Here is a 144,179-nt window from a genome sequence, read left to right on the forward strand (position 1 = left end):
AGTAATGATGGCCACTCGTTTTTCTTTACTAAGCTGCTTTTTTCTTGCCATAATACAAATTCTAACAGTCTATTCAGTAGGACTATCAGCTGTGCATCCACCAGACTTCTGCACAACACAACTGATGGTCCCAACCCCATTTATAAGGCAAGAAATCCCACTTATTAAACCTGACAGGGCACACCTGTGAAGTGAAAACCATTTCCGGTGACTACCTCTTGAATCTCATCAAGAGAATGCCATGCCAAAAGTGTGCAAAGCAGTCATCAAAGCAAAAGGTGGCTACTTTGAAGAACCTAGAATATAAGACATATTTTCAATTGTTTCACACTTTTTTGTTATGTATATAATTCCACATGTATTAATTCATAGTTTTGATGCCTTCAGTGTGAATGTACAATTTTCATAGTCAAGAAAATACAGAAAAATCTTTAAATGAGAAGGTGTGTCCAAACTTTTGGTCTGTACTGTATATATATATATATATATATATATATATATATATATATATATATATGAGATACGATACTTGGAAAGAGGCGAAACAATGGAAGACTTTATCATGAATATTGTATACCTATTAGTAATATACATTTATTGGACAAGATCTGTTTGGAAACAATTGCCAAAACTACCAAGGAAGAAAACCCGAACAAAAAAGATCAATATACGCAAAGTAATAGAATTAAAAAACCTTTAATGAATCAATAGATGAGGGTCAGTGGGTGGCACTGAAGAGACAGGTGCTCACACATTATAAATATACAGCAATTAAAAAAGTATGAAACGGTACAATTCTCGTGGACATGAAATGCATAATAGTGAGAGATCAACACTTATACCATATGGCTATATGGAACATATGTACAGTGCTGGCCAAAAGTATTGGCACCCCTGCAATTCTGTCAGATAATACTCAGTTTCTTCCTGAAAATGATTGCAATCACAAATTCTTTGGTCTTATTATCTTCATTTAATTTGCTTGCAAGGAAAAAACACAAAAGAGAATGAAGCAAAAATCAAATCATTGATCATTTCACACAAAACTCCAAAAAAGGGCTGGACAAAAGTATGGGCACCCTCAGCCTAATACTTGGTTGCACAACCTTTAGCAAAAATTACTGCGAACAACCGCTTCCGGTAACCATCAATGAGTTTCTTACAATGCTCTGCTGGAATTGTAGACCATTCTTCTTTGGCAAACTGCTCCAGGTCCCTGATATTTGAAGGGTGCCTTCTCCAAACTGCCATTTTGAGATCTATCCACAGGTGTTCTATGGGATTCAGGTCTGGACTCATTGCTGGCCACCTTAGAAGTCTCCAGTGCTTTCTCGCAAACAATTTTATAGTGCTTTTGGAAGTGTGTTTTGGGTCAGTGTCCTGCTGGAAGACCCATGACCTCTGAGGGAGATGCAGCTTTCTCACACTGGGCCCTACATTATGCTGCTAAATTTGTTGGTAGTCTTCAGGCTTCATAATGTCATGCACACGGTCAATCAGTCCAGTGCCAGAGGCAGCAAAGCAACCCGAAAACATCAGGGAACCTCCGCCAGGTTTGACTGTAGGGACCGTGTTCTTTTCTTTGAATGCCTCTTTTTTTTCCTGTACACTCTATGTTGATGCTTTTTCCCAAAAAGCTCTACTTTTGTCTCATCTGATCAGAGAACATTCTTCCAAAACGTTTTAGGCTTTCTCAGGTAAGTTTTGGCAAACTCCAGCCTGGCTTTTTTATGTCTCGGGGTAAGAAGTGGGGTCTTCCTGGGTATCCTACCATACAGTCCCTTTTCATTCAGACTCCGACGGATAGTACGGGTTGACACTGTTGTACCCTCGGACTGCAGGGCAGCTTGAACTTGTTTGAATGTTAGTTGAGGTTCTTTATCCACCATCCGCACAATCTTGCGTTGAAATCTCTCGTCAATTTTTCTTTTCCGTCCACATCTAGGGAGGTTAGCCACAGTGACATGGGCTTTAACCCCTTTGCAACCCATGCCGTATTAGTAAGCATGAGTTGCAATCCCCCCGTTCAGTGAGGGCTGCAGCGCTGAGCCCTCACTGAACCGAGCACATGTCAGCTGATTCTTACAGCTGACATGTGCCCGCAACAGCCGCGGGTGGAATCGCGATCCACCCGCGGCTGTTAACATGTTAAATACTGCTGTCAATCTCCGACAGCGGCATTTAACGCGCGCTTCCTGGAAGCGTGTCCTGAGCCCCGCCCATCGGCGACCCCCGTCACGTGATCGCGGGTCGCCGATGGGCGGGCATGACAACCCAGGGTCTGCAGCAGACGCCTGTGGTTGTCATGATCTGGTCGCTATGAGCGCCACCTAGTGGTCGGCGCTCATAGCACAGGACCATTTCTGCTGCATGCAGGGGATCTGCTCGTCCCCTGTATGTATCAGAGCCTATCAGACAACTGCTGCTTCTAGTCTCCTATGGAGACTATTGAAGCATGCAGTAAGTGAAAAAAAAGTTTTGAAAAATCTAAAAAAAATTAAAAAAATATAAAAGTTTAAATCACCCCCCTTTCGCCCCATTCAAAATAAAAAATATATATATATAAAAAAAAAACCTACATAGAAATATTTGGTATTGCCGCGTTCAGAATTGCCCGATCTATCAATATAAAAAAAGAATTAATCCGATCGGTAAACGGCGTAACGAGAAAAAAATTCTAAACGCCAGAATTACGTTTTTTGGTCGCCGCAAAATTGCAATAAAATTCAATAACGGGCGATCAAAACATTGCATCTACCCCAAAATGTTATCAATAAAAACATCAGCCCGGCGCGCAAAAAATAAGCCCTCACCCAGCCCCAGATCACGAAAAATGGAGACGCTACAGGTCTCGGAAAATGGCGATATTTATTTATTTTTTTTTATACCAAATTTTGGAATTTTTTTTTCACCACTTAAATATAAAAGAACCTATACATGTTTGGTGTCTATGAACTCGTAATGACCTGGAGAATAAAAATGGCAGGTCAGTTTTAGCATTCAGTGAACGTGGTTAAAAAAATAAATAAAAAACATCTGTGGTATTGCACTTTTTTTGCAATTTTACCGCACTTGGAATTTTTTTCCCGTTTTCCCGTACATGATATGGTAAAACTAGTAATGGCGTTGAAAAGTACAACTTGTCCCGCAAAAAATAAGCCCTCACATGGCCATATTGACCAAAAATAAAAATGCTATGGCTCTGGGAACAAGGGGAGCAAAAAACGAAAAAGCAAAAATGGAAAAAGCTCCGGTCCTTAAGAGGTTAAACTTCTTGATGACACTGTGCACGGAAGACACAGGAACATTCAGGTCTTTGGAGATGGACTTGTAGCCTTGAGATTGCTCATGCTTCCTCACAATTTGGTTTCTGAAGTCCTCAGACAGTTCTTTGGTCTTCTTTCTTTTCTCCATGCTCAATGTGGTACACACAAGGACACAGGACAGAGGTTGAGTCAACTTTAATCCATGTTAACTGGCTGCAAGTGTAATTTAGTTATTGCCAACACCTGTTAGGTGCCACAGGTAAGTTACAGGTGCTGTTAATTACACGAATTAGAGAAGCATCACATGATTTTTCAAAGGGTGCCAATACTTTTGTCCACCCCCTTTCTTAGGTTTGGTGTGGAATTATATCCAATTTGGCTTTAGGACAATTCTTTTTGTGTTTTTTTTCATTGAAGACAAATTAAATGAAGAGAATAATACCAAAGAATTTGTGATTGCAATCATTTTCAGGAAGAAACTGAGTATTATCTGACAGAATTGCAGAGAATGCCAAGACTGCCCTTTTCCTGCAGAATCCTCTTGAATTGATCAAATTGTATGACGGACCATAGTTTCTGTTCTTCTGTTTCTTTGCTTATATTAATAGAGGATTCTGTTATATATCTTTATAGTTTCCATCAACTGAAATGTAACCACATTAAAGGGTTTGTCCAGGGTTTGGAAAAAATGGCTGCTTTCTTTCAGAAACATGGTTTTGTCTGGTATTTTAATTCGTCCCTTTTTGAAGTGAATGGAACTGAGCTGTAATACCACACACAACCCACGTTCATGGGTGATGGCCTGACTGAAAGACAGCAGCACTGCTTTTCTAATCCTGGACAGTCCCTCTAAATGTCTGCCACACCTGATTAGGGGCAAGCTATTGTATTGTATTCCTTAATCTTTAAACACATTTAATGAAAAAAAAAAGTGTGAAAGTAGCCTCATCTTTAGATGACTTTTATGGGATATAAATGTGTATGTCACTTTGAATTATTGGGCTGAGTGAGTAAGGAAGAAATAACGGACAGATGGAAGGCAGCATGATGTAAGGATCAGACTACGCTGGGTTTGTTTGTAGTCTGTTACCATGGAGACAGATAGTTCTGCATAATAGGGGACGAGACAAAACTATAGGATAGTTGTAACTAACAATATTTTCAATGATTCTTTACTTTAGTAATTCATTGTAGAATAATAATGGTTTGCTAACCCACGATCCAGAGCATATGAAACATTTAATACATGGTATAGCATTAGACTGGTTCACAGGTCATTCAAGGAATGTGCATACATTGATCAAACAAAGCTTCAGGTTTTTGTTATTCCAAGGGACACATCCTTTCATGTACGTGCATAGCCAGAACCGTCAACTTTAACCCTCCCCACTCTGTCTGATAGGTCTCTGCCTATGGTCAAACATGTGAGCGACCTGTCAGTCAACTGGAGGGAGCAGAGAGAAGTCACCTGGGGGCCGCATCAAACTAGTCTGGACTCTCTAGTTCCCGGCCAGCTTTTCAAACTATGTCTTTTCTGAAACAGCACGGCTATGGGTAATACTCAATCTAACCTTGTTACTATCATTGCAGGATGAAGAGGATTCCTTTGTGATGAAAGCCATCATCCATGCCATAAACGATGACAATGTTCCAGGTTTACAGCATCTTGGTTCTTTGGCAAACTATGATTTAAACCAGCCAAACAAGGTACTGTGTTCACCTTTAGTGATGAACGAGCGTGCTCGTTTAACCGAGCATGCTTGGGTGTTATCTGAGTATCTTCGGTGTGCTCGTATATTATGTTCGAGTTCCTGCTTTTGCATGATTTACGGCTGTTAGACAGCCTCACCACATGCAGGGATTGCCTGTTTGTTAGGGAATCCTCACGTGTGTTGAGGCTGGCTTACAGCTGTAAATCATGCAGACGCAGGGATTTGAATATAATACACGAGCACGCCGAAGATACTGGGTAAGCACCCGAGCATGCTCGGTTAAAGGGTTAAACGAGCATGCTCGCCCATCACTATTCACCTCCCATAGATTACTATAATGCCCAAATAATGTAAATGTAATGCTAAACCGCTTCAAAGCAATCAATAGGAAAAGGGCTGCCACCTATATTGCCGCGTACTTATTATTTAACAAAACATAGCTACTTTTTACCAGTTTTTGATAGGAACTTCAATTGCAGTATTGTTTGGGCTCGTTTTACATCACATTTTAGTATCTTTTGAAAGCTACACATTTTATATTTTAAACAAAGAAACTGATCAAACCTATGTTTTTTTATATTACAAATGGATATGCAAAGTACATCTCAAAAATGTGCTGTGAAGCAGGCCTTCATAATGCTGAGGCAGTTTTCAGAAAATAGCAGGATTTTGCAATAGTCAAATGCAACACTTTATTTCTTTTTGTGACCATTCTGCATCCCTATGTTTCAGCATGGTACCCCTCCACTATTAATAGCCGCTGGCTGTGGAAACATTCAGATGCTGGAATTGCTAATTAAGCGTGGAGCACATGTTGATGTGCAGGATAAGGTCTGTGTGTTTTAATTTTCTTATTTATTACACATATTATATATGTATTTTTAGCAGATCTGAAAGGTATATGTAGATTCCTGCATCACTAAAGCTAGTGCTTATGTTAATGTTTTCTAATTCATTTACGCTGGATCCAATGCACTTTACTGGGCCTCCCGGCATGGCCATGTAGAGACATTAAAATTCCTTCATCAGAACAAATGTCCACTGGATATTAAGGATAAGGTGAGGTTTTTGCTTAAAATTGTACAACAGATTTCCAAATCTGCAGCTGCCCATACTGTTGTGGAATTGTCACATATTACCCCAGCGGATTCTTTCCTTTGCACAGGTGAAATCTGTTGCAAACCCACATGCAGGGCCGGCTCCAGGTTTTTCTGGACCCCGGGCGAAAGAGTCTCAGTGGGCCCCTTTAATACATACCACGATTCATGATGCACAGATACCGCAGAGAAATATATATATATATAGTACAATGCAAAGATTTCACTTCTTACATTACATGAGTGATATCTATTGTTAATTCCACAATAGCTCAGAAACCGGCGAATCGCTCCACACAGAATACTGGCCCCCATATAAGGCCCCATACGGAATACTGGCCCCCATATAAGACCCCATACGGAATACTGGCCCCCATATAAGGCCCCATACGGAATACTGGTCCCCATATAAGGCTCCATACGGAATACTGGCCCCCATATAAGGCTCCAGACGGAATTCTGGCCCCCATATAAGGCTCCATACAGGATACTGGTCCCCTTATAAAGCTCCATACAGGATACTGGCCCCCATATAACGCTCCATACAGGATACTGGTCCCTTTATAAAGCTCCATACAGGATACTGGCCCCCATATAACGCTCCTTACAGGATACTGGTCCCCTTATAACGCTCCATACAGGATACTGGCCCCCATATAATGCTGCATGCAGGCTGTTACCCCCCACATAATGCCCCATACAGGCTGTCCCCCCCCCTTATAATGCTTCATGCTGGCTGTTCCCCCCACATAATGCACTATGCAGGCTGTCTCCCCCCTTATAATGCCCCGTGCAGGCTGTTCCCCCCTTTATAATGCCCCATGCAGGCTGTCACCCCCTCTCTCTATAATGCCCCATGCAGGATGTCACCCCCTCTCTCTATAATGCCCCATGCAGGATGTCACCCCCCCCCATATTATACCCCATGCCTCCATACATTAAAAAAAAAAAATCAAATACTCACCTCCCTCCTCCTCACCTGCTGCAGCTGCTCGGGTCCAGACTCCAGCGCTGTCGGCGTCTTCCCGCTCTGCGCTGCCTGTGACGGCTCAGGGGAGCGCGCGGTGGAAAGACGTCACCGCGCCCTCTGACCTGAGACGTCACAGGGAGCGCAGAGTAGGAAGACAGCGGATCTGCGGAGGCACGGGGAGAGGTAAGTATCCGGCTGCCGGGGCCCTGAGCAAGCGCGAGAGAAGGGCGGGCGCTGACACCGCTCTCCTCCGCACATAGCCCGGCGGGGTGCGCGACCGCCAGTGGGCCCCTCTGCCTGCTCAGGGCCCCGGCACTTGCCCGGGTGCGCCGGGTGCTGACGCCGGCCCTACCCACATGCACCATCTCAACTATCTTATTTGTTTACACAGAGGTTAAAATCTTATGGGTAAAATTGCAAAGAACTTCTAAAATCATATTTGTAATTAACTTGTTCTTAAAACTCCTCTCTGTGCTCAAGATTGAAGCAATTTTTAATGTTATTGTTAATGGCTCATTGGCTTGGTTGGCCAGTCTGAACATGCTCTTTCCAATAAGCACTGCTCTAAAGCACTGCTGCATCGCTGAAATGCATTAACTCCTGATCCCGGCCAGCATCAGTGCAACTGTGCTCCGTCAGTGCTGCAGAGGTAACATTGCCTCATATAGCAGAATGGCAGGTACAAACCTTCAAGCAGGAAGCTAGGAGGCTGGAGAGTGGAGCGCTCCTGTCAGAGATCATGGGAATAACCCTTTAAGAAAAATATCTACCAGTGTAAGCATTTACTTTGTGTGTATTAATGCAGAATGAGTTGTATAGGTCAGTCTATGTTTACTTATATAAAGCGCTATTGCCATATTAATAGATATATTGTCTGATAGTAATTGTAAAAAGAAGTATGAACACTTTTGTTTACAGCTTGTTGCCTAGGAGACCGACCACTGTTGCAGTTTAGTTTGTAAACACTGTGCTGAAGCAGGTCAGGATTAGGAGGTAACTGCAGGGATTCTGACCAGTTTTAAAACATTGCTTATAAGCTCAGAAGAAAAAGAGCTTGTAAGCACTGTGCATGTTCTACTGTCCTGCACCAGGGGTTGGTCTCCAAAGTAGTGAGCTGTAAACCAAAGAAAACTGTTACTATCTCAAGAATGACTGAAAATTGTAATAAGTTGTAAATGGCAAAATTGCTTGTATTTAAAAGTACTATCCGACAATACCCATTTATGAAAATGGGAATAACACTTTAGCCATTTCTTATTGACCGATTAAATCCTATGTTTGGAAATGATTGAAGGTCCTACCAAATATTTATTGTGCGTGTTAGTGTTAAAAAGCACTACCTTTTCTTCTTCTACATAGTTTACATGATATAAAAGGTGCCTCATAAGTGGCTATTACAGTAGCTTGAATGGATCGTTGGTCTCGGCAGTCCTACACTGCACCTGCATCCTTTCTTCCCCACCTCCACTTATTTAGACTTTTTGTCTCCTTATAAGTCAGGAGACACAGCCCTTCATGTGGCAGCTCGATATGGACATGTAGAAGTTATACAGTACCTGTGCATCATTGGATCAAATCCAGATATTCAGGATAAGGTAAATATGTCTAGAAGGCATCTAAGATGCATTCATTTATTCCACTGATCCCACTGCTCTGCTACAATGATCAGCTCATTGACTATGCCTACTAGTAAGACAGGTCTGGCATTTTATATTTCGACAACTTTTTTTCTGAAGACTTGTACCCAATAGATCAATAGGTAGGATAGGTCTACTGAACAAACCAATAAAATGATTGAGACCTCCCAACTCCCACCAACTGTTAATGGCGTGAGAAAGAAGGATCGAGCATGTTAAATTTCAACATTGAATCTAAGTCATAGCCAGAAGGGACTTTCATGTGTTTGGAGAGATAGCTGTGGGCCGAACAAGTGTTATTATTAAATGTTTATAGCCATGTCAAAATGTCCCTGTTCTTTGTGAATCATTTTTGGCTTTATGTTTTTTTTTGTGGTTCCTGCAACTCGCAAATCCAGAAATATAGCTCCGTCTTCCTTTTTGGAGAGTTGGTAAATCTAGTTTTAATGGTTATGGTGACATGTCCCCCAAGAATAATGCCCATGGTGAAGAGCTGAGGACCATGTCCCTTTGGCTAACAAGTCTAGATTTACATACGAGGAAAAAGGGGCCATATCTCAGGGGATGAGATGTCCAGGAACAACAAAAAAGCCAGATTCAAGGGAACAGCAGCATTAAAACCAGGTGTAAGATATTTTTTAAAAGTTCTTTTATATAAAAGAGAATCTGGTTGGATCCTATACTAGGGATCATCCTGTATCTGCTGCTGTGTCAGCTCCATTTTGTGTCTATTCAACAGAGATATTCTCACCTAGAAGCAGTGTCTTTAGAGAAGAATTTCTTTGTAAATACGACATCTGAGAGAACATGCCACAAAAATTATGGAATCTAATGGAAGAACACCTCTGTATGCCTTCTTATTAAATTAAAGGCGTAACAGAGGTACAATTAGGGACTATACACCCCAACTCGGAGGTTGTACATCGCTTTAGTAGACCACAAGGCTGGAGCAATGTAATAGAAGTTTTTTCTTTTGCCTTGCTTTCTAGCTAATAAATCATGACCATATAATATAAAGGGGGTCCTGAAGAGTGCTGGTACTGATATTTATGTGCCTGGAACAACAGCAATAGTGTACCACGTTAGTATACATCCTGCCAGAAGAAGAGTTAATGTTAATGTATGTGAGCAATTTTCCTCCCACACCTCCTTGCCTTTTTACAGCGAAGCTGTCACTGATTATTTAATTTAATGTCTACAAGATCAAATTGCCCCTTGGATGTTGGGAAGAGAATATGCGCTTTCCGGATCAGAGATGTGTGTTGCAAGAGATATCACTTGTCAATTTCTGCTTAAATCCGGGCCCTAGAACACTTTGAGTGGGAGACGCAGGCCATTTCCACCACAAATTGCTCCACACAAAGAGACGCTATGAATCAAGCTTGATGCTATTATATGCTGCTGAAAGAAGCACGGGAGATCTTTTTACAAAACATTTTCCACGCAAATGTCTTAGCCTCCTCGCAGTGCTTTAAACAATCCAGTTGTGTCATAGAGAGCTTTTATGTAAGGAACATAATGTGCGGCACGATTTCTGGAGTAATTGTGTAACGGCGTGTATAATGTGTGCCTACATATAGCAGCAGCTCCTTTTTTTTGCCACGTGAATACCTATACACCTATACAGCCACCACACTGCTGTCAGGTGGTAAAACAGCGCCGGGAGTTATGGGATTCAATAACTAATATCACTTCTTTTCCGTGGTGTGCCACTTGCAGGAAGAAGAGACCGCTCTGCATTGTGCTGCCTGGCATGGTTACTACCCTGTGGCTAGAGCCCTGTGCCAGGCCGGCTGCAGTGTTAACATTCGCAACCGGGAAGGAGAAACTCCCCTCCTGACAGCCTCGGCAAGAGGATACCATGATATTGTGGATTGCTTGACTGAACATGGAGCTGACCTTGATGCAACAGACAAGGTGAATGGTTCCCGTTGTCACAAATTACACCGAGGCTCAAGGGCCATTTATGTCTGTGAAATCCATCTCCGATGCCTAATCGACACTAGAAACCTGCAATTCCTCATAATTAAGTCCTGGTAGTAAAATATCGAAATATACAAGCGAACACTCGGTGCTTTGCCCGCAGTTTATACCTATTCAGTACAGTGCAGAGTATGCTTTCATATTATGCCACTGGGCGAATAATTAGGTACAATTACAATCTTTTCAGAACTCTGTAGGATTTCATACAAAATGGGAATACAGGCTCTGATTTATGTTTTTAACCTTCTAAACCCCAAGTTCACAACATAAGGGCTTGTGCAGATGACTGTATTAAATGTCTGTATGCAAGATGGGTAGCACAAGGACCAATGCAGGTCAATAGGGTAGGACACGTGAATTGTTTTACACATGGACCAGTGGTCTGCGTGTAAAAATTGCAGCATGCACTACCATAATCTGTAGATCAGACTCACCCATTATAAGGCAATGAGTGTGCAAAACACTGCGCATATACCAGTTACCATTTATAAGCCATGTGTTTTTTCACGGACCTGTTACAATTATTAAGATAGGAAATTGTATTTCCCCTTAATTATTAAATTATGCCTGTAAAAACTGTGTGCCATACAGATGTATAAAATGGACATATAGATAGGCACACAAATGTAAAAATGGTACAGAATGGAAACACTGATGGCACATGGATGTAAAAAATGGTACATAATGGACACATAGCACATGGATGTAAATATGGTGCAGAATAGATATATAGATGGCACATGGATTTAAAAATGGTACAGAATGGACATATAGATGGCACATGGATTTAAAAATGGTGCAGAATGGACATATAGATGGCACATGGATGTAAATATGGTACAGAATGGACATATACAGTGGTGGCCAAAAGTATTGGCACTCCTGCAATTCTGTCAGATAATACTCAGTTTCTTCCTGAAAATGATTGCAATCACAAATTCTTTGGTCTTATTATCTTCATTTAATTTGCTTGCAAGGAAAAAACACAAAAGAGAATGAAGCAAAAATCAAATCATTGATCATTTCACACAAAACTCCAAAAATGGGCCAGACAAAAGTATGGGCACCCTCAGCCTAATACTTGGTTGCACAACCTTTAGCCAAAATAACTGCGAACAACCGCTTCCGGTAACCATGAATGAGTTTCTTACAATGCTCTGCTGGAATTGTAGACCATTCTTCTTTGGCAAACTGCTCCAGGTCCCTGATATTTGAAGGGTGCCTTCTCCAAACTGCCATTTTGAGATCTCTCCACAGGTGTTCTATGGGATTCAGGTCTGGACTCATTGCTGGCCACCTTAGAAGTCTCCAGTGCTTTCTCTCAAACCATTTTATAGTGCTTTTGGAAGTGTGTTTTGGGTCATTGTCCTGCTGGAAGACCCATGATCTCTGAGGGAGACCCAGCTTTCTCACACTGGGCCCTACATTATGCTGCAAAATTTGTTGGTAGTCTTGAGACTTTATAATGCCATGCACACGGTCAAGCAGTCCAGTGCCAGAGGCAGCAAATCAACCCCAAAACATCAGGGAACCTCCGCCATGTTTGACTGTATGGACCGTGTTCTTTTCTTTGAATGCCTCTTTTTTTTTTTCCTGTACACTCTATGTTGATGCTTTTCCCCAAAAAGCTCTACTTTTGTCTCATCTGACCAGAGAACATTCTTCCCAAACGTTTTAGGCTTTCTCAGGTAAGTTTTGGCAAACTCCAGCCTGGCTTTTTTATGTCTCGGGGTAAGAAGTGGGGTCTTCCTGGGTATCCTACCATACAGTCCCTTTTCATTGAGACGCCGACGGATAGTACGGGTTGACCCTGTTGTACCCTGGGACTGCAGGGCAGCTTGAACGTGTTTGGATGTTAGTCGAGGTTCTTTATCCACCATCCGCACAATTTTGCGTTGAAATCTCTCATCAATTTTTCTTTTCCGTCCACATCTAGGGAGGTTAGCCACAGTGCCATGGGCTTTAAACTTCTTGATGACACTGCGCACGGAAGACACAGGAACATTCAGGTCTTTGGAGATGGACTTGTAGCCTTAAGATTGCTCATGCTTCCTTACAATTTGGTTTCTCAAGTCCTCAGACAGTTCTTTGGTCTTCTTTCTTTTCTCAATGCTCAATGTGGTACACACAAGGACACAGGACAGAGGTTGAGTCAACTTTAATCCATGTTAACTGGCTGCAAGTGTGATTTAGTTATTGCCAACACCTCTTAGGTGCCACAGGTAAGTTACAGGTGCTGTTAATTACACGAATTAGAGAAGCATCACATGATTTTTCAAACCGTGCCAATACTTTTGTCCACCCCCTTTTTTAGGTTTGGTGTGGAATTATATCCAATTTGGCTTTAGTACAATTCTTTTTGTGTTTTTTCCTTACAAGCAAATTAAATGAAGATAATAAGACCAAAGAATTTGTGATTGCAATCATTTTCAGGAAGAAACTGAGAATTATCTGACAGAATTGCAGGGGTGCCAATACTTTTGGCCACCACTGTTAATGGTACATGGATTTAAAAATGGTACAGAATGGACATATAGATGGGACATGGATGTAAATATGGTACAGAATGGACATATAGATGGCACATGGATGTAAATGTGGTACAGAATGGACATCTAGATGGCACATGGATGTAAATGTGGTACAGAATGGACGTATAGATGGTACATGGATGTAAATATGGTACAGAATGGACATATAGATGGTACATGGATTTAAAAATGGTACAGAATGGACATATAGATGATACATGGATGTAAATGTGGTACAGAATGGACATATAGATAGTACATGGATGTAATTATGGCACAGAATGGACATATAGATGGTACATGGATTTAAAAATGGTACAGAATGGACATATAGATGGTACATGGATGTAAATATGGTACAGAATAGACATATAGATGGTACATGGATGTAAATATGGTACAGAATGGACATATACTGTAGATGGTACATGGATGTGAATGTGGTAAAAAATGGACGCCTAGATGGTACATGGATGTAAATATGGTACAGAATGGACATATAGATAGTACATGGATTTAAAAATGGTACAGAATGGACATATAGATGGCACATGTATGTAAATGTAGTACAGAATGGACATATAGATGGCACATGGATGTAAATGTGGTACAGAATGGACATATAGATGGCACATGGATGTAAATGTGGTACAGAATGGACATATAGATGGTACATGGATGTAAATATGATACAGAATGGACATATACTGTAGATGGTACATGGATGTGAATGTGGTAAAGAATGGACATATAGATGGTACATGGATGTAAATATGGTACAGAACGGACTTATAGATGGTACATGGATGTAAATGTGGTACAGAATGGACATATAGATGGTACATGGATGTAAATGTGGTACAGAATGGACATATAGATGGTACATGGATGTAAATATGGTACAGAATGGACATATAGATGGAACATGGATGTAAATGTGGTACAGAATGGACATATAGATGGTAGGTTGATGTAAATGTGGTACAGAATGGACATATAGATGGTACATGGATGTAAATGTGGCACAGAATGGACATATAGATGGCACATGGATGTAAATGTGGTACAGAATGGACATATAGATGGCACATGGATGTAAATGTGGTACAGAATGGACATATAGATGGTAAATGGATGTAAATGTGGTACAGAATGGACATATAGATGGCACATGGATGTAAATGTGGTACAAAATGGACATATAGATGGTATATGGATGTAAATGTGGTACAGAATGGACATATAGATGGCACATGGATGTCAATGTGGTACAGAATGGACGTATAGATGGCACATGGATGTAAATGTGGTACAGAATGGACATATAGATGGCACATGGATGTAAATGTGGTACAGAATGGACATATAGATGGCACATGGATGTAAATATAGTCCAGAATTGACATATAGATGGTACATGGATGTAAGTGTGGTACAGAATGGACATATAGATGGTACATGGATGTAAATGTGGTACAGAATGGACATATAGATGGCACATGGATGTAAATGTGGTACAGAATGGATATATAGATGGTACATGGATGTAAATGTGGTACAGAATGGACATACAGATGGCACATGGATGTAAATGTGGTACAGAATGAACATACAGATGGTACATGGATGTAAATGTGGTACAGAATGGACATCTAGATAGCACATGGATGTAAATGTGGTACAGAATGGACATATAGATGGCACATGGATTTAAAAATGGTACAGAATGGACATATAGATGGTACATGGATGTAAATATGGTACAGAATGGACATATAGATGGTACATGGATGTGAATGTGGTAAAGAACGGACATATACTGTACATGGGACATGGATGTAAATGTGGTACAGAATGGACATACAGATGGTACATGGATGTAAATATGGTACAGAATGGACATATAGATGGTACATGGATGTAAATGTGGTACAGAATGGACATATAGATGGCACATGGATGTAAATGTGGTACAGAATGGCCATATAGATGGCACATGGATGTAAATGTGGTACAGAATGGACATATAGATGGCACATGGATGTAAATGTGGTACAGAATGGACATACAGATGGCACATGGATGTAAATGTGGTACAGAATGAACATATAGATGGTACATGGATGTAAATGTGGTACAGAATGGACATCTAGCTAGCACATGGATGTAAATGTGGTACAGAATGGACATATAGATGGCACATGGATTTAAAAATGGTACAGAATGGACATATAGATGGTACATGGATGTAAATATGGTACAGAATGGACATATAGATGGTACATGGATGTGAATGTGGTAAAGAACGGACATATACTGTACATGGGACATGGATGTAAATGTGGTACAGAATGGACATACAGATGGTACATGGATGTAAATATGGTACAGAATGGACATATAGATGGTACATGGATGTAAATGTGGTACAGAATGGACATATAGATGGCACATGGATGTAAATGTGGTACAGAATGGCCATATAGATGGCACATGGATGTAAATGTGGTACAGAATGGACATATAGATGGCACATGGATGTAAATGTGGTACAGAATGGACATATAGATGGCACATGGATGTAAATGTGGTACAGAATGGACATATAGATCGTACATGGATGTAAATGTGGTACAGAATGGACATTTAGATGGCACATGGATGTCAATGTGGTACAGAATGGACATATAGATGGCACATGGATGTAAATGTGGTACAGAATGGACATATAGATGGCACATGGATGTAAATGTGGTACAGAATGGACATATAGATGGCACATGGATGTAAATGTGGTACAGAATGGACATATAGATGGCACATGGATGTAAATGTGGTACAGAATGGACATATAGATCGTACATGGATGTAAATGTGGTACAGAATGGACATTTAGATGTCACATGGATGTCAATATGGTACAGAATGGACATATAGATGGCACATGGATGTCAATGTGGTACAGAATGGACATATAGATGGTACATGGATGTAAGTGTGGTACAGAATGGACATATAGATGGTACATGGATGCAAATATGGTACAGAATGGACATATAGATGGCACATGGATGTAAATGTGGTACAGAATGGACATATAGATGGTACATGGATGTAAATATGGTACAGAATGGACATATACATGGTACATGGATGTGAATGTGGTACAGAATGGACATATAGATGGTACATGGATGTAAATGTGGTACAGAATGGACATATAGATGGTACATGGATGTAAATGTGGTACAGAATGGACAAATAGATGGTACATGGATGTAAATATGGTACAGAATGGACATATAGATGGCACATGGATGTAAATGTGGTACAGAATGGACATATAGATGGTACATGGATGTAAATGTGGTACAGAATGGACATATAGATGGTACATGGATGTGAATGTGGTACAGAATGGACATATAGATGGTACATGGATGTAAATATGGTACAGAATGGACATATAGATGGTACATGGATGTAAATATGGTACAGAATGGACATATAGATGGCACATGGATGTAAATGTGGTACAGAATGGACATATAGATGGTACATGGATGTAAATATGGTACAGAATGGACATATAGATGGTACATGGATGTAAATGTGGTACAGAATGGACATATAGATGGTACATGGATGTAAATATGGTACAGAATGGACATATAGATGGCACATGGATGTAAATGTGGTACAGAATGGACATATAGATGGTACATGGATGTAAATATGGTACAGAATGGACATATAGATGGTACATGGATGTAAATGTGGTACAGAATGGACATATAGATGGCACATGGATGTAAATATGGTACAGAATGGACATATAGATGGTACATGGATGTGAATGTGGTACAGAATGGACATATAGATGGTACATGGATGTAAACGTGGTACAGAATGGACATATAGATGGTACATGGATGTAAATGTGGTACAGAATGGACATATAGATGGTACATGGATGTAAATGTGGTAAAGAATGGACATATAGATTGTACATGGATGTAAATATGGTACAGAATGGACATATAGATGGTACATGGATGTAAATGTGGTACAGAATGGACATACAGATGGTACATGGATGTAAATGTGGTACAGAATGGACATATAGATGGCACATGGATGTAAATGTGGTACTGAATGGACATATAGATGGCACATGGATGTAAATGTGGTACAGAATGGACATATAGATGGCACATGGATGTAAATATGGTACAGAATGGACATATAGATGGTACATTGATCTAAATGTGGTACAGAATGGACATATAGATGGTACATGGATGTGAATGTGGTACAGAATGGACATTTAGATGTCACATGGATGTCAATGTGGTACAGAATGGACATATAGATGGCACATGGATGTAAATGTGGTACAGAATGGACATATAGATGGCACATGGATGTAAATATGGTACAGAATGGACATATAGATGGTACATTGATCTAAATGTGGTACAGAATGGACATATAGATGGTACATGGATGTGAATGTGGTACAGAATGGACATTTAGATGTCACATGGATGTCAATGTGGTACAGAATGGACATATAGATGGCACATGGATGTAAATGTGGTACAGAATGGACATATAGATGGCACATGGATGTAAATTTGGTACAGAATGGACATATAGATGGCACATGGATGTAAATGTGGTACAGAATGGACATATAGATGGCACATGGATGTAAATGTGGTACAGAATGGACATATAGATCGTACATGGATGTAAATGTGGTACAGAATGGACATTTAGATGTCACATGAATGTCAATATGGTACAGAATGGACATATAGATGGCACATGGATGTCAATGTGGTACAGAATGGACATATAGATGGTACATGGATGTAAGTGTGGTACAGAATGGACATATAGATGGTACATGAATGCAAATATGGTACAGAATGGACATATAGATGGCACATGGATGTAAATATGGTACAAAATGGACATATAGATGGTACATGGATGTAAATATGGTACAGAATGGACATATACATGGTACATGGATGTGAATGTGGTACAGAATGGACATATAGATGGTTCATTGATGTGAATGTGGTACAGAATGGACATATAGATGGTACATGGATGTGAATATTGTACAGAATGGACATATAGATGGTACCTGGATGTAAATATGGTACAGAATGGACATATAGATGGTACATGGATGTAAATATGGTACAGAATGGACATATAGATGGCACATGGATGTAAATGTGGTACAGAATGGACATATAGATGGTACATGGATGTAAATGTGGTACAGAATGGACATATAGATGGTACATGGATGTGAATATGGTACAGAATGGACATATAGATGGTACATGGATGTAAATATGGTACAGAATGGACATATAGATGGTACATGGATGTAAATATGGTACAGAATGGACATATATATGGCACATGGATGTAAATATGGTACAGAATGGACATATAGATGGTACATGGATGTGAATGTGGTACAGAATGGACATATAGATGGTACATGGATGTAAACATGGTACAGAATGGACATATAGATGGCACATGGATGTAAATATGGTACAGAATGGACATATAGATGGTACATGGATGTAAATGTGGTACAGAATGGACATATAGATGGCACATGGATGTAAATGTGGTACAGAATGGACATATAGATGGTACATGGATGTAAATGTGGTACAGAATGGACATATAGATGGTACATGGATGTAAATATGGTACAGAATGGACATATAGATGGTACATTGATGTAAATGTGGTACAGAATGGACATAGAGATGGTACATGGATGTAAATATGGTACAGAATGGACATATAGATGGCACATGGATGTAAATGTGGTACAGAATGGACATATAGATGGTACATGGATGTAAATATGGTACAGAATGGACATATAGATGGTACATGGATGTAAATGTGGTACAGAATGGACATATAGATGGCACATGGATGTAAATATGGTACAGAATGGACATATAGATGGTACATGGATGTGAATGTGGTACAGAATGGACATATAGATGGTACATGGATGTAAACGTGGTACAGAATGGACATATAGATGGTACATGGATGTAAATGTGGTACAGAATGGACATATAGATGGTACATGGATGTAAATGTGGTACAGAATGGACATATAGATTGTACATGGATGTAAATATGGTACAGAATGGACATATAGATGGTACATGGATGTAAATGTGGTACAGAATGGACATATAGATGGTACATGGATGTAAATGTGGTACAGAATGGACATATAGATGGCACATGGATGTAAATGTGGTACTGAATGGACATATAAATGGCACATGGATGTAAATGTGGTACAGAATGGACATATAGATGGCACATGGATGTAAATATGGTACAGAATGGACATATAGATGGTACATTGATCTAAATGTGGTACAGAATGGACATATAGATGGTACATGGATGTGAATGTGGTACAGAATGGACATTTAGATGTCACATGGATGTCAATGTGGTACAGAATGGACATATAGATGGCACATGGATGTAAATGTGGTACAGAATGGACATATAGATGGCACATGGATGTAAATATGGTACAGAATGGACATATAGATGGTACATTGATCTAAATGTGGTACAGAATGGACATATAGATGGTACATGGATGTGAATGTGGTACAGAATGGACATTTAGATGTCACATGGATGTCAATGTGGTACAGAATGGACATATAGATGGCACATGGATGTAAATGTGGTACAGAATGGACATATAGATGGCACATGGATGTAAATTTGGTACAGAATGGACATATAGATGGCACATGGATGTAAATGTGGTACAGAATGGACATATAGATGGCACATGGATGTAAATGTGGTACAGAATGGACATATAGATCGTACATGGATGTAAATGTGGTACAGAATGGACATTTAGATGTCACATGAATGTCAATATGGTACAGAATGGACATATAGATGGCACATGGATGTCAATGTGGTACAGAATGGACATATAGATGGTACATGGATGTAAGTGTGGTACAGAATGGACATATAGATGGTACATGAATGCAAATATGGTACAGAATGGACATATAGATGGCACATGGATGTAAATGTGGTACAAAATGGACATATAGATGGTATATGGATGTAAATATGGTACAGAATGGACATATACATGGTACATGGATGTGAATGTGGTACAGAATGGACATATAGATGGTTCATTGATGTGAATGTGGTACAGAATGGACATATAGATGGTACATGGATGTGAATATTGTACAGAATGGACATATAGATGGTACCTGGATGTAAATATGGTACAGAATGGACATATAGATGGTACATGGATGTAAATATGGTACAGAATGGACATATAGATGGCACATGGATGTAAATGTGGTACAGAATGGACATATAGATGGTACATGGATGTAAATGTGGTACAGAATGGACATATAGATGGTACATGGATGTGAATATGGTACAGAATGGACATATAGATGGTACATGGATGTAAATATGGTACAGAATGGACATATAGATGGTACATGGATGTAAATATGGTACAGAATGGACATATATATGGCACATGGATGTAAATATGGTACAGAATGGACATATAGATGGTACATGGATGTGAATGTGGTACAGAATGGACATATAGATGGTACATGGATGTAAACATGGTACAGAATGGACATATAGATGGCACATGGATGTAAATATGGTACAGAATGGACATATAGATGGTACATGGATGTAAATGTGGTACAGAATGGACATATAGATGGCACATGGATGTAAATGTGGTACAGAATGGACATATAGATGGTACATGGATGTAAATGTGGTACAGAATGGACATATAGATGGTACATGGATGTAAATATGGTACAGAATGGACATATAGATGGTACATTGATGTAAATGTGGTACAGAATGGACATATAGATGGTACATGGATGTAAATATGGTACAGAATGGACATATAGATGGCACATGGATGTAAATGTGGTACAAAATGGACATATAGATGGTATATGGATGTAAATATGGTACAGAATGGACATATACATGGTACATGGATGTGAATGTGGTACAGAATGGACATATAGATGGTTCATTGATGTGAATGTGGTACAGAATGGACATATAGATGGTACATGGATGTGAATATTGTACAGAATGGACATATAGATGGTACCTGGATGTAAATATGGTACAGAATGGACATATAGATGGTACATGGATGTAAATATGGTACAGAATGGACATATAGATGGCACATGGATGTAAATGTGGTACAGAATGGACATATAGATGGTACATGGATGTAAATGTGGTACAGAATGGACATATAGATGGTACATGGATGTGAATATGGTACAGAATGGACATATAGATGGTACATGGATGTAAATATGGTACAGAATGGACATATAGATGGTACATGGATGTAAATATGGTACAGAATGGACATATATATGGCACATGGATGTAAATATGGTACAGAATGGACATATAGATGGTACATGGATGTGAATGTGGTACAGAATGGACATATAGATGGTACATGGATGTAAACATGGTACAGAATGGACATATAGATGGCACATGGATGTAAATATGGTACAGAATGGACATATAGATGGTACATGGATGTAAATGTGGTACAGAATGGACATATAGATGGCACATGGATGTAAATGTGGTACAGAATGGACATATAGATGGTACATGGATGTAAATGTGGTACAGAATGGACATATAGATGGTACATGGATGTAAATATGGTACAGAATGGACATATAGATGGTACATTGATGTAAATGTGGTACAGAATGGACATATAGATGGTACATGGATGTAAATATGGTACAGAATGGACATATAGATGGCACATGGATGTAAATGTGGTACAGAATGGACATATAGATGGTACATGGATGTAAATATGGTACAGAATGGACATATAGATGGTACATGGATGTAAATGTGGTACAGAATGGACATATAGATGGCACATGGATGTAAATATGGTACAGAATGGACATATAGATGGTACATGGATGTGAATGTGGTACAGAATGGACATATAGATGGTACATGGATGTAAACGTGGTACAGAATGGACATATAGATGGTACATGGATGTAAATGTGGTACAGAATGGACATATAGATGGTACATGGATGTAAATGTGGTACAGAATGGACATATAGATTGTACATGGATGTAAATATGGTACAGAATGGACATATAGATGGTACATGGATGTAAATGTGGTACAGAATGGACATATAGATGGTACATGGATGTAAATGTGGTACAGAATGGACATATAGATGGCACATGGATGTAAATGTGGTACTGAATGGACATATAGATGGTACATGGATGTAAATGTGGTACAGAATGGACATATAGATGGCACATGGATGTAAATGTGGTACAGAATGGACATATAGATGGTACATGGATGTAAATGTGGTACAGAATGGACATATAGATGGTACATGGATGTAAATATGGTACAGAATGGACATATAGATGGTACATTGATGTAAATGTGGTACAGAATGGACATAGAGATGGTACATGGATGTAAATATGGTACAGAATGGACATATAGATGGCACATGGATGTAAATGTGGTACAGAATGGACATATAGATGGTACATGGATGTAAATATGGTACAGAATGGACATATAGATGGTACATGGATGTAAATGTGGTACAGAATGGACATATAGATGGCACATGGATGTAAATATGGTACAGAATGGACATATAGATGGTACATGGATGTGAATGTGGTACAGAATGGACATATAGATGGTACATGGATGTAAACGTGGTACAGAATGGACACATAGATGGTACATGGATGTAAATGTGGTACAGAATGGACATATAGATGGTACATGGATGTAAATGTGGTACAGAATGGACATATAGATGGCACATGGATGTAAATGTGGTACTGAATGGACATATAAATGGCACATGGATGTAAATGTGGTACAGAATGGACATATAGATGGCACATGGATGTAAATATGGTACAGAATGGACATATAGATGGTACATTGATCTAAATGTGGTACAGAATGGACATATAGATGGTACATGGATGTGAATGTGGTACAGAATGGACATTTAGATGTCACATGGATGTCAATGTGGTACAGAATGGACATATAGATGGCACATGGATGTAAATGTGGTACAGAATGGACATATAGATGGCACATGGATGTAAATATGGTACAGAATGGACATATAGATGGTACATTGATCTAAATGTGGTACAGAATGGACATATAGATGGTACATGGATGTGAATGTGGTACAGAATGGACATTTAGATGTCACATGGATGTCAATGTGGTACAGAATGGACATATAGATGGCACATGGATGTAAATGTGGTACAGAATGGACATATAGATGGCACATGGATGTAAATTTGGTACAGAATGGACATATAGATGGCACATGGATGTAAATGTGGTACAGAATGGACATATAGATGGCACATGGATGTAAATGTGGTACAGAATGGACATATAGATCGTACATGGATGTAAATGTGGTACAGAATGGACATTTAGATGTCACATGAATGTCAATATGGTACAGAATGGACATATAGATGGCACATGGATGTCAATGTGGTACAGAATGGACATATAGATGGTACATGGATGTAAGTGTGGTACAGAATGGACATATAGATGGTACATGAATGCAAATATGGTACGGAATGGACATATAGATGGCACATGGATGTAAATGTGGTACAAAATGGACATATAGATGGTACATGGATGTAAATATGGTACAGAATGGACATATACATGGTACATGGATGTGAATGTGGTACAGAATGGACATATAGATGGTTCATTGATGTGAATGTGGTACAGAATGGACATATAGATGGTACATGGATGTGAATATTGTACAGCATGGACATATAGATGGTACCTGGATGTAAATATGGTACAGAATGGACATATAGATGGTACATGGATGTAAATATGGTACAGAATGGACATATAGATGGCACATGGATGTAAATGTGGTACAGAATGGACATATAGATGGTACATGGATGTAAATGTGGTACAGAATGGACATATAGATGGTACATGGATGTGAATATGGTACAGAATGGACATATAGATGGCACATGGATGTAAATATGGTACAGAATGGACATATAGATGGTACATGGATGTGAATGTGGTACAGAATGGACATATAGATGGTACATGGATGTAAACGTGGTACAGAATGGACATATAGATGGTACATGGATGTAAATGTGGTACAGAATGGACATATAGATGGTACATGGATGTAAATGTGGTACAGAATGGACATATAGATTGTACATGGATGTAAATATGGTACAGAATGGACATATAGATGGTACATGGATGTAAATGTGGTACAGAATGGACATATAGATGGTACATGGATGTAAATGTGGTACAGAATGGACATATAGATGGCACATGGATGTAAATGTGGTACTGAATGGACATATAAATGGCACATGGATGTAAATGTGGTACAGAATGGACATATAGATGGCACATGGATGTAAATATGGTACAGAATGGACATATAGATGGTACATTGATCTAAATGTGGTACAGAATGGACATATAGATGGTACATGGATGTGAATGTGGTACAGAATGGACATTTAGATGTCACATGGATGTCAATGTGGTACAGAATGGACATATAGATGGCACATGGATGTAAATGTGGTACAGAATGGACATATAGATGGCACATGGATGTAAATATGGTACAGAATGGACATATAGATGGTACATTGATCTAAATGTGGTACAGAATGGACATATAGATGGTACATGGATGTGAATGTGGTACAGAATGGACATTTAGATGTCACATGGATGTCAATGTGGTACAGAATGGACATATAGATGGCACATGGATGTAAATGTGGTACAGAATGGACATATAGATGGCACATGGATGTAAATTTGGTACAGAATGGACATATAGATGGCACATGGATGTAAATGTGGTACAGAATGGACATATAGATGGCACATGGATGTAAATGTGGTACAGAATGGACATATAGATCGTACATGGATGTAAATGTGGTACAGAATGGACATTTAGATGTCACATGAATGTCAATATGGTACAGAATGGACATATAGATGGCACATGGATGTCAATGTGGTACAGAATGGACATATAGATGGTACATGGATGTAAGTGTGGTACAGAATGGACATATAGATGGTACATGAATGCAAATATGGTACAGAATGGACATATAGATGGCACATGGATGTAAATGTGGTACAAAATGGACATATAGATGGTACATGGATGTAAATATGGTACAGAATGGACATATACATGGTACATGGATGTGAATGTGGTACAGAATGGACATATAGATGGTTCATTGATGTGAATGTGGTACAGAATGGACATATAGATGGTACATGGATGTGAATATTGTACAGCATGGACATATAGATGGTACCTGGATGTAAATATGGTACAGAATGGACATATAGATGGTACATGGATGTAAATATGGTACAGAATGGACATATAGATGGCACATGGATGTAAATGTGGTACAGAATGGACATATAGATGGTACATGGATGTAAATGTGGTACAGAATGGACATATAGATGGTACATGGATGTGAATATGGTACAGAATGGACATATAGATGGTACATGGATGTAAATATGGTACAGAATGGACATATAGATGGTACATGGATGTAAATATGGTACAGAATGGACATATATATGGCACATGGATGTAAATATGGTACAGAATGGACATATAGATGGTACATGGATGTGAATGTGGTACAGAATGGACATATAGATGGTACATGGATGTAAACATGGTACAGAATGGACATATAGATGGCACATGGATGTAAATATGGTACAGAATGGACATATAGATGGTACATGGATGTAAATGTGGTACAGAATGGACATATAGATGGCACATGGATGTAAATGTGGTACAGAATGGACATATAGATGGTACATGGATGTAAATGTGGTACAGAATGGACATATAGATGGTACATGGATGTAAATATGGTACAGAATGGACATATAGATGGTACATTGATGTAAATGTGGTACAGAATGGACATATAGATGGTACATGGATGTAAATATGGTACAGAATGGACATATAGATGGCACATGGATGTAAATGTGGTACAGAATGGACATATAGATGGTACATGGATGTAAATATGGTACAGAATGGACATATAGATGGTACATGGATGTAAATGTGGTACAGAATGGACATATAGATGAACATGGATGTAAATATGGTACAGAATGGACATATAGATGGTACATGGATGTGAATGTGGTACAGAATGGACATATAGATGGTACATGGATGTAAACGTGGTACAGAATGGACATATAGATGGTACATGGATGTAAATGTGGTACAGAATGGACATATAGATGGTACATGGATGTAAATGTGGTACAGAATGGACATATAGATTGTACATGGATTTAAATATGGTACAGAATGGACATATAGATGGTACATGGATGTAAATGTGGTACAGAATGGACATATAGATGGTACATGGATGTAAATGTGGTACAGAATGGACATATAGATGGCACATGGATGTAAATGTGGTACTGAATGGACATATAGATGGCACATGGATGTAAATGTGGTACAGAATGGACATATAGATGGCACATGGATGTAAATATGGTACAGAATGGACATATAGATGGTACATTGATCTAAATGTGGTACAGAATGGACATATAGATGGTACATGGATGTGAATGTGGTACAGAATGGACATTTAGATGTCACATGGATGTCAATGTGGTACAGAATGGACATATAGATGGCACATGGATGTAAATGTGGTACAGAATGGACATATAGATGGCACATGGATGTAAATATGGTACAGAATGGACATATAGATGGTACATTGATCTAAATGTGGTACAGAATGGACATATAGATGGTACATGGATGTGAATGTGGTACAGAATGGACATTTAGATGTCACATGGATGTCAATGTGGTACAGAATGGACATATAGATGGCACATGGATGTAAATGCGGTACAGAATGGACATATAGATGGCACATGGATGTAAATATGGTACAGAATGGACATATAGATGGTACATTGATCTAAATGTGGTACAGAATGGACATATAGATGGTACATGGATGTGAATGTGGTACAGAATGGACATTTAGATGTCATTTGGATGTTAATGTGGTACAGAATGGACATATAGATGGCACATGGATGTAAATGTGGTACAGAATGGACATATAGATGGCACATGGATGTAAATGTGGTACAGAATGGACATATAGATGGCACATGGATGTAAATGTGGTACAGAATGGACATATAGATCGTACATGGATGTAAATGTGGTACAGAATGGACATTTAGATGTCACATGGATGTCAATATGGTACAGAATGGACATATAGATGGCACATGGATGTCAATGTGGTACAGAATGGACATATAGATGGTACATGGATGTAAGTGTGGTACAGAATGGACATATAGATGGTACATGAATGCAAATATGGTACAGAATGGACATATAGATGGCACATGGATGTACATGTGGTACAAAATGGACATATAGATGGTACATGGATGTAAATATGGTACAGAATGGACATATACATGGTACATGGATGTGAATGTGGTACAGAATGGACATATAGATGGTTCATTGATGTGAATGTGGTACAGAATGGACATATAGATGGTACATGGATGTGAATATTGTACAGAATGGACATATAGATGGTACATGGATGTAAATATGGTACAGAATGGACATATAGATGGTACATGGATGTAAATATGGTACAGAATGGACATATAGATGGCACATGGATGTAAATGTGGTACAGAATGGACATATAGATGGTACATGGATGTAAATGTGGTACAGAATGGACATATAGATGGTACATGGATGTGAATATGGTACAGAATGGACATATAGATGGTACATGGATGTAAATATGGTACAGAATGGACATATAGATGGTACATGGATGTAAATATGGTACAGAATGGACATATATATGGCACATGGATGTAAATATGGTACAGAATGGACATATAGATGGTACATGGATGTGAATGTGGTACAGAATGGACATATAGATGGTACATGGATGTAAACATGGTACAGAATGGACATATAGATGGCACATGGATGTAAATATGGTACCGAATGGACATATAGATGGTACATGGATGTAAATATGGTACAGAATGGACATATAGATGGTAGATGGATGTAAATATGGTACAGAATGGACATATAGATGGCACATGGATGTAAATGTGGTACAGAATGGACATATAGATGGTACATGGATGTAAATGTGGTACAGAATGGACATATAGATGGTACATGGATGTGAATATGGTACAGAATGGACATATAGATGGTACATGGATGTAAATATGGTACAGAATGGACATATAGATGGTACATGGATGTAAATATGGTACAGAATGGACATATGTATGGCACATGGATGTAAATATGGTACAGAATGGACATATAGATGGTACATGGATGTGAATGTGGTACAGAATGGACATATAGATGGTACATGGATGTAAACATGGTACAGAATGGACATATAGATGGCACATAGATGTAAATATGGTACAGAATGGACATATAGATGGTACATGGATGTAAATGTGGTACAGAATGGACATATAGATGGCACATGGATGTAAATGTGGTACAGAATGGACATATAGATGGTTCATGGATGTAAATGTGGTACAGAATGGACATATAGATGGTACATGGATGTAAATGTGGTACAGAATGGAAATATAGATTGTACATGGATGTAAATATGGTACAGAATGGACATATAGATGGTACATGGATGTAAATGTGGTACAGAATGGACATATAGATGGCACATGGATGTAAATGTGGTACAGAATGGACATATAGATGGTACATGGATGTAAATGTGGTACTGAATGGACATATAGATGGTACATGGATGTAAATGTGGTACTGAATGGACATATAGATGGTACATGGATGTAAATGTGGTACTGAATGGACATATAGATGGTACATGGATGTAAATGTGGTACAGAATGGACATATAGATGGTACATGGATGTAAATGTGGTACTGAATGGACATATAGATGGTACATGGATGTAAATGTGGTACTGAATGGACATATAGATGGTACATGGATGTAAATATGGTACAGAATGGATATATAGATGGCACATGGATGTAAATATGGTACAGAATGGAAATATAGATTGTACATGGATGTAAATATGGTACAGAATGGACATATAGATGGCACATGGATGTAAATGTGGTACTGAATGGACATATAGATGGCACATGGATGTAAATGTGGTACTGAATGGACATATAGATGGTACATGGATGTAAATATGGTACTGAATGGACATATAGATGGTACATGGATGTAAATGTGGTACAGAATGGACATATAGATGGCACATGGATGTAAATATGGTACAGAATGGACATATAGATGGTACATGGATCTAAATGTGGTACAGAATGGACATATAGATGGTACATGGATGTGAATGTGGTACAGAATGGACATATAGATGGCACATGGATGTAGATGTGGTACAGAATGGACATATAGATGGTATATGGATGTAAATGTGGTACAGAATGGACATATAGATGGCACATGGATGTAAATGTGGTACAGAATGGACATATAGATGGCACATGGATGTAAATGTGGTACAGAATGGATATATAGATTGCACATGGATGTAAATATGGTACAGAATGGACATATAGATGGTACATGGATCTAAATGTGATACAGAATGGACATATAGATGGTACATGGATGTGAATGTGGTACAGAATGGACATATAGATGGCACATGGATGTAAATGTGGTACAGAATGGACATATAGATGGTACATGGATGTAAATGTGGTACAGAATGGACATATAGATGGTACATGGATGTAAATAGGCAATAGGGAGATGAAAAATTCACATCTGGAACATGGTACATATGCAAAAACTTAATTTTTTTTTTTTATGAAAACTGCTGGGCCATAAATGTATTGATGGGTTTTTTTTATTGCATTTTAGCAGTGATTGATAATTGGATGATATGCAGATGATGTCCATGTATCTCCTCTGCTGGACGTACGAGACCGATATTATCAAAGCACTTGACCATTGGGAGTGGGGGAGAAGTCTAACAAATTTCCAGTACTATTTAAAGAGGATAAGATTGATTGCAAAAAATTATTGCTGTTATATAGAAGTAGTAATTGCAGAGACTCTTGAAAAATCACTGGATAAATGAGATGCTCATAACAGCTAGAATGGCAAAACATGTGCCAAGCGTCTCCTGCCTGAGCAGTATCCGCAGTGACACAGCCAGGTTATGATGAAAGCTTTGCATTAGATCTGCAGCCATGCTGTCATTTCTTCTACATTCCTGCACTGTGTGTCATGTGTTATCGGTCTCATGATAGGTACTTACTAGTGTTGAGCCACCCCCGTAGTGTTCGAGTTCGGTTCGGTTCGTCGAACACCCGTGTGTTCGTCGAACTGTTCGTCGAACACCTTCGAACACCGTTAAAACCAATGGCAGGCAAACAAAAACACATAGAAACACATAGAAAACACCTTCAAAGGTGTCCAAAAGCTGACAAACTGCTCAGAAGACATAACTATCACATGGAAAAGTGACAAGTACATATAGTCATGCGAAAATAAAAGAGGTGGAGGAGTAAAAGGAGGGGGAGACACAGATATAGGCATGTCATGCCCTTCTAAAATCCAAAAAGTGAGAAGCCGACACGGCCAGTCCGCTCCTGCCCGTGCCACCTCCGTGTCGCCGGGTTTGTGCCAGAGCCGCGGTGAACCCTGACGGCCAGCCCCCCTCTCCCAATACTGGTGCCTGTCCGCTGGTGGGTCGAGCGAGCCCCCCTGTGGTGGAGGCAGCTCTAAGCTTTTTAATTTAAATTGTCTCTGTAATTTGAATGAATACACTTTAAATCCATTTACAAGGATCTATTGGAGGGCAAGTCTCATGCCAGCAGCCGCGGTAATTCCAGCTCCAGTAGCGTCCACTAAAGCTGCTGCAGTTAAAAAGCTTTTATAAGTATCGAGCTCGGCTGTCCACCGCAAGGCATCCTACTGCCAGTCCCAGCCCCTATGCCTTGGGGTGCCTCCTGATGCTCTTCACTAAGTATCCCATGGTCCCGAAGCATTTCCTTTGAAAAAATTAAGTGTCTAAACTACAGGTGGTGCAGCTTGCTTAACAGCCGGGATAATCCGCTCACTAGCAGACACTGCTACTAGGCACAAAGTATTTCCTGGGCTAGATGCAGTTAAAAATTTGTAATTAGATACTCTCGTTGGATGCTGAGAAAGCATTCCATAGAGTCTCCTGGCACGCCATATATGATTCTCTTAAAAAGCTTGGGGTAGGGGTCTAGGGGACCCTTTTATAGCCAAAATCACGGCCCTGTATCGCAATACGTCACCTAGGCTGAAGATAAATGGAACTGTAGCACCCTGAGGGCTCGGTTGCTACAGACGTATTGCACCTCACCCAGAGGTGTGATATCTCACTCTCAGGTAAGGATGGAGTGTGGATCAGGACCCGACACCTGCATGCATTACACCACATTGCCGTGGGGCAGGGCGACCAATATGCCCCTGAGATGGGCACGACAGTCCCTGTCCCTGGCTGGAGTGGGGGGAGGGAACACTGAGGAAGGGGAACCCTGTAGTGCAGGAGCAGGGAGGAAGCAGTTCCTGGGTGCATTGAGAAGGGAGTATAAAAGGTGGGCACCATCTTAGTTCAGTGCAGAGAAGTCTGAGCAGAAGTGGCAGGGAGCAGGGGCTCTGCATGAGCTCTGCTCCGGAGGCGGGCCTAGTAACAGAGGCCCAGGCCTGGAAGAGGGAGAAGGAAGGAAGAGGAGCGGAGAAGGCTCCAGGAACGAGGAATGAAGGGATCCCAGGGGTGCGGACGGGCGAGTCGCCACCGCACGCCCGAATCCACCTGCGTGGAGGGGTCAGGCCAAAGGGGGAGACCGGTCCCCGAACTAGTGGAGGCAGGAAACGACCCTCAGCTAGAAACCGGAGGCTCTGACATTTTATGTGGCGCAGCCCCTCGCTACACCCGCTAGGAAGGCACCACATAGGGTCAGGGAAACTGGCGCCAAGTTTACCAAGAGGAGGCCCGAGGCAGCTGGACAGAAGTGTTGGTAAGAAAGGCCAGACAAAGGACACACAAAGGGGGTCCTGTGAAGTGCTCCAAAGTTATCTGGGAGTTGTCTGAGCCCCTCACCTGGTGAGCACAGTACGACGTGGGCAGCCGTTACCTGCAGACGTGGTCTGGATAATAAGAACTGTGAGTAAAGGCCCTGAACTGCATCACTGACTCCGTGTCGTTACTGCTGCTGCCCTGCACCATCACCCCCATCCTCCGCATACACTGCCCTGAGGCTATACTCCTCCCGTGGGGAGTTATGCTACGCTCTGCTGCACCCACAACACCAGCCTCAGTGGTGTGCCCTGTAGCGGCGGTTCACTCTGACCGCAATCCACGGGTGGCGTAGTCGGACATTTAATCATGAAAACCACATAAATAGTTCCGCCACTGGTTTGACCGCCCTGAGCCACGGAACTGGGTCGCCGCCACGAAGACTACAACCACCAGCATCCACCAAAAAGGGTCCGGCTCCGGGTGTCCCAAGGCCCAGGGGGTGCGTCAGAACATTTTCATCACCTTTCACAATCACCAATGGGACAAGGCAGTGATGTCCTCTGTCCCCTCTCTTATACATCCTAGTGACGGAGCACCTGCTCTCATCAATTCGCCATAACCCCAATATTAGGTGGATTGAGGTGGGAGGCACCGAGTACAAGTGCTCTCTATTTGCTGATGATGTCCTAGTATATATCACTCAATCACATATATCCATCCATGCTGTTATGGCTGAAATAGATCACTTTGTTACATGGTAAAATTTTAAAATCAATGCAGCGAAGTCTGAGGCCCTCGATGTCTCCCTCCCCAAATCCATATAGGATTCCATCCAGTCCAACTTTCCCTTTGCCTGGCCCTCACAGGGTATCAAATACTTAGGAATTCCTATTCATAGAGACCTCTCCCATCTATGTTATCTTAATTTTGGGCCCTTTATTGAACAACTCCATACAGACCACGGTTGGCAAGTTAGAACTGTAAGATTCACTACGTGAACCACTGGTGTTTTGTGGAAAAGCACATGTACACTGCGTTCCAAATTATTATACAAAAAGTGTTTAGGAGTGATAAGGGAAGAATTTGTTTGTTTGTCAGTTAAACTCATTGATGGTGATGTGTGTCAGGGCTCTTTATATCACTGTAAGCAATTGCAGACACCTGTGCTAATTAGTTTGGCAGGTGTGTCCAATGAAAGCCAAGACTACTTAAGAAGGCTCTCTCACATTATTAAGCAGCCTATATTTTCTGCCAAAATGGGAAAGAAAAAGGATGTGTCGGCTGCTGAGAAGCAACAAATTGTGGAGTGTTTAGGTCAAGGCATGACTACAATCAACATTGTGCGATGATCAGGATGAAGTGTCTTGGCAATCAAGAAGTATGTAGCTGATTCACAGTACACACGTGTGCGTGCTGATAAGGGCAAATTGAGGACTCTTTCCTACAGGCAATTACGTCAGGTTGAAAGAGCAGCGGCAAAAAAGCCTTGTCATAGCAGCAGACAAGTTTTTGAAGCTGCTTGTGCCTCTAACGTCCCCCGAACAACAAGATGCAGGGTCCTTCAGAGGTTTGCAGCTGTGCATGCGCCATCCTGTCGACCTCCTCTATCCACTTCACACAAGCAGAAACGGCTCCAGTGGGCCAAACATTACATGAAGACTGATTTCAAAACTGTTTTGTTCACGGATGAGTGCCGTGCAGCGCTCGATGGTCCAGATGGATGGAGTGGAGGATGGCTGGTTGATGGACACCCCACGCAAACACGGCTACAGCGCCAACAAGGAGGAGGTGGAGTAATGTTTTGGGCTGGAATCATGGGGAGAGAGATTGTCGGCCCCTTTAGGATCCCTGAAGGCGCTAAAGATGAACTCCATAATGTATGTGGATTTTCTCAAACAGCACTTCCTGCCATGGTTCAAGAAGAAGAACCGTGTATTTGACAGCAAGATCATTTTTCTGCATGATAATGCACCATCTCATGCTGCACATAAAACATCTGCATCTCTGGCTGATATGGGCATAAAAGGGGACAAACTTATGGTGTGACCCCCATGCTCCCCTGACCTCTACCCCATTCAGAACCTTTGGAGCATCATTAAAAGGAGTGTCTATGATGGCGGGAGGCAGTTCACATCTAAGCAACAGCTCTGGGAGGGTATTCTGTCCTCATGCAAAACAATTGAAGCAGAAACCATCCAAAACCTGACAAATTCAATGGACGAGAGAGTTCAGAAGCTCCTTTCGAACAAGGGGTCCTATGTGCAAATGTAACATCACCTAGAATAAAGTTTTGAGTTGAAAACTGTTTGATTTCAGTTTCTAACAACCTGCTAATGCTTATAATTTCAAAAATGACCATTTTTTTGGTCTTTATTAAAATGAAAAGGTTGATCGAAAAGTTTGGGGGATCTAAGAGTGTGGCAACCAAGTAGTCATGATTACTTCGAATTCTGACAATATGAGGGTCATGCTGCAGGTAGTGCAGCAAGAAGGCACTTATGTGCCTTGCGCATCTCGGAGCCCCAAAATTATTTTCCGGGCTAGATGCAGCTAAAAATTATTTTTAATTTTAAATCTGGTGAAGCTTTAGTATAGATGGCCTAATAGGATCAGTGCTGCACACTGCTACAAAGCCCAAATTATTTTCCAGTCAAGATACAGATAAACATGATTAGTAATTTGAAAGCTTAAAACGGTTGGTAGGGTGATTTTAACCAATCATCAAGCTTTTACTCTCCCCAGGATGACACAGGGGTAGAAAAGTCGTTTCGGATCCATGATTTGTTCATCTTTATGAACGTGAGTCTGTCTACATTATCAGTGGAGAGCCGCGTGCGCTTATCTGTCAGCACACCACCAGCAGCGCTGAACACACGTTCAGACAGAACGCTGGCTGCGGGGCATGACAAGATCTCCAAGGCGTAAGTGGCTAGCTCCGGCCATTTATCCAGATTGGAAGCCCAAAAAGAGCAAGGGTCCAGTGACACAGTCGTGGCTTCAATGTTTACTTGGAGATACTCCTGTACCATCGTCTCTAGGCGTTGACTATGTGTCAGACTTCTTGTCTCCTGTGGCCTTGCAAAGGATGGGCTAAAAAAGTGGTGAAATGATTCCGCAAAATTGATGTTACCAGCAGATACTGTGGTTCTGTTACGGTTTGAGTGCTGAACACTTGACGGTCCCACGGTTGGCAAGTTGGAACTGTGAGATTCACTACGTGCACCACTGGTATTTTGTGGAAAAGCACATGTAAGATTCTGCAACAGTCTCTGCTGATACTCCTGCATGCGTGCATCCCTTTCTATGGCAGGAATAATTTCTGCAAATTTACTTTTGTACCGGGGATCTAACAGTGTGGCAACCCAGTAGTCAGGATTATTTCTAATTCTCACAATTCGAGGGTCATGTTGCAGGTAGTGCAGCAAGAAGGCACTCATGTGTGTTGCGCATCCAGGAGCACCAAGTCCCTGTTGTGTTGGTGGCGAGGTAACAATCATGCTTCCTTCCTCTGTCCTCTCCCCCCAACCTCGCACAACAGAAATGTGATCAAGGTCTCCCTCATCTGATGAGTCTTCCATCAGTTCGTCCTCCACTTCTTCCTGGGCTCCTGCACCTTCCTCACTAGTTTGGCTGCTACCATGCGCCCTGGTAAAACCATCTCCCCCACCCTCACATGCCTCCCGCCTTGGTGCTGCCGACCGTCTGGACCTTGCAGATGTTAGCCCTTCCACATACAACTCCTCCTCCTCTACTTCCTCCACCTCCTCTTGTGCCACCACCTGACTCCGAATTCTGTTTAACATGTGCTCCAGCATGTAAATCACCGGAATAGTCATGCTGATAATGGCATCGTCAGCACTAAACATCTTCGTCACCATTTCAAAACTGTGCAGAAGGGTGCATAGGTCCCTGATCTGAGACCACTCCTCCAGCGTGATTTGCCTCACCTCTGAATCTCGTTGGCCCAGGCTATACGTCAGAACGTATTGCACCAGGGCTTGTCGGTGCTGCCACAGTCGCTGCAACATGTGCAGAGTTGAATTCCACCGGGTAGGCACATCGCAATTTAGCCGGTGAAGTGGCAGGCCCAACGGCTTCTGTAGAGATGTAAGTCGCTGAGCTGCGGGATGCGAACGGCGGAAGTGAGCACACAGCGACCGTGCCCTCTGCAGAAGGCCATCTAGTCTGGGATAGTGGGCTAAAAATTGCTGGACAACCAGGTTCAACACGTGAGCCATACAAGGCACGTGTGTGACATTGCCCCGGCGAAGGGCCGCACCCAGGTTTGCAGCATTGTCGCACACGGCCTTCCCTGGTTTCAGGTCCAGTGGAGACAACCATTCATGAAATTGGTTCTCCAGAGCTGACCACAACTCCTCAGCTGTGTGACTCACATTTCCCAGACATTTCAATGTAAAAACCGCCTGATGACGTTGAGCCCTACTGCCAGCATAGTAAGGAGGTGTGCAGGATCCCTTCTGCGCAGTTAGAAAGCTTGTGGCATGACCAGACAGGCTTTGGGTGCAGGTGGAAGACCGAGAGGAGGTTGAGGAGGCAGAACCAGTGGAGGAACTTTGACATAAAGAGGATTGACGCACAACTCGTGGGGACGGCAAGACTTGGACAGCAGCCCCTTGTCCTGCTGTCACCATAGTTACCCAGTGCCCAGTCAGCGACATGTAACGCCCCTGTCCATGCCTACTCGTCCAAGTGTCTGTGGTGAAATGCACCCTGTCACACACAGAGTTTCTCAAAGAAGCGGTGATGTTGTGTGCGACATGCTGGTGGAGCGCAGGCACACCTTTCTTTGAGAAGTAGTGCCGACTGGGCATCTGGTACTGGGGCACTGCGACGGACATAAGGTCTCGAAAATCCTCTGTGTCCACCAGGCGGAAAGGCAGCATTTCTGTAGCCAAGAGCTTGCAGATGGTGAAATTCAACCTCTTAGCTTTCTCATGGCTAGGAGGAAATGGTCTTTTACTTGTCCACATCTGAGGGACCGAGGGCTGGCTATTGTGCTTAGACGGGGTTGATAAGGGTGTCCCCGGCAAACTGCCGGTCTGTGAGGAAGATGCAGGCGGACATGTTAGGTTGCCTTGATCCAAAGGTGGTGCTATCGATGTCGGACAGCGCTCAAGACCAGCTGGTGTTACCACCTCCAAAGAAAATGATGACCTGCCAATCACGCTGGCTGTTGCGGGTAAAGAGGTGGCAGGTCTGCGCCCCAAAACAGGTGTGACTGCTGTCCCCCCAGTCACAGAGGATGAAGAGGCCGCGGATGCACAAGATATGGCAGACGGTGGTTGGCCCGGCCGGCTAGACCGCATTGTAGCACACTGAGCTTCCCACTGCAACTTATGCTTCATGTCCATGTGCCGGTTCATGCATGAAGTACTCAAACTATGTATTTTTTGGCCTCTACTTAGCTTTTGCTGACAAATGTTACAGATAACACGAGTTGGGTCATCTTTATCGATCTGAAAAAATGCCCAGGCTATGCAAGGCTTAGCACCCATGCGACCTGAAGAGCCACCACGACTTGTGGTGAGAGGCAGAGTTGTGTTTGAGGATGCAGTTGTTGACGTGCTTCCAGTACTACGTCTCTGTCCAGGAAGGCGCAACCTGACCTCGTCGTCACTAGCATCTTCCTCCACCTCCTCTGCTGACCTCATCTCTTGGCTGACTGTGGGTTGACAGTAAGTGGGATCTCCGACCTCATCATCATCACCCTGTGCGTTATCACACCCGTCGTCCTCAGAGCCAACCTGTTCCTGCCCTGACAAAAAACTAAAGTTATCGCTCCAATCAGGTATTTGAGTCTTATCATCGTCTTCCTCATTCTCTCCACCAACAGGAGTTACAGTTTGGGAATGAGGGTCTACATTATGGTCAGAACCTTCTGCGTCTGGTCCTGGATCTGACTCATAAAGATTCTGGGCATCAGTGCAGATCATTTCCTCGTCTGGATTCACAGAAGCGCTGGAGTCGACCTCTGATTCCCAGGCTATAGTATGAGTAAACAGCTCTGCAGACTCAACCATCTGTTCTACCTCATACTCAGACGGGCAGCTGGAGATTTGGGAGCTGTGAGGAAGCAAGTGCGATTTGGGTGACACCTTTGAGGACTGGAGTATTTGTGATGTTGAAGTTGATGTGGAGGAGAGCCCACTTAAAGGAGCACTTGATATCCGTTGAAGCACCTGCTGTTTTTGTGCCTCATCTGGAATTTGTAGCGATTGGCGTGGCCGTAAGAAAGGGATCTTATCACATTGTCCGCTAAAAGAAGTAGACATTTTAGTTTGGCTGGAAGATGGTCTTTCTTCTGCAGATGTTACTGTTGCTTTAACACCTACCCCACGGACACAACCTTTTTTCCCCTTCCCAACACGCCTATTCCCCTTTCCACCAGCAGCAGGCCTTTTTCCACTCATTTTGGTGGTTAACTAATTCACAACTCTGGAGTTGTTTGCACAAAAAAACAATGGATGGTAACCGAGCAGAGCTGAGTGGCCAAACTGTGGTATTAGGCCAAAACTATTGGCTGGGTTAGATGCAGAAAAAAATTATTTTGAATTTGCAACCTGATGGAGGTCAGTATAGATGGACTAATACAAATAGTCCCACACACTGCTAGAAGCCCAAATATTTTTTCAGAGCTAGATGCAGAAAAAAATTATTTTTAATTTGCAACCTGATGGAGGTCAGTATAGATGGACTAATAGACCAAGTCCCACACACTGCTAGAAGCCCAAATATTTTTTCAGAGCTAGATGCAGAAAAAAATTATTTTTAATTTGCAACCTGATGGAGGTCAGTATAGATGGACTAATAGACCAAGTCCCACACACCGCTAGAAGCCCAAATATTTTTTCAGAGCTAGATGCAGAAAAAAATTATTTTTAATTTGCAACCTGATGGAGGTCAGTATAGATGGACTAATAGACCAAGTCCCACACACTGCTAGAAGCCCAAATATTTTTTCAGAGCTAGATGCAGAAAAAAATTATTTTTAATTTGCAACCTGATGGAGGTCAGTATAGATGGACTAATAGACCAAGTCCCACACACCGCTAGAAGCCCAAATATTTTTTCAGAGCTAGATGCAGAAAAAAATTATTTTTAATTTGCAACCTGATGGAGGTCAGTATAGATGGACTAATAGACCAAGTCCCACACACTGCTAGAAGCCCAAATATTTTTTCAGAGCTAGATGCAGAAAAAAATTATTTTTAATTTGCAACCTGATGGAGGTCAGTATAGATGGACTAATAGACCAAGTCCCACACACTGCTAGAAGCCCAAATATTTTTTCAGAGCTAGATGCAGAAAAAAATTATTTTTAATTTGCAACTTGATGGAGGTCAGTATAGATGGACTAATAGACCAAGTCCCACACACCGCTAGAAGCCCAAATATTTTTTCAGAGCTAGATGCAGAAAAAAATTATTTTTAATTTGCAACCTGATGGAGGTCAGTATAGATGGACTAATAGACCAAGTCCCACACACTGCTAGAAGCCCAAATATTTTTTCAGAGCTAGATGCAGAAAAAAATTATTTTTAATTTGCAACCTGATGGAGGTCAGTATAGATGGACTAATAGACCAAGTCCCACACACCGCTAGAAGCCCAACTATTTTTTCAGAGCTAGATGCAGAAAAAAATTATATTCAATTTGCAACCTGCTGGAGGTCAGTATAGAAGGACTAATAGAACAAGTCCCACACACTGCTAGAAGCCCAAATATTTTTTCAGAGCTAAATGAAGAAAAAAATTATTTTTAATTTGCAACCTGATGGAGGTCAGTATAGATGGACTAATAGACCAAGTCCCACACACTGCTAGAAGCCCAAATATTTTTTCAGAGCTAGATGCAGAAAAAAATTATTTTTAATTTGCAACCTGATGGAGGTCAGTATAGATGGACTAATAGACCAAGTCCCACACACTGCTAGAAGCCCAAATATTTTTTCAGAGCTAGATGCAGAAAAAAATTATTTTTAATTTGCAACCTGATGGAGGTCAGTATAGATGGACTAATAGACCAAGTCCCACACACTGCTAGAAGCCCAAATATTTTTTCAGAGCTAGATGCAGAAAAAAATTATTTTTAATTTGCAACCTGATGGAGGTCAGTATAGATGGACTAATAGACCAAGTCCCACACACCGCTAGAAGCCCAAATATTTTTTCAGAGCTAGATGCAGAAAAAAATTATTTTTAATTTGCAACCTGATGGAGGTCAGTATAGATGGACTAATAGACCAAGTCCCACACACTGCTAGAAGCCCAAATATTTTTTCAGAGCTAGATGCAGAAAAAAATTATTTTTAAATTGCAACCTGATGGAGGTCAGTATAGATGGACTAATAGACCAAGTCCCACACACCGCTAGAAGCCCAACTATTTTTTCAGAGCTAGATGCAGAAAAAAATTATATTCAATTTGCAACCTGCTGGAGGTCAGTATAGAAGGACTAATAGAACAAGTCCCACACACTGCTAGAAGCCCAAATATTTTTTCAGAGCTAAATGAAAAAAAAAATTATTTTTAATTTGCAACCTGATGGAGGTCAGTATAGATGGACTAATAGACCAAGTCCCACACACTGCTAGAAGCCCAAATATTTTTTCAGAGCTAGATGCAGAAAAAAATTATTTTTAATTTGCAACCTGATGGAGGTCAGTATAGATGGACTAATAGACCAAGTCCCACACACTGCTAGAAGCCCAAATATTTTTTCAGAGCTAGATGCAGAAAAAAATTATTTTTAATTTGCAACCTGATGGAGGTCAGTATAGATGGACTAATAGACCAAGTCCCACACACTGCTAGAAGCCCAAATATTTTTTCAGAGCTAGATGCAGAAAAAAATTATTTTTAATTTGCAACCTGATGGAGGTCAGTATAGATGGACTAATAGACCAAGTCCCACACACCGCTAGATGCCCAACTATTTTTTCAGAGCTAGATGCAGAAAAAAATTATATTCAATTTGCAACCTGCTGGAGGTCAGTATAGAAGGACTAATAGAACAAGTCCCACACACTGCTAGAAGCCCAAATATTTTTTCAGAGCTAAATGAAGAAAAAAATTATTTTTAATTTGCAACCTGATGGAGGTCAGTATAGATGGACTAATAGACCAAGTCCCACACACTGCTAGAAGCCCAAATATTTTTTCAGAGCTAGATGCAGAAAAAAATTATATTCAGTTTGCAACCTGATGGAGGTCAGTATAGATGGACTAATAGAATGATGCTATGCCCAAAAGATTTTACTTCAGTAGGTGCAGTAAAAAAATTGGTATTCTATACACAGGTGTTATATCTTGCAACACAGATAGGCTACTCCACTGACTAACACACTCTGCAATAGGCCAAAAAGGATTAGCTTTGCTAGATTCAGCCAAATGCTGTGAAAAAAACTTGCACAGCACTGGCACAGACCTGCCTGGCAAAAACTGATAGGAACTCATGTAACCTAGTCCTGAAAAGGACTCCAATTACAATTAGTCTTTACTCCCACAACCTATCTATTTAAGAGCACAGACCTCCCTGATAAAAGTCGTAGGAAATGCTGTAACCTAGTCCTTAAAAGGACTGCAATCACAACTATTCCCTACTCCCAAGCTATCTGTATATTTGTGCGAAAATTGGCTTGAAATTAACAAGGTATAGCGCACACAGCAACAGCGGTGCCGTCTAACACGCAGCTGCAGCAGTGAGAAAATGGTGGCGACGGGGAAAATGGCTTGGTCTTATAGGGCAAGGACATGTGACATACACTGCCAATGACACATGCCCTTGCTTGTGTGAAAAAAAGCACTTCGCTCCGTGTGTGCGCTGCTGATAGGCTGACAGATTGCACCTCCCCACTGCAAATGCGGGAAAGAGAAAAAAAAATGGAGATCTTCATTGTTCCTGCAGAGATCCATCCCCTGCCCCTCCCCCCACCCCGCTGTACACTCAAACTGCGTATTAACATTAATTTTCATCATTACTGAGAAAAAATCCAGTTATGATTTTGGTGCACGAACAGTTATCGAACATAACCTCGAACAGCCGAATTTTTCTCAAATTGTTCGTGTTCGCCGAACGGCTCGAACACCGCCCAAAACAGCTCGAATTTGAGATTGGCGAACAGTTCGAGTAGAACAACGCTCATCTCTAGTACTTACACCGTGCTTGCTTTGTCATTTCGATGAATCACAAGTGACCTCTTCGTAGGCTTTTAACTACTTGTTTGTTTACATTTAAGTTCTATGAGATTAGAAAAACAGAGCTGCTTTCAGCCAGAAACAGTGCCACTCTCGACCTTGGGCCATGTTTGGTATTGCAGAGTGGCCCCATTCTAGTAAGTCGTATTGGACTGCAATACCAGACACATCCCACAGACAGTTGTGTTGCTGTTAAGCGGCCATGTTCTTCTTTAAAGGTTTCGACTTGCCTCCTTTCTTCCAGAGCACAGTCCTCCCCAGCCTCCTGCTCACCAGGGGAATAATGCGCTTCTGAAGATTGACAGATTGGCCAGCAGCATGGCTGTGCCGCTGGTGCAAACTATGTATACATACATACATATTATGTTCTAACTGCATTCTGAGGCTGACCAATGTTTCTGTCCCCCTCTTTCAGGATGGCCACATAGCTTTGCACCTTGCAGTAAGAAGATGTCAGATGGAAGTAGTGAAAACCTTGATCCTTCAGGGGTGCTATGTAGACTTCCAGGATCGTCATGGTAACACGCCGTTGCATGTCGCCTGCAAAAATGGCAATATTCCTATTGTAATGGCACTGTGTGAAGCTAACTGTAATTTGGATATTACTAACAAGGTGAGCTGAACCACCACTGACTTTAGTGTTCTATCTAATGTACGTCAACAGCAGTATCACGTATGTGCTCAAATAAAATATGACTACTGTCTACAAGGCCTTTGTTCTTCACTTGTGCTCTTAGTTAACTTAACACTAGGCCATTATTGGGGGTCCTGGAATCTGCAGAAGGCCCCTTCACTGCAGTGCCTGACAGCGACATCCATGTGTGTGGTTGTGTCTGGTATTGCAGCCTCGTGTTCATTTGAATATGCAGAACTGTAGTGCCAGATGGAGGGATGGGCATATAATGTAGTGAAGGGGGCACTAGTGTAAAATCCCAGAGAACCTCTTTTACTTGTTGTATTAGAAGTTATGGCCCTGATTCACTAAACAATTTTCTCCAGCGTAATAGTGTAAAACAATATGAAATGCTGCAAAATGTAGTAATTCCACATGTGTTAATTCATAGTTTTGATGCCTTCAGTGTGAATGTACAATTTTCATAGTCATGAAAATACAGAAAAATCTTTAAATGAGAAGGTGTGTCCAAACTTTTGGTCTGTACTGTATATATATATATATATATATATATATATATATATATAAAAATTCTTTCCAAAGCTATCTGTACTTCCTCGTGGGTGAGGTTGAAATGAATAAGTTATTATTATTTACCCCTACTCATTCATCCATCTGTGAATTGAAAGTATGTGAGATAAAATCCAAAGAACTTGAGGCTTCTGGGTTTTATTGGCTGTGTGCGATGGTATATAATAATGGAAATCATTATGTTGTGTCTTTACTTTCTCACAGTATGGCTGTACCCCACTGCACCTTGCAGCAAACAATGGCATTCTTGAAGTGGTTCAATATCTCTGCCTTTCTGATGCCAATGTGGAGCCACTGACTATGGTAAGTGAATAGATTTGTTTCTAATCCGTGAAAACAAACAGTAATAAGATCAACTAAAGCTACATTGGTTATTGTAGGGACAGGATCACTAAAACCTCGAAAAACAATATTCATCATAGCAATGTAAAAGATGGATATGGAAATTGGATTCATTTTTGTTTTTCTCCTTTTGAAGCACCATATCAGATTAAAAAAAATTAAAAAAGTGGCTGGCTTTTTTCAGAAACTGTGCTCCAATGTTTAGGCACACAGGGGTTTTCCAAACGCAACATGGTGTCCGCTAACAATTTGAACCGATTTTCCATTCAATTTGTTAGCGGACACCATGTCGTGTTTGGAGAGCCCCTGCGTGCCTAAACATTGGAGCTCCCCCACAAGTGACCCCATTTTGGAAACTAGACCCCCCAAGTCACCTATCTAGATGCATAGTGAGCACTTGGAACCCTCAGGTGCTCCACAAATTAATCCGTAAAAATAAAGTGTTTTTTTTTCCACTTTTTCATTTCTACGAATCAATTTGCGAAGCATCTGGGGGTTCCAAGTGCTCACTATGCATCTAGACAGGTGCCTTGGGGGGTCTAGTTTCCAAAATGGGGTCACTTGTGGGGGAGCTCCAATGTTTAGGCACACAGGGGCTCTCCAAACGCGACATGGTGTCCGCTAACAAATTGGAACCATGTTGCGTTTGGAGAGCCCCTGTGTGCCTAAACATTGGACCTCCCACACAAGTGACCCCATTTTGGAAACTAGACCCCCCCAAGGCACCTATCTTGATGCATAGTGAGCACTTGGAACCCCCCAGGTGCTTCACAAATTGATTCGTAAAAATGAAAAAGTGGAAAAAAAACCCACTTTTTTATTTTTACGGATTAATTTGTGAAGCACCTGGGGGTTCCAAGTGCTCACTATGCATCTAGATAGGTCCCTTGGGGGTCTAGTTTCCAAAATGGGGTCACTTGTGGGGGAGCTCCAATGTTTAGGCACACAGGGGCTCTCCAAACGCGACATGGTTCCAATTTGAACCCCCAAGTGTTTTGCAAAGGTTTATGACGTAGAGCCGTGAAAAAAAAAATCTTTTTTCTTTCACAAAAGCGCTCTTTTAGCTGCAATATTTTTATTTTCACGAGGGTACTAGGAGAAACTGGACCCCAAAAGTTGTTGTGCAATTTCTCCTGAGTACGCTGATACCCAATGTGTTGGAGAAAACTACTGTTTGGGCGCATATCAGGGCTCGTAAGGGAAGGAGTGACGCTTTGGAATGCAGACTTTGATGGAATGGTCTGCGGGCGTCATGTCACGTTCTCAGAGTCCCTGATGTGCCTAAACAGTGGAAATGCCGAACAAGTGCCCCCTTTTTGGAACGGATACCTGATTTGTCAATTTTATAATGTAGTGTTATACGCCAGTTGTGTAGGACAACCTGACAAACACTACACAACTGAAGTATGACAACCTGACGAACACTACGTCAGCTGTGTAGTGTTCGTCAGGTTGTCATACGTCAGAAAATAATTCAGTAGTCCATGGAAGTATGGTATCTTTTGAAGCAGTCTTTCATGCTGAGGCCAGGTTTGTCGGGGCAGGTGTCACATTGGTAAATGGTGTCCTTGCGTATTCCCCTTCGGTAACACACTCGGCACTTCTTTTGTGACTTACCTTTTTTTCCGCTGTGAGGGATCTGCCCCGGGAAATGCTGGCCCAGTACAATTCGAGGTCCTTCAGTTCCAGAAGTAGTGGGGCCCGCTCCGCCACCACTGCCAAATATTAGGGGCTTGATAACTGTCTCCAGAAAGTGAAGATACGACACAGAAGTCTGGCCTGCACATTTTGACAGAAGGAAAGCGTTGTGCATTGCCATCTGAACAATGTGCATGGCCAGCTTCTTATACCATACCTTGGCCTTTCTCAAAGCACTGTAAGGCTGGAGGACTTGATCGGAGAGATCAACTACCCCCATGTACTTTTTGTACCCCACTACACAGTCTGGTTTGGCGACCTGTGTAGTGGAACCTCTTACAGTGCTGAGGGTGCTGCCATCACCATGTATGGTGGTCAAGAGAAGGACATCCCTCTTGTCCTTGTACTTGACCACCAACAGGTGGTCGCTACATTGGGCTCTGCTCTCACCCCTTCTGAGCAGCTGCCAAATTAGCGTCTTTGGGAGGCCTTTCTGATTTTTGCAGACAGTACCGCAAGCTGCGGTATGTCGCGCAGAGAGGGACTTGAAGAGCAGGATACTTGTATAAAAGTTATCCATGTACAGGTGATAACCTTTATCCAGCAGTGGGTGCACCAAGTCCCACACAATTTTCCCACTCACTCCCAGAACAGGGGGGCATTCACGGGGAGTTCATTCCGGGAGTCCTTCCCTTCATAAACTCTAAAATTGTGAGTGTACCCTGAGGTACTCTCACAAATTTGATACAGCTTGATCCCGTACCTGGACCTTTTACTGGGCAGGTACTGCCGGAATCCAAGCCGCCCCTTAAAAGAAATTTAGGACTCATCCACGCAGATGTCCATTTGGGGCAAGTACACTTCACCAAACTTGTTGTTGAAGTGCTCGATGACCGGCCGAACTTTGAAAAGACGATCAAAGTTCGGGTCATCGCGTGCTGGACACCTTGCCTTATCTTGGTAATGCAAGAACTTGTGGATGGCCTCAAAACATGTCCGGGTCATGACCATTCGGAACACTGGAGTGCTATACAAAACATCAACACTCCACTATTGCCGAACCTCTGTTTTTTTCAGGATCCCCATATGAAGGACCAGGCCCCAAAACTTCATCATTTCTTCTCCGTCTACAGGAGACCAGTTAGAAAATGATGAAGAGGGGTTTTGTTCCAAAAATTGATGAGCATACAAATTAGTTTGGCCCACCATGAGGTTTATAAAATCCTCAGAGAAAAAGACTTTGAAAAAGTCTATTTCTGTGAGGCCAGTGGTGTCAAACTTGATTCCTGATTCTGCCACGAAATCAGGAATCAGTGGCTCAAAATTTTCAGGGGGGCAAGGTCCATACGGGATCAGTAGAGGGGGGCGCTGGAACATCTTCTCTCCTGTGACGACTGTGGGGCGGTCCAGCAGCACCTGAGGAGGAAGAGGAGGACGATGAGGCGTCGGAAAAGTAAAGAAATGTGGGATCCTCGCCCTCGCTGTCAGTGTCAGTGTCGGAGGCAACAATAGCGTATGCCTCCTCCGCTGAATAGCGAGTTTGGGATGAGCCGGACATTTTTTTTTCTCGTGTATGTGGTGCGTGTGTGTCAGTACTTTATTTAGAGTGTGTGTGTCAGTGTGCTTGATGTGAACTTTTTTTTTCTGAAAAAAAAAGAGAAAAAAAGGAACTACCGTAGGTGGTGCAAACAGCGAGTGCGGATCGGTGAACTATGTCACCAATCAACTCTCGGCAGCTGCTGGGTGTGTGCGCGGATGTGGTGCAAAGGTGGGGGGGAGAATTGACAGGGACAAGAAAAAGTCCTGAAAAGCAGCGAGCACGGACGTTGATCAGTGACGTAGACACTGCTCAGCGCTCAGCCACTGCAAGACGCACGAAAAAAAAAAAAAACTGAGGGGGGAGGAGAATTTGGGGGTAAAAGGAGGGGGGAGAGGAGGAGGGGGGAAAGGGGTGGATGAGGAGAGAACAGAGATGGACTTACCAAAGTCTTCTCTGTTCTTCTTTCAGCAGCAGAAGGGAAGGAAGGGAGACACAGATTCTCTACTTCGTGGGTAGGCGGAGCCCCATAGGATAGTCACCTCAGATTGGAAAAAGACGACCGGCCCCTCCAGTATATAGGCTCCTCCTACTCCCATGTTCATCAGTCTTTTTATCTGAGGTCTCAGAGGATAGTCGCTGCTTCGGCAGCTCCTCAGAAGAGTTGTTATTTTATATCCAGCGAGTCCTGGACCCCCCGTGGTCTAGAGGTCTCTGGGGGTCTCGGCGCTGCTGAGACCCCTGACCCTCCCCTGGCAGCTCTGTGTACCCCTTGAGGAGGTTCCCACTTATGCCTGCCGGCCCCGGGGGATACAGGGCGCTCCCTGGCGGAGGCGTACACCACACATCTGAGAGGGTCCCTGCGTGCTCCGCCATAGGGGGAAGCAAAGGGCCATGGCGCCACACATCCCTGAGGATCCCTGTGGCGTTCAGCCGGGTAAGTGCTCTTTGGTCTAAAGAGTATCTTTGACGGCTACGGCAAGTGTACTGCCTGTGTGTTTCTTGTCTATTTCAGACGCTGCCTTGACTGGGGAGCAGAGACGGAGGCCAGTAATTTTTATTTTTATTTTTTATTTGCGCATGCTTTTTAGTTTTTGCTTCCTGCCTTCATTGAGGCAGGAAGCTCCCTGTATTGGCACGCGTTTTCTTGCTTTTATTGACTTGCTTCCTGCCTTCATAGAGGTAGGAAGTTTTCTGCCCTCATTTTTGTTGTTTGAATAAGGCGGGGGGGCGTGGCCTAGCAGGGGCGTGGCTTAGCGTCTCCTGGCTTCCTGCCGTCATTACTTAGGCAGGAAGCGCTTGGTTGAGCATGCGCTGGCGGTCCCTGCTTCTCCCTCCGGCGTCCAGCGGCGCTTCCTGCTCTCTGCTCCCCGTCCGTCCACACACTTAGGAGGAGCGGTCGCCGCAGTACCGGTGAGTCCCCTCTGTCTCTGGCAGGGGTTCTTTGTCAGTGCTGTCTCTCCAGGCTACCTATTAGGAGTCCTCAGGAGCACTGCCGCTTTCTCTCCTAAAGCTATTTACTTCACTGACCTTTTAGGCTGTGTAGTATTATAGTTGCTGTGATGTTAACCCCTTCTGAAAAAGTGGAACTTTAGGGGAAACACATGGTGTTTAAGGGAGTTTCCCCCTATTGATTTTTTGCTTGGCATTTCTGGGGTAGCTCTTTTCTAAGGGTGAGCTTTAACCCTTCAGAGCCTGTCGCATATATAAAAAAAAAAAAAAAAAAGTGAGTTTTGAAAACAGGCTGTGCAGCTTTCACACTTTTTTTGCCATCCTTGTTGTACATCCTGGCATCTGGTGTGGGTGGCATGTCGGATCAGGGGCCTGGGAGTGCGGATCGGTCTCCTGATCCGTTTCAGGTTCAGTCGCACGCCTCTGATACACTCAGGCCTTCTACTACAGCAAGTTCAACGCTCAGTGATGTTAAGGTGGAGGCGCTCACTCGCTCCATTGATTGTCTCTGTAGTCTCCTGGGACAGTGGGTGTCAGCTAGATCACACCCAATGCCATGAGGTAAAAAGCGCCGCAAGACTATGGTGGTGTTGTCTCCCTCGCAGAGCGCATCAGGGGCTTCGGATTCACCAACAGATTCGGTTGATGAAATTTCTGAGTCCGAAGAGGAGGATCAACAGGATCGCTCTGTTTCTCTTTCTGGTCGCGTAGATGGGCTTATTAAGGACATGCGGGAAGTATTAGAGCTGTCTGAAGAGCCGACAAGACCGTCTAGGTCGGGCCGTCTATATCAGAAGACGCGCCGTGTTCGTTCTACATTACCTGCGCATGAGGAACTTAACGAAGTGGTGGAGAAGGAGCGTCAGTGTCCGGATAAACGCTTCCGAGGAACGCGTTTTTTTGATGCCCTATATCCCTGTGCCAAGGAGATGGTTACTAATTGGGTTCCCTCTCCTGAGGTGGATATATCTCTGTCTCAGCTGACCAAGTCTTCCCTGCTTCCTGTTAAAGGGAGAGCCAATCTTCAGGATCCTTTGGACAGAAGATCGGAGTCAGCGGCGAAATCCATCTATGAAGCCGCGGGTCATGGTTTCCGAGCGGCCTTGGGGGCCATGTGGGCCGGTGAGGCTTCTCTGCGGTGGTTGGATCAGCTGCGTGCGGCATGGCAGGATGGGACTTCGCGTTCAGAAGTGGATAAGCTTTTTCAGCGAATGGAAGAAGCTATGTGTTATGGCAGAGATGCAGTACTGGACACTGCTTCAATTCTGTCCAGGGCTCAGGCTTCGGCAGTCACGATTAGAAGAGCTCTGTGGCTTAAACAGTGGACCGGGGATGCAGTATCCAAACAGGGATTGCTTAGTCTGGCATATAAGGGCGGTCAGCTCTTTGGTTCAGATCTTTCGGAACTAATTGCCAAAGCTAAAGCTAAGGATGTTACTCTGCCTGGGAAAAAGGCAGTGGCATGCACAGCCAGCAGGACAGGGCCCGGCAGAGGTCTTTGGTCCTTTCGGGCCAGGGGACGATTCAGTCAGCCTTCTTGGAGATTGGGTCGTCCATCATCCTCCGGCAGATCCGCCCAGAAATCTTGTACTCCTTGGAAGCAACGGTCCTGTCAGGACAGACGGGAGGTTGATAAAAAGTCCGCTAAGGCTGACTGACGCCAGGGATCCCCCCGAGGGCTCTCGGGTGGGAGGTCGTCTGCTACAATTTGGTTCGATCTGGGCATCCCACATAGCAGACGCCTGGGTGACACGGGTTATGTCGGCAGGCTATTACATAGAGTTTCATTCGCTGCCTCCAGACAGGTTTCGTCTGACGGGCATTCCGTCCGTGCCAAGACTGGCTGCCGCACTGTTTCAGGAGGTCGACTCTCTCCTACAGCAGGGTGTGGTGGTTCAGGTTCCTCCGGAAGACCAGGGAAAGGGTTTTTATTCCAACCTTTTTGTGATCCCCAAAAAGGAGGACAAGTTTCGTCCGGTGCTGGATCTCAGGGATTTGAATATTTACGTCCGGACACGGAAGTTCCGCATGGAGTCTCTCCGATCGGTGATAGCGACCCTGTCGCAGTACAATTTCTTGGTGTCCATAGACATCCGCGACGCCTATTTGCATATCCCTATCGGCAGGGCTCACCAGCGTTTCTTGCGTTTCGCTATAGGTCAAACCCATTACCAGTTTGTGGCCCTGCCTTTCGGGTTGGCCTCAGCTCCCAGGGTTTTTACAAAAATTCTGGCTCCTCTCATGGCGCTTCTTCGAAGACAGGGGGTTACGATCCTCCCCTACCTGGACGACCTGTTCATAGTGTCACCCACAGCGGAGGAGGCAATAGCGGCTCGCGATCTCTCCCTTCAGTACCTGATGGACTTCGGGTGGCTGATCAATTGGAAGAAATCGTCATTGGAGCCAGCACAGTCCATTCTTTTCCTGGGGTTGCAGTTCGATACTGTTCGGGCAGTTGTGTCCCTGCCTCCTGTCAAACAGATGAACCTTCGTCTTCTGGTCCAGGCTATGAGGTCGGCGCTGTCAATGTCCCTTCGGGAATGCATGCGCCTTCTGGGTCAAATGGTGGCAACTATGGAAGCAGTACCATTTGCACAATTTCATTCCCGGGATCTCCAGAGCCTTATTCTGACCCATTGGGATCGATCGCTAACTTCTCTGGATCGCTCGTTCATTATCTCCCGCAGGGTGCGAGAATCTCTTGGATGGTGGTTACGTCCGGAGACTATCCGTGGGGAAATCCTTCCTTCCTCCGAGATGGTCGGTGGTGACAACCGATGCCAGCCGGACAGGCTGGGGAGGAGTTTGGAACAACCTCTGGATTCAGGGAGTCTGGTCGCCAAAGGAGTCGTCTCTCCCGATCAACATTTTGGAGTTGAGAGCAATATTTCTCTGCCTCCAACATTGGGCGGTCTTATTGAGCGGTCTACCGGTCCGGATCCAGTCAGACAACGCTACGGCTGTCGCGTACATCAACCACCAAGGCGGGACGAGGAGTTCCAGTCTCATGTCGGAGGCCTCTCGGATCCTGGTCTGGGCCAAGTCCAAAGTTCCAGCAATCTCTGCAATTCACATTCCAGGGGTGTTGAATATCTCGGCGGACTTCCTCAGTCGCGAGCAAGTGGACCCTGGGGAATGGAGTCTCCATCCAGCAGTGTTTTTTCTGCTGTGTTCCCGTTGGGTCAGGTGGACTTGATGGCATCCAGGCTGAACTCCAGGGTTCCGACGTTCATGTCCAGGTACAGGGACCCGGAGGCGGTGGCGGTGGATGCTCTAGTGGCCCCGTGGGGTCAGTTCAAGCTGATCTATGCGTTTCCGCCGATATCCTTACTACCTCTGGTGATCCGACGGATCAAACTCGAAAGGGTATCAATAATTCTGATAGCACCAGACTGGCCGCGGAGGACATGGTATTCGACGCTGGTGTCTCTTCAGGCGGCACCTCCGTTTCCGCTGCCCCTTCGCCCGGACTTGCTCACTCAGGGGCCCATTCGTCATCCGGACCTGAGGTCCCTTCGTTTGACGGCGTGGCTCTTGAGACTGAGATCTTGACCCGTCGCGGTTTTTCGCCCAAGGTCACTGCTACCTTGCGGGCGGCCCGGAGTCCAGCTACGTCCAGGATTTATCACAGAACTTGGGAGTCTTTCTATTCATGGTGTTCTGGATCCTCAAGAAACCCAAGAGTTTTTTCCATCCCCAACTTCTTGGCCTTTCTGCAATCTAGTCTGGCCAGGGGTTTGGCAGTTAGTACGGTGCGGGGACAGGTATCTGCTCTTTCCGCACTTTTTAGGAAGGCTATTGCCTCTCGTAGGGATGTGCGCTCTTTTTTTCGTGGAGTCGCACGTCAGTTTCCGCCACGGAGGGCAGTTGTGGCTCCATGGCGGCTTAATCTAGTCCTGGAAGCCCTTCAGCATAGGCCTTTTGAGCCTATGGATTCTGCTAAACTTTCACTACTTTCTTGGAAGGTGGCCTTCTTGGTGGCAGTCACCTCTTTGAGAAGGGTATCGGAATTGGCAGCACTTTCTTGCTCATCTCCTTTTCTGGAATTTTTTCCGGATCGCGTGGTGCTTCGTACTCGTGAAGATTTTTTGCCTAAGATAGTGTCACAATTCCACATTAATCAGGACATTGTGTTGCCTTCTCTTTGTCCAGGACCTAAGAATCCAAGGGAGCGGGCCTTGCACTCGTTGGACTTAGTGCGGGCATTGAAGTTCTATCTTACGAACACCCAAGGTTTTCGGAAGTCGGACTCTCTTTTTATAATTCCGGCAGGTCGTCGGCGTGGTCAACGTGCTTCCAAAGACACGATAGCTCGGTGGATCCGTTCAGCTATCCTGGAAGCTTACCGGCTCAAGGGCGAGCCTTGTCTTGTTAAAGTTAAAGCTCATTCCACGAGAGCCATTGGCTCATCGTGGGCTTTTCGTCAGGGGGCCTCGGCAGCGCAGCTCTGCCGGGCGGCCACCTGGCGCTCCGTTCACACCTTTACTAAGTTTTATAAGGTGGACGTAAGTGCTTCAGCCGATGCGGCCCTGGGACGCAGGGTCCTGCAGGCGGCGGTAATTTAAGTTATCCCTTTACTTAGTTTTCCGTTATTTTAGCGCGGTTTGCGCTCTTGCCTAAGTTTTGGGGTATGGAAGCTTCTGCCTCTATTTCCCACCCTTAAGTAGGTACTGCTTTAGGACGTCCCACGAAGTAGAGAATCTGTGTCTCCCTTCCTTCCCTTCTGCTGCTGAAAGCCGGATTTTGGTAAGAACTTACCTGTAAAATCCTTTTCAGCGAAGGAAGGAAGGGAGACACAGCACCCTCCCAGGGCAGAAGTGTTTTTTTGTGTTTCTAGATGCAGCGCGTCTCCTTCCTGATGTCGATCTTCAGGACTGGGTTTAGCGCTCTACGGCTCTCCTTCCAGTTTCGCCAGCTCTACACAGTTGTCAGGTCCAATAGGGTATGCCTAAGACTGTGTGTTTCTATTACATAACCTGTTTTCTCTCATTTCTGAAATTTCAGAAGGGGATATGTTGTTCTGCTGGTTGGTCTGCTCTTCCTTAGCTTGTGTACGGACTGATGAACATGGGAGTAGGAGGAGCCTATATACTGGAGGGGCCGGTCGTCATTTTCCAATCTGAGGTGACTATCCTATGGGGCTCCGCCTACCCACGAAGTAGAGAATCTGTGTCTCCCTTCCTTCCTTCGCTGAAAAGGATTTTACAGGTAAGTTCTTACCAAAATCCGGCTTTCAGCAGGATCAGCAGCAGGTTCTGGAAGAGGCTCTGGACCAGGATCTGCAGCAGCAGGATAAGGAGCTGGAGACCCAGGACCTGGAGACCGCAGCAGGATGCCGGAGCAGCAGCACCAACTGGAGCAGGTAGGAGAAAGGTCTTGTATTGTAACAGAAGATTCTGTGGCACTACAAGGCCCAGCACAGCGCAGATCAGACGTGACCGCTCTGTAGAAATCCTCACCAAGTGTGAGGATCTGCAGGGCGGTCACAGGGGGGTGACAGGGTGGTGACAGGCAGGTCACAGGCCGGTCACCACCCGGTCACCTCCCGGTCAGGTACTCTGATTGGTGCGATCGATGATGACATCGATTGCACCAATCAGAGATGGCTGGGGCCTGGGCATGCACCACAGGGGGTCACAGGGAGGTGACAGGCAGGTCACAAGCCGGTCACCGCCCTGTCACCTGTGTTCAGGTACTCTGAATGGAGCGATCGATGTCATCATCGATCGCTCCAATCAGAGCTGGCTGGGGGCTGGCTGGGGAATCTATGACATCACAGGGGATCATGGGGAGGTGACAGGCAGGTCACAAGCCGGTCACCTCCCCGTGACCGCCCTGTTACTGCGCGGTCCCGCTGTGATCGGTGTGATCGATTTGATCGGCGATCGCACCGATCCTAGCAGTTTGGGGAGAGGGCTGGGGTTACTAGGCAACAGCCTAGGATCGGTGCTCTTAGAAGCACCAATCCTAGACTGCACATCACTGTTTGCCGGAAACTGTAAGAAATGCTGTGATTGACTGTTCAGAATTGAACAGCCAATCACAGCGATTGTGGGTTTGAAGGGGCGGCGACCCCCCTTAGATGTCGGTGCCATCTACCCTAAGGTAAGATGGCTCCGGAATTTTAATGCTATCACCGCGACTTCGGTCGCGGTGCCGCATTAAAGATAGGGCGTATAAATAGGTATCTGGTCCATAAGGCCCAGGGCACAGATACATACTAATACGCCCTATGTCGTAAAGGGGTTAAACTGCCAGCAATAATACATTGTGACAGCTGCAGAATAGAGGGAAGGTATCTATTACCTGGCCAGTATTTTCTGTGCACTATATTAGGTTTTAAAATGCAATACTTGCTATAATAACAATATATATCCATGCAAAATAACAGTGCATATGTATAGTTTGACGAGTGCTATAGATTAATAGTGATGAGCGCAAGTGCTCATTACTGGAGTTTGCCTAGAGTGCTCAGGTATGCTCCAAGTATTGCAGGTGCTTGAGTGACATGTTCTTAAGGTGTTCACTGTGCTTCAAAAATGAACTGCCAATATATTTTAGGTCAGTACTGTTACAGCAATAACTTGTATAGTTTTTTGTCATTTATGTGGTGAAAAAAAATTGGAAATTACCCTTAGTAAAAAAAAAAAATAAATAAAAAAAAACTAGATATATATCGATCTATCTATAGAGCTGTGTGAAGGATTTTTATCTTTTCCTTTACTTTATTTTTTAGTCCCCTTAGAGCAGTGGTCCCCAACCTTTCTGACCTTGAGAGCCACATTCAGCTCTGAGAGAGGGTCGCGAGCCACATCCAGCTCCCCCCCACCCCCCTCACAGTAGTGGCAACCAAAGCCCCATTGTGGGTATAATGATAACCAAACCTTTTCCACAGAAATCACTCTGAAGCAGTATACTGAGATCCAGAGGTTCCCACAATACCCCCATTCAGTATTCTCCCATCAAGCTCTCCCAGCACACTGTTGCATCCAGCCATGATTAAGACCTGATAAAGGTTTTTTACTTTTTTTATCTGCTGGATTCTTCTACTATTATATTTATCCAGCTTCAAGCACCTCCTCTGACAGGTCGTATCATCTGGTCTCCAGCGTACCATACTTAAATTATCTCTAAACCCCTAAGACCAGTATATGTGCATCCAGATCTGCTCTTCTGTCCATGGCTACTCACAAAATTCACCATTTTGAAATGTCCTCTTCTTACCTGGAGCTAATGCACCAAGCTGGCAGACAGCCACGAGCCCCAATTCATGGGACCGCGAGCCACATGTGGCTCCCAAGCTCCTGGTTGGGGACCCCTGCCTTACAGTGCTGTGGAGTCGGCATAAAATGAAATGACTCAGACTCCTAAAATATATAATAAATTGGTACAGTAGGAAACTACAATATGTGCTGTAATTTTTTTTTTTTTATAAGAATTTGGGAAAGTTATGAAATGTCCTATAAATGTCTGTTCTGTTCCTGATCTAAGGATCTCGGCTTTTAGTTGAGATGAATCTGTGCTGCGCTTTATGTACACGCTCAGTAGTGAGGCCGGCTGTGGAGTTGGAATCAGGGAAATTGAGGAGTCTTGAGTCGGTGGTTTGGCTTCCTGCTCCACAGCCCTGCTGCATTAGGGGATTTGAACCTGTGATCATTTATACTATATGCTGTAACACCACAGTATAGCTGTAAATAGTGAAAAAGATGTTCTCCTATGAAGTACATCATCAAGCTGGGCTTTATAAGAGGACCAAGATGAAGGTGACAACTCATCGGCACCAGCACTGATGCCATTTAAATGGTTAGATTACAATGGTCGGAGCAAAGTCTACTTGCTGTAAATACAAGCTGCTATGTTTAACATGCCTGGCATGGTGTAGACTCCGCTCCTGAGCCTGCTCCATACATGGGGCTCGACATAAGATGTACTATTATGTCTTATGTTATGAAGGGGTTACAAAGTGTCCAGACACCTTATATAGTTGGCAGATTCAATGCTCATTCAGCCAACAGCTGTCTCACCCTTTTTTTTATGCACCTCATCATGAATCGCGAATGAGCATTAATTTGCTTACGAGGAGTGGAGAGCGCGTATCCACATTGGACACTAGTCAGTGAATGAAGAAACAATTATTTTGCTTAACTGGGGTTCCAGATGCAAAACAAGTGGAAACAATCTCTTCCTTCGGATTCACATCAGCCAATTCTAGTATTAAGCACCGCACCTCCGCAGGAAATTTAACAAACCATCTCTTTCTATTTAGGAAAAAGACGAGCAAGTGGATGTAGTGGAACCGACTCCCAACTGGTTAAATGTCTCTGTAAAGGTGTTTGTTCATTCTCACAAAAGGCAATAAAACTGATGCATGTAACAATCAAATACTCTCTGAATCGTCCTTCTATCACCTCTCTAAAGTTTCGCCTTAAAGGGTTATTCCATCTTTATAGTTCAGTGGTGTTGGCTAGTGCTGTTTATTAAAATTTGAAACTGTACTGGAGATTGCAACACTTTACATTTCTCTTGTTTTCAGCTCGTTACCTGGGAAACCAACCACTGCTGCTGTGTAACTTGTAAGCACTGCGTTAAAAGCTGGCTTAGGAGATAAGGGCTCTCCAGCGATCCAGCTAGTTTCAAAGCAGTGCATGCAAACTCAATAGAAAAGTGCTTGTAAGTACTGTGCTAGTTCTGTCTAGCAGTGGTGGTCGGTCACCTAGGCAATGAGCTATATACAAAAGAAAACTGCTAATATCTCATCAATGACTGGAAATTTTAATGAACAGTAAATTGCGGGAGTTATCCAACATTACCCATTTATAATAATATGAATAACCTGTTAAGGCTGGCTTCTCTGGGACACAACATCTGGCCCCACAAAAGCCAATGTATAAGGCTGAGTAAATCATCTAATTACATAATTAATTTAATCAAAAAATGTAATTAAAAATCAAATACTTAAATAAAATTCTATAAGGACAACATAAAATATGAACAAATCAACAACAAAAATGAATACATTTTGAATTACAAAAAGACTTGTGTAACAAAATAAACTGTCTTGGAGATCACATATTAATACCATGATGTAACAATATGAAAGCCATACATACTCTACAACAGTATATCAGACGTTGGACCCTTTGGCGGCACAGAGCAGGGCACTGGCTGTAAGTGAGCAAGATGCTCAAGAGGTCACTGGTTCTCCCTGAAGAGTCTTCTCCTCCCCCAGTACTCTATAAAAGAATATATACAGACTTAGCTTCCGGCAATGCACCATGGGAAAAAATGCAAAACTGTTCATTAAAGGGACTACGTGATACAGGGAGAATTACCTGCTGCATTGGGGGGAAAAAAACATGGATCGTTATGGTCAAAATGGATGAATGAGCCTTTTCCTTTTGGAGAATCAGCCTTTTTTGCTATGGATTATTGACTAAGGCTAAGTCTTTTTAATGTGAACCAGTACCCTCCTGAGTAGCATCCAATAATTCCTCTTCAACCTATGTAGTAATATTTTGTATTTGTCAAAATGAACACAAATTCTATTTTTAATTGACCAAATAATACACTGTGTTGTGAGTATTATCTAATTATGAAACATGATTTCCATTATCCTTAGGACACCTATCGGAGTCTGTTCATTCAGCACTTAAGACCCATCCAAACCCCACAGCCAAGAATAAAGCTGAAATTATTTGGGCACATTGGTTCTGGAAAGACTACACTTGTGGAGTCATTGAAATGTGGACTCATTCGAAGCTTCTTCAGAAGGCGCAGACCCCGACTTGCATCCAATAATTCAGTGCGCTTCCCCACCTCTCCAATGGCTTTCAAAACCTCAGGCAAGATGAAGCAATCTAAAATCTGGTTTCTTTTTAAATTTGCTTTCAATGAGTGACTTCCTGCATTGCTAGTAGTCCAAAAGGTTCTAAGACATTCTGTAGGTGTCCATTTTCTCTCCACTGATAAGTGGCACAAGTTTTGTGGAGTCATTTGTATTCTGCGCTGCTAGGTAATAATATCAGTGCATGATATAATGACACGGACACTTAAGTCTAGCGAGGTAAAATGCTCAGGTTCCAAATGAAATTGCTTATAATCCAGTGATTTTTTTTTCACTGTGGAAAACAAGTCTGTTCTAAAAAGATCTATTCATCACACTGAACAAGCTGACACTGGTGAAATGAATAGAGATCACTTCAAGAGGAAGAAGCCTTATGTTGAATCCAAAATTACTACGATGACATAATTTACTTTAATTGTTCATTACTTTTACAACAGAGGCATTCACTCATTTGTTATGCTTTAGGCTGCGTGCCCACGTTGCGTATTACAAGCGTATATGCTGCGGAATTTCCGCAGCGTAAACGCTTGTAAAACGCATGTATATCCGCACCCAATGGTCCCCAATGGCATTCCGCAATGTCAATGCCCATGCTGCGGATTTTTTCGCAGTGTATATGCTGTGGTCAAAAATCCGCAGCATGTTCATTAATTTTGCGGAAGCGCAGCGGAATCAATGTGCGGATGGTACCCAAGTCTGGATGAGAGGAGACTCTCATCCAGACCTGGGTACCAAAGAACCTGTAAAAAAAAGAAAAAATAAAGTTTATACTTATCTTCTGATGTCTTCCCGGTGTTTTCCCGCCGTCGCGCTGTTGTGTGAAGGACCTGCCACGTCATTGAGTCATGTGACCCATCACATGACTCAATGACGTCACCGCAGGTCCTGCACACCACAGTGTGAGCCGCTCAAGACTCCGGACGGGGCAGAGAATGCATCAGAAAGTGAGTATAAACTTTATTTTTTTATTTTTTACCATTCTGATTCTTTTTTTTTAACTATTACTTGGTCACACTATATAAATCCATGTCGGTTGCATGGATTTATATAGAGTGAACAAGTTGTCAAGCACTTTCCAGGTGATGCTTAAATCACTTGGAGAAGTGCTTGATAACCCGCATGCGGAAATGCATGCAAAGACGCCTCACAAACGCTTCTACCTGGCGGGTAAAACCGCATGTAAAATCCGCATGCGATTTTCCCGCCAGGGAGAAGCGTAAAAAATATGCTTCAGTTCCGCAACGTGGGCACATAGCCTTAGAAGCACTCTACACTGTGTTCCAAATTATTATGCAAATAATATTTTCTCAGATTTTCCCAAATTACCTATATGAATTGCAGTCATTGTAATTTTCCAGTCAAATAACTATTAGAGTACAATTGAAAGGTTTTTGTACAAACTGCCTATGATAACAGTATATTTTTAAAAAAATTAAAAACTCAAACTGCACTCAAAATGCATGTTCCAAATTATTATGCACAGCAGAGTTTTCAACCTTTTCATTTTAATAAAGAACAAGAAAATGGTCATTTTTGAAATTATAAGCATTAGCAGGTTATTACAAACTGAAATCAAACAGTTTTCAACTCAAAACTTTATTCTAGGTGATGTTACATTTGCACATAGGACCCCTTGTTCGAAAGGAGCTTCTGAACTCTCTCGTCCATTGAATTTGTCAGGTTTTGGATGGTTTCTGCTTCAATTGTTTTGCATGAGGATAGAATACCCTCCCAGAGCTGTTGCTTAGATGTGAACTGCCTCCCGCCATCATAGACACTCCTTTTGATGATGCTCCAGAGGTTCTCAATGGGGTTGAGGTCAGGGGAGCATGGGGGCCACACCATAAGTTTGTCCCCTTTTATGCCCATAGCAGCCAGAGATGCAGATGTGTTATGTGCAGCATGAGACGGGGCATTATAGTTATTTGACTGGAAAATTACAATGACTGCAATTCATATAGGTAATTTGGGAAAATCTGAGAAAATGTTATTTGCATAATAATTTGGAACACAGTGTAGAGGCATATATTAAGGTAAAGATGTAGAACCCAGCGCTTTTCTGTGAAATCTCTCATGATTTCATGATTGTAATAGGCTTAAACAGGGGGTCTTTGTTTGCCAGTCTCATTAAATACTGATTAGATCAGTGTATGCATATAGAAATGTTTCTTTGTACAACTGAGAGACAACACTATACAATATGCACCATATCAGCCATAATGGCCATCAACATTTTCCAAAGTGTCAAAAAACTGATGGCGGCAATTCCATGGGATCATTAGTTTCCAGAGGTAAATGCTCTTTATTGTATGTTTCCACTTCAGCTTAAGTATACCGTAAGCCTTAATTGGGTTGTCCAATAGTTAAAATGCCCTTTATAAATATCTATTTGTATCCCCTAACCACTTTTGTAATTTGCTTTATTTTAAATACCCTACACTTCCCCCTATGCGGCTAATTCCTATATGTCCTTTTTTTACTTTACTTCCTGTGACAATTTGTTTGAGGGGAGTCTCAAACGAGATGCCATCAGGAGGATGGCCCTACAGCCACCTCTCCCTTCTAACATCCCGACCTCAACAGGATGTCATGGGGTGTCGTTGTGTTCATTCACCCTGCTTCTATTACCATCCTGAAACAAATTCTTATCAGTGGTGGGCTCTGGCATCACTCACACTGCTTCTATCACCGCCCCCTGATGACATCCTGTTCAGAGAAACGAGCTGCGAAAAGAAGTGTCGGTGTTGTGCTCACCTCTCCCACATCCTTCACCACCACAATTGATTTCGTATGTCATCGGAGTGCGGCGATGAAAGACACTGGTGAGTGACTGCAGTGCTGCCCCCTGATAATATACTGTTCCAGATGGAGTGATGGAAAGGAGAAGTAACTACAGGGCCATCCTCCTGTGACATTCTGTTTCAGACTTCTCTCAAATGAAACTTCACAGAGAGGACATATAGGGAATAACAGGATAGAGACTGGTAGGGAATTTTAAAATAAAGCAAATTACAAAAGTGGTTAAGAGATAAAAATAGATATTTATAAAGGGAATTTTAGATATTTCACAACCCTTTTAAGAGCAGAGTTTATAAAAACAGATCTTATAAGATTCTTAACATTCACAAATATGTACTGTAAGGAATAGAAATTACATGATTTATAGAAAAGAGGTATGAACAAGATAGAACAACACAGACCTCATCAATGCACAGAAGGTGGGAAAAAGTCCAGGTTGGCTTCCTTTTAAATGTAAATAAAATAAGGGTATTTTCATGATCCTGAATATTGACAGCATATCCTTAGGATGTGGCCTAAATTTCTGATTGTTGCTTGTGCAGCACATGTTTCATGAGCTGCTTGGAGGAGCCATGGCAATCTAAGAGCGCTGCACTCACTTCTGCACACTGTCTACATAGTAGTGATGGTGCAGGGTATTGAGGCATTGGTCCATTGAAGTGATCAGGACTGCCGCGACACTTAGCACATACTCTGCTGTGTAGATGACATGCAGATAAAATACCCAAAAGAGGCTTCGACATGTGTCATATACGACGGCCTCCTCAAACAACCAATTATATTCAGCGGTGCTGAATCAGCCCCCGTACCGATTTGTCTGTCTTTTACTACAAACCGCAAGCTCTAGAGAAAATACCTTATAGCAAAGAGTCTAGATGGAGAAAAAAGAACCCTAGCTAGTAAATAGAACTCTTCAATAAACTAATGCATTTACTCTGCCACTTCCACACCAGCATTTTTCAGTACAATAAAGGTAGGTGGTGTTTAAAAAAAATTCAATCGACAAGTAGGAAAAAAAAATGCACGTAAATTGGGTGGTTCTGCAAATTCTTGAAGCTGCAGCTTATTTCATTCTATTGTGGAAATGCAACAGATTTTCATGTGTATTTCACTCTTTCTAATCCAAAATATTAAGTGTGCAGCAAATACCACATGTAACACACTTTAAATACTACTCTCTCAATGTACATGAGCTGCAGAATAAGAGTTAGTGTAGACTAGTATGGACATCGGTGTATGACTGTAACCTGTTCTTACTTGGCTCTTCTTCACTGTTCAGTTTCAGTTAGCATCTGTGATTTATACCCGGGCTGTGAAAATGTCAGCGTAAGAAGTCGAAGTATGATGTTCGAGCCTGGCCTCACCAAAGGCGTCCTGGAGGTGTTTGTGTCTCCATCACATCATCCCCACTGCTCTGCTGACGACCAGTCCACAAAAGCTATTGACATCCAGAATGCCAATCTGAACGGTGCGTTACGTTTCGTATTGTTTACATTGATGTATCTTAGAATTAAAGGGAATCTGTCAACACGTTTTACTATGTAATCTGAGAGCAGCATGATGTAGTGGCAGAGACCCTGTTTCAAGCAAGTGTGTCACTTACTGGGCTGTGTATTGCGGTTTCAATACAATCAGAATTTTATCAGCAGGAGATTATCACAAGAGGACAACTGGCCTCTTGCATCCTAGTCCAACCACGCTCCTAGCACTGATTAGCAATTCTCCATCACTATAGAATGTACACAGAAATACTGTGACACTCTCACAACTGTATAACTCAGTAAACTAAATGATACACCGCTGGAATCAGGGTTTCTGCCCCTACTTCATGCTTCTGTCAGATTACATAGCAAAAACCTGATGACCGATTCCCTTTAAGAGTTATCTGAAAAAGTATATACTGTATTTTCTGAAAATTATTACTTGATGGTTCCATCCCATCACAATTCCAGTCCACAGTAAAAATAAAGGATGGTAGTGACGCGCCCCCTGGGCCAGTGTTGTTGGGGATACCCGGAGCCGGATCAGATGGGGGTTGTAGTCTCCGAGTGGCTGAGACCCGGTCCGTGCCCAGGGTGTCAAGCTCAGTGTGTGGCAGTCCTTATGATGTTACTAGATGTTCTTTTGTGTCGACTACGCCACCCGTTGAATTGCGGTCAATACGGCCGCCGCTGCAGCAGGGTCCGCTGAGGCTGGTGATGTATGTGCAGCTCAGGTAGTATAACCCCCAACGGGAGGGGTATAGCCTCAGGGGGTCAGTTGCAGAGGATGGGGGTTGTGGTGGTGCAGCGAGGATGGAAATGAGACTCAGAGTCGGGCTGTGCAGTTCAGGGTTTGTTTACTTACTGCAGTTGTTCTGGTCACTCCGGCCTTAAGTGACCACCCGAGCCGTGCTGCGTCCACCAGGTCCTGGACTCAGCCAACCCCCAGGTGATTCTGGAGCGTGGTCCTGAGCTCCCTTTCTGTCCTGTCCTCTTCTCTGGCCTTCCCCACCAGGGATCCACCTATGTCCGGCTCCCTCGGGCCTCTTGGTGGTAAACCCTTGTCTCTGGGTTCCCTGACCCTATTCTTGGTCTGCCTTCCGGGTGGATTTAGTGGGTGATCGTGGCAGATCGATCCTGCCCACGACCTCCGGTTCCTGGCTAAGGTGTGCTGTAGCCTCTGCCAGCTTGGGATCCGGTACCCTGTTGCCAACTCTTCACCCTCTGGTCTAATTTGGGCTCTTGGAGTTCCTTCTTTCTCCCCCTCTGGGTCTTTCTTTCTCCTCTCTCTCTCTCTTGGCCTTGGAGCTGCTCTTCTCCTCTGCTCTGACAGACTGACCTCACTCTGCAAAAGACTGACAGACTGACCTCACTCTGCAAAAGACTGACAGACTGACCCTGATCTCAGATGGTTCCCACCTTATATACTCCCTCTATGTGTGAGCTCAGGTGACCAGCACCCAATGAGCTCCTAGCACTACCCAGACTGCTCCCCCTATCTGCCCCTACACTACTGGGATGTTCCACACCCCCTCCCACTCCAGCCAGGAACAGACACTGTCGTACCTGCACATTTCTCTAGTGGGAGTACCATCGGTCTGTTCCCCGGAAATGGGATGTGTGTAGTGCATGCAGCTAACTGAGCTCAGTTCCACACTCCATCCTTACCCGGGAGTGGAATACCACACCTCTGGCTTTAGGTGTAATACCCCTGTAGCAGCCGAATCCTCAGGGTGCTACAGTAGCCTGCTATGAAGTGTCTTAATCCTATTTTATATAGTAAGACATTGGCATAATGTGTTCAAGGGTATTGTGATCTTTCGTGTCCTGTTATTACTAATCTCTTCCATAGTTCACATGTTCTGTACCTATGGCTCATATTTAGTACATCCACAATTGTGACTAATCTTTTATCTTAATAGATCACCCTGTAAATATTTTGCTTTGTCACCCGATATTGCAAAATTATAACTGTATAACTATATCTATATTTTCCTCTGTTTTTTCTGTAGGTGTTGGAGATTTCAGCGTCTGGGAATTTTCAGGAAACCCTACATATTTTTGCAGCTATGACTATTTTGCTGCAAATGATCCCTCCTCGGTGCACATAGTTGTCTTCAGCCTTGAAGAACCATATGAAATTCAGCTGAATCAAGTCATATTCTGGCTCAATTTTCTGAAATCACTTGTGCCTGTTGAAGAACCAATAGGCAAGTTATGAAGTGCTAACATAAGAAAAATCCATCATATTATATTTAGGGTCTCTCCAACATATAAGAGCCATGAACATTAACCCCTTTAAACCAGTGGCAATTTTGTTTTTGCATTTTGCATTTTTTACGCCCCTTACTCCAAGAGTCCATATTTTTACATTTTTTATGTTGTCATAGCCATAGGAAGGCTTTTATGGATGTGACAATACCAAGTATGTTTCTTTTTTTTTCTATTTTAGCTTATTTTTTTAATTTCTTTAATTTTAATGGGGAAAATGAGGGGGTTGTGATTATAATTGTTTTGGGATTTTTAAAACTGTTTTTTTATTTATTATTTTTTTGGTCTCCTATGGGGACCTGAACCTGTGATTATCCTATGTACCACAGTATTTTTACAAATACAAAACCGCCACAGTGGATTTATGCAAATATCATAATTCCTAAAGGAAAAGAGAGGTTTAACTCCTTAGATATATATAACCAATGAAAATGTGGAGCACTAAACCCCAATAAGAGATCGTACTAGCAAAATACTCATAATGATGTAAAAAGTATAAATGTTATTAATTATTAAAAAGAGAAGTAATAAACAGGTACAGATGGGTATATGGTGACGATACAAAAGACAAACGAATTAAACCAGCAATCGTAGCATATATAATTGTCCAGTTACAAAAAAGAGAGGAGAGGTGAGCAATCACAGAGTGGTCTACACCCAGCCAAACAAGCTGCACTGCAGTAACCTAGCTCAAAGAGGGATATGGTATATAAATACTAAATCCATGTGATCAAGAAATAGCATTTCCACTCTCCAGTAAAGAGGTTAGAGGCTAATAATACATTTTTATTTATATAGCGCCAACATATTCCACAGCACTTCACAATTAAGTAGGGACATATACAGACAATATAAACAGTACAATGAATCACAAATCAACAGTTGCAGTAGTATTGAGGGCCCTGCTCGCAAGCTTACAATCTATATGGAAATAGGGGGACGCAATAGGTGGAACATGGTCATCAGCCAGTATCAGTAGATAAGAGCAGTTACTGTGTGCTATTGGGTGCATGGAGGATGTGGAGACAGATGAATATGCAGGGGCAGATTAAGATTAACATTTAGGAGGGAACAGGGGAGAGTTAGGTTGGTGAGTTGAGGTGATAGGCTTGTCTAAACAGATGTGTTTTTAAAGCACGTGTAAAAACATGGGGGCTAGATATCAGTGCATTCCAGAAAACTGCCGCATCACAAGAGAAGTCTTGGAGACGGAGGTGTGAGGTTCGGATTAAGGAGGATGTTAGTCTTAGATCAGTTGCAGAACGGAGGGCACAGGAGGAGCTATAGACAGAAATGCGGGATGAGATATAGGGCAGTGCAGAACTGTGGAGAGCTTTGTGGGTGAGCGAGATGAGTTTGTATTGTATTCTGTAGTGGATGGGTAACCAGTGCAATGACTGTCACAGGGTAGAGGCGTAGATGAAGTGGGCTGATAGAAATACGACCCTGGCTGCTGAATTCAGAATGGATTGGAGAGGAGAGAGTTTGTTTAGAGGGAGACCGATTAGAAGAGAGTTGCAGCAGTCCAGACGAGAGTAAATAAGAGCGACCGTAAGAGTTTTTGTAGTACCAAAGGAGAGAAAAGGTCGGATTCTGGAGAAGTTTTTAAGGTTCAGGTGACATGAGCGAGTGAGTGTATATGGGGAATAAAGGAAAGCTGTGTGTCAAATATGACTCCAAAATAGCGAGCTTGCTGCTTGGGAGTTATGGTGGCACCACACAAGGAAATTGAAAAGTCAGGTATAGGTAGGTTAGTAGTAGAGGGAGGAAAAACAAGGAGTTCAGTTTTGGAGAGATTCAGTTTCAGATAGAGGGAGGACATGATGTTAGAGACAGCAGAAAGACCAGCACTGGTATTTTGTATTAGAGTGGGGGTGATGTCAGGTTAAGAGATGTATAGTTGGGTGTCCTCAGCATAGAGATGATACTGGAAACCAAATCTGCTGATGGTTTCTGCAATAGGGGCAGTATACAAAGAGAAGAGGAGGGGGCCTAGGACTGAGTCTTGTGGAACCCTGATAGTAAGGGGAAGATTAGAGGAAGAAGAGCCGGTGAAAGATACCCATGAAGGAGCTTTCAGAGAGATAGGAGGAGAACCAGGATAGAACGGTGTCCTTGAGGCCTATAGAGTGGAGCATAGTGAGGAGGAGCTGGTGATCCACAGTGTCAAAAGCGTCAGAGAGATCCAGGAGAAACAGCAGGGAGTAGTGACCATTAGATTTAGCTGTTAGTAGCTGTTAGATCCATAGGCTGACTGAAAAAATGTAGGGATAACGCTCAATCCATAGCTCCTTACTTAAAGTGCAATATAGTGCTTACCCATGTTGCAGAGTGTCGGGTGTACGTTCGTGGTGTCGCCCCGATGCACGTTTCACGTGTTGGGCTTCCTCTGGGGATTTTTTTTGGTCTCCTATGGGGACTGTATGTTCTACAGTACCACAGTATTACAGAATTATAATGAAAGTATATATAATGAAGGTATACTAAGTTGGTGCACACATCAACAATCATTCCATATAAATACTGCTGCAAGAGATTGACAGTAAATGGTTAATAGCAGCGAATGGAGCTTACCTCTGGCCGCTGCTGCTAGATGGCAGCAATATAACATAGCCGGCATCTAGTGCATGTGGACGGAGCTCATGTCCTTAACCCTCCCCATATATGTAATTTTGTGCTAAGTGGTTAATGACCAGGCCTAATGGCCCCCACTTCTTTTTATGCTTCATAGATACATTCCATTCACCAGAGTTTTTTCGTTTTTCGTGAATGAAAACGTGTATTTGACAGTGCTACCATTTTGGGATACATACAAACTAGTATCAAACTTTCATTAACTATATGGCAAGAGATAGGAAAAAAAATGCAGCAATTCTACTGTTGTGTTTTTACATTTTAAATGTTATGCTTTTCATTTGCTGCATAAATAAAGTGTTAACTTTATTCTGTGGGTCAGCATGAGTATGGCAACACACAATTTGATTTATCCACAACTTTTCGCTATGTAACTGTAAATGTATGTAGTTTATTTATGTTTTATTACTCTTGTACAAAAAGCATTATAAAAAAAATAACTTTTTTTTTACCGTAACATTCTAAGAGCCATAAGTAAAACATTTTTCCATCAACAGACCCATATGAGGGCTTATTTTATGCATGACAAGATGTTATTTTCTTGGTCCAATTTTTGGGGGTTCATATGGCTTTTTTTTTTTTATTCACTTTTTAGTACACTTTTTGGGAAGTGAAATTAATGTAACCATTTCCAGACCGCCCATACACTTTAAATGTCCATTCGGTCCTGCTCTTACTCTACGGTGACGTTCTAAATCGTCACGGCGAGCTCCCCATAGAGAAGGCACAGATGATTTACTATAGTCTCTGCTTTATCGATCACTGTGTACACAGCGCTGAACAAATGCTGTGTACACAGTAATAGTAAGTGCTAAGGCCACTTCTTCCCTGACCTAACAGTCATGTGATCGCTAGGTGTAGAGAGGGAGCTGGACCTGCCTATTTATTGTAGTGTGCCATATTCCTCAACATGATTCATGCTGTTTGACAAATATATTATAGCTACTGAGTTACACCAGGTTTTACCTGGCATCACTTACTGACACATTTCTATTTTTTGGTACATAAGTTGCAGAATGTTTGACAAAAAACATAATCGATGATGAAGAAGGTATCTCTAAGTAGCCAGCTCTGTGCCTGTTGATTTATATAATCACTGAATAAAGGTACAGTATTATTAAAACTTAAAGGGGTTGTCCACTACTCTAATAACCCCTTCTTAATGCCTATGTTTCCCCCTTCTTAAATAATAACACTCAAACTCACCTGCATTGTCGGCACTGGCTCTATCGGGGATCGCATGACAGTATGTCACACGATCCCTGGGGCCAACAGTGCTGGGTTCACTTTCCGTGCATTCAGATGAATCTTAACGTATATGTAGGAAGTAAGAAACACCCATCCCTGGGAGAACCAGTGTCGACACTATTGGAATGGTTCGGAGGGGGAGTATAAAAGTTATTATTTTACAAGGGGGTGACATAGGTATTGGGAAGGGGTTGTCCAATTAGTGGACAACCCTTTTAATTTTCATTAATTGTAAACATGTAACAAATCATTTTCAGACGGCACGGTTTTGTATGCCTGTGGTAGGTAGCAAAAAAAAGTAGTATAGGACTCGATATGTTCAGCCTGAGCACCATTCTTTTCATTGATAAATGTCCTATTGTGACTAATGCAATCAAGGCGGTCACCAAGCATTTGTGATGTTCCCTATCTGATGATCAGAAGCAACATGGGCATATAACAATGTCCATTACTGGAATGAGTAGATAACTACGAGAAAAACATAGCAGAGTCATGTGGACAATAACCATATCAATTTATATGTTTATGCTACTATATGGACTAATATATAGACCAATCGCTCTAAACACTATCAGAGAGGAAGGTGGCCTGAAGGTCAGAAATGAGCGACACTAGGTCATCAATAAATAAATGTAGTAACTTTATTAATTGCATAGATACAGGTAGGTAGAAAAAAGTGCATCAGACAAATACATAATACATAGTGGCAGGTACTAGACTTTTATATAGTTATACATGAATACAATGGATGTAATCGGTATATAATGTACATATGATGAATCATGTACTAACCTACAGACTCTAATCAATTAAGGTAATACAATACAATGGCAATATTGAAGTATTTTGATAAATGTTCATATGGAGTAATATAATCTATTTAGATGAAGGTAACAAAGAATATTTAGCCGTATGATCTGTAGGTTAGTACACGATTCATCATATGTACATTATATACCCGATTACATCCATTGTATTCATGTGTAACTATATACAAGTCTGGTACCTGCCTCTATGTGCACTTTAGTCTTTTTTATTATGTATTTGTCTGATGCACTTTTTTCTACCTACCTTTATCTATGCAATTAATAAAGTTACTCCATTTATATATTGATGACCTCGTGTCGCTCATTTCTGACCTTCGGGCCACCTTCCTCTCCATTACTGGAATGAGAATATTAAATGATAAAATACTGTTGTAAAATAAGGCGAGTTTTTAATTCTTGTCCTGTTTTTTATGCTATAGCCTATGGAGGCAAGCTGAAGAATCTTCTGAAGGTAGTCTTGGTTGCCACCCATGCAGACATCGTGAATCTCCCACATCCTGCAGGAGAGTTTGGATATGACAAGGATATGTCACTGCTGAAAGAAATAAGAAACCGGTAATGATTTGGGCGCTATTGCTACATTTAGCAGTAGTTCTCGGTGTTTTAACACAATCACTTGTAGATGGATTGTAATCTATGGGCAGATTCTGGCAGGAGATGTTCTGTTCCCCTGCAGTGCCACCAGTGGAGGAAGAAAGATTATTACACAGTGCCATTTCATATCAAAGGGCTGACGCTATAATACATGGACATAGATTCTATCGTTTGCTTCAAAATTTGTGTAGCAGGAACAATTATTTTCCTGTAACATGATGGACCTCATAAGGCAATAGCTTCCATTAGGCACTGTTGGTATACATTATTTTCCATTTTTCTGCTCCTATGATGGATCTGTCATCTCGGCCTTATGTGGTAGTATACAGCTACAGTACACTCTGCAAGATCATACATAATGTAATTTACAGATTTTATCCTGGTTTTCTTTACACTCACTGAGCACTGTCTGTGTAACAAGTTTATTTTGAAGTCTTTCCTTGGCCTTGTGTGTGATAATTGTATTTTCTCTACATTGTCAGGTTTGGTAATGACCTCCAGATCTCTGACAAGCTGTTTGTGCTGGATGCTGGTGCATCTGGTTCTAAGGATATGAAGCTTCTGCGCAATCATCTCCAGGAATTGAGAAGCCAGCTAGTTTCTGTAAGTCATTGGCTATTGCCGGAAATGTTATTTACAAGGAGTTTGTAGTTATAAAAATTCCTAAAAATATAACTAGAGATGGGAGAATAGATTCGCAGGACTCCTGTCCATCTGCCAGGGTAGTGATTTGTGACCACTATATGAGACACCTACGAATCCCCTTATCTACCGGCTCTTCTTTAGATTTGCCAGCCTGGCTAATTAAAAGTATCCAGGAATGCCAGGTGGTAAAGAGATTCCCGTATAGAGGCCACAGATTACTGACATGGCCGATGGACCGGAGTCCTGCAAATGGATTCTTCCATTCCTAAATATTACCTATATTCAGTAAGGCGTTTTTATATAAGAGCACAAAGTTGTGGAAGTGCAGAATATTAGGTTTGTAGAAGAATTACAGTAAAGCATTTATAGACTGTAATAAATTGAAAGCAAACCAGGAATTCTGGGCATTCACAGCTGGACCACAAGCACGTATAAGTAATATATCATGTGCTATTTTTTAAAAGGAATCTGTCAGCAGGTTTTGCTTCTTCATCTGAGAGCAGCCTGATGTAGGAAAAGAGACCCTGAATCCATTGATGTATCACTTACCCACGTGGTCAAAATTGTTGGTACCCCTCGTTTAATTAAACAAAAACCCACAATGGTCCCAGAAATAACTTCAATCTGACAAAAGTAACAATAAAAGACTCTCCAAAAAACATATACTCCTTGAGAAAGCCATCCGGCGAAACAGCGTTGGAGGCGGTGGGGCCTAGCCATATGGTATTTATATTGAAGTCATTCCCTTCTATGTATACATTTATTAAATGAATAATTTTAAAATGATTGAGTGTTTTTTCATTGTTTTTTGAGAAAGTCTTATATTGAAGATTAATGAATTACCTGGTGTAATATACTGTGCTATTTCTGGTTAGTTGTGTTGTGAAAAGTAATAAATTAAAAATCTATGAAAATGAACAATTGAAAGTCAGTCATTGCTTTTCAACCCTGCTTCCACAGAATTAAAAAAAAAATTAAACTCCTGAAATAGGTCTGGACAGAAATGATGGTACCCCTGAAAATAATGTGACAAAAGGGACATATTAAATCAAGTTGTGTCCACTAATTAGCATCACAGGTGTCTATAATCTTGTAATCAGTCAGTGGTGGGCCCGTATATAGGGCTACAGATACTCGCTGTGCTGTTTGGTGACATGATGTTTACCACACTCAACTCTTTCCTTTGCTTCCTCTGGTCCATGTTGTCTCAGGATATTAGAAAGAAAATTATAGACAAGCATGTTAAAGGTAAAGGTTATAAGACCATCTCCAAGCAGCTTGATGTTCTCGTGACTACAGTTGCACATATTATTCAGAAATTTAAGATCCATGGGACTGTAGCCAAACTCCCTGGACGTGGCCGCAGGAGGAAAATTGATGACAAATCAAAGAGATGGATAATACGAATGGTAACAACAGAGCCCAGGAAAACTTCTAAAGAGATTAAAGGTGAACTTCAAGCTCAAGGAACATCAGTGTCAGATCGCACCATCCGTTGTTGTTTGATTCAAAGTGGACTTCATGGTAGATGACCAAAGAGAACACCATTGTTGAAAAAAAATCATAAAAAAGCCAGACTGGAATTTACCAAACTACATGTTGACAAGACACAAAGCTTCTGGGAGAATGTCCTATGGAAAGATGAGACAAAAATGGAAGTTTTTGGCAAGGCACATCAGCTCTATGTTCACCGATGGGAAAATGAAGCATATCAAGAATAGAACACTGTCCCTACTGTGAAACATGGAGGAGGCTCTGTTATGTTCTGGGGCTGCTTTGCTGCATCTGGCACAGGGTGTCTTGAATCTGTGCAGGGTACAATGAAATCTCAAGACCATCAAGGAATTCTAGAGAGAAATGTGCTGCCCAGTGTCAGAAAGCTTGGTCTCAGTCGCAGGTCATCTAGCAGCAGCATAATGACCCAAAACACACAGCTAAAAACACCCAAGAATGGCTAAGAGGAAAACATTGGACTATTCTGAAGTGGCCTTCTATGAGCCCTGACCTAAATCCTATTGATCATCTTTGGAAAGAGCTGAAACATGTCGACTGGAAAAGGCAACCTTCAAACACGAGACAACTGGAGCAGTTTGCTCATGAGGAGTTGGCCAAAATACCTGTTGAGAGGTGCAGAAGTCTCATTGACAGTTACAGGAATCGTTTGATTGCAGTCATTGCCTCAAAAGGTTGTTCAACAAAATATTAAGTTAAGAGTACCATCATTCCTGTCCAGGCCTTTTTCATGAGTTTAATTTTTTTTAAAATTCTGTGGAAGCAGGGTTGAAAAGCAATGTCTGACTTTCATTTGTTCATTTTCATAGATTTTCAATTTATTACTTTTGTCAGATTCAAGTTATTTCTGTGACCATTGTGGGTTTTTCTTTCATTAAATGAGGGGTACCAACAATTTTGACCATGTGTGCAGATTACTAGCTGCAGCTGTTCTGACTCATTCAGTGTTTTTAGATTTAGCAATACAGCAGAGCTGAGGAAGCTGCCCCCGCCCACAACAGGCTCTGTGTATACAAAGTCCATAGACAGTGAGGTGCCAATCACAGGAGGGGGGCGTGTCGGACTAGCATGCACAAGCTGCTGTGTCCCAGCAGTGATAAGCTACTGGTACTAAAACAATCATTGTAAGCAAACAAAACCACAGAGCTTGAGAAGAGGCATCCCTGAAATCTGTGTATTAGCCCCTACCTCATGCTGTTTTAAGATTACTTAGCAAAAACCTACTGACAGATTCCCTTCAAAGGCAACCTGTCACCTGAACCATGGGCAGCATGAATCCGTAAACAGCTCCTGGTTTATAAACATATACTGTCTTGGGGCATGTTCACACGTTGCACTTTTGCAACTCTTTTTCTTGCGTTTTTCTCCTATTCATTTGACTGGCTGAAAAGTGTTGCAAAAAATGCTGACAGAATTGACATGCTGCATCTTGGCAAAAAAGCAGCAGGGCTCGAAATATGTGATGGAAATAAACCCTTTGTGTGCATGGTATGTCAGAAAACTCCTTGCTTATGCTGGTCCTGTAAAATGCTGTGTATTTCGCGCACCACGCTGCATAAAAATTGCCCAGATTTGATGACATTTTAGTGAAACATGCAACTTTTTGCCCTTTGAAGTCGCAATAAACGTTAAAGACAAAAAACAAGAACATTTTTGATTTTATGCAAAATTCCTGATCCACATGCTCAAGTTTTAAGAATTGGGTGCCCAAAACGTCAACTAATATCACAAGACAAAAAAAAAGAAACCAGAATCATTATACCAAGTCCCGAATCAGAAAGGTGTACAGCAAATATAATCCTACAAAGGAGCATTTTTACCAAATAGAAACAAGCTACAAATACATAAGTATATACAAATTCAACCAGAAGTATATGACAATATTAATTTATTCAATAATAAGACATGCAGGACAATTAAAATCAAATAAAAAATGAAGAAGAATGAGGCTGAAATGAAAGAATAACAACATGATATAAAAATAGACTTCAAAAATGTTCTCCATGAGTGGTCAGTATTACTTGCTCTATTTTGCATTTTTGTAAACCTTGGCCTAATAATGAAATAATAATATAAAACTATATTAATTTATGACCCGATACCTGAAATATAACTTTTACCGGTCCCATCATGCCACCTTGTGGCAATCCCTCAAATCTATTTTCATATCATGTTGCAATCACATACTGCTGCCTCCATCCTCTTCATTTCGAATTTGATTTTAATTGTCCTGCATGTCTCATTATTGAGTGCATTGAATATTGTCATATACTTATGGTTGTATTTGTATATTATTTATATTTGGGAAAACCGCTTCTTTGTAGAATTATAAAAATGAAAAGTGACTTAAAAATGCAAATGACGAATCAGGCTTTTTGTTCTTGTTTGATCTTGTGTTTGTTCTTGTTTTAAGGTAGAAATGTACCATGAATTAAGCAACCTAAATTTCCTTACCATCAAGGACTTGTTCACACAGTGTTTTTGCCTTGAAGAAACTCCACGTTTTAGAGTTATCAGTAAAGTAAATGAGACTTCTAAAATCTCATGCACACACTGTTTATTTTTTCCTTTCAGATTTTAAGCAATTTCATATCTGCAGCATGTCTATTCTTTCAGTGTTTTTGCAGCGTTTTTCACCCTTTCTAATAAATAAGAAAAAAACGCATCTTTTATGCAGCACTTTTCCTGCAATGAGACCCTATTTTGGTGCAACAATGTCTGCTGTGGATACTTTAAGGGAATCTGTAGGTATAATCAACTGTAACAGTGTCCCTCCCCCCTCAGCCTGTTTTCATTGATTATACTGTAATCAGGCCTACATTAGCATTTTCTGTCCTGCATCTGGTGGGGGCACATGTGTCTTTGTTCCTGGGGGCTTCCCTAATACACAACTCTGCAGAAAGGCTGGAGACTGGACTTCTGGAACATTCTTCATCCTTTGAGCTATGGTTAAAGGGATGGGTGTGAGTATCTCTGCCCAATAAGGGGGCTGATCCCAAGAGAGGAAGAATAATAAGCCACATGTTTAATTTGTTAGTCGGTGCTGTGTCTTGAGAAGGGCTAGTATCTGTCGCTGAGGCCAGGTCCTGGTGCCGTGCATGGACATTGGAGATCAGTTGCTACATGTGATTGTGATGTCTTGCCACCCTGTTGGATTTGAGGAATTCATCTAAAGACTGTTGTTGCATTTTCCTTGGCGTCGGATTACCAGGTGGCGCCCCCGGATTTGTTCCTTTTGTTGTAGGCCACATTGCAGCCTCTAAGGAATCGTATCTACGTTTGGTGGAATATTCTCCCAGTCCCAATAAAGGTCTTTTCAATTGTTCATTGGTCTGCTGTCCCTGTCTGCTCTGTCTCGCACCCTGTCACAAACTGGTTGGCAGCAGTGGGATCAGGGCAGAGGGAATGGAGAACAGCGGCCCAGCAATGACTGGAGCCAGAACCTCAGGATACAGGAATTGGACTGTGGGCAACCTACAAACAAAGACCCGTGAATTAGGGGTCAGTTTCAAAGGACTGTCCAAAGATTAACTAATTGAGGTTTTGGAAGGAACTAGCCTTCAAGATTGCACAAGAGAGGAATTCCTAGAGCAATTGGCGCAAAGATGGGACCTGGAGGTAAATTCCCGAAAAAGTTAGTGGGTTGTGTGGTATGAAGAGGAGGTGGCATTGGTGGGGGGTGAAGCCACCATAGAAGATAAATGGAGACCATTCGGAGAGCTCATGAAAGGTAGTTCACTATGGAAGCAGCTAGAAGCCCAAGGCAGACATTACTCACAACACCCACCATGATGGAAGCCCCAAGAGTGTCCCGCAGGAACTTTAAGCCTTTTAATGAGGCTTCAAGGGACATTGAGGGATTCTTCCAAGACTTTGAACATCAATGTCAGTTAATGGAAGTTCCAGAAATGGAGCGGATTAGACATCTGGTGGAGCTCTTAGAGGGTGGAGCTGCAGAAGTCTATCGAGCTATGGACCCTCGGTGGAACCGCGAGTATGAGGACATTAAGGAAACCATCCTGGAACATTATGCTATTACTCCAGACACTTACAGGGCTCAGTTTCTCACATTAGCCTGTAATAGGGAAGGCTTTTTTAAAATGTATGCCCATATGATCAAACAGGCGTGTCATCGCTGGCTGGAGGGAGATGGAACCTTAACTTGGGAGACCATCATCCAGGTCATCTTAAAAGAACAGTTCTTTGCCAAATGCCCTGCTGAGATCAGGGAATTGGTTTGTGAGAGAAAACCAGTGACAGAACCAACTGCTACTTTAGCTGATAAGGTTCTTACCATCAAGCCTCAGTGGAAAAAGCTACTAGTGGATGAAGAAAAAGCTGCCAACACCCCACCATCGGTGGTTCCTTGTCTTTCAGTCCCCAAGATTTTCTGTCCCACTAAACCACTAACTCATGTTGATACCCATGTGAGTTACCTTTCAGCTAGTCCTACGTCATCCTCTGGAATGCGACAAGGAGAGAAAGTAGTAGAGCACAGGTGTTATGGTTTTGGGCATCTGCAGGTCACATGCCCAGCTATCCAGTGGAGGAATCGTCCTCAACCCCAACAACCACCTCATGCTCCTTCATATGGATATGAGCCTGCAGGTTTCCTTACCTCCTTCCCCAGAATGCAAATGGGAAGGAATGCGACACAGCACAGATGCTACTGATGTGGGCAGCCTGGCCTTCTGCAAGACAACTGCCCTCATGATCAATTGAGGAATGACCCTGCTCCAAATTAGCCTATCAATTATTTACAGCCAAATACAATGGAGGAAGAGGTGCCACCCCTCCAAGTTGACTTGCCTAATGACTCAGACACCCATGTTCAACCATTAGGGGTTTATGGGGCTTGGGCCACAGCCACGAGTTCCTCTAATAATCAAAGAAAACACTTACAGGAGATTGTGCTGGATTGTCAGAGGGTTCTTGGTTTTTGTGACTGGGGCATTACTCACCATAGCTGATCCCAGAGTGGTTCGGCCAGAGGCGATACAGCAAGGACCTGCGATTAACATTGAGTTAGCTGGAGGCCAATGGAAGAATTTCCCAAGAGCAAGTGTAAAATTGGACTTTGAGCTCAAGCAATGCTTGGTTTGGGTGATGAGTTGTCTGCCTGCAGATATTGTCCTAGGAAATCATGTGGGAAATCTATAGTGCCAATTTGTGGGTGCCGGAAGCAGAGTTTAAGTCAAAGAGGATGCAAAATGGAGCCCGGACCTTCAACCCTATAACTTTATCGTATAATATCCAAAAGAGAACCAACACCAAAATGTAGATGGATTGTACAAACACAAGGAGCCATGAGTCTTGTCAGCTCATGTCTGTGTACTGACCTGCTGAGGTCACTAGTCTGTACACAAGTTGAGGGGAGAAAGGTTTGTCACAGTGTCCCCCCTCCCCCCTGTTTTCATGGACCATTAATGTAATCAGGCCTACATTAGCATTTTCTGTCCTGCATCTGGTGGGGGCACATATGTCTTTTGTTACTGGGGGCTTCCCTAATATACAACTCTTTACTTCTGGAACATTCTTCATCTTTTGAGCTATGGTTAAGGAGGTGCGTGTGAGTATCTCTGCCCAACAAGGAGGCTGATCCCAAAAGAGGGAGAATAATAAGCCACATGTTTGGTTTGTTACTTGGTGCTTGTGTCTTGAGGAGGGCTAGGATCTGTTGCTGAGGTCAGGTCCTGGTGCTGTGTATGAAGACTGGAGATCAGTTGCCATGTGGGATTGTGATGTCTTGCCACCCTGTCGGATTTGAGGAACTAGTCTAAAGACTGTTGTAGCATTTTCCTTGGCGTCGGATTACCGGGTGGCGCCCCCTGGATTTGTTCTTTTTGTGCAGGCCACATTGCAGACTCTAAGGAATCATATGTACATTTGGTGGAATATTCTCCCAGTCCCAATAAAGGTAATTTCAGTTGTTCCCCGGTCTGCTGTCCCTGTCTGCTCTCACGCAGCCAGTCACATCAACCTCCTAAGCCGTCTATATGGGCATGTAGGTCATAAGAAACTTAATAAAATGATACCTTGAGATCTGTGATCCAATTTCTTATTCCAGAGAAATCCGTGTTTTATATGTAAATGAGCTCTTCAGGTCTATGGGCCGGACATGTGCCTCCCCAGCAATCTGCCTCTTGAGCTTATTTTAAATGAAAGGGACATTACCAGTGTGAGACATTTGGATCAGGAGAGCAGAGAGCAGTCATTACATATCACACGCTGCAGGCAGAGTCTCATGCAGATCATTGTCCACCCCATAGCCCTGTACAGCTCATTTACATATTCATTTACATATTCAGCTTTCTATGACCTGCATAACCATATATATAGACTGCTTAGAAAGACTGATCATAACAAAGAGATTCCGTTTAACGTGTGCACACACCCTAAGGCATACGTGTCAAACTCTGGCCCGTGGGCCAAATCCTCAGGGTGGTTTTATTTGGCCTGCGACACCAGAACCACCATCACTATGTGGGCCCATTATTCTGTATGGAGGACTATGTGGGGCCTATAATACTCTGTTGAGGACTATGTGGGGCCCAGTATTCTATATGGAGGACTATATGGGTCCCATTATTCTGTATGGAGGACTTTTTTGGACCCATAATACTGTATACTGGTTGGTCCGCGACTTTGTGCAAGTTTTTAATTTTGGCCCTCTGTGTGTTTGAGTTTGACATCCCTGCCCTAAGGGTATGTGCCCACGATCAGGAAATGCTGCGGGTTTGATGATGCGTGTTTATGCCAGAAATCCCATGTCCACTATGCGTGCATCTGAGCATGTCAATTTGTTTTGCGTGTCCGCATGTGGACTTTCCCCTTAGACTTGTATCAATGAGGAAATTCCGCATGTGAAAAAATAAAAAATAAATTGCGGCTGCTCATTTGCATAATGAGGGCCGAAGCGGTGCGGATATTCTACAGCATCGGGGCCGCAGCAGCTCATGATCGTGGGCACATACTCTAAGGCTACGTTCCCATGATAAGTATTTGGTGAGTTTTTGATGTTGCAGATAATCTGCAGCATTTCTGCACCAATTAGCCAAATTAGGGTACATTTTAAGTGGTGCCGTTTTTGTATCTTTTTAGTGTGTCATGTTTGAAATAAAGCTGCTTTATTTTTTATGCTTCCTGGTATTTGGCTTTGACAAAACTTTATTGATAGTCTTGTGCGGATTAGATGTGTATTTATTGGATCTCAGCTGCAGAAATGCACTAAAAACACATGTTTTCTACCTGTGGAATTTCCGTAAGAGAAATGCCATGTTGCTGTTGTAAAGAAAAAATGCACCGCAGGTCAGTTTACACGGCGTATAAAAGCCCACTGGGCATGAGATTTCTATAAATCCCATCCACTCTGCTGGAACTGTAAGATGCTGGGTTCTTCCTGCAGTGAAAATACTTGGCATCAAAAACTCATCCTGGGGAGCTGAACAATTTCTTAGAACAAGTTAACTCTACACTTTGTTTGTTACATGTTTTAAAGGACCATTCCAGTGTTTTGTTTTTTTCAGCGCTGGAGTGGTGCTACTAATATAAGGTCCCTGACCCTAGTCTTATACTTACCCACCACCATCTTCACCTTTTATCGGCGCTGTCTGGTGGGAGATTGGCAGTGCGATTCTAGATCCATCTTTCTATTCATCTACAATGCACCTTAGAGAGCAGCCGGCTAAAGCTCGTTTGGCCAACAGCTATTCATCCAACCCTCCTTTCCTGATCTGCTATTAGAGGAGAGTTGCAAGGCCCCCATAATCGTTAGATGGTTAGCCAGTATTCCGTTTCTGTGAGTGGCCAAAACTTAAGCATTAATAGTTCATATGACTTATGCCCTTGTATAATTGTATTATTTTTTAATCCTTTATTTGGGCGTTTTACCTGCTCCCTTTAGTAGCAAAATAATTACATTTCATATGTGGACCAAATTTGTTATCCTTTTATCTACGCAAATGGGATATTTCATTATTGTTTGTGTTTTGAAATATCCACTTAAAAATGTTTGCTTTGGGTTCTTTTTGACACATTCCATCTTTAACCAGTTGTCACAATGTCTCAGCTGCTTTATGTAATGCCTTATCATATGCTTTATTGAGGACTTTTGTATCCATAACAGATTGTGACTTTCTGGTATATATTTATATTCCTGTTACTATAAAATGCAAATAATATATGAAAAATGGTTATTGCAGTCTGTTAGCAGTACATCTGTATAGAGTTAATATTCGACTGTAATGAATGTGTGATTTATTTTATTATAATTTGTTTACGCAGAACTGCTCAACGATGACTCCGTTATGCGAGAAAGTTATTTCAATTTTGCCATCATGGAGAAAACAAAACGGCCCCAACCAGTTGCTTTCCTTTCGGGACTTTGTCTATGACGTTCAAGAGCAGCTCAACCCGCTGGCCACCGAGGAAGATGTCCGTAATCTAGCACACCAACTTCACAGCATGGGAGAGGCAAGTAACTCTCCTTCTTCATTAATGACTGTACATATAAAGCAAAATCTTAAAGGGAATCGGTGAGTAGAATTAACCCTCCTTTGCCATCTACATGGACATGTAGGTCGTAGGAAGCTGAATAAAATTATACCTTGATATCTGCGATCCAAGGTCTTATTCCAGGTAAATCCACCTTTTTCTTAATGTTAAGATCTATTGGCCAGACACTGATCTCACTGGCAATTTGCCTCCAGAGCTTATTAAAAATGAAAGGGGGTGTTACCAGTATAAGACATGTAATGACTGAAAGTCTGCTCTCATGATCTCACTGCAGAGATCTTAACTGCTCATTTACACGTTAACTGGATATCTCTGGAATAAGACATCGGATCACAGATATAATGGTATCACTTTATTCAGCTTTCTATGACCTACATTCCATATAGACGGCTTAGAAGGGGTGATCCTACTGACAGATTCACTTTAATCTTTTTTTCATCCAAAAAGAGTATAAATACTTTTTTGCTTTGTGTTTCTACCTGCGACATGACATTATTTTTTCTAATGGGCAGTTAATATGTCATTTTAGTCCTCCATATTGCCTTTTTGCCAGGGCTGCTGAGTGATAGCATAAACTGGAAAGACTTAATTTTATTTCTTGTTCTTTTTACAGATTAACATCATGCAGAGTGAAACTGTCCAAGATGTGGTGCTCTTAGACCCTCGATGGTTATGTTCCAATGTCCTGGGGAAGCTGCTGTCTGTTGAGAACCCAAAAGCTCTTCATCATTATAGAGGAAGATACACAATGGAGGATATCCAGCGTTTGGTCTCGGACTGTGATGTGGATGAACTTGTACAAATTTTAGATGCAATGGACATATGCGCCCGAGATCTAAGCAGTGGTACAATGGTGGATATCCCTGCTCTTATTAAGACTGATAGCCTCCACAGGTCATGGACTGATGAAGAGGAGGATATTTTGATTTATGGAGGTGTTAGAATTGTTCCTGTGGAACATCTTACTCCTTTCCCATGTGGAATATTTCATAAAGTTCAAGTTAACCTGTGCCGGTGGATACACCAACAGAGTGCTGAAGGAGATGCCAATATATGTTTGTGGGTAAATAGGTGTAAGCTGGCAAATAGAGGTGCTGAAGTGCTGGTGTTGCTGGTCAAGAATGGTCAGGGAATTGAAGTGCATGTTCGAGGACTGGTAACTGAGAAGATAAAGTGTTGTTTACTTCAAGAATCCATCTGCAGTATCATTGATAACTTATTAGCCACTTCATTGCCGGGGCTTTTAACTGTTAAACATTACTTAAGCCCACAACAGCTAAGGGAACATCATGAACCAGTGATGCTTTACCAACCAAGAGACTTTTTTCGTGCACAGGCTCAAAAGGAGACTTCGCTGGCGAACACTATGGCCGGGTATAAGGAAAGTTTTAGCAGCATATTATGCTTTGGAAGTCTGGAAATTTACTCCCAAGGAAGCTTAGGAATGGATCACCACATCTCAGATCTGAATATTCTTGTAAGGAGGAAGCTCAGTAGGCTTCTCGATGCCCCAGATCCTAAGGGGAAAGACTGGTGTCTTCTAGCTATGAACCTGGGCCTTCCAGAATTAGTTGCCAAATACAATGCTGGCAGTGCTGCTCAAAAAGATTTCCTCCAGAGCCCTGTCTGTGCTCTTCTTCGGGAATTGGGAAATGCTCCCGACAGCACTGTAGCAATTTTAATGTCAAAACTAAGGGAACTTGGCCGTCGAGATGCAGCAGATTTTTTACTGAAATCCTCTTCAGTGTTTCGAGTGAATTTAGATGTCCATGGACAAGAGGCTTACGCCGCAAGCTGCAACAGTGGCGCATCTTATGATTCAATCAGTTCAGTGGTGTCTCGATAACTGCTTTTATTATTCAAGATGGACTATATAGCGACCAGTGTAAAGAATTTAGTCCCTATATAATTGTATTTCTAGGGTATGAGTTTAATGTCATTAATTTATAGGCATTCCATCTATGAATGTTACATGCCCTATAAACCTTGTTCTTTGTGATCTTTCTACTTTTAATAAGAATTGTTGCCTTTTGTCATAGATTTTTAAAGGTTCATACTTAAGAATTTTCAACCCAGTCTTCTATATGAATGTGCTGCTAATTACTGCCAACTAAATGGATAAAAGCCGTCCCTTTCAAGTAAAAGATAGTTATTTTCTACATTTTAGGAATCTGCTCATATCATCTCTAGAAACAAATTGCTCTTTCCATTAGTGTTATCTTAATATTCTAATAGAAAGATACTTCAGTAGAAATTGAAGGTGTACTATGAATTCTCCTTTAAGTGGGACCATTGTGGTGTGAGTGCCTTGGAGGAGAGCTATAGCTCTGGCGTTAGTCTCATCATGCGCTCTACCTATTCATCACTTCTTGCATGATAATCATGACAAGAGTGTCCGTTCTACTTCAAAGCGCTCTGTATATACAAAACACACCTAGACCACAAAATACGTACTGTACGTGTATTTTTTCCAGTGCAGTCCTCAATGGTACTGTATGGCTCAGGTACATAGTTGAGGAGTCTAAAGCATATCTGACATTTACATGTCTAAGTATTAAAGGCTTTGTCCAGTTGGTTCCTTCAGTGATTGAAAGGGTTATTTCTCTTTTTTTTTAAACACAGAAAAAGCTTTATTTTACAGTTTGTTGTGAGACCTTGTGAACGGCAAGTTGATGGACAACATGACGTTTCATTCAGTTACATAATCTCAGGTATAGGATCTTACAAACCTCCGTCTGCAGTGTAAGACTTGTATCGAAAGAAATCCTGCAACAAACACCCATTGCAATATTTCTAGTTTAGACATAACAGGCATCTTTTTATTGTTATATTCAAGTGCGTTTTCATAATTTTCCTGTACTTGAAACAAGCAAATCTGTAGGAGTTTTGCTTGCTGCCAATACTGAATGAGTACTTGTTTCCTTAGTGTGCTTTCTTTCTGAAGATGCATGCGATGGATGAAATCTTTTATGTGAATGTACAGGATTGACATTCCCATTTTTAAGTTTTCATTTGTAGAACAATTTTATATGTGTATATATCTATGAATAAACATGTTGCCTGTTGCACAGTTTTGTTTTCTGATTCTTTGTACACATCTGATTAAAAATGATATATGGAAGGGGAACAGCAGGCAAAATCTAAGTTGATCAGCCCCATTCACCGGTCATATTGCAGATGGGGTTGGCCATCCTTAAATACATTGCTAAAATGTAGAGTCTTTTGGAAACACCTTTCCTATATTTCCTGGAGCATCCCAGTGAATTTTTTAATTTCTCTCTATGGTGGCAATCGTGTGTATGTGTAATGAGTGCAGTAACATGCATCGCCAGTCGCCGTCTTCCGCCGTTTTCAGCGGCACTCCAGTCCATTACAACCTTGTGTGACCGCATTTATAACCTGCCTGATCACAGGCACTTTTTAATGCAAGTCTATGAGACTCAGAAAAGAGGCTCTGTAGCTTCGTTCTGAGTCTCTCAAATTTGCATTGAGAAAATGTAAAACCTTTGTGACACTGTGTGATTTGGCAGGTCACAAATGTCACATGATGCCGGAGCGCCGCTGAAAACTGCAGAAGACAGCGAATGGTGAGTAAGTTACTGCACCCAAGTTACACACAACTTTGCTTCCAAATGGATAAATAAAAAAAATCACTTTAGAGCGATCCCTTAAAACATTCAGCTGAATACAAAAATCTTTCTAAATCTGAACAGCTTTAGCACAATGCAGTAATACGGTTGCATTTTTAACTTCTATATTACAACCACAGAAACTAGAGATTTTATTTCTTTTACTCGTTTATATAGCACATTAATTTCACAGCGCTTTACAGACATCAGCATGACTGTCCTTAATGGGGCTCACGATCTAAACTAAATTCCCTATCAGTATGTCTTTGGAGTGTATTTTACTGAACGTAATTCACAAAAGGACCCTATGACAACCTAAGTTTCTCTTGCAAAACTGTATTGACTCCAGGTCATATGGCTTTAGTATAGATTTTACATTTATATTACATTGCGTTGCAGACTTTAAAGGGGTTCTCCGAGAAATACAATTAAATAAATAATAAACATTTAAATATTAAACATTTTTCTAAATACCTTTATTTAACAAAAAGGTATTTTGAAAATGGCAACTGCCACCTATATCATTGTGCTGCCCGTCCTAGATTTCAGAAGTCTCGCAGTAGGACAGGCTGTGTAGGACATGCACTGAAACGGTCATGCCAACTGAGATGAATGCTCATTCTCGGTAAGCTAAAGAAAAGGTGCTTTTCATCTTCATTAGCCCAGCTCCACTCTGTGTCCTTTCAGGTTGACTGAACAGAGGAATGTGCATTCACAATGCCTGATAGGACGCTGCTCTGATATGAACTCTCTCTTGAGCAGATGTTCCTCATGCAGCCCGTCCTGATATAGGACAATCATATAGGTGGCAGTTGCCATTTTTAAGATACGTTTTTGCTAAATAAAGGTATTTAGAAAAATGTTTAATAGTTAAATGTATATTATTTATTTTATTTAGTTTTACATTTCTCAGAGAACCTCTTTAAATCTAAAGTGAATAAAGCGAGCCAGCCAGATCTTTTGTGGCACAAAGTTTCCCTTTAGATGTAGATGTAAGTAATTAAATATTTTTTCAAAATTAAATTTTTATTGAAAGGTTAAATAATTTTCAATTACAAAAATCCCAAAAAAAAAAAGAATAAACAGGACAATATCAGCATCAATATATCATAGAATATAAGTATAAAGTCCAATAAAACATCAAGTTATAGGAAGAAAAAGGAGGGAAGGGAACATTTTAAGCCATCAGTATTACAATTATGAAGTTACTAAAATCCAATGGAAACCATACATAATGCAGCCAGGCGCGAACCGCAAAGAGCATAATCTGTATAGAGAAGAAACCCATCGGAGAAAAAGAGTGCGTCACATCAGTCTGATGTAAGACGGTAGGCATCGGATTCCTGGAATTCAATCCAGTCTCTCCAAGTCTCACAGTATCTATCACAGTTAGTGGGGGATTGGGCAATCAAATGTTCCATCCTATTTACAAGGGTTATTTCACAGAATCACCTCCAGAGTAGGTGAAGTACTTTTCCAGTGACGAGGAATGATATTCTTAGCAGCATGTATAAGGTAGCGTAGTAAAGATCTTTTGTATCTGGTGAAACTAGTTGGGATCATAAAGAGCAAAAAAGATTCAGGAGAGTCGGGCACAGAGAGACTAGTCATTTTTTTTAATAGTCTGAATTACCTGAGTCCAGAAACCTCTCATTATGGGACAGCTCTTTTTGAGTCTCTTTTTAAATGATTAAAAATGGTCTTGGCATGAGTCCTATCTCCATTTTTGAAGGGTTTTAAACCATAGGGACTAGTTGCCCACCACATTACGACATGACCGTTGAGACTTCAAATCAAATCAAATCAAATCAAATGGGCTTTATTGGCAGGACTAAGTACATGTTAGCATTGCCAACGTGGTAAAATAATGGGGGGATAGGGATAGGGACACATCCAGGGTCCATGACATATCAGGCTCCTCTTAGTCTGTTGCAGGCACTGGCATATTGCGCTGCTATGGCCGCTGCACTTTCCTCTTCCCCCAGTAGTGTAGGTAGTCTGTCTTCCTCTTCCATGGAGGTGAAGTCTGGGAGGAGAACGGACAGTCTCATGAAGTGAGTGTCCCTCACTGTGGAGTATTTGAGACACCTCAGCACTTTATTAAATGGTCATGCATTGTATTCAATGGCACTTTTCTATCATTTGTAGCCTAGAAAGGCTGTTGCTCCCTATTAGATCTGCCAGATGATTATACAATTCTTGATTCATCAAAGCTTTTATGGCAGAATTCTGAAATAAAATGCTTTGAAAAGTTTCCAAACGGTGGCGCAATGCGAGGCTGCGCTGCAATTTTGCCCAACTACAATAATGTTGGCAGAGCTGTAGTATGACAGGGCGTGGTGACCACCTGCTTGTCAAATTAATCACGGGCAGTGGTGTACTTTGAGCTACAAATCTTAACCCAGTCTTTGACTATAGGAAGACTTCTGCCGAGACACTAAGCCGCATGCCATTCGTCAGATGCACTGGACCCATTAAGAAGTGTGCACCTCTTAATGAATAAGGAGCGTCTGACTCCTCCACACCACCTCATCAAGACTGCCATGAAAAACGCCGGTCTTGATGAATCGGAGGCAAAGTGTTTTCAGTCCAGATGAAGTCTGTGTGCCAAACAGATCAGTGGAAGTAAATCTGCTAGATCACATGAACTTTTTTTTTTTTTTCTTAATTTGACAGTTTTAAGAAAGGAAAAATACAAAGAACTGCATTGTTGCAGTTTTCCCACATTATAATTTGTGGTAAGTAGTGATGAGCAAGCACTAAAATGATCTATCCCTATAACAAGTATAATGGAAGTCAATGGGAAACTCGAGTATTTTTCCGGCATCCCCCACCCCCCCCTTCCCCGGAGGTCTGGAAGGGGTCTAAAAATTGGTCAAATCAATGGAAACAGCACTGAAATGGCATGGGAACAGCATGGGGAAGACCCCTGGAAGCATCTCTGAATCCCAGGTCACTGCTGTGAACAATGTTGTCAGAGTATTACGCCACTTTTACGGACAGACAATAAAACATACAAAAATGACGATAAAATGGATTTTCCTTGAAAAAATGTTAAGAAACATTTTTTCCAGGATAATGACTTGTATATGAAGCAAAATAAATAACAGAAAAAAATGCTCCTCCACACCTTGGGCTATCTATGTTCATACGTAGTGTTTTTGCATGTTTGCATTGCTTTCAACGGTGAAAAATACATTCACTAGTAAATGTAATTTTAACATTTTACTACCTTATCTGGGCATGTGGTGTGTGAGACATGATCAGACACATTCTGCTTCATTTATGGAGGAGGGACTCTGAAAGTCACAAAGCCTATTTTTACAGGGCCATCAGCGGCCCTTACTATTTGTAAAGGGCCATCAAGCGGCCCTTACTATTGTTAGAGGGCCAGAAGCCGTCTAGGAGACAGATGAGACCAACCGAATATAAAGTCAGGCTTACCCTGTATTGCCCTTAAGTGATAGAATACCCTACCTGACAGCGGAGTGTTTGCACCCTAACGATACGGATTGGTGTCCCCGCTCCACGGAGGCTGTCCCTAACCTATCCCTAAATCTCCCTAAACAAACATACAGATAACATCATACGTATTGACCAAGGTCAGATACACTCATGTCATAAATGACATGCTGAACAACACACCACAATTATGTTAGTAAGGGAAGAAATTCAAAAACAAATCCTGTGAATAATTCCTCAAAATAGAGGTTTGTCAGCGGGACCAGATAGGTTAGGGACAGCCTCCGTGGAGCGGGGACACCAATCCGTATCGTTGGTGTGCAAACACTCCGCTGTCAGGTAGGGTATTCTATCCCTTAAGGGCAATACAGGGTAAGCCTGACTGTATATGAGGCGTAAAAATAAAAGAACACAGTACTTGGTCAAATATGGTGGAGGTTCAAAGATATTTAGGGGTTGTTTTGCTGCCTCTAGCACAGGGTGCCTTGACTGTGTGCAAGGCATCATAAAATGTGAAGATTACCAAAGGATTTTGGTTCGCAATGTAGTGCCCAGTGTCATGAAGCTGGCTTTTCATCCTAGGTCATGGGTCTTCCAGCAGCACAATGACCTCAAACATATTCAAACATAATTCAAGAAGCAAAAAAGAGATTTGCACCAGCGCTAATTATCCCCTTAAAATAAGTATTGATAGGGGGTGCTGTTAGACTCACAACCTTGACCTGCAGCTGATACGAGCAGTGAACAAGAAAGGCTGCAAGGGTTAAATACAAACAAGAGTAGGGTATCTGCGCTGGTCCTGGTAGGTTAGAAGTACTAAAAAGAGGTGACTGTAGGCAAATAGATAAATGAATAAATATTTTATTTGATAATTAAAAGGTGTTGGCAAAAAAACATAGATAAAAATTGTTTTTTAATTTAAAAATCCATGATGATGGCTGACCATTTGTAACTTAAAAACACAATTGGTAGGGATCTTGCTTGGAGCGTGCTTCAAGAGGTTAATGGGTAGATGGCTTGAGGTAGGTTAGGAGGACCTGGAAGGGAAGGAGAGGGAAAGAATTAATTATAGGCCCTATTCCATAAGATTTATTTATATACACCATAGAATTTGTAGAAGAATAATACCTGTATTTAAGGTATAGGCGTATTATGGTGGATATTTCGCATCCGTGGGGATACTTTAAATGGAGGTCTGTGAAGGCAAATAAAAAATGAGGGAGACTGAACTTAGAATTGAGAGCTGGGTGTCTATTAGGTCAGGGATTACCTTGAAATGGGGAGGCTGGTGGAGTATAAATCCAGGAAGGTTACGTGGCTGCCGGCTTTCCTGCGTGTCTGGGTAGGGTTAAAAAGTGGGATTTAGAGGAAGGTATAGTGTTGGGGTATATTACCAGGGTACTAAGGATGGTAAATTACCCTGCGTTGGTGAGAGCACTGTCTCACATGTAGAGCACCTTCTCCTGTACTTGGATTAACAAATTACGCTTTGTGCTAATGCAGGGATGAGCAAGAGAGGAATTTCTACTTTTTGCTTTGTGGTCACTGTCAATTGGTGCCAGACAGGAGTAGGTGCCAGCGTCTTGTTGCTATCTACGTCTGGAGGTCAGCGGTGGTGTACCGTATGTTAGTGACCGTGCAGTTGAGGCGGCAGATGATGGTGCAGGCACGTACCTTCTGATAGCTTAGTCCGCTGGCGATGTTGTAGAGGTCTGTGTATTACTGACCTGTTGATGAGAGCTGTTGCGCTTAGTTGTGTGAGGGTCACGCCACACACGGAGTCCCGGCCGGAGGCTCCGGTGGTGGCGGGCGCTCGGAGGTAGCAATACCTTCTTCCTGTTCGCGAGGACCTGCGGGACGTATGGTCACGTGGTGTGCGTGACGTCAGGTCACGCGGTGTCTCGCGATGGATTGGGTACGGGTAGCACTGAGGACCTTTCCTACGCGTTTCGGATTGCACGGAATCCTTCGTCAGGGATCCATACGTCCCGCAGGTCCTCGCGAACAGGAAGAAGGTATTGCTACCACGAAGCAAAAAGGAGAAATTCCTCTCTTGCTTATCCCTGCATCAGCACAAAGCGTAATTTGTTAATCCAAGTACAGCAAGAAGGTGCTCTACATGTGAGACAGTGCTCTCACCAACGCAGGGTAATTTACTATTCTTAGTACCCTGGTAGTATACCCCAACACTATACCTTCCTCTAAATCCCACTTTTTAACCCTACCCAGACACGCAGGAAAGCCGGCAGCCACGTAACCTTCCTGGATTTATACTCCACCAGCCTCCCCATTTCTTCTACAAAGCAAGGTAATCCCTGACCTAATAGATACCCAGCTCTCAATTCTAAGTTCAGTCTCCCTCATTTTTTATTTGCCTTCACAGACCTCCATTTAAAGTATCCCCACGGATCCGAAATATCCACCATAATACGCCTATACCTTAAATACAGGTATTATTCTTCTACAAATTCTAAGGTGTAGATAAATAAATCTTATGGAATAGGGCCTATAATTAATTCCTTCCCTCTCCTTCCCTTCCAGGTCCTCCTCACCTACCTCAAGCCATCTACCCATTAACCTCTTGAAGCACGCTCCAAGCAAGATCCCTACAAATTGTGTTTTTAAGTTGTAAATGGTCAGCCATCATCATGGATTTTTATATTAAAAAACAATTTTTATCTATGTTTTTTGCTAACACCTTTTAATTATCAAATAAAATATTTATTCATTTATCTATTTGCCTACAGTCACCTCTTTTTAGTACCTCTAACCTACCAGGACCAGCGCAGATACCCTACTCTTGTTTGTATTTATCCCCTTAAAAGTAGCAAACTCAAAAACACCTTTTGCCTTGGTGCATACTAGACAAAATCCAGTGAGAGGTATGTGTTGTACAAAAGCTGAGATGCGCTAAGAGGGTGAGACAATTATTCAAAATAATCAAGTTCCAAAAGACTATTAAAATAAAGATACAAGATGGAAAAAATATCTTATTGAATATGCTCTTTTTACCTTCTTTGTGGTGTATGATAATTTCACTTTAATGCCAATGTTGCAGTTTGTGTGAATACACAGATGTATCAAATTCTGTGTTGTCAAACGATCCTGTGTCCTTGTTAGAACCCTCCTGTTTATTTTTTCTATCTTGTGGTTTGTGGTCACGTGACCATCTGCCTTTATATTTCAGCTCCGCCCTTCTGGCTGTTCTGGACTTCAGTGTTTGACTGTTTCTCTAGCCTGGTGCTTCTGTGCCTTTCTCTGTCAAGTTCGCTTGGTCCTCTGGGACCTCTAGTACTTTTTGTCAGTTTGTCTTTTTGTGTTCTGCAACAACTTCTGTGTAGGAGGTGTCCCATTTTTGTTCCAGTCCTTAGTTCTTTTAGGGACGCCACCCTTGATTCTATAGGTCTTCGCTCAGACTAGCGGAGGACTAAGGCGGGTCTGTTCACTAGGAACAGGCAGCCCGCTACATCGTAGGGATTCAGCTTAGTCTTACTGTAGGGACAGCTTTCCCCTATCTTTCCTTAGTACATGTTGCAGATCATAACAGTAAGTCCAGCCCAAAAAACTAAAAGGAAAGAAATTCGGGGATCAGTATGGTTTCCGTCCAGGATTTGGCTCAACGCCTGCAGGGATTGTCTCTGGAGGTGTCCGAGCTTCAGCAACACGTGAGTAGCTGTCCTGGAGCGCATTTTGTCAAACCCAAGGTAGGACTGCCTGATGTTTTTTATGGTAAACAGCAAGATTTTTTTTCCTTTAAAAATGCTTGTTTATTATATTTTCGTTTGAGACCAAGGTCCTCTGGGAATGAATCACAGCTAGTGTTGAGCGAGCACTAAAATGCTCGGGTGCTCGAAGCTCGGGCCGAGCTCGCCGTGATACTCGGGTGCTCGACCCGAGCAACGAGCCCAATGTTAGTCTATGGGAGACTCGAGCATTTTTGCAGTGGCACCCCCGGCAGTCTTTTAAAAGCCTAACAAGTGCCCAAAACGATAGTGACAGTGCTCAAATGACATGGGGACAGCATGGGGATCGCCCCAGGAAGCATTTCTGACCCCCAGGTCACTGCTGTCAACAACGTGGTCAGAGGTATTAAGCCACTTTTACAGGCTCACAATAAAACGTTCAAAAACGAAAGTGAAACTTTTTTCCTGTGAAATATGTTAAGGAACATCCTTTCCAGGGTAAAGACTTGTGTATAAGTTAAAATAAATGACCAAAAACAAAAATACTCCTCCACACCTTCGGCTATGTTCACAAGTAGCATTTTTTATGCGTTTTTGCACTTTTGTATTGCTTTCAACTATGACAAATGCATTCACTGTGAAATGTCATTTTAACATTTTACAACCTTATCTGGCCATGTGCTGTGTGACACATGCATAAAGTGCTGAAAAGACAAGGGAACAGCACGGGGAAGACCCCTGGAAGCATCTCTGACTCCCAGGTCACTGTCTAAAAGTGTGCCCATCATAAGTGATCCTTACCGCATCAGAAGATGCAGACTTGCAACTATCCCCATGCAAGTTCTAGTCCCAGGGCAGTGTTCAATTGTACCTCCCCCATTCCTTGCAATACAAGCTCAAGTATGCAGCCTGCCACCCACCCACCCTCAGGCTTCAATACCATACTGCTTGCTTGCTTGAACTTGAAATTGGGCCTTTTAGGTATGTGGAGGCGGAATCTGGCCACCACGTCATGGCTGTGTTGGCGGCCTGGAATCCATACTCAGTCCCCAGCCGCCCGGCGGCCGGGTGTCCATACTCGGTCCCCAGCCGCTCCGCGGCCGGGTGTCCACACACGGTCCCCAGCCGCCTGGGGGCAGCCGGGTGTCCATAAACGGTCCCCAGCCGCCCCTATTTCTCCTTGGAACATCCCCCCACACACTTTTCTTAGCCCGGCCTGCTTTAGGCAGCATTGGACGAGCCCACCAGAGAACCAGACTCCTCCGGTGGGCCCTGACTTCTCCATCGGTGGAGTTGAGAGTACCAAGGTGAGGTGCATGATGATGATGACAGAAGTTAGCATCTGCTATGTTTTCTTTTAATGCAAGTGTAAGTGTGCAGCCTGCCACCCACCCACCCCCAGACTGCAATTCCATACTGCTAGCTTGCACTTGAAATGGGGCCTTTTAGTTTGGAGGAGGCTGAAGCTGGCCACTACCTCATGGCTGCTTCGGCAGCGAGGTATCCATACTCAGTCCCCAGCCGCCCATATTTGTCCTGGTGTGCCTTATACATAAGATTAAGCGCGTATACCAAATCATTACCTGTGCCCTCCCCAGTGCATCTAGTGGGAAGGAGAGCCTATTCCGCTGTAGTGTGTGCATGCCAAACCCCTGTTCATGGTACATGCGAAGACGCCTCCCACCTTGCACCTGTCGTTGCAGACTTGCAACTATCCCCATTCAAGTCCTTGTCCCAGGGCAGTGTTCAATTGTACCTCTCCCATTCCTTGCAATGCAAGCGCAAGTATGCAGCCTGCCACCCACCCACCCCCAGGCTGCAATACCATACTGCTTGCTTGCTTGCACTTTAAATTGGGCCTTTTAGGCATGTGGAGGCGGAATCTGGCCACCACGCCATGGCTGTGTCGGCGGCCTGGTATCCATACTCAGTCCCCAGCCGCCTGTTGGCCGGGTGTCCCCGCTTGCTCCCCAGCCTCCAGGGGGTGGCCGGGTGTCCATACTCGGTCCCCAGCCACCCCTATTTGTTCCGGTAACCTTTCCCACACTTTTCTTAGCCTGGCCTGCTTTAGGGCAGCATTGGCCGAGCCCACCGGACTATCAGACTCCTCCGGTGGGCCCTGGCTTCGCCATCAGGGGAGTTGAGAGTGCCAAGGTGAGGAGCATGATGAGGATGATAGAAGTTAACATCTGCTTTGTTTTGTTGGAATGCAAGCGCATGTATGTAGTAGCGGCTAGGTCTGAGGTGGTCAGCGTTTTGGTGCATGTCCTACCTCCTCCGAGGATTGCTGGATGTTTTCCTGCTACTATCCAAGTTCTATGACTCCCGTTAAAACAAAGCTTCAGGTGATAAATGATGGATGAGGTAGTGGCAAAGGAGAAAGAGCAGGAGGAACAGGGACCATTCACATCAATATCAGACCAGTCAACCAGATATGTCTTGTAGGATATGTTTCTGTAACAAAAGGAGCGGTTCGGCTACACAGTTATAGGGCATACAGTGAGTGCAATGCCTACCAAAAATTTCAAGCCACTCCAATGCCCCTTGGAAATGACATGGAGGTCAGAGGGTGTTAACTAAACCTTTTTTTCCATTTATAGCAACTGGGTCTCCCGTGCACTGTTGGCCTAAGCAGTGAATGGAAGGCTTTCCAAAAATTATGAGGAACTGCAATGCCCCTTACAAGAGCCATGTGTGGCACCCCAGGGGTCTGGTCACCACAGTAATAGAGATATTACGTCGGAGAGCAAGTGGGAGGTTTCCTGGTCAGGATCCCTTAAACATGCAATATCCTCCTGCCCCAATCCTGGGAGGGGAGAATTCTGCCCTTATAAACTGGATCTGGGGCGGGGTTGAGTGAGTCAGAGAACAGTCAGAGTCAGAGTGAGAGCAAGAGAAAGTAACAGCAAGGAGCTCTGTAGGAGCTAGGAGCTAAAGACAAGGGGCTGGAAGCTGAGCAGAGCTCGCCCTGGCAGAAGACAATAGGAACCGGACACAGGAGTCCGAAGTTGTGCCATCGTGGAGCGGAGGCTAACAGAAGGCCCCAAGTCACCAGCCATATGGGTGAGCACTACACGGTACACTCAGGGACGTGGGCTACTTCTACCCGCTTACAGCAAGGTAGCCAAGAAGAGTGCAGACAGACGGGGAGGCCTACAACTCCACCTGGCCAGGGGAACTCCTGCTTGCTCACAGACTGACCAGGCCTCTTATGCTAGCCAGTACTCCCGGGAGGGTCTACCTTATAATCATCAGTAAAGACCCTGAACTGCACTGCAAAGACTCTGAGTCATTCCTGCTGCGCTCGTGCACCATCACCCCCATCATCCACACTCACTGCCCTAAGGCTATACTCCTCCCGAGGAGAGTTATCCCATTCTATGCTGCGCACACAACACCAGCCTCAGCAGTCTGCCTCGCAGCGGTGATACTCCCTGACCGCAATCCACGGGTGGCGCAGTCGGACAATTAACCTCAAAACCTAAGAAAGACTGCCACTGGTTTGACCAGCCTGAGCCACGGGACCGGGTCACCGCCACGGAGACTACAGACCCCAGAGACCTGGCACCGGGTATCCCACACAGGTGTACACATGGCCCAGGGGGCGCGTCACATACAGTACAGCATATTATAAACATAAGTCCCATTATTGGGGAGTGGGTGTCCCATGGTATTTGCTTATGCTTTCCAAGCAAAAGCTGCCAAAAATTAGGATGGAGCAACTTGCAATGCCCCTTACAAGAGCCATGCAGTACAGCATATTACAAACATAAGTCCCATTATTGGGGAGTGGGTGTCCCATAGTATTTGCTTATGCTTTCCCAGCAAAAGCTGCCAAAAATTAGGACGGAGCAACTTGCAATGCCCCTTACAAGAGCCATGCAGTACAGCATATTACAAACATAAGTCCCATTATTGGGGAGTGGGTGTCCCATGGTATTTGCTTATGCTTTCCCAGGAAAAGCTGCCAAAAATTAGGAAAGAGCAACTTGCAATGCCCCTTACAAGAGCCATGCAGTACAGCATATTACAAACATAAGTCCCATTATTGGGGAGTGGGTGTCCCATAGTATTTGCTTATGCTTTCCCAGCAAAAGCTGCCAAAAAATTAGGACGGAGCAACTTGCAACGCCCCTTACAAGAGCCATGCTGTACAGCATATTACAAACATAAGTCCCATTATTGGGGAGTGGGTGTCCCATAGTATTTGCTTATGCTTTCCAAGCAAAAGCTGCCAAAAACTAGGACGGAGCAACTTGCAATGCCCCTTACAAGAGCCATGCAGTACAGCATATTACAAACATAAGTCCCATTATTGGGGAGTGGGTGTCCCATAGTATTTGCTTATGCTTTCCAAGCAAAAGCTGCCAAAAATTAGGACGGAGCAACTTGCAATGCCCCTTACAAGAGCCATGCAGTACAGCATATTACAAACATAAGTCCCATTATTGGGGAGTGGGTGTCCCATAGTATTTGCTTATGCTTTCCCAGCAAAAGCTGCCAAAAATTAGGACGGAGCAACTTGCAATGCCCCTTACAAGAGCCATGCAGTACAGCATATTACAAACATAAGTCCCATTATTGGGGAGTGGGTATCCCATGGTATTTGCTTATGCTTTCCGAGCAAAAGCTGCCAAAAATTAGGACGGAGCAACTTGCAATGCCCCTTACAAGAGCCATGCAGTACAGCATATTACAAACATAAGTCCCATTATTGGGGAGTGGGTGTCCCATAGTATTTGCTTATGCTTTCCCAGCAAAGCTGCCAAAAATTAGGACGGAGCAACTTGCAATGCCCCTTACAAGAGCCATGCAGTACAGCATATTACAAACATAAGTCCCATTATTGGGGAGTGGGTGTCCCATAGTATTTGCTTATGCTTTCCCAGCAAAAGCTGCAAAAAATTAGGACGGAGCAACTTGCAATGCCCCTTACAAGAGCCATGCAGTACAGCATATTACAAACATAAGTCCCATTATTGGGGAGTGGGTATCCCATGGTATTTGCTTATGCTTTCCGAGCAAAAGCTGCCAAAAATTAGGACGGAGCAACTTGCAATGCCCCTTACAAGAGCCATGCAGTACAGCATATTACAAACATAAGTCCCATTATTGGGGAGTGGGTGTCCCATAGTATTTGCTTATGCTTTCCCAGCAAAAGCTGCCAAAAATTAGGACGGAGCAACTTGCAATGCCCCTTACAAGAGCCATGCAGTACAGCATATTACAAACATAAGTCCCATTATTGGGGAGTGGGTGTCCCATAGTATTTGCTTATGCTTTCCCAGCAAAAGCTGCAAAAAATTAGGACGGAGCAACTTGCAATGCCCCTTACAAGAGCCATGCAGTACAGCATATTACAAACATAAGTCCCATTATTGGGGAGTGGGTGTCCTATAGTATTTGCTTATGCTTTCCAAGCAAAAGCTGCCAAAAATTAGGACGGTGCAACTTGCAATGCCCCTTACAAGAGCCATGCAGTACAGCATATTACAAACATAAGTCCCATTATTGGGGAGTGGGTGTCCCATAGTATTTGCTTATGCTTTCCAAGCAAAAGCTGCCAAAAATTAGGACGGAGCAACTTGCAATGCCCCTTACAAGAGCCATGCAGTACAGCATATTACAAACATAAGTCCCATTATTGGGGAGTGGGTGTCCCATAGTATTTGCTTATGCTTTCCCAGCAAAAGCTGCCAAAAATTAGGACAGAGCAACTTGCAATGCCCCTTATAAGAGCCATGCAGTACAGCATATTACAAACATAAGTCTCATTATTGGGGAGTGGGTGTCCCATAGTATTTGCTTATGCTTTTCCAGCAAAAGCTGCCAAAAATTAGGACGGAGCAACTTGCAATGCCCCTTACAAGAGCCATGCAGTACAGCATATTACAAACATAAGTCCCATTATTGGGGAGTGGGTGTCCCATAGTATTTGCTTATGCCTTGCAAGCAAAAGCTGCCAAAAATAAGGACGGAGGAACTTGCAATGCTGGCACCCTGGTGGTATAGTGGTGGTGGAAGCTGAGGATAAGGAGAAGAAGATTAAACAGCCGAAACGAGGAATACACCTCCCGAAATAACACAGTGGATTTGACTTTATGTTACTCTGCTGTCATTTGGTGGTGATGAGAAGTCTGGCCCAATCCAGCCCTTGTTCATTTTGATAAGGGTCAGCTTGTCAGCATTGTCAGTTGACAGGAGAGTGCGCTTATCAGTTATAATTCCCCCAGCGGCACTAAAAACACGCTCCGATAACACGCTAGCGGCAGGGCAGGCCAGGACCTCCAAGGCGTACAGAGCAAGTTCATTCCAAGTGTCCAGCATGGATACCCAATAATTAAAAGGCACAGAGGAATCACGGAGGACGCTGGTACGATCGGTAAGGTACTCCCTCACCATCTTTTGAAACTTTCCACTCCTTGTGAGAGTACCCCGCGCCTCAGGGCCTGTAAGCTGGGCGGGTGTCAGAAAACTGTCCCTGAACATTGACAGTGTTTCCCTGCCTCTGCTGGATTGGAGTTGCATCTCTCTCGCCTGTATGCCTTGGTTGGGCAACGAACTGTGACCTCTGCCGCTAGCGTGTTCAGATGGGAATTTTTTTAAGAGTTCTGCAGCAAGGGCCTTCTGGTATTGCCCCATTTTTGTAGACCTCTCCACCTCAGGAATAAGAGAGTGAAAGTTCTCCTTGTAGCGGGAGTCTACAAGTGTCACCAACCAGTAATGACTGTCACCCAACATTTTGACAACGCGAGGGTCACGGTTAAGGCAGCGTAACATAAAGTCCGCCATGCGTGCCAGACTGGTAACGGGCAAGATTTCCATGTCCTCACCAAGATGACGACTGACCATGCTCTCCTCCTCCTCCTCCTCCTCTTCCTCCTCCCCCCTGTCCTCAGGCCGCCCACGCTGAACCGACGGTATGACAATTGTACAGGTACTACCGTCTACAACACATGATAGCAGATCCTGTTCTTCCTCCTCCTCCTCTCCCTCTTTGTCCCCCAATGCATGTTGGGATGAGATGAGGCTGGGCTGTGTGTAATCGCCCGCTACGGCTTCTTGATCCATCTCATCATACTCTGGCTGCAATGCCTCCTCTTTAATTCTCTGCAGAGAGCGTTGCAAAAGACAGACAAGTGGGATGCTGACACTAATGATGGCGTCCTCGCCACTCACCATCTTGGTGGCCTCCTCAAAGTTTGTCAGGATGGTACATATGTCAGACATCCAGGTCCATTCCTGAGGTCTTATGTGTGGAGTCTGACCTGAATATCGACGGCCTTGTTGCAGCTTGTACTCCACAACTGCTCTCTTCTGCTCACAAATCCTTTGCAACATGTGGAGGGTAGAGTTCCAACGTGTGGGGACATCACACACCAGTCGGTGTGCCGGAAGCTGCAAACGCTGCTGCAACACAGCAAGGGCGGCGGAAGCTGTAGCCGACTTGCGAAAATGAGCTGACAGGCGGCGTACTTTCACGAGCAGATCTGGCAACTCGGGGTACGATTTAAGAAACCGCTGAACCACGAGGTTAAGCACATGAGCCAGGCATGGTACGTGTGTGATCTCACCTCGCCTCAGAGCCGCCACCAGGTTACGGCCATTGTCACACACGACCATGCCTGGATGTAGGTTCAGCGGTCTCAGCCACAGATCTGCCTGCTCTTTCACAGCTGTCCACAACTCACAAGCAGTGTGAGGTTTATCACCTAAGCTTATGAGTTTCAGCACAGCCTGTTGCCGCTTGGCGGAGGCAGTACTGCAATGCTTCCAGCTTGTAACTGATGTGGTGATATCTGAGATGGAGGCTGAACATGAGGAGGAGGAGGAGGATGTGCAGGAGCTGTACACTGTGGGGGCAACTCTGACCGACATAGGGCCCGCAATCCTCGGTGTGGGGAGGATGTGTTCCATCCCAAGGTCCAACTGGGTCCCGGCTTCCACTATGTTTACCCAGTGTGCCGTCAGAGAGATGCACCGTCCCTGGCCACAAGCACTTGTCCACGTGTCCTTTGTCATGTGGACTCTCCCAGTAACTGCGTTGTTGAGGGCACGGCAGATGCTTTGGGACATGTGCTTGTGTAGTGCGGGGATGGCACACCGGGCAAAATAGTGTCGGCTGGGGACCGAGTACCGAGGGATGGCCACCGCCATAAGATTGCGGAAGGATTCCGTCTCCACCAGCCTAAAAGGCAGCATTTCCAATGCAAGCAGTCGTGAAATGTGCGAATTTAGGACTGTGGCCTGTGGGGCGTTAGCTGCGAATTTCCGCTTTCATTCAAAGGTCTGGGATATAGACAATTGAACGCTGCGGTGGGACGTGGACGTGGACGTTGATGCTGTTTCTTGAGAAACTGCCATAACAAATGAAGACTGAGAGGAGGGGGCATCTTTACATGCTGTATGGACAGGGGATTGCCTTGCACACACAACAGGGGGTTCTATTGCACGCACAACAGTGGAAGAAGCAGTGGTGACACCCGCTGACACTGGTCGTGGACCCTGGGTTTCGCCCCACAAAGTCGGGTGCTTTGCTGCCATGTGCCTGATCATGCTGGTGGTGGTCAGGCTGGTAGTTTTGTCACCCCTGCTGATGCTGGCATGGCAGGTGGAACATATGGCCTTTTTGGGGTTATCTGCAGAGTCTTTAAAAAAATTCCAGACTCTGGAAGACCTACCGCTTGTACTGGCAACGTCCCTCGTGTTGGTGTTACGGGGAGCGGTTGCCTGCCTTCTGTCTGCGGCCACCACACTGCTTCTTCCTGCCTGTTGGGGTACTCTGCCTCCCTCCCTCTGTGTGCTGCTGGCCTCACTCTGCATGTCCTCCTTCCACGTTGGGTCAGTTACTAGATCATCCACCACCTCCTCATCTTCCACTTGCGTGCCACGATCCTCCTCCTCACTTCCTGGCAATTGTGTCTCGTCATCGTCCACCTCTTGTGACAGATTGCCAACGTCGACTTCCTGTGGCCGTGGCTGTTCAAATATTTGGGCATCGCAACATGGGATCTCCTCTTCCACCACTTCAAGCGTATCAGACGAGGGGCCCAAATATGGAAATGGACCAGTGAACAGCTCTTCAGAGTGTCCAAGTGTGGGATCACTTGCTGTCTGATGACACTCGGCATGGTGGGAGGAAGGAGCATCAGGGTGAGGAGGAGTATGCGGTCGAGACTCACGGCTACTAAGAGTTGACCGTGTGGAAGACAGACCGGAGGTGGTGGTGCCCAGGTAACTGGAAGTATTATCTGCTATCCAATTAATAACCTGTTCACACTGATCAGTTCTCAATACTGGTGTTGTTCTGTGCTTCCCTAGTAATTCGGTCAAGAAGTGGGAGCGAGAAGATGTGGCTGTTTGTTGTGGCACATTTTCACCTTGGCCACGGCCCCGTCCTCTGCACGAACCATCACCAGAACGTCCACTTCCACGTCCCTTGCCACGCGCCTTGCCCATTGTAAATGAAGTAAAATAGCTTACACTTGCACTATCAATGGAAAAAGGGTAATAAAGAGTAGATTAGAACCGTGGAAGAGGAAAAACACAGTTATTGTTTACTGGGGTATACCACACTTTTTTAAATAGAGATATTTGTGGCTGAACAGTGAGCGACACACTCAAACTGCTTTTTTTTTAGATACCAAAGTCCCAAAACTGGATAGTACAGCGATTTGACCCGTGGAACTGCGAAACCACACTGGGATGTCGAGCCTACACAAGACTATTTTCAACAGATATATTTTTGTGTCACAACAGTCAGGAGACACTACTGTTTTTCTTTACGGAAAAAACTACCAAAAGCTGAATAATAGAGATTTTTTACCGTGGTATGGCAAAACCACAGTTATTGTTTACTGGGGTATACCACACTTTTTTAAATAGAGATATTTGTGGCTGAACAGTGAGCGACACACTCAAACTGCTTTTTTTTTAGATACCAAAGACCCAAAACTGGATAGTACAGCGATTTGACCCGTGGAACTGCGAAACCACACTGGGATGTCGGGCCTACACAAGACTATTTTCAGCAGATATATTTTTGTGTCACAACAATCAGGAGACACTACTGTTTTTCTTTACGGAAAAAACTACCAAAAGCTGAATAATAGAGATTTTTTACCGTGGGATGGCAAAACCACAGTTATTGTTTACTGGAGTATACCACACTTTTTTAAATAGAGATATTTGCGGCTGAACAGTGAGCGACACACTCAAACTGCTTTTTTTTTAGATACCAAAGGCCCAAAACTGGATAGTACAGCGATTTCACCCGTGGAACTGCGAAACCACACTGGGATGTCGGGCCTACACAAGACTATTTTCAACAGATATATTTTTGTGTCACAACAGTCAGGAGACACTACTGTTTTTCTTTACGGAAAAAACTACCAAAAGCTGAATAATAGAGATTTTTTACCGTGGGATGGCAAAACCACAGTTATTGTTTACTAGGGTATACCACACTTTTTTAAATAGAGATATTTGCGGCTGAACAGTGAGCGACACACTCAAACTGCTTTTTTTTTAGATACCAAAGGCCCAAAACTGGATAGTACAGCGATTTGACCCGTGGAACTGCGAAACCACACTGGGATGTCAGGCCTACACAAGACTATTTTCAACAGATATATTTTTGTGTCACAACAGTCAGGAGACACTACTGTTTTTCTTTACGGAAAAAACTACCAAAAGCTGAATAATAGAGATTTTTTACCGTGGGATGGCAAAACCACAGTTATTGTTTACTGGAGTATACCACACTTTTTTAAATAGAGATATTTGCGGCTGAACAGTGAGCGACACACTCAAACTGCTTTTTTTTAGATACCAAAGGCCCAAAACTGGATAGTACAGCGATTTGACCCGTGGAACTGCGAAACCACACTGGGATGTCGGGCCTACACAAGACTATTTTCAACAGATATATTTTTGTGTCACAACAGTCAGGAGACACTACTGTTTTTCTTTACGGAAAAAACTACCAAAAGCTGAATAATAGAGATTTTTTACCGTGGGATGGCAAAACCACAGTTATTGTTTACTTGGGTATACCACACTTTTTTAAATAGAGATATTTGCGGCTGAACAGTGAGCGACACACTCAAACTGCTTTTTTTTTAGATACCAAAGGCCCAAAACTGGATAGTACAGCGATTTGACCCGTGGAACTGCGAAACCACACTGGGATGTCGGGCCTACACAGGACTATTTTCAACAGATATATTTTTGTGTCACAACAGTCAGGAGACACTACTGTTTTTCTTTACGGAAAAAACTACCAAAAGCTGAATAATAGAGATTTTTTACCGTGGGATGGCAAAACCACAGTTATTGTTTACTGGGGTATACCACACTTTTTTAAATAGAGATATTTGCGGCTGAACAGTGAGCGACACACTCAAACAGTTCTTTTTTAGATACAAATGGCCCAAAATGGATAATACAGGGGTTTGAACCGTGGAAGTGCAAAACAACACTTCTGTTTCTCTAGCCTACACCAGACTATTTTCAACAGTTATATTTGTGTCTGAAAAATCAGAGACATGCTTTTTTTTGGGGGGGGGGGGGGGGGACACACCAAAAGGTTAATAAGACGGGTATTTGTACAGTGTGAAGGAGGAAAAAAAAAGGAGGATTTAGATAAAAAAAATAAAGGATTTTTCCTGGCCCCCGACACCTGGTGCTAAGTCCAGCAATTTCAGCAACAGGAGCACACAGGACTGTAATGCAGCGTTTGCTGGTATAACCACAGTGTCTCCTATACAGCCTGCCTGCCTGTTATCTGGGATGGATATTAGTCCTGAAAAGGACTGTTTGTTCTGGCAGCCTTTACAGACCTTACACTAACTATTTCACAGTTTATATCTCTCCCTAAATCAGCAGCACTGTCCCTACACTGTCTAATCCGGAGCGACAGTGTCCAAGATGGCGGCGCCCCATTTTAAATACTCGAGGTGACGCTGTGCGGCCAGCCAATCACTGTAATGCCCACAACCAACATGGCTGCAGCATTACAGTGACTGGCTGGCAATCCCTGCATGTTCATTGGCTCTGTAAAGAGCGCCAAACATGCAGGGCGGAGACCCGAGCTCCCGCCCGAGTAACCCGGAAATGCTCGGTGCTCGCCGAACATCCCGAGTAGCGTGATGCTTGGGCGAGTACCGAGCAGTGTCGAGCATGTTCGCTCAACACTAATCACAGCGCATTGGTTTTATTATGTCACTTTTGCGCAATGATTCACAGGGGTAGGCCTTTTCGCTCCATCCTAGTGATCCGTATTTAAGGTCTGTTGAAGAATTTTTTTCTGCTATGGGGCTATTATATGATGATCCTGATCGAATCTCATCTGCTGAATCAGAACTCAGGCGTTTGAATCAGGGGTCAGATGATGTTGAAAATTATTGCATACACTTCAGGAGATGGGCTTCAGAAGTTAAGTGGAATGATCCGGCGCTGAGATGTTTATTTCTTGCTGGCCTGAGTGAAAGGGTTAAGGATTTGCTAATTGCATTCCCTGCACCTGAGACTCTGCAGGAAGCTATGCAGTTAGCTGTTCGTATAGACAGGAGACTGAGGTGCAGGCTCAATGAGGTAAAGACTCCTGTAATGTCAGGTCCTAGTCCCCAGAAAATCTGCTCTGACGGCAGGGAACCGATGGAGGTTGGGGCGATGTCACTCCGCTCTCAGGAAAGAGACCGGAGATTCGCCGAGGGATTATGTCTTTATTGTGGTAAAGCTGACCATTTGATTAAGTATTGTGAGCGTTGTTTAAGTAAAGAAAAAAAAATGGTCAGTTACGCCCGTATAGCTTGTTTACGCTCTGCAGGAGTGTTTATTTCTGGGAGTACTACTCTGCAGGGAGATATGATTGAATTTCAGGTATTTGTGGATTGTGGTTCAATACTTAGTGTGATTGTTAAAGGGTTTTTGGAAAACCTTAAATTGAAATCCAAACCTTTGTCATCACCTATTTCTGTGGTTGCAATTGATAACACTCCTTTGAAATGTATTACTCACAAGACTGCTGCATTTCCCCTCACTATCAATGGAGTTCACCAAGAAATTTTGGACTTGGTTGTTTTGGATAATTTGCCCTCTCCAGTTGTTCTAGTATTGCCTTGGTTAAGACTGCACAATCCTTTATTGGACTGATCTACTAATGTGATTAAGTCTTGGAGTCCGAAGTGCTATGATAAATGTTGTAATGGTCGCATTGCGGCTGTGGAAAAAGGGGAATTACCGGTACCTATTCAAGATTTTTGGAGGGTTTTTTCGGAGGAGGAGTCGCAAGTTTTACCTCCTCATAGGGATTATGATTGCGCCATTGAGTTTGTTCCGTGTGCTACTCTTCCCAAAAGTCGCTTGTTTAATCTGACTATCCCTGAAAGAAAGGCCTTGGAGGAATACATACAGACTAGCCTGGCTGCTGGTCACATTAGACCTTCTAAGTCACCTGTGGCAGTTGGATTCTTCTTTGTTGAAAAAAAAGGATGGCGGTTTACGTCCATGTCTGGATTTTTGTGAAATTAATAAGATTACCGTGCTCAATTCCTACCCATTGCCTTTAATTCCTGACTTGTTTAACCAGTTAGTGGGAGCGAAGTGGTTCTCCAAAATTGATCTCCGGGGGCCATACAATTGGTTACGTGTGAAGGAGGGTGATGAATGGAAAACTGCTTTTAACACTCCGGTAGGTCATTTTGAGAATCTGGTGATGCCTTTTGGTCTTACCAATGCACCTGCATTTTTTCAGAACCTTATTAATGACATCCTGAGACCTTTGATTGGTAAGAATGTGGTTGTGTATTTGGATGACATTTTGATTTATTCACCAGATCTAGAGTCCCATTGGGAGAGTGTACGCGAAGTTTTGCAGTTATTGAGTGATAATTCACTCTTTGCTAAGCTGGAGAAATGTGAGTTCGCTGTGCAGAAAATTAGTTTTTTGGGCTACATTGTCTCCAGCGAGGGCTTTGAGATGGACCCTGTGAAGGTTCAGGCTATGCAGGAATGGCCTAGGCCTATTGGTTTGAAATCTATTCAGAGATTTTTGGGTTTTGCCAGTTATTACAGGAAATTCATTAAGATTTTTTCTGTAATTGTTAAACCTCTAACCGATCTCACCAGGAAAGGTGCGAATACGGCCCAGTGGACTACTGAGGCCATTGAAGCGTTTGAGTATCTCAAAGAGAGGTTCAGTTCTGCCCCTATCCTTATGCAGCCTGATGAGACCAAGCCTTTTTTGGGTCGAGGTCGATGCTTCGTCGGTGGGGGTCGGAGCAGTTTTGTCTCAGGAGAACAAGGGTGGAGTACATCCTTGTGCCTTCTTTTCGAAAAAATTTTCGGAAACCTAACTGAATTATGATGTTGGAAATCAGGAGTTGCTGGCTATTAAACTTGTGTTTGAACATTGGCGTCATTTTTTGGAAAGCGCTAGATTTCTTATTCAGGTTTTCACAGATCATAAGAATTTGATCTATCTGGATGCTGCCAAGCGCTTGAATGCCCGTCAAGCTAGGTGGGCACTTTTTTTTTCTCAGTTTCATTTTTCTGTTAACTATATCCCTGGTACTAAGAATGTTAAAGCCAATGCGTTATCTCGCAGCTTCTCGCCTACGGTCGGTGCCGAGGAGGAGGAGAGCATTTTACAGAAAGGAGTTGTGGTAGCGGCTTTGGACTCCGTTTTGGAGAATGGGATTCTGAATGCTCAAGATGAATGCTCCATCTAACACTCCCCATGGGAGGTTGTTCGTGCCTAGAGCCTTTAGGCGAGATTTGTTTGTGGAGTGTCATGAGTCTCGGTTGGCAGGTCATCCAGGAGTTTCGGAGACTAAGAGACTTATCAGTCGCAGTTTTTGGTGGCCTGGATGGCAGAAGGAAGTCATCAAGTGGGTGCGTCAGTGTACTGTGTGTGCTAGGTCAAAGGCTTCACATACTCCTGCTGCGGGGTTGCTTTGCCCTCTGGAGGTTCCTAGTGCGCCTTGGACGCATCTCACTATGGATTTTATTACTGATCTTACTGTGTCCGAGGGTTTTACTGTCATCTGGGTGGTCGTGGACCGTTTTAGTAAGATGTGTCATTTGGTTCCATTCATTAAGTTGCCCTGCGCCAAGACACTCGCTAAGGCGTTTGTTAAGGAGATTGTCAAGCTCCATAGCGTTCCCACGGATATTGTTTCTGATAGAGGACCTCAGTTTGTGGCTCGCTTTTGGCGTGCTTTTTGTGACAGATTGGGAGTCCATTTGTCATTTATGTCTGGTTATCATCCTGAGTCGAATGGACAGACTGAAAGAAAGAACCGGGATGTTGAACAGTTTTTGCGTTGTTTTGTGGCGGACAATCAAGAGGTGTGGTCTTAGTTTCTGCCTCTCGCAGAATTTGCTCTTAACAATCATACATCCTCCTCTGCTGGGTGTTCTCCTTTTTTTTGTTGTACTGGGAGACATCCATCTTTTGGTTCGTTCTCCAAATTGGGGTCGGCGGTGCCGGAGGAGGAGAATTTTTCCGGTGATTTGGAGAGAGTTTGGACTAATGTACCTTGTAACCTTCAAGAGGCTAACAAGAAGTTCAAGAAGTGTTTTGACAGGAAACGTAAAGAGGTTTTGTTTACTGTGGGTGACATGGTTTGGTTGTCCTCGAAGAACCTGCGGTTGAGGATTCCCTCGAAAAAACTGGGTCCTAAGTTTGTGGGTCCATTTAAAGTGCTTCAGGTTGTTAATCCGTCTGCTGTTAGGTTGGATGTCCCTACTTCCTGGAAGATTAATCCTGTATTTCATGTTTCCTTGTTGAAAAAGGCTGACGTATCTGATAGGGACGCCACTGTCACAGTTCCTCCTGTGGTGGAAGACGGCAAATATGAAATTTCTCGTATCTTGAATTCTAGATGGCATAGAGGGAGATTACAGTATCTTGTCTCCTGGAAGGGTTTCGGTCCCGAAGGACGGATGATGTCTCTGCTCCTAGGCTTGTTAAAGCTTTCCACAGGAGGTTTCCGGATAGGCCTGGGCCTGGAGGATCCGGAGGATCCTCATAAAAGAGGGGGTACTGTTAGAACCCTCCTGTTTGTTTTTTCTATCTTGTGTTTTGCGGTCACGTGACCATCTGCCTTTATATTCCAGCTCCGCCCTTCTGGCTGTGCTGAACTTCAGTGTTTGACTGTTTCTCTAGCCTGGTGCTTCTGTGCCTTTCTCTGTCAAGTTCGCTTGGTCCTCTGGGACCTCTAGTACTTTTTGTCAGTTTGTCTTTTTGTGTTCTGCAACAACTTCTGTGTAGGAGGTGTCCCATTTTTTGTTCCAGTCCTTAGTTCTTCTATGGACCCCTTCCTTTAATTCTATAGGTCTTCGTTCAGACTAAGGCGGGTCTGTTCACTAGGAACAGGCAGCCCGCTACATCGTAGGGATTCAGCTTAGTCTTACTGTAGGGACAGCTTTCCCCTATCTTTCCTTATTACATATTGCAGATCATAACAGTCTTGGATTCCATTGCTAAGTTGCTCTGAATGAGAGTGCAGAGATCCTTTTGTTGCACTGTGTTAGTGAAGGATCCTGTTGGAAGTCCTTAGTGCCTCATTACACCACGCTAGCGCTGCTCACCCCTTTGTTTTGTAGCGCGGACTCTAGACAGAGGCACCTCCCTAAGTGCAACCCAGCACTAAGGACTTTTTAATAGATTTTCTCCTCATACAAAGTGCATGCATCTAAACTTTCCATTGACTCTGGACATTGACTCTGTGCATCGACTTTGTGCATTGACTCTGGACATAGACACTCCCAGAGTCAATGTGTCTGTGACACTCCCGTAATCATACACCACAAAGAAGGTTAAGAGAGCATATTCAATCAGCTATTTTTTTCAGTAAGTGAAAAAAGCTATTTTGAAGTAAGCTATTTTTTTTGCGGTAAGTGCAAGGGCTACCAAAAATTAATAAACACTCCAATACCACTTTGAATAGATGTAGTAAAGGGTCTCAGAAAAATTGTATTAAAAATTATTAATGAGTGGGTTTCCTATACTGTTATTGCGTATGCAGTAAGTGCAAGGGCTACCAAAAATTAGGAAACATTCCAATACCACTTTGAACAGACGTAGTGGAGGGCTTCAGTAAAAAAAAAAAAATCCCACTAATAAGAAGTGGGTCTCTTAGTGCATGGGCATTACAAGTCTAAGTGCATGGACTGAAAAACATTTACCCCTGGGGGGTATACATATATATTTTTTTATAGAATGTTAGAGGTAGGCCTCTAAAAATAGTTCCTATGGGTATCACAAACACCCTTAAAAAAATTAATGGGAGTGTTGCATGATGGTCACCGTGGTGGATGATGAGAAGGAAGACGACATAAAATAGACTAAATCCTGAAGCGCATACCCATGCCTGGGTGTGAAGGGGTGCATGGGAATAGACAAAAAAAAAACCACTGGATTTGAATTTATGTTCCGCTGGTGTCATCCGGTGGTGTTGCGAAGTCTGGGCCAATCCAGCCCTTGTTCATTTTGATAAAAGTAAGCCTGTCCAGCATTTTCAGTAGACAGGCGGATGCAACTATCAGTTATAATACCCCCGGCGGCACTAAAAACCTGCTCCGACAAAACGCTAGCGGCAGAGCAGGCCAGGTGAGACAGTTCATGCCATGTGTCCAGCTTTGATACCCAATAGTTTTAAGGCACAGAGGAATTACGGAGGACGCTGGTACAGTCGCCAATTCACTCCTTCAGCATCTTCCAAAACTTTTCCCTCCTTGTCAGAGTACCCCGTGCATCAGGGCCTGGGTGCTGGGAGGGTCTGAGAAAACTTCCCAGACCTTTGACATCATTCCCCCTGCCTCTGCTGCATTTGTTGTGTGTCTCCCTTGCCTGTACTGCTTGTTTGTCCAAGAAACTGTTATCTCTGCCTCCATCATTGTCAGATGGGACATTTTTTTAATAATTCTTCAACAAGGGCCTTCTGGTACTGCAACATTTTATTAGACCTCTCTGACACGTGAAGGAGAGGTAGAAAGTTCTCCTTGTAGCGTGGGTCTAGAAGTGTGACCAACCAGTAATAACTGTTGCCCAAAATGCATACAACCTTGGGTCACTGCTCACTCTCCTCCTCCTCCTCCCTCTCCTCCCCCTCTTCAGGCCGTCCACGCTGAACAGATGGGATGAATGTGGTGTGAGTAGTACCGTCTGTAGAGCAGGAAACCAGCTCCTGTTTCTCCTCCTCCTTCTCCTCATTATCACCCAATCCGCGTTGAGATGAGATGAGGCTGGGCTGTGTAGCATCACCCTGTATAGTTCCTTGCTCCATCTGATCATGCTCTGCCTGCACAGCCTCCTCTTTAATTGTGAGCAGCGAGGGTTTCAGTAGACAGAAGCAGGATGGTAATGCTAATTATAGTGTCATCGCTGCTCCCCATCTTGGTGGAGTCCTCGAAGTTTTGGAGAACTGCACAGATGTTAGACATCCATGCCCACTCATCAGCTCTTATGTGCGGAAGCTGATCGGAATACCGATGGACGTGTTGGAGCAAGTACTCAAAAACTGCCCTCTACTGCTCACAAATCCTTCCAACATATGCAACATTGAGTTCCAATGCGTAGTGATATTGAACACCAGTCGGTGAGCTGGAAGCTAAAAACACTGCTGAAGCACTGCTAGGGCGGCGGAAGCTGTAGCTGACTTTTGGACATGGGCACACAAGCGGCGTACTTTCACAAGCAGCTCAGGCAGATCAGGGTGGTTTTTGAGAAACTGCTAAACATCTAAGTTGAGCACATGGGCCAGGCATGATATGTGTGCGAGTTTGCCAAGCTTCAGAGACACCACCAGGTTCCGGCTATTGACACACACGAGTATGCCTGGTTGTAGGTTCAGGGGTGAGAGCCACAGATCTGCCTGCTCTGTTACAGCTTTCAACAACTGCAGCGGTGTGCTGTTTGTCACCTAAGCAGATTAGCTTCAGCAGAGCCTGTTGCAGCTTGGCCGAGCGGGGCACTGTTGCAGTGCTTCCAGCTTGCGACTGATGTCATTTCAGAGATGAAGGCTGAAGAGGAGGAGGAGGAGGTGCAGGAACTGCTGTAGAAGGTGTGGGCAACCCTGATTGAACCAGGGCCGCAATCTTTGGCGTCGGGAGGACTTGTTCCGTCCCAGGGTCTGACTGGGTCCCAGCTTCCACAATATTCACCCAGTGTGCCGTCAGTGATATGTAGAGTCCCTGGCCACAAGCACTTGTCCACGTGTCTGTGGTTAGGTGGACCTTCCCAGTAACTGCATTGGTGAGGGCACGGGTAATGTTCTGGGACATGTGCTTGTGTAAGGTGGGGGCGGCCAAGTGTGGATATGTTTTGAATGCCCAACTTGCACACTTTAAAAGAAGTATAATATTTGGTAGCATCCAAAAAATTTCAGGATTATTACCGCAGTAATATTTGACCACCTGAGATGATGGATAAGTTTCTCTGCTTGCACTATACAGCAATGCTATTCAAATCAACCAAGTCAGGCTGTATGCTGTTAACAAGCAAATGGACCAGTATAAATGGTGTATATAGCTTTTCCCAAAAATTATGAGGATAAAGAGCAAAAAGAATATTATTAGCCCTGATATCTAAGGCTTATGATATGAGTTCCAGCAGCAGAAACAAAAAACATGCAATGAACCCTATTCTGTACTATACTAGCTTTCCACAAACTCTGCTTAACCCCTTTACCCCCGAGGGTGGTTTGCACGTTAATGACCGGGCCAAATTTTACAATTCTGACCACTGTCACTTTATGAGGTAATTACTCTGGAACGCTTGAATGGATCCCCTTAATTCTGAGATAGTTGTTTTTTGTGACATATTGCACTTCATGATACTGGTAAAATTTCTTCGATATCACTTGCGTTTATTTGTGAAAAAAATGGAAATTTGCAGAAAATTTAAATTTTTATGCCCTTAAATCAGAGAGATGTGTCACACAAAATAGTTAATAAATAACATTTCCCACATGTCTACTTTACATCGGCACAATTTTGGAACCAAATTTTTTTTGTTAGGAGCTATAAGGGTTAAAAGTTGACCAGCGGTTTCTAAATTTTCCAACAAAATTTACAAAACCATTTTTTTAGGGACCACATCACATTTCAAGTCACTTTGAGGGGCCTTTATGACAGAAAATACCCAAATATGACACCATTCTAAAAACTGCAACCCTCAAGGTGCTCAAAACCACATTCAAGAAGTTTATTAACCCTTCAGGTGCTTCACAGGAATTTTTGGAATGTGGAAAAAAAAAATGAACATTTAGCTTTTTTCCCAAAAATGTTAATTTAGATCCCAATATTTTTATTTTTGCAAGGGTAACTGGAAAAAATGGACCCCAAAATTTGTTGTGCAATTTCTCCTGAGCACGACAATACCCCACATGTGGGGGCAAACCACTGTTTGGGCACACGGCAGGGCTCGGAAGGAAAGGAGCGCCATTTGACTTTTTGAATGTAAAATTTCCTTGAATAATTAGCGGACACCATTTTGCATTTGGAGATCCCCTGATGTGCCTAAACAGTGGAAACCCTCTACAAGTGACCCCATTTTGGAAACTAGCCCCCTCGAGGATTTTATCAAGGGATATGGTATGACACAGAATTTGATAACATTAGGTCATCATATTGAATAAGTTGTCATTAGTTTTGAGCACAAGTGATCGCTACTTAAGGTTGCATCCTGTACTCAGGTATGCACCATGTATCGCAGGTGCTCAAGTGACATGCTCGAGTACCCACCCGCATGTTTTACGGTTATTAGACACCCAGAAAAAAACAATATGCAGGGATCGCTCGTGCATGGCAGGCAATCCCCGCAAGGTTTTTTTGACTGTATAACAGCTGCAAAACATATGGGAAGGAGACTCGAGCATGTCACTCCAGCACCCGCGATACTCGGTGCATACCCGAGCACCCGATGCAAACTCAAGTAGCGAGCACTTGCGCTCAACACTAGTCACAATATCATCGTCATTTTTTTTCTTTACTTTTGAAAAAATCCCAACCCTAACCCTAGCACAACCCTATCCCTAGAGTTTATTTTTTACCCCGTTCCTCATGGGGTATAAGTGATTAGGCTTTATTCTTCGGGTCGGTGCGATTACAGCGATGCCAGATTCATATCAGGTTTTTATGATTGACTGGTGTCACACACTAAAAGACGCTTTTTTTTGCAAAGACTAGTTTTTGCATCGCCATATTTTGAGAGCTTTCATTTTTCCGTATTTCGGCCAACAGAGTCATGTGATGGCTTGTTTTTTGCGGCACAAGTTGACATTTTTATTGGTACCATTTTTGGGCACGTGACTTTCTATTCCAATTTTTGGGAAGAAGAATAAACAAAAACCAACAATTCCGGAATTGTTTTTTTTTTTTTATACCGTTCCGAGTGTGGTAAAATTGATAAGGCAGAGTTATTCGGGTCAGTATGATTACAGCTGGACTACATTTATATATTTTTTTAAGTTCTGGCGCTTTTACACAATAAAAACTATTTCATAAAAAAAATATATTTTTTGCATCGCTTTATTCTGAGACCTATAACTTTTATTTTTTGGCTGATGGAGCTGTATGGCAGCTTGTTTTTTGCGGGACAAGATGACGCATTCATCTTTTTGATCGCGTTTTATTGCATTTTTTGTTTGGCGGCATGATGATAAAGCATGGTTTTTTTTTTTTTGTTTTTTTTCACCGTGTTCACTAGTGGGACAGTTTTATAGGACAGTTTGTTCCGGACGCGACGGTACAATATAAGGGTACTTTTATTGTTTTTTTGTTTTTTTTTACCACAATAATATTTATTTATGGGTACAATATATATATATTTTTGGGATTATTTTTTTTCTTTTTTTTTTTAATATTTTTACAACCCCCCCCCACACATTCGGATTCTTTTTTTACTTTTACACCTTGTCCCACTATGGGACTTTCACATTTTATTTTAAGATCGCCTGTATAGCATAGAGAGCAGCAGCAGCTCCCTGTGCTATACAGGCTGTCACTGCTGCAGAGGGAGAGGATACTTTGTTGATGCACTGAGCAGGACTAAAGTATCTTCCTGCTGTCTGGTGACCCGGATGTTGTCATGACGACATCGGGTCATCATGGCAACATCTGGGAGCCACGGCATACAGCGCTGGTCGCCGGCAGGAGAGGTGAGTATCGGCGATCGCCTCCCCTTGCCCCCCACAATGCTGCGATCAACTTCGATCGCAGCATTGAGGGGGTTAATGTGGAGGGAGCAGTGCAGGACCGCTCCCTGCACATAGTACTGGGTGTCAGCTGTGACAATCAGCTGACACCCGGCGGCGATCACCCCGCACCGCTTGTGTGTGGGCGTGATCGCCATATGACCTAATAGTACGTCATTGGTCCAATTGGCCCAGGTTACCATGACGTACTATTAGGTCAAACAGCAGAAAGTGGTTAAAGGGCTTTTCCCACGAACAAAAGTCATTTTAAAAATTATCTGTGTCTGACTGTGCAGGAACATGGTCTGATCATACCACAGCTCCTGGGCAGGGGAGGAGCAAAAGAGTATACAGACATTACAGCATGAGATCGCAGAGGATTCATTTTGTGAGGTAAAACATTTCACTGCCTGTTTTTAAACAATATTTTACCTCACAAAATGAATCCTCTGCGATCCCCTGCTGTAATGTCTGTATTGTCTTTTGCTTCCTCCCCTGCCCAGGAGATGTGGTATGTTCCGTACATGGTCAGACACAGCCAATTTTTAAAATGGACTTTTGTTTGTGGGAAAACCCCTTTAACTACTACTATCAGCAGTATTAATATTCATCAGAATGAGCCCTTACAAGGACTGTTAGTGTAGATTAATAATAGTGATGTGGAATCCCTGCCTAAAATAAGCGTCAATTCTCCCCTCGCTCAGCAGCACCTCTCCCTACTCTGCCTGTTTGATTGGATAGACTGTGACGAGCATAGGGGCACCAGGTCTTATATAGAGCCGATGAGGCTATGTGGCCAGCCAATCACTGTAGTGCCACAACCAACATGGCTATGGCATTACAGTGAGTGGCAGGCAATCCCTGCATGTTCATTGGCTGCCTAAAGAGCACCAAAAATGTGGGGCTATTATTTTACCATATTATCAAAAGTGACAATTGGATAATTTGGTCTTAAAGCCTAAATAATTAAAGTATCCAAGAGTAGTGTGTTTTCTGCCACCTTAGGCAAGAAAAAAAAGGTTAATCCATTTGCTTAGAATTTATTAAAGCTCATATTCACCTAATGTACTCCTCTAGGCTTTGCACTGGGTTGTAATATGGGTATATGTTAAACTTATAATTTGTTCAAAGTTTTTCAATACTGGCCACAAAGCAGGGAATGTGTCAAACTCACAAATAGGTAGAATTTACCTAAAATTTGCGTCCGCTAGCAGATTGTTGATATAATGGTCCCGCTGGTCTTTGAAAACTGTTTTGCATGACTTTTGAGCTGACCATACACAGGTTACAGCTACGGCCAATCCCTGGCTTCACCAGTGATGATACTATGCTGCATAAATGCATTGGCCATTATCTAGTCATATCTGTCCCGATGGTATTGTTGGGATCTAATTGCCGCAGGCTACTCTAACAAGGACCAGCAGGATAAATGGGCCCGCGGCACTGGAAATTACGTGAAGATTTACAAGGCAAGTAATAATTTTGAGTATTCCCTCCTCTGTGTCCATTTCTTCAAAACCCTATACAACTTAAAATGTACCTATAATTCATGCACAGAACATCATCACTGCAGACCACTTAACAAAGGCTGATGGCATTACCGGAGTGGCGGGATTAGAATCATGGATGATTTATAAGATGAGTAATAATTTTTGGTTCTTCAATACTCTTTGTACATTGATGTACCTAATAACTAGAGATGAGCGAATATGTTCGAAATCCGATTTCAAAAATTAAATTCGGCACGTATGTGGCACATTCGGATTCGTGATCGGAAAGGCGAGCATTTTTATTTAAATTCGGGAAAAGAGGCACCAATCGGCGAATAAGTGCGACAACATGATTGCGGGGCAACTACAGCATTTTTAACAGTTAGGCTAGCATAGTGCTTGTGTATGATGAGTGGGGGGGATGTGTTAGATGAGTGGAGGGGCTGGTGAGAGCTCAGAAGAGGTCAGAGCAGCAGCGCGCTTATCATTTTTTTTTTACTGTAACTTTAAGTGAGGAAAGTGCAGCTAGCCAACCAGAGCGTATCCACACTGTCCAGACACAAGGGCTTCTGCCATTGGCTGCTGAAATCACATGTCCTCTCTATATAAAGAGCAACCATGTTATCTCAGAGCCATTTTATGCATGTCACTACCGGTGATAGACGCTGCTGCTGAGTGTGCTCCTGTTTAATGAGAGATATTAGCTAGATAGATGGTTGCTTGTTTGGTTGTTTGGAAGTCAGATAGTGTAGATAAGTCCTGTGCTCTGTACCTGTGAAATCAATCTTGCAGCACATTTTTTTTTTCTTGTGCAATTACTGAGATTCAGACAGAAACAGCAGGGCCCATGGCATAGAATTGTGTTGTGCACCGGTTGTACTGTGCTGTATGCACCAGTATCCCTTCAATCTATTTTTTCACTTGCTAACGTAATAAAGAAAGCAAGCCCTTGTAGCCCACCTTTTGATTTTGTGGGGTTGAAATTCAGCTGTATGCAGACTCTGTAGAGCTTCTGAGTGCACAGCACACAAACCTTTTTTTTCATTTACTAATGTGATAGTGCAAGCTATAGTAGCCCACTTTGTCATTTTTGTGGGTGAAATTCAGCTGTATGCACAGTAAAAGAAATATATTTTTTCTGTTGCTAGCCAGGGTCCACAAAAGATTTTTTTGTGTCGAAACGTGATATACTCTGCAAAAAGCCATTTACTACTTTAGTGTGGTTGAACTTCAGCTGTTTTCAGAGTAAAAAAACTGATTTTTTCTGTTGCTAGCCAGAGTCCACAAAATATTTTTTTCTCTCACAAATGTGTTACACTCTGCTATAAGCCAGCTAGTGTTATGATCTGCTACAAGCACTAAGGAAAGACAGGAGATCTGTCCCTACAATAGAACTAAACTGGATCCCTACGATGTAACGGGGAACCTGATCCTGCGATCAGACCCGCTAAAGTCCTCGGCTAGTCTGTACAAAGACCTATAGATGCAAGGGAGGGATCCCTACAAGAACTAGGGACTGGGATAAAGTTGGACACCTCCTAGCAGAAATTGTAGCAGTCAAAGACAAACACACAACAAAGAACATAGAGGTCCGAAGACCTAGCAAAACTAACAGAGAACGGTAACAGAGCACCAAGCTAGCTCAAGAGTAGTAAATACAATGAAGTCCAGCAAGGCCAGGAGGGCGGAGCCGGATTAAATAGGCAAAAATGGTCATGTGACCAGCAAACTAGAAAAAACCTAACAGGAGAGTTCTAACAGCTAGTACTTTAATGGCATTGAACTTCAGCTGTTTTCAGAGTAAAAAAATATATTTTTTTCTGTTGCTAGCCAGAGTCCAAAAAATATTTTTTTCTCTCACAAATGTGTTACACTCTGCTATAAGTCACCTAGTCCTTTAGTGGCATTGAAATTCAGCTGTATGCAGTGCTTATGCAGAGTAACAAAATCTATGTTTTGTTGTTCCTAACGTGATACAGCAGGCTAGATCTGAGTTTGAAATATCTTGGAGCATATATTCTATGTTATACAGGACTCATCCACAGTAAAAAAAATACTTTCTTCTATTCCTAACCTTATACAGCAGGGGACATCTCAGTTTGAAATTGTTCGCAGGATATCTCCTATGTTATACAGGCCTCATCCACATTAAAAAAATACTTTCTTCTGTTACTAATGTGATACAGAAGGGGGCATCTCAGTTTGAAATTGTTCATAGCATATCTCCTATGTCATAAAGGCCTCATCCACACTAAAAAAATACTTTCTTCGATTCCTAACGTTATACAGCTGGGGACATCTCAGTTTGGAAAATATCTCGTATGTTATACAGGCCACATCCACACTAAAAATATACTTTCTTCTGTTAGTAACGTTATACTGCAAGCCATATCTTACCTTGTCATTTAGTGCCTCTGAAATTCAGGTGTGTGCAGAGCTGTTGCAGAGGAAAAAAATCTAATTTTGTTTTGCCAATAGCGTGCTTCTTACACAGTATCTGAGCAACATGAGCAGGAAAAAGAGAGGTTGTGGTGGAAGGGGGAATAGGCTTGGTGTTCAAGTTATACGTGGGGTAGGTGCTAATGTTAGTGAAAGCACTAGTGAACCAACACCGTCATGTCCTATCCGAAGACAACTGACAACTTCTGTTACTGGACAGGCTACTCCACTCCCTTTCAGGTGCTCCAGTGGATGGCAAGCGCTGCTTCAAGTGGCCACTCATCTTCTTGCTCCACCTCAACATCACGCACAGTACAGTCCACAGAGGTGGCACCCCAATTACCCTTGCTTCTCCCCGCGTCACAACTCTCCAACTGCCCAAATGACTGTAGCGAATCACAGATGGGTGAGTCTGTAGAGCTGTTCACCCATTCTATGCCATGGGCATCAGAAGTGTAACATTCACAGAGTCAAGAAGAGGAGGAAAGCATCTGCACCGATGTCCAAATTTTATTTAGCTTGGATTTGGGGCAGGATGAGGTAGGGTCCAAGCAGGTTCCTGACTCTTGGCACCAGATGTTAACCACTGGGGAAGGAGGTGATCCTGATGAGACTCCGATACCTGAGGCTCATGCGGACTGTACTGTGCTGTCAGGGCAATAAGAGGAGAAGGGTCACTCTGAGGGCGAGGAATGGGATAACACATTGGATGATGACAAGGTTGAAGATCCCACTTGGTGTGAACCCAGAGTCACGCAGCCGAGTAGCTCATCTGAGGAGGTGGAGGAGGAAGACGAAGAGGTTACGTTTCGCCCTAGGGCGCAGACACAGAGTGATGCAAGCATGAGGAGCACTGCATCCTTAGCCACAACTGTGCCTGTGGCCAGCAGTGGTTGCGGGCCTGCAGCTCACAGGAGCAGCAAGGGTTGCGTAGCCTCGGCCTTTTTTGTCACTGCAAAGGATGTGCCAACTCACGTTATCTGCACACTTTGCAAGAAAAAGCTCAGTAGAGAGAAAAAGTGCAATAATTTGACTACTACATGCATGAAACTTCACATACACACATAACATGCTCACGCTGGGAATCTCACTGCGCTGAAATGTGGACCAGCGGACCTCAACAACCATCAGCTGCCCCAGCAACCGCATCCACTGCTTCTTCCTCCCCCTCTGTTACCGTGCCAAGTATTGTCACGCAGGTCTCCCACCGCAGAACCTCCGGTTCTCTACCCCCTCCAGTCAGGCTGAGTGAGAGCCCGTCAGCTGTAACGGAAGTGCTGTGTTTGTTTCACCGAGCACACCACGTTTCTCAATCCACCGTAACATCTGCGCCTGCACCTCACTCATGGTCTAGCAGTTTGCCTGTTTCAGCGTACTCTGCCCTATCTCAGCATTGCAGCCATCCCTTGGTCCCGCAGTTGTGGTCATGTAAAAGATTTTCATCCTACACATGAGAAAGCTAAGAGGTTGAACTCCACCATCTTCAATCTGTTGGCCACGGAAATGCTGCCTTTCCGCCTGGTAGATACAGACGGTTTCTGAATGCTGATGGCCGTCGCAGTCCCCCAGTACCAGTTGCCCAGTGGCCATTACTTCTCTAAGAAAGCTGTGCCTGCTGTGCCTGCACTACACCAGCATGTCGCAGACAACATCACCTGTTCCTTGACTAAATCTGTCTGCCAGGGTGCATTTCACCACAGACACCTGGACGGGTAAGCATTAGAGATGAGCGGTGTTTGACTAGAACTGTTCGCCAATCTCAAATTTGAGCTGTTTTGGGCGGTGTTCGAGTTGTTCGACGAACCCGAACGATTTGCAAAAAATTCGGCTGTTCGAGGTTATGTTCGATAACTGTTCGTGCACCAAAAGCGTGTCCTGCATGTCTGGCATTTAGAGCACCAATCATGCAGGGATTGTCTGCCACTCACTGTAATGCCACAGCCATGGTGGTTGTGGCATTACAGTGATTGCCCAAATCGATGGGAACAGTGCTCACAGTGAAACATGAAAAGCCGGCAATTCAGCAGCGGCATACACCAGTACCCGACAATTTAGAACAGAAAGAATAGAGAATCACACATAGATTAGATAGATAGAAACATGTCAGTCACATATATATGAAGTACAGTGACAGTGCTGCTTACTGTACTTGTCATTTAGTGTAAAGGATTTCTTAAAAAAAATAGTAGTGTTTTCATGCACCGTCTCTTTAAAAAAGCCGGCCGGCATTTCAGCAGCGGTACCCGACAATTTAGAATAGAAGGAATAGAGAATCACACATAGATTAGATAGATAGAAACATGTCAATCACATATATATGAAGTACAGTGACAGTGTTGTTTACTGTACTTGTCATTTAGTGTTAAAATAAAGGATTTATTAAAAAAAAAATTGACGTGGCGTTCCCCGTAATTTTAGGCTCTAGCGGAGGTTAAGCAGACGGCTGGGGCAGATGTTTGAAGCCTGGGAAGGGGGTAATGCCCACAGAGCTTCCCAGGCTACTAATATCAGCCCCCAGCTGAATACCTAGCCTTTACTAGCTATTAAAATGGGGGACCCCCCCAAAAAAATGACGTGGGGTCCCCCCTATTTTAATAGCTAGCAAAGGCTAGGAAGACAGCTGGGGGCTGATATTAATAGCCCAGGAAAGGTGCCATGAATATTGGCCCCCTCCCAGGCTAGAAACACCAGCTGTCAGCCGTCCCAGAAATGGCGCATCCATAGGATGCGCCAATTCTGGCACTTAGCCTCGCTCTTCCCACTGCCCTGTAGCGGTGGCAGTGGGGTAATAAGGTTGGAGTTGATGTCAGCTTATAATGCCAGCTGACATCAAGCCCAGGTTAGTAATGGAGAGGCGTCTATAAGACACCCCCATTACTAACCCCATAGTCAAAGTTAAAAAAAAACACAAACACCCAGAATAAAGTCCTTTAATTGAAATAAACACACAATTCTTTATTGTTCTAACTTAAACCATACTTACCATCACGCCCATTCCAGCTGAAGCCAATGTCTTCTGCAATAAAAATAAAATAATAAAGCAACATCATCCTTACCTTTCCATGGTTCCCACGACGGCTTCAGCTCTGCTGCATTCACATAACAGGCTGGATCACAGCTGAACGCTGCCATCCAGCTTGCCATGCCGCACACACTGAGAAGCGCAGGCATGCTTGCGCTCCTCAGTGTCTCGCTGTGACGGCATAAAGATGAGCCGAGTTCATCTCCAATGAACTCGGCTCACCTCAGGCACGTCACTGACAGCGTGGGAAAATTCTCCTGCACTCAGCGCTTCAGCGTGAGAATTCTCCCACGCTGTCAGTGATGTGCATGAGGTGAGCTGAGATCATTGGACATGAACTTACCTCATGCACGTCACTGACAGCGTGGGAAAATTCTCACGCTGAAGCGCTGAGTGCAGGAGAATTTTCCCACGCTGTCAGTGACGTGCATGAAGTGAGCTGAGTTCATTGGACATGAGCTCACCTCATGCACGTCACTGACAGCGTGGGGGAATTCTCACGCTGAAGCGCTGAGTGCAGGAGAATTTTCCCACGCTGTCAGTGACGTGCATGAGGTGAGCCGATTTCATTGGACATGAACTCGGCTCATCTGGATGCCGTCACAGCGAGACACTGAGGAGCGCAAGCATGCCTGCGCTTCTCAGTGTCTGCGGGATGACAGGCTTGATGGCAGCTTTCTGCTGCGGTCCAGCCTGTCATCTCGATGTAGCAGAGCTGAAGCTGTCGTAGGAACCATGGAAAGGTAAGGATGGTGTTGCTTTATTATTTTTCTTTTATTGCAGGAGATCGTTGGCTTCAGCTGGAATGGGCGTGATGGTAAGTATGGTTTAATTTAGAACAATAAAGAATTGTATGTTCATTTCAATTAAAGGACTTTTTTCTCGGTGTTGTGTTTTTTTTAAATACTTTACTAGAAATTCATGGCGGTCATGTCTAATATTGGCGTGACCCCATGAATTTCGGGCTTAGGGCCAGCTGATAATACCAAGCTGGCCCTAACCCCTTTATTACCCAGTGAGCCACCGCACCAGGGCCCTGGATGAGTTGGGTACAGCGCCAGAAGATGGCGCTTCTATGAACGCGCCATTTTCCGGGGTGGCTGCGGACTGCAATTTGCAGTGGGGGGGGGGGGGCAGAAAGCTTGGGCCTCCCTGCGCTGCGGATTCCAGCCCCCAGCTGCCTAGTTGTACCTGGCTGGACACAAAAATAGGGCGAAGCCCCACGTATTTTTGTTGTGTCCGGCAAGGTCCAAATAGGCAGCTGGTGGTTGGGGGCAGCCCGTTCCTGCCTGCTGTACCTGGCTGGACACAAATATAGTGCGAAGCCCCACGTCAATTTTTTTAAAATTATTTCATGAATTTCCTGAATGCCATCACAGCCAGACACTGAGGAGCGCAAGCATGCCTGTGCTTCTCAGTGTCTGCGGGATGACAGGCTGGATGGCAGCTTTCTGCTGCGGTCCAGCCTGTCATCTCGATGTAGCAGAGCTGGAGCTGTCCTGGGAACCATGGAAAGGTAAGGATGATGTTGCTTTATTATTTTTCTTTTATTGCAGGAGATCGTTGGCTTCAGCTGGAATGGGCATGATGGTAAGTATGGTTTAATTTAGAACAATAAAGAATTGTGTGTTTATTTCAATTAAAGGACTTTATTCTGGGTGTTTGTGTTTTTTTTTAACTTTGACTATGGGGTTAGTAATGGGGGTGTCTTATAGACGCCTCTCCATTACTAACCTGGGCTTGATGTCAGCTGGCATTATAAGCTGACATCAACCCCAACCCTATTACCCCACTGCCACCGCTACAGGGCAGTGGGAAGAGCGAGGCTAAGTGCCAGAATTGGCGCATCCTATGGATGCGCCATTTCTGGGACGGCTGACGGCTGGTGTTTCTAGCCTGGGAGGGGGCCAATATTCATGGCACCCTTCCTGAGCTATTAATATCAGCCCCCAGCTGTCTGCCTAGCCTTTGCTAGCTATTAAAATAGGGGGGACCCCACATCATTTTTTTGTGGGGGTCCCCCATTTTAATAGCTAGTAAAGGCTAGGTATTCAGCTGGGGGCTGATATTAGTAGCCTGGGAAGCTCCATGGGTATTACCCCCTTCCCAGGCTTCAAACATCTGCCCCAGCCGTCTGCTTAACCTCCGCTAGAGACTAAAATTACGGGGAACCCCACGCCAATTTTTTTTTAATAAATCCTTTATTTTAACACTAAATGACAAGTACAGTAACCAACACTGTCACTGTACTTATTATATATGTGACTGACATGTTTCTATCTATCTAATCTATGTGTGATGCTCTATCTTTCTGTTCTAAATTGTCGGGTACCGCTGCTGAATTGCCGGCCGGCTTCTTTAAAGAGACGGTGCATGAAAACTATTATTTTTTTAAATAAATCCTTTACACTAAATGACAAGTACAGTAACCAACACTGTCACTGTACTTCTTATATATGTGACTGACATGTTTCTATCTATCTAATCTATGTGTGATGCTCTATTCCTTCTTGTCTAAATTGTCGGGTACCGGTGTATGCCGCTGCTGAATTGCCGGCCGGCTTTTTTAAAGAGAGCGTCTTCTGAGCAGTTTGTCAGCTTTTGGACACCTTTGAAGGTGTTTTCTATGTGTTTCTATGTGTTTTTGTTTGCCTGCCATTGGTTTTAACGGTGTTCGACGGTGTTCTAAGGTGTTTGACGAACAGTTCGACGAACAGTTCCTCGAACATCCCGGTGTTCGACGAACCGAACCGAACCCGAACACTATGGGGGTGGCTCAACACTAATAAGCATGGCCAAGGGCGTTACATCTCGCTGAGGGAGCATTGGGTGACTCTGGTGGCTGTGGGGGCAGGTGGGGAAGGGGCTGCTCCACAAATCTTGGAATCTCCAAGACTTGCAGAACAAACCTCTGTATTTCACACTTCCTCCACTGCTTCAGCCTCCTCCACCTCTTCTAGGTCCTTCACCTGCGCACTCAACTTCTGCCTTAATTAGACACGCGTTCCATCAGTGCAGAGCGAATCCATACCACCTCCGTACTGTGCAGTCAGGGCTCACTGCAATCAGGCAGTCTTCAAATTAATATGCCTTGGAGATTGCAGTCATACAGCTGAAGAGTTGTGGACAGCTCTCCAGGCTCAGTTTGAGCAATGGCTGTCTCCGCTGAACCTGGAGCTAGGGAAGCCATGTGTGATAACGGTGCAAACCTGTTGGTTGCCCTACGCCAAGGCGAGCTCACACACGTGCCTTCCGTGGCTCAAGTCCTCAACTTGGTGGTACAGTGATTTCTCTGCCACTATCCCGGCCTGGATGAGCTGCTTCAGAAAGCATGGAAGCTGTGTGCTCACTTCTGTCATTCGCACCCCTCATCGATACAGAGGTCTTTGTCCATGCCAGTTAACAAGTTGATATGTGATGTGCTGACACAGTGATTGGGTCTCCATCTATTGGGTTGGCTGTAGTGGAAGAGGTTTTGGTCTCCTTTACAATAGTTATACTCTAGTGAAATAAATTTTTTGGTGCAGATATTGTTCTCCACACAGGGGTACACAGACATGATAAACTGAAAATAGTTTTTCTTACTACCGTGGTATATAAAGCAGGCTACATTTTAAAATTCTTTGGTGAAAATATTGTTCTCCATACAGGGGAAAAAAGAAATAGGGTCCACGTAGCTTCCTGATCCTTGTCAGCAGACGTTAAGTTAACCCCCGGGAGGGGGGTTATCCTGATGAGACTCAGATACTTGAGGGTCACGTGGACTGTACTGTGCTGTCTGGGCAAGAAGAGGAGGAGGGTGCATGAACCTTCACATGTGCAATCAGCATGCGTTACTCTGGCAATCTCACTGCGATAAAATGCGGACCTCAACAACCATAAGCCACCCTATCAACTGCATCTGCTGCTTCTTCCTCCTCCTCTGTTACCGTGCCAAGTATTGTCACGCAGGTCTCCCACCGCAGAACCTCCGGTTCTCTACACGGATCTCAACAACCATCAGCCACCCTATCAACTGCATCTGCTGCTTCTTCCTCCTCTTCCCACTGCAGAACCTCCGGTTATTTACCCGCTCCAGTCATGCTGATTGAGAGCACATCATCTGTAATGGAAGTGGACATGCCTGCTGTTTTTGATCGATCTCAGAAAACGAGCACACCACAACTTTATCAATCCATCGTAACATCTCCGCCTGCATCTCACTCACGGTCCAGAAGTTTGTCCGGTTCACCGTATTCCATCCTCTCTCAGCACAGAAGCCAGCCCTCGGTCCGGTAGTTGTGGTCACATAAAAGATTGTTTCCTCCTACACATCACAAAGCTAAGAGCTCGAACTCCACCATCTCCAATCTGTTGGCCACGGAAATGGTGGTGTCAGGCCCTATTGTTTTGAACTGTGGACACTCCTGGTTGGGTCTGCATCTGCTGGGTTGGCTGTAGTGGAAGAGTTGTCGGCCCCCATTATACTAGTTCTACTCTAGTGAAATTAATTATTTGGTGCAGATACTGTTGTCACAGGGGTACACATGATATAATCAAAATTGGTTTTCTTACTAACGTGGTATATAAAGCAGGCTACATTTCATCTTTTAATTGTTTGGTGCTGGTATTGTTCTCCACACAAGGGTGATGAGTGAGCACTAAGTGTGCTCAACTTAGTGGTTCAGCGGTTTCTCAAAACCTACACAGATCTGCCAGAGCTGCTTATAAAAGTATGTCACGTTTGTACCCATTTCAGAAAGTCAGCTACAGCTTCCGCCACCCTGGCAGTGCTTCAGCAGCATTAGCTTCCAATGGGCGTTAGCTTCAGCACACCCATTGAAATTCAGGTCAGCCTCCACACATAAGAGTTGATAAGTGGGCATGGATGTCTGACATCTGTGCCGTCCTCCAAAACTTTGATGACTGCACCAAGATGGTGAGCAGCGATGACGCCATAATTAGCATCACCATCCCGATTCTCTGTCTACTGAAACTCTCGCTGCTCACAATTAAAGAGGAGGCATTGCAGGCATAGCAAGGAACTATACAGGGTGATGCTACACAGCCCAGCCTCATCTCAACATGGATTGGTTGATAATGAGGATGAGGAGGAGAATGTGGACAATCGTCCTCTTGGTGAGGACAGGGAAGTCTTGGCTGTCTCGGAAGTCTTGATACCTCTCTTTCAGTCTGTGGGAAAGCTGTATGAGTTTTGCTTAATGATGACCTTCAGTAGTTTAAACCGTGGCTTTGCTTATGCACGTTATTTCTCAAAATGCATTGCAGATCAAGCCATTTCCTAACTCTGTAGTCATGAAATTCAAGGTGTCAAGACAGATCTTTTTGTGTAACTAAGCACCAACGAGAAGTGTAAGATGATGTTGGATGGGCTGCCATTGCTTATGGAACAAGCTGCATTACAGGACTTCCTGGGAGAAATGACAGATGGAGTAGATACGGTTTCCCTCTATGCCAGTCCTTTTGCAGAGCTAAAAAATATGGCTGTGATGAAATACAACTCTCACAGAGAAGCAGCCCTGGCTAAGAAAAGTGTGAAGGTTCCTGGACACTCTATGGCTGCTTTTTAACTGTGGACTGGCTCCAGCAATTTATAAGATTGCAATCTATAAGATCCCTTTACTGGCTCCAATTTGCCCAGCGTATCCAGCTCAAACTACTCACACTGACCTACAAAGCCATCCATAACCTTTCTCCTCTGTGAACTAATCTCCCGATATATTCCCTTACGTAATCTCCGGTCTACCATGCTGGAGAAACTTGCACCTACTGACACTCAGTGTCTTCAGCTCCTTTGTGAGAAACTAATGTTTGGGCAGGCACTCAGTCTACCAAATAAAATTTCTGAGAAGGAAATTGTGGATGGTTTCGTATCTGGTACTGGGTGCACTGCTAATACCATGGGGTGCCATAATTCACTGGAAATATTCCAGGCTGGTTGGAGATTAGCTCATTCCCACGAAAAGTACCAGCAGCAAGCTAAGCTATCATCATAAAGGAGATAGCTTGTTGTCTAGGAGACCGACCACCGCTGCTGTCTAACTTGTGAATATTGTGTTGAAGCTTGCAAGGTGTCACGGGTTTACCGTGACAGAGAGGAGACAGAAGACCGCAGTGTCTGATTCCTCCCACTCCTGCAGTCATTAGAAGCCTTTCACCTTCATATTAATTGGTGCAGGGGTTAATCTGCTCAGTTATGAGCTCCTGGAAGCTTCCCTTCATTTAGGCTCTCAGCAGATTTGTCCCGTGCATCTCCTCTACTGTGTAACTCTGTACCGCAACAGATCAGCCTTCGCCTACCGTGGAAACCTTGAAAAGGAAGCTGAAGACCCACTTCTTCTGACAAGCATACAATCTGCGGTAACCCTCGCTCCAGCATACAGCTGCACAACTAGCTGTACCCTGACCTACTGTATCCTCACCCATCCCTTGTAGATTGTTTGTGCGCCCTCATGGGCAGGGTCCTCTCTCCTCTTGTACCAGTTGGTGACCCCTTTTCACATGTAAAGTGCCACGGAATAAATGTCGCTGTAATAATAATAATAATTATAGTATTTGTACTCTGGGTCAATTGATGGCACTTTCCAGGTGTCTACCCCTAATTTGATGTGTTTTGTCAGCTTTTGGGCCCATTTGAAGGTGTTGTATATGCATTTTTTTTGCCCTCCCCCCATTGAATCCTATGGCGTTCAGTAATGTTCGACGAATAAATTGGCGAATATTGCAGATTTGATGATTGCAATCCGAATATTGAATCATTCGCTGATCTCTACTGGTAATGGTAAAACATTTACCCCTGGGGAGTATACATAAACATACTGTATACATGAACATACTGTTTAACTTACAGAATGTTAGAGGTAGGCCTCTAAAAATTTTTTCTACGGGCATCATAAACTCCCTTAAAAAAAACATTATGTGGGTGTTGCCTGATGGTCACCCTGTTGATTTGGTGGTGGAGAAGGAAGAGGGTGACATAAAAATGACAAAATCATGAAGCGTATACCCATGTCTGGATGTGAAGAGGTGCATGGGAATAGACCCCCCCAAAATAACCACTGGATTCGACTTTATGTTCCGCTGCTATCATCCGGTGGTGTCAAGAAGTCTGTCCCAATCCAGTCATTGTTCATTTTGATAAGAGTCAGCCTGTAGGCATTTTCAGATGACAGGCGGATGCGACTATCAGTTATAATGCCCCCGGCGGCACTAAAAACCCGTTCTGACAAAACGCTAGCGGCAGGGCAGGTCAGGACGTCCAAGGCGTAGAGAGAGAGTTCATTCCATGCCACATGTCCAGCTTGGATACCCTATAGTTAAAAAGCACAGAGGAATCACAGAGGACAATGGTTTGGTCAGCAAGGTACTCCTTCAGCATCTTCCAAAACTTTTCCCAGCTTGTCAGAATACCCCGCGCATCATGGCCTGGGCGCTGGGAGGGACTGAGAAAACTGTCCCAGACCTTTCACAGTGTTCCCCTGCCTCTGCTGCATCTGGTTTGTGTCTCCCTCGCCTGTACTCCTTGGTTGTCCAAGGAACTGTGACTTCTGCCGCCAGTGTTGTTAGCTGTGAAATTTTTAAATAATTCTTCAACAAGGGCCTTCTGGTACTGCAACATTTTATTAGTTTTCTCCACCACGGGAAGGAGAGATAGAAAGTTCTCCTTGCAGCACTCCTTGCAGTCTAGAAGTGTGACCAACCAGTAATTACAGTCGCCCAAAATGCGTACAACGCAAGGGTCATGAGAAAGGCAGCGGAACATAAAGTCAGCCATGTATGCCAGACTACCAAAAGCCAAGATTTCGCTGTTCCCACCAAGAGGACAACTGTCCATGTTCTCCTCCTCATCCTCCTCCTGTTCCTCCTCCTCGTTCTTCGTCTCCTCAGACCATCCACGCTGAACAGACAGTATGAATGTTGTGTGGGTAGTACCGTCTGTAGTGCAAGAAACCAGCTCCTGTTCTACTTCGTCCTCTTCCACCTCTTCCTCGTTATCACCCTATCCGCGTTGAGATGAGATGAGGCTGGACTGTGTAGTACTACCCTGTATAGTTCCTTGCTCCATCTCATCGTGTTCCGCCTGCAATGCCTCCTCTTTAATTGTGAGCAGCGAGCGTTTCACTAGACAGAGAAGCGGGATGGTGACGCTAACTATGATGTCATCCCCGCTCACCATCTTGGTGGAGTCGTCAAAGTTTTGGAGGATGGCACAGATGTCAGACATCCATGCCCACTCATCAACTCTTATGTGCGGAGGCTGACCTGAATACCGACGGGTGTGTTGAAGTTGGTACTCAACAACTGCCCTCTGCTGCTCACAAATCCTTCCCAACATAAGCAACATTGAGTTCCAATGCGTGGTGACATCACACACTAGTTGGTGAGCTGGAAGCTGCAAATGCTGCTGAAGCATGGCAAGGACGGAGGATGCTGTAGCTGACTTTCTGAAATGGGCACACACACGGCGTACTTTCACAAGCAGGTCAGGCAGATCTGGGTAGGTTTTGAGAAACTGCTGAACCACTAGGTTGAGCTCATGGGCCAAGCCTCAGAGCACCACCAGGTTCCAGCCGTTGTCACACATGACCATGCCTGGCTGTAGGTTTAGCGGTGACAGCCACAGATCTGCCTGCTCTGTTACAGCTTTCAACAACTCTGCAGTGGTGTGCGGTTTGTCACCTAAGCTTATTAGCTTCAACACAGCCTGTTGCCGGTTTGCCGAGGCAATGCTGCAGTGCTTCCAGCTTCCGACTGATGTGGTCATTTCGGAGATGGAGGCTGAAGAGGAGGAGAAGGTGCAGGAGCTGTAGAATGTGGCGGCAACCCTGACTGGCCAAGGGCCCACAATCCTCGGAGTCGGGAGGATGGGTTCGACTTGGTCCCGGCTTCCACAATAATAAACCCAGTGTGCCGTCAGTGAGATGTACCGTCCCTGGCCACAAGCACTTGTCCATGGTTAGATGGGCCTTCTCAGTAACTACGTTGTTGAGGGCATGGGTAATGTTCTGGGACACATGCGTGTGTAAGGCAGGGCCGGCACACCAGGAGAAATAGTGGTGGCTGGAGACAGAGTACCGAGGGACGGCCGCCACCATGAGGTTGCGGAAACTTGCGTCTCCACGAGCCTAAAAGGTAACATTTCCAGTGCAAGCAATTGATAAATGTGGCAGTTTAGTGCTGTGAACCGTGGGTGGTTGTGCGTGTATTTGCGCTTGCATTCAAAGAACTGTAGTAAGGACAACTCAATGCTGCGCTGGGATGAGGACGTGGACGTGGTTGCTGACGGTGATGGTTACAAGTCTGCAACGAAAGGTGCAGGGTGGGAGGCATCTTCGCCTGCATCATGGACGGAGGTTTGGCGTCCACGTACAACAGGGGAAGAGGTAGTGGTGTCACCTGCAGACACTGTTTCTGGACCCTGGTGTTTGGCCGAGCTAGTCGGGTGCTTTGCTATCATGTGCCTGTGGTGTGGTGTGGTGGTCAGGCTGGTAGTTTTGCTGCCCCTGCTCAGGCTGGCATGACAAATGTTGCAAATGGCCTTTTTTGGGTTAACTGGACAGTCTTTAAAAAGGAGCCAGACTTGGGAAGACCTAGCAGTTAGACTTGCAACTTCCCTCGTATTGGTGTTTTGGGAAACAGTTGTCTGCCTTGTGTCTGTGGCCGCGCCACTGCTTGTTCCTGCATGTTGTGTTGCTACATCTCCCTTTCCCTGTGTGCTGCTGTCCTCGCTATGCATGTCACCTTGCCAGGTTGGGTCAGTAGCTTCATCGTCCACCATCTCGTCTTCCATGTATGCACCCTGGGCCTACTTCTGACTTGCTGGCAATTGTGTCTCATCATCATCCACCTCTTTCGACAGTAATTGTACTTTCCCACTTTGGCTGCTCAAATATTTGGGCATTGCTACATGTGATCTCCTCTTGCCCCGCTTCAAGCGGACCGAGCGAGAGGCCAGAATCTATAAATGGAAATGTGAATGGCTCTTCAGTGTCCAAGTGTGGGATCACTTGTCTCTGGGCGCTCTTCATGGTGGGAGGAAGGAGGATCAGGGTGAGGAATATGTGGTCCAGACTCACGGCTACTGAGACTGGACCATGTGGTAGACAGGGTGGTGGCAAACTGAATCGAAGCATTATCTGCTATCCAACCAACAACCTTTTCACACTGCTCTGGCTTCAAGAGTGGTGTTTTGTGACCCCCTAGAAATGGGGACAGAAAGGTAGGTCAACATGATGTGGGTGTTTGTTGTGCTCCCTCAGCAGGCACAGTTTTATCTTGCCCATGGCCTCGGCCTCTGCGTGCGCCATCAGCATCATGTCCACTTCCCCGTCTCTTGCCACGCGCCTTGTTCATTTTAAATGGACTATAATATTTTGCAGCTTGCAAAAAAATCAGGATTCATACCGCAGTATTTGATTACGTCTGATGACCAATTCTATTGCCCAGTGAGGGTATACCAATGCTGTAGGTCAGCGAACAAGTGTGAATATATTTTTAGGAATAGAAGTTTCAGCTGATATAAAGTAATTAAAAGTCCAAAGAATATACACTGCTCAAAAAAATAAAGGGAACACTTAAACAGCACAATGTAACTCCAAGTCAATAACACTTCTGTGAAATCTACCTGTCCAGTTATGAAGTAACACTGATTGAGAATCAATTTCTCCTGCTGTTGTGCAAATGGAACAGACAACTGATAGAAATGATAGGCAATTAGCAAGATACTCCCTATAAAAGAGTGGTTCTGCAGGTGGTGGCCACAGACCATTTCTCTGTTCTCATTCTTTTTGGCTCTTGTTTTGGTCACTTTTTCATTTTGTCATTGCTCTCACCCCTAGAGGTACAGTAGCATGAGGCGGTGTCTACAGTACAACCCACAGAAGTTGCTCATGTGGAGCAGTTCATCCAGGATGGCACATCAGTGCAAGCTGTGGCAAGAAGGGTAGCTGTGTCTGTCAGCACAGTGTCCAGAGCATGGAGCAGATACCAGGAGATGTGGAGGGAGGCATAGGAGGGCAACAACCCAGCAGCAGGACTGTTACCTCCTCCTCTGTGCAAGGAGGAACTGGAGGAGCACTGCCAGTGCCCTGCAAAATGACCTCCAGCAGGCCACAAATGTGCATGTGTTAGCACAAACGGTTAGAAACCGACTCCATGAGGGTGGTATGAGGGCCCGACGCCCACAGATGGGGGTTGTGCTCACAGCCCAACACTATGCAGAACACTTGGCATTTGCCACAGAACACCAGGATTGGCAAAGTCGCCACTGGTGCCCTGTGCCCTTCACAGATGAAAGCAGGTTCACACTGAGCACATGTGACAGACGTGACAGAGTCTGGAGATGCCGTGGAGAGTGATCTGCTGCCTTCAGCATGACCGGTTTGGCAGTGGGTCAGTAATGGTGTGGGGTGGCACTTCATTGGAGGGCCACACAGCCCTCCAATATGCTGTGGGGTGGCATTTCATTGGAGGGCCACACAGCCCTCCAATATGAGACCATATGCTGGCCCGGTTTGGTTCCTCCTAATGCAGGACAATGCCAGACCTCATGTGGCTGGAGTGTGTCAGCAGTTCCTGCAAGATGAAGGCATTGAAGCTATGGACTGGCCCGCCCCTTCCCCAGACCTGAATCCGATTGAGCACATCTGGGACATCATGTCTCGCTCTATGCACCACAGACTGTCCAGGAGTTGGCAGATGCTTTAGTCCAGGTCTAGGAGGAGATTCCACAGGAGACCATCCGCAACCTCATCAGGAGCATGCCCAGGCATTGTAGGGAGGTCATACAGGCACGTGGAGGCCACACACAATACTGAGCCTCATTTTGACTTGTTTTAAGGACATTACATCAAAGTTGAATCAGCCTGTAGTGTGTTTTTCCACTTGAATTTTGGGGGTGACTCCAAATCCAGGCCTCCATTGGTTAATAAATTTGATTTCCATTGATGATTTTTGTGTGATTTTGTTGTCAGCACATTCAACTTTGTACAGAACAAAGTATTCAATGAGAATATTTCATTCATTCAGATCTAGGATGTGTTATTTGAGTGTTCCCTTTATTTTTTTGAGCAGTGTATATTGATAGGAAATGATGGCACTGCATACCAGTCAATAAAATTCCAAAGTGCTTGATTAATAATCCATGATTAAATGATGGAATACAGCCACATCATGTGAAGACAACTGACATTTCTGGCGCTACTGCACCCTTAATCATAGAATAAAAGTGAACTGTGCTCAAGTGAAATTTAAAATCAATGACATGGCAATCCCACCCATGAAAGGGGAGGAGGAACAATTAATTATTTATGCTATACATATGGATGCTTGAGTTCAATATAGTGCAAATCGCATATAGAATTTTATACACCAACAGTATGCATACCAAGATGGACTTGCTGAATAGACCAATATCACATCACAAAAGATATATATAAAACTTGCGATATCTGAAACAATCAAAAAACCCTTTCTCTTTTAAAAAAAAGAAATAAATATATATTTTTTTTATCATACCAGGTCACACCTAATATATATCTTGCAATTAAAAATTGCTACAAGTGACCGGTTGAAGGGCAGGCGTGCAAATCAACTAATATATGTAATATAAATCACTTTTGTGATTCATGCCTGCTGGAAATTTTGTGCCCATTTTGAGGATCCAATAGGCTCCTCACAACAAAAGCTTTTTGTGCCAATCCCCTCCACGGGTAGGGCATCTTACTTTTTCTATTGCATAAAATTTCAAATTGATCACATCCCCATTGTGTATGTTCACAAAGTGTTTTGCACACCCTGAATAAGAAGCATTTTTGTCCTTAATGTTTTTATTATGTTCGTGTGATGAAATGCCGGCCGGTGGGTGCAGCTCTCTGGCGCCCCCTTACCTCTCAGGTGAGTCAAGGTAGTGCACCTAGAGTAAGTAGTGCCAGGAAGCTGCTACCAGCGGGGGAAAACACGGTGGTGTGTTGTCCCTTACACGTCACCAATCCGTGACGCCACGATACAGGCACAACTCTCTGGCGCCCCCTTGCCTCTCAGGTCAGTCAAGGTACTGCACCTAGAGTGAGTGGTCGCCGGAGAGGCCGTCCTGTAGCCCTCTGGGTATTTGAGGCCCTCTGCAGTGAGGGCGGTATATATATTTCCCTGGCTGCACCAGTAATATATATCCACACCTCCGACCGTCACTGCCAGCCTTCCTCAAATCCCCCAGATGGTATGCTGCCACCAGTTCTCGTATGATACAAGCCCGGTCCGTTAATAGACTTGTATCGGGTCAGGAACCAACCCAGTAGCGTTTCAGCCAAGCGTTTCCGGACCAATGGATTTGTATATGCAGAGTAAAGGATACAGCCCACGATTAATTTATGATTTTATCGATTATAAAAATACACTAGATTACAAGGCTATACAATTAACTATACAACGGTATTTGGCCAGAATAAGAGATATAACAATTAGAAATACAAAACACAGGAATAACAATGATAAATCAGTTACCGTTCTTGTGGTGCAAGGGAGGATCTGCTATCCCACAGGTTCAAGCTTAGTTGCAGTCGTCCAGGCCTCAGTAGCACATGGCAAAGGTGCTCCTCCCACTCAGAGACCTGGACTCGACATTAGGAGTTATTCACATCATCTCCTGGGTCAAAACTGAGGGGGTTTCTGGCTGTCGGCTATACTAAAGTCCTGTCATGCCCACCCTTGGTGATGTCAGTTTACTAAGCCCCCCCCCCCCTACCAATGCAAGTTTTGGCTCCATTTGAAAAAAATACCCATAACTTTCCCTGGGGTGATCTCATCGTATCACCAGAGGTCTCGTCGTGATCCTACTCTTCTGGGGAAGCCATTGACTCTAAACATGCCTCCCCTGGGACCTTGTATATGGTTCTTCTAAATATCTAGATTTCCAGGGCCCTCATGGATTTATAAGTCCCATGATTGTGTCCACGGGCACCTTCCCCACATGATACATTTTATTTGGGTTCCCTAACTTGTATCGTGTGGTTATGAATTGATAGTACGTCTGTAGCTTTTGGCGGCCATTTTCCACAAAGAAAGCACATGGTTCCTTGGGACAATGGAGAGGTTGGCAGGCTTGCACAAATGGTTTGCTTCTGGTTTCAAGTGACATCAAGGTGTTAATTACCCCCTAGGGTCTCGCTGACTCTGTCCTGCTTGGACACAACAGAGCTGGCCCACCTATTTACCATATCAAAGAAGTTCCTTGAGACTGATCTCCAGAGGTGGGGGCGAATTGCTCTGTTTACCAGGGGCTGGAGAATTGTGACATGGTAGGAACTGTGTGAGGGATTTTTAGAAATGCCAATAGGGAATATCTTCAGGTATGACGTATCATACCTAAGATGGCGGCTAACTTTCATGACAGTTCGGTCAAATGTTTTTTCACTTTCCGTATTGTGCACCCTATATACTTTACATTGCACGCCTGACACTCCACACAGTACACTATATGATGGGAATTACAGTTCATAAAATAATGTATAAGAAAATCTGAACCATCTGATAATAATACTTTTTTATTTTTATCCTCTGCAAACTTGCACAAATTGCACCTGGAGCCTGAACATCTTTAAAAACCTGTGGTAGAAATCCATGTGGTTTTTGTCACTTTTTCACTAAATAAACTTGGTGCTAATTAGCTTGCTAGGGTGTTACCTGTTTTAGCTACAAAATTACACCCCCCTGTAGGATTTTTCTATGTATGGGGTCTTGGTTTAAGATAGGGAGATATTTGAAAACAATCTTTTTAATCTCATGAAACTGCCTGCTGTATGCAGTACTGAAAGTAATGGAGTTTTTTTGATTATCAGAATTTGTTTTTCTCTTATGCAAGATTGATTCCCTGGAGATCATATTCACCCTTTTTACCGCTGAATTTATTGAATATTTTTTGTAACCTCTCTGAGCAAGTCTTTTCTTGATAGTGGATCACTCCTCCAAAAAAGCATCCTTCCTAGAACAGATGCGTTGGGTTCTGATTAGTTCTTCATATGGAATGGCGCCGATTGTGTGGCTTGGGTGACAACTGCTGGCCAGCAAAATGGTATTGCCAGCCATTTCTTTACGATATAATGATGTATCTACTGTTTTATTTACTACATTACCTGTCAAAAGAATGTCCAGAAAGGGCAAACTCTTAGCAGGTTCACTGAACGTGAATCGAAGGTTTAAATTATTATCATTGACATACTAGATGAAATCAGTTATGTTACCAGTTTCACCACGCCACACAATCAGCAGGTCATCCACATAACGACTGTAAATTATTAACCTATCACTAAAGGGGTTATTAACGTTATAAATCTTCCCTTCCTCCCACCATGCCATGTAAAGTATTGCTAATGAAGGGGAAAATTTTGAGTCCATCGGGGCACCTCTAATGTGTAAATAAAATGTATCATTAACCCCTTAATAACATCTGACGTACTAATACGCGTCTGTGCCCTGGGACTTAAGAGCCAGACCCGTATTAGTACGTCATGGCGATCGCGCGCGCACACAGGCTGTGCGGGCGCGATCGCCGCCGGGTGTCAGCTGATTGTCATAGCTGACACCCGGTACTATGTGCAGGGAGCGGTCACGCACCGCTCCAAGCACATTAACCCCCGCGATGCTGCGATCGAAGTCGATCGAAGTCGATCGCGGCATTGCGGGGGCAAGGGGAGGTGATCGCCGATACTCACCTCCTCTTCCGGCTTCCAGCGCAGTCTGCAAAGGCTTCCCGGGTGTTGCCATGACGACCCGATGTCGTCATGACAACATCCGGGTCACCAGAGAGCAGGAAGATTGCTTGGACATGCGCAGTGCATCTCCAAGCAATCTTCACACTGTGCACTTCTGACAGCCTTCATGGCATAGGGATGGTGCTCCATTCCTGTGCCATGCAGGCGATCAGAAAAAAAAAAGTGAAAGTCCCAGAGTGGGACAAAGTAATAAAGTGTATAAACTGTGTGAAAGTGGAAAAAAAAAAAAAAAAAAATGTGCAAAAATATTATAAAAAAATAAAAAAAATAATACACCAAAAATAAAAATATAATGTACCCATCAATAAATATTATTATAAAAAAAATAAAAAAAAAACAATAAAAGTACACATATTTGGTATCGCCGTGTCCGGAACAACCTGACCTATAAAACTGTCCCACTAGTTAACCCCTTCAGTGAACACGGTAAAAAAAAAAAAAAAAAAACCAAGCAAAAAACAATGCTTTATCACCATACCGCCAAACAAAAAGTGGAATAACACGCGATCAAAAAGACGCATATAAATAAAAATGATACCGCTGAAAACGTCATCTCGTCCCGCAAAAAACAAGCCGCCATATAGCTCCATCAGCCGAAAAATAAAAAAGTTATAGCTCTCAGAATAAAGCGATACTAAAAAATATTTTTTTCTATAAAATAGCTTTTATTGTGTATAAGCGCCAAAACATAGAAAAATTATACAAATGTGGTACCGCTGTAAACGTACTGACCCGAAGAGTAAAGCTGCCTCATCAATTTTACCACACGCGGAACAGAATAAAAAAAAAAAAAAAAAACAATTCCTGAATTGTTGGTTTTTGTTTATTCTGCCTCCCAAAAATCGGAATAGAAAGCGATCAAAAAATGTCACGTGCCTGAAAATGGCACCAATAACAACGTCAAGTCATCCCGCAAAAAACGAGCCGTCACATGACTGTCTGCCAAAATTTGGAAAAATTATAGCTCTCAAAATATGGCGATGCAAAAACTAGATTTTACAAAAAATGCGTCTTTTAGTGTGTGACAGCTGTCAGTCATAAAAACCCCATATGATTCTGGCATTGCTGTAATCACACCGACCCGAAGAATAAAGTCGTCTAATCACTTATACCGCACAAGGAACGGCGTCAAAAATAAACTCTTGAGTTAGGATTGGGCTAGGGTTAGGGCTGGGTTTGGGGCTAGGGTTGTGCTGGGGCTAGGGTTGTGCTGGGGCTAGGGTTGTGCTGGGGCTAGGGTTGTGCTGGGGCTAGGGTTGTGCTAGGGTTAGGGCTGGGGTTGGGATTTTTTTCAAAAGTAAGAAAAAAAGATGACGATATGGCGACTAGTGTTGAGAGCAAGTGCTTGCTACTTGAGTTTGCATCGGGTGCTCTGGTATGCATTTAGTATCGTGGGTATTTGAGTGACATGCTCGAGTCTCTGCCCCATATGCTTCGCGGCCAAAAAACTTTACGGGGATTGCCTGCCATGCACGAGCGATCCCCGCATGTTTTTTTTTGGGTGTCTAATAACCGTGAAACATGCGGAGCAGGGACTCGAGCATGTCACTCGAGCACACGCTGTACATGGTGCATACCTGAGTACCCGATGCAAACTCAAGTAGCGAGCACTTGCGCTCAAGAATAATGAAAACTTATTCAATATGATGACCTAATGTAAACAAATAATGTGCCGTACCTCTGGGTTCAAAATGTTCACTATACACCTTAATAAAATCTTTGAGGGGTATAGTTTCCAAAATGGGGACACTTGTGGGGGAGCTCCACTGTTTAGGCACATCACGGGCTCTCCAAACGCGACATGGTGTCCGCTAACAAATTGAATGGAAAATCGGCTCAAATTGTTAGCGGACACCACATTGCGTTTGGAGAGCCCCTCTGTGCCCAAACTTTGGAGCTCCCCCACAAGTGACCCCATTTTGGAAACTAGACCCCCCAAGGCACCTTTCTAGATGCATAGTGAGCACTTGGAACCCCCAGGTGCTTCACAAATTGATTCGTAAAAATGAAAAAGTGAAAAAAAAAACACTTTTTCATTTTTATGAATCAATTTGTGAAGCACCTGGGGTTCCAAGTGCTCACTATGAATCTAGATAGGTGCTTTGGGGGGTCTAGTTTCCAAAATGGGGTCACTTGTGGGGGAGCTCCAATGTTTGGGCACACAGGGACTCTCTAAATGCAACATGGTATCCGCTAACAAATTAAATGGAAAATCGGCTCAAATTGTTAGCGGACACCACATTGCGTTTGGAGAGCCCCTCTGTGCCCAAACTTTGGAGCTCCCCCACAAGTGACCCCATTTTGGAAACTAGACCCCCCAAGGCACCTTTCTAGATGCATAGTGAGCACTTGGAACCCCCAGGTGCTTCACAAATTGATTCGTAAAAATGAAAAAGTGAAAAAAAAAACACTTTTTCATTTTTATGAATCAATTTGTGAAGCACCTGGGGTTCCAAGTGCTCACTATGAATCTAGATAGGTGCCTTGGGGGGTCTAGTTTCCAAAATGGGGTCACTTGTGGGGGAGCTCCAATGTTTGGGCACACAGGGACTCTCCAAATGCAACATGATATCCGCTAACAAATTGTCGGCTCAAATTGTTAGCGGATATCATGTTGCATTTGGAGAGTCCCTGTGTGCCCAAACATTGGAGCTCCTCCACAAGTGACCCCATTTTGGAAACTAGACCCCCCAAGGCACCTATCTAGATGCATAGTGAGCACTTGGAACCCCTAGGTGCTTCACAAATTAATTCGTAAAAATGAAAAAGTGTTTTTTTTTTCACTTTTTCATTATTACGAATCAATTTGTGAAGCACCTGGGGGTTCCAAGTGCTCACTATGCATCTAGAAAGGTGCCTTGGGGGGTCTAGTTTCCAAAATGGGGTCACTTGTGGGGGAGCTCCAAAGTTTGGGCACAGAGGGGCTCTCCAAACGCAATGTGGCGTCCGCTAACAATTTGAGCCGATTTTCCATTCAATTTGTTAGCGGATACCATGTTGCATTTAGAGAGTCCCTGTGTGCCCAAACATTGGAGCTCCCCCACAAGTGACCCCATTTTGGAAACTAGACCCCCCAAGGCACCTATCTAGATGCATAGTGAGCACTTGGAACCCCTAGGTGCTTCACAAATTAATTCGTAAAAATGAAAAAGTGTTTTTTTTTTCACTTTTTCATTGTTACGAATCAATTTGTGAAGCACCTGGGGGTTCCAAGTGCTCACTATGCATCTAGATAGGTGCCTTGGGGGGTCTAGTTTCCAAAATGGGGTCACTTGTGGGGGAGCTCCAATGTTTGGGCACACAGCAGCTCTCCAAACGCAACATGGTGTCGCTAACAATTTGAGCCAATTTTGCGTTAAATTTGTTAGCGGACACCATGTTGCATTTAGAGAGCCGCTGTGTGCCCAAATATTGGAGCTCCCCCACAAGTGACCCCATTTTGGAAACTAGACCACCCAAGGCACCTATCTAGATGCATAGTGAGCACTTGGAACCCTCAGGTGCTTCACAAATTGATTCATACAAATGAAAAAGTGTTTTTTTTTTCACTTTTTCATTGTTACGAATCAATTTGTGAAGCACCTGGGGGTTCCAAGTGCTCACTATGCATCTAGATAGGTGCCTTGGGGGGTCTAGTTTCCAAAATGGGGTCACTTGTGGGGGAGCTCCAATGTTTGGGCACACAGGGACTCTCTAAATGCAACATGGTGTCCTCTAACAAATTTAACGGAAAATCGGCTCAAATTGTTAGCGACACCATGTTGCGTTTGGAGAGCCGCTGTGTGCCCAAACATTGGAGCTCCCCCACAAGTGACCCCATTTTGGAAACTAGACCCCCCAAGGCACCTATCTAGATGCATTGTGAGCACTTGGAACACTCAGGTGCTTCACAAATTGATTCATAAAAATGAAAAACTGTTTTTTTTTTTCACTTTTTCATTGTTACGAATCAATTTGTGAAGCACCTGGGGGTTCCAAGTGCTCACTATGCATCTAGAAAGGTGCCTTGGGGGGTCTAGTTTCCAAAATGGGGTCACTTGTGGGGGAGCTCCAAAGTTTGGGCACACATGGGCTCTCCAAACACAACATGGCGTCCGCTAATTATTCAAGCAAATTTTACAATCAAAAAGTCAAATAGCGCTCCTTCCCTTCCAAGCCCTGCCGTGCGCCCAAACAGTATTTTTTCCCCAAATATTGGGTATCTGCGTGCCCAGGGGAAATTGCACAACAAATTTTGGGGTCCATTTTTTCTTGTTACCCCTGTGAAAATAAAAAAAATTGGGTCTAAATTAACATTTTTGTGAAAAAAGTTAAATGTTCATTTTTTTCTTCCACATTCAAAAAATTCCTGTGAAGCACCTGAAGGGTTAATAAAGTTCTTGAATGTGGTTTTGAGCACCTTGAGGGGTGCAGTTTTTAGAATGGTGTCACTTTTGGGTATTTTCTGTCATAAAGACCTCTCAAAGTGACTTCAAATGTGATGTGGTCCCTAAAAAAATGGTTTTGTAAATTTTGTTGGAAAAATGAGAAATCGCTGGTCAACTTTTAACCCTTATAGCTCCCTAACAAAAAAAAATTTTGGTTCCAAAATTGTGCTGATGTAAAGTAGACATGTGGGAAATGTTATTTATTAACTCTTTTGTGTGACATATCGCTCTGATTTCAGGGCTTAAAAATTCAAATTTTGAAAATTGCAAAATTTTCAAAATTTTCGCCAAATTTCTGTTTTTTTCACAAATAAACGCAAGTGATATCGAAGAAATTTTTCCACAATCATGAAGTACAATATGTCACGAAAAAACAATCTCAGAATCAGGGGGATCCGTTGAAGCGTTCCAGAGTAATTACCTCATAAAGTGACAGTGGTCAGAATTGTAAAAATTGGCCCGGTCATTAACGTGCAAACCACCCGCGGGGCTTAAGGGGTTAAACATTAAATAATTATAATTCAGCAGGTACTTCAGTACTAAAAGGATAAATTCCTTCAATGAGTTAGAATAATTGCTGTACTGGTTTAAATGATAATGTACTGCCTCCATGGCATGGTGGTGTGGAATGGAAGAGTATAAGTTATTGAGCCCAAAATTTTTTTGCCACTTAAATTTTTCAAATAAATTCAACACTACTCCCCTATCTTTTAAATAACCTGGTATTCTCAACACTAGAGGGAATAGATATTCAGTAAGCCATTCACTTGATACCTTCTCCCATACTTGAGAGAATTGGTCTCGGGGGGGGGGGGGGCAGGGAATGACTTTTATGGGTTTTCGGGAGACCATAAAATATCGGTACAATTGGATGATTTTTGAATAAAAATGTACTCATTTTATCATTAATGACCTCTAAGGCTTGGCCCTGTTTTAAAATATTTTTAAGGGCTTCTTTAAAAATGAGTGTTGATTGTTTCAGATATCTCAAGTTTTATATATATCTTTTGTGATGTGATATTGGTCTATTCAGTAAGTCCATCTTGGTATGCATACTGTTGGTGTATAAAATTCTATATGTGATTTGCACTATATTGAACTCAAGCATCCATATGTATAGCATAAATAATTAATTGTTCCTCCTCCCCTTTCAGGGGTGGGATTGCCATGCAATTGATTTTAAATTTCACTTGAGCACAGTTCACTTTTATTCTATGATTAAGGGCGCAGTAGCGCCAGAAACATCAGTTGTCTTCGCATGATGTGGCTGTATTCCATCATTTAATCATGGATTAAAAAACAAGCACTTTGGAATTTTATTGACTGGTATGCAGTGCCGTCTTTTCCTATCAATATATATTCTTTGGATGGTTTGCTGGCAAGACGTGAAGGACGGACACCTACCAGGACATTGAGGCTGAGGCTGTGAAATCATTTGCAGTGTGGTGAGCTTTTTTTTCCCTGTTAATTAAAAGTCCATTTATTCACAAAAAAGTTAAAAGACACAGCAGCAGTACAAGCATCAGGTACAAAAACCGACGCGTTTCGACCTATGCGGTCTTAAGGCCCCGTCACACTAAGCGACGCTACAGAGATCCCGACAACGATACGACCTGTCAGGGATCGTTGCTGTGTCGCTATGTGGTCGCTGGTGAGATGTCAAACAGTCAGATCTTCCCAACAACGCAGCAACGATGCGGCGACCCTTAATGATCTGTATAACGATGCACGCCTATGTGTTTCTGTGTCTGGGTCGTTAACAAGGTCGTTGGTTAGGTGTCAAACACACCGATGCATGCTACCAAGCGGGGCTTCAACGATCAAAGAAATGTCCAGACCATTCCGACATGACCAGCGATCTCACAGCAGGGGCCTGGTCGCAGCTAAGTGTCAAACGTAGCAAGATCGCTGCTGAGGTCGCTGTTGCGTCACAAAACTTGTGACTCAGCAGCGATCTCGCTAGCGATCTCGCTTAGTGTGACGGGGGCTTTACTCATTGTTGTCTGCTAGTGTTACAATATCACTATTTAAACGAAAAAGCACACAGATCACATGTTAATGGGAGCCAATGAAAATTAGACATTCATTATATCGGTATGTTGCATACTGTGAATGTCAAATCATTAAATAAGTATGCTATAAAAAAAAGTAAGAAAAACAATTATAAGTATAGAAAATACATTGTTATGCATACCTATAAAAGAAGAAAAATCAGATATGTATTAGTATAATAATATGCCATATTTTTAACAATCTGATGTATATGTGTTATGGAGCTGATTATAACTAGTCTATATAGAAAAAGACAATTTGTTACATGTGCAAAAAATACATTATTACAATGCATATATTGCAAAATGAAGGAGGAGAAAATGCATATTCATGAAAAAGTATCTAATAATCCGTTGGATAGAAAGAAGACCAATACGGCACTGAGAATTATTAGGAGCCCATATAAAAAGGACATTATGTTTTTTGTTTAATTGCATTAAGTTAGTTATACACACTGCAATATCATGTTATGCCTGACATTCAGACCCTGTGGCACTCTTGTGTCAAGTTGGAATATCCATAGGATTCGCGGTTCAACACAGTTCTCCTGTAATTGCCGCCTCTTGCAGGCTTAGTTACCTTCTCAATAGCTCTAAATTTGAGTGCAGATAAATCTCCTTTATGGGTATTTGCAAAATGTCGAGAAACT

General features: G+C 43.3%; 1 protein-coding gene across 1 annotated transcript; it reads left to right on the forward strand.

The window, feature by feature from the left end:
- Positions 1 to 547: 547 nt before the first annotated feature.
- On the forward strand, positions 548 to 84,340 carry LOC141194137 (death-associated protein kinase 1-like). The gene is made up of 16 exons (XM_073662408.1): positions 548 to 583; positions 4,857 to 4,973; positions 5,711 to 5,809; positions 5,930 to 6,037; positions 8,542 to 8,640; positions 10,402 to 10,599; positions 43,231 to 43,428; positions 44,224 to 44,322; positions 57,255 to 57,311; positions 58,608 to 58,790; positions 62,853 to 63,099; positions 65,125 to 65,322; positions 70,512 to 70,647; positions 71,169 to 71,289; positions 81,127 to 81,315; positions 81,971 to 84,340. The coding sequence occupies exons 1-16, from the start codon at positions 548 to 550 to the stop codon at positions 83,201 to 83,203; spliced, it is 3,318 nt and encodes a 1,105-aa protein (XP_073518509.1). The 3' UTR covers positions 83,204 to 84,340.
- Positions 84,341 to 144,179: the final 59,839 nt, after the last annotated feature.

Source organism: Phyllobates terribilis, unplaced genomic scaffold, assembly GCF_046119375.1.
Source record: "Phyllobates terribilis strain yellow unplaced genomic scaffold, ASM4611937v1 Scaffold_1__5_contigs__length_1240528914, whole genome shotgun sequence".
In the NCBI taxonomy this organism is placed as follows: Eukaryota; Metazoa; Chordata; class Amphibia; order Anura; family Dendrobatidae; genus Phyllobates; species Phyllobates terribilis.

Coding starts and splice junctions, on each gene's coding strand:
- LOC141194137 (XM_073662408.1), top strand. CDS start 548: ATGGAAGACTTTATCATGAATATTGTATACCTATTA. Junction 5,810..5,929: donor ATGTTGATGTGCAGGATAAG/GTCTGTGTGTTT, acceptor AATGTTTTCTAA/TTCATTTACGCTGGATCCAA. Junction 65,323..70,511: donor GCCTGTTGAAGAACCAATAG/GCAAGTTATGAA, acceptor TTTATGCTATAG/CCTATGGAGGCAAGCTGAAG.